The sequence below is a fragment of the Bufo bufo genome, chromosome 1 (assembly GCF_905171765.1).
Source record: "Bufo bufo chromosome 1, aBufBuf1.1, whole genome shotgun sequence".
Classification (NCBI taxonomy): Eukaryota; Metazoa; Chordata; class Amphibia; order Anura; family Bufonidae; genus Bufo; species Bufo bufo.
The window spans coordinates 406,309,530-406,434,455 of record NC_053389.1 but is presented as its reverse complement, the minus strand read 5'-3'; the positions used below and the strand labels follow the sequence as shown (position 1 = coordinate 406,434,455).

The 124,926-nt window shown below is 44.3% G+C and overlaps 1 protein-coding gene across 2 annotated transcripts; it reads left to right on the top strand.

The window, feature by feature from the left end:
- Positions 1-11,784: 11,784 nt before the first annotated feature.
- LARS1 (leucyl-tRNA synthetase 1) lies at positions 11,785-74,799 on the top strand. 2 transcript variants are annotated; one of them, XM_040406153.1, is made up of 32 exons: positions 11,785-11,901; positions 12,874-12,986; positions 13,763-13,850; positions 17,846-17,926; positions 18,007-18,147; positions 19,017-19,178; positions 20,310-20,422; positions 24,224-24,287; positions 24,460-24,527; positions 25,081-25,306; positions 31,482-31,569; positions 31,655-31,731; positions 32,515-32,568; positions 32,866-33,006; positions 34,073-34,150; positions 43,905-43,990; positions 44,409-44,474; positions 44,575-44,657; positions 45,238-45,376; positions 45,465-45,677; positions 46,810-46,867; positions 47,253-47,316; positions 47,483-47,666; positions 49,590-49,680; positions 49,767-49,907; positions 59,964-60,101; positions 60,253-60,363; positions 67,219-67,329; positions 67,973-68,077; positions 68,761-68,856; positions 70,283-70,415; positions 74,073-74,799. In XM_040406153.1, exons 1-32 carry the CDS (start codon positions 11,896-11,898, stop codon positions 74,276-74,278), a joined length of 3,525 nt encoding a protein of 1,174 aa, XP_040262087.1. In that variant the 5' UTR covers positions 11,785-11,895; the 3' UTR covers positions 74,279-74,799. The 2 variants fall into 2 exon arrangements, with proteins under 2 accessions (XP_040262087.1, XP_040262078.1); XM_040406144.1 differs by having other exon boundaries at positions 59,961-60,101.
- Positions 74,800-124,926: the final 50,127 nt, after the last annotated feature.

Genomic DNA, 124,926 nt, shown 5'->3' with positions numbered 1-124,926 from the left:
GTACTCCCCAGACCGTGTGTCCCAAATGCAGGGCCTCTCCTGTACAAGGACTATCATTTTCTCCATGTCTATTGGTTGTGGAATTTTTGGCATCCTGTCAAATGCACTGCGAGGGCTGGCTGAAAAGTAGGAAGCTGCTCCTCACACTCCAAATGCTCTGCAGATGCTTGCAAACACCAAATTTCCTGTGTGATGTGCCTTCACTGCTGCTAAGTAACATCTATTAATATCGCAACGCATTACATCTGGATACATTGCATTTTTCACGCAGCACCATTCACTTCTATGGGGCCAGGGCTGCGTGAAAAACGTAGAATATAGAACATGCTGAGATTTTCACGCAACGCAGAACTGATGCGTGAAAAAAAAAAACACTCGTACACAGACCCATAGAAATGAATGGGTCCGGATTCAGTGCGGGTGCTATGCGTTCACATCACGCATTGCACCTGCGTGGAAAACTCGCTCGTGTGAAAGAGCCCTTAGGCCAGCAGTTCCTGGTCTTCCATGCTAGGCGGCATCTGGAGGGGAAGTGGTACTGTGGAAGGCAATGTTATAAGGCATAGGATATAAACAGTTAAAATTGTATTGGGTGGGAGCTGTGTCCCCCAGTGAATGTGTCGAGAAAAGGATTTTACAGGTAAGAACAAAAACCCAATTTTCTTGCTCATGTCAATGGGGGGGGGGGGGACACACACAGAAGACCATGGGACATTACAAAGCAGCAAAAAAGACAATTGCATAAAACAAGGGCAGACAGTGAAAGAGTCAGACGGGCAAAGAATGCCAAAACACCAAGATGTCTGGACAGAGAACAAACACAGAACATGATCAAAGGTGAAAAAAGGAAGGTGAAAGCAGGAAGGGGGACTTTGGCAGAGCCCTTCCCAGGTGTCAGTAGCAGGGTGGCTGGTGGCTGGGCACATCGGTCGGGGTTGGGTAAAAACCCCAAAGTAAATACCGTGACACTATGAAACACAAGAATGGCCAGTAAACGTAAGCCAGGGCACAAAAACCAGAAGAGAACCAAAACCAAAGCCAGAGTCAATAACCAGAGAAACCACTCACCAGATAGCTTCAGATCCAGAACCAGGGAAGCAACTAAATAATCAGCAGTGAGTGGGAGAAAAGACCAGGTTTAACTAGATGGTGTCATTTCTGAAGAAACCACAGGATGTTGGCTTGAAAACGCTAGCGATATAAGCAAAGTCTGTTTAACCTGGTTTATTAAAATTTTAACCCGTCACCCAATGACTGACTGTGCCAAATTTGAGGACCCTGCCATTAACAGTCTAAGAGTGGTAGCAATTTAAATTTTCCGATATAAAACGAATGGCTGAAATGTGATTGGCCTCTGGCTTTAAAACTGTGAGAATGGCAGTATTTGAAAGTTTTACATTGAAGTACGCTCCACCCACTTTTCCTAAATTTTGGGACACTTGGCATTTAAACTGTGATAATAACAGCAGTTTATTTACTTTTCATTAAGTTCAATGGCTGAAATCTGATTGGCTGTTGTTGCCCCGCCCCTTTTTTTCCTAATTGCGAACCACAGTCACCCAGTGACTAACACTTTAAGGTTTGGGAATTATGGCATTTAACGTGTAAAAATTGCAGCAGTTTCAATGAGTGAAATTTGATTGGTTGTTGGTGGCTCTGCACCGAAAAAGGCGGGGCGGAGAATAATAATAATAAGCTGAAATATAAACAAAAAATCGAAGAACAATATGTTACAGGCCTTTCAAGCCAAAATAATAATAATCTGAAATAATCGAAGAACAATATGTATAAATATCCCTCCACAGATCACCTGACACTGCTGAGGTCACACCCAATCTCCACCCTCAGATCGGGGAAGCACAGGTGAGGGCTGAGAGTGTGCAGAGGAGGGAACCTCCCACCAAATGTCTAAGTCAGGAGACGCTAGGGGTCCAGTGTTGGGAATGATGGCATCCAGTCTCCCGAACCAAGATCCAGAGTAGATCTCACAGAGTGATGCGCAAACCTTTACTAGTTCCGCCCTCCGGGGCGACACCCCGCCCCTCGTGGCCAGCGAGGTTCCTGAAAATGAATGAGCCTACAAACCCGTCATGTTCAATATAATTCTGCTAAGCACAATTGAGGGAAAAGGAATATGACCCAATTGATGAATGGAAGTCTAGAGAACATAGAGCTACAAACCTATATTCCCATTAGATGGAAGCTAGCACCGTGGTCCAATGATCTAACCCTGGAGTTCGGTAGATATTATGGTAACAGAAAAACCTTGTTGCAGAGGTCTCAGAGGACACTATCCAAACTGGACTCAGGCCCGGCCAACACAGAGGCTGGTGTATTTTTCTATAGTGTGCAAGTCCGCCACTGCTGGATTGCAGGGTTGTCGTAACCATGGAAGCAAGCAGTTTATAATGTGATGGAAAAGTGAATCCAGCCAGCAAAGGAGGCAATATGGATAATAACAATACATTAGGAAGTGCCTTGTATTAAAGGCCACTTACTGACACAACCCCGTAAAAGGGACCTACTAAAAGGAATGACAGAATGGAATGCCCACAGACTTTAACAGGAAAGTGGAATGCCCATAGAGAATAATGGACCAGAGTGGAATGCCCATAGAGAATAATGGAAATGTAATATTTGAATTAGAGACAAAACCATTTGACATATCTAATAATTATTTAGCAGACATACTCTCCAAATTCCATAAAAGTGTGGAGAATAGAGAGATAGGCGGCACTGCCAGACGTCAAATTTGTATTGATACCCGGTCTTCAACTACCTGTCCCTTTTACACGCCCCGGTGGTGCACAGCCTTGACAGTATGCACATAAAAATATGGAGAGTAATAGGAAAAGCAGCACCAGCGTAATTATACTCTCCAAATTCAGTGGGATTATTTAATGTTCAGATTAAGTGGAATTATCACTGTTTTCTGCAGAATGACGAGGGTGAATGACACAAAGGAATGCCCATAGACTATAATGGAAAGTAAACTATGAGCTCATTTGCAGGTAAATCTGTGTTAAGTAGGACATTAACCTTTACCGCAAGTGTTCCCTGGGTAGAGTAGCATATTGTAAAATGAAAATTACCTTGGATTATAACCGTTTCCTATAGAATGCAAAGGTGATGCAATGCCTATAGACTATAATAGGAAGTAAAACGTGATTTGGTGTCTGAACCATTCAACATATCAAATAAATCTGTAGCAGGCTTACTCTTCAAGTTCAGTAGGATTATCTAAAATTGAGATTAATTGGGATTATCATTGGTTTCTATGATATGACAAGGGTAATGACAAAATGGAATGCCCATAGACTATAATGGGAAGTAAAACGTGACTTGGTGTCTGAACCATTCAACATATCAAATAAATCTGTAGCAGGCTTACTCTTCAAATTCAGTGGGATTATTTAAAATTGAGATTAAGTGGGATTATTGTTGGTTTCTATGATATGACAAGGGGAATGACATAATAGAATGCCCATAGACTATAATGGGTAGTAAAACATGACTTGGTGCCTGAACCATTCAACATATCAAATAAATCTGTAGCAAGCTTACTCTTCAAGTTCAGTGGCATTATTTAAAATTGAGATAAAGCGGGATTATCATTGGTTTCTATGATATGAGAAAGGAAATGACACAATAGAATGCCTATAGACTATAATGGGAAGTAAAACGTGACTTGGTGTCTGAAACATTCAACATATCAAAAAAATCTGTAGCAGGCTTACTCTTCAAATTCAGTGGGATTATTTAAAATTGAGATTAAGTGGGATTATCATTGGTTTCTATGATATGAGAAGGGGAATGACACAATGGAATGCCTATAGACTATAATGGGAAGTAAAATGTGACTTGGTGTCTGAACCATTCAACACATCAAATAAATCTGTAGCAGGTTTACTCTTCAAATTCAATGGGATTATTTAAAATTGAGATTAAGCGTGATTATCATTGGTTTCTATGAAATGACAAGGGGAATGACACAATGGAATGCCCATAGACTATAATGGGAAGTAAAATATGAGTTTATTTGCAGGTAAATCTGTGTTATGTAGGAAATTAACCTTTACTGCAAGTGTTCCCTGGGTAGAGTAGCATATTGTAAAATGAAAATTACCTTGGATTATAACCGTTTTCTATAGAATGCAAAGGTGAGTGACATAATTGAATGCCCATAAACTATAATGGGAGGCTAAATTTGATTTGGGGTCTGAACCATTTAACATATCAAGAACATGTTTAGCAGGCTTACTCTTCAAATTCAGTGGGATTATTTAAAATTGAGATTAAGCGGGATTAGTATTGGTTTCTATGAAATGACAAGGGGAATGACACAATGGAATGCCCATAGACCATAATGGGAAGTAAAATATGAGTTTATTTGCAAGTAAATCTGTGTTATGTAGGAAATTAACCTTTACTGCAAGTGTTCCCTGGGTAGAGTAGCATATTGTAAAATGAAAATTACCTTGGATTATAACCGTTTTCTATAGAATGCAAAGGTGAGTGACATAATGGAATGCCCATAGACTATAATGGGAGGCTAAATTTGATTTGGAGTCTGAACCATTTAACATATCAAGTACATCTTTAGCAGGATACAGTACGTTTGAATACACCCTTAGGGTAGGGTCACACTGAGCGCATACGCAGCGTATTTGAGGCTGCGAGAAATGTGCCGGACAGCGGGAAATACACTGCATATGCGCTAGGAGCAGAAACACAGGACTTTTCCTCTGCAGCTCTGTGTGTGCAGTAAGGTTCGGAGGCGGGCCAAGCGCACCGACGTAACTGTGACGCGCATGGCCACCTCAAAACCTCACTGCAGACACAGGGCTGCAGCGGAGAAAAGCCCTGTGTGTCTGCTCCTAGCGCATACACAGCAAATTTTCTGCTGCCTGCCACATTTCTCGCAGCGTCAGATACACTGCGTATGCGCTCAGTGTGACCCTACCCTTAATTTGTAAAAAAAAAAGCCTCTGAAAAACTAACTAAGCAATCTGTTCGGTTGCTATGGGCAACTGTCAGCTGTTCCTCTGTACAGAGTTTGATAAATCTCCCCCTATGTTTTTAGGTTTATCAATTTGTTGTAATTTGGTGTTCTTGGTTTGTTTACCCTTTTCTCTGACAATGTACTTTGCTACTTCATACACTTCCCTATGGCGCTGCCATTGTTTACCACGGTGTTCTTTTTTGTCTCGGAGTGTCATGTTTTTCCTGCTGGGACAGAAATGTCGATGTTTATTTGTATACTTTTTATTTTGACCCCTCCCCACTTCCCATCCCTTCTTTGTTTTTGCTTCCCTCCTATTTTTGATTCCTGTTCTACAAAAAAAAAACTTTCAATAAAAGTTCTGTTGAATGGAAAAAAAATTAAAGAAGGAATAAAAAAACAGAGCTTATTTCTTTCAAAAACAGCACCACACCTGTCCTCAGGTTGTGGGTGGTATTCACTTGGCAGAGCTGCAATACCACACACAAATTTTGGCCATGCTGATTATTGCGGAGGTACTTCTTCTCTAATATGGGCTGGATCGCACATATTACAGAAGAAGTACCTCCGCAATAATCAGCATGGCCATGCGAAAATTGTAACTATTACAAACTAACACTTGGAACCAAGATAGACTTTCTTTCTCTCGTGTTGCACTGGATAGAAGTCACGTGAGTTAAGTAAAGCCGGAACATAGCCTCAACTCTAGTTGGCTGGAGGAGCACGCAGTGAGACGCCGACTGTGTCCCGCGTTGCCCTCGCCGAACCAGATAAAGGCATGAAACAACAAGGAAGGTAAGGTGAAATCACCGATTTAATCCTGCATATAGAAACATAGAAACATAGAAACATAGAATGTGTCGGCAGATAAGAACCATTTGGCCCATCCAGTCTGCCCAATATACTAAATACTATGGATAGCCCCTGGCCCTATCTTATATGAAGGATGGCCTTATGCCTATCCCATGCATGCTTAAACTCCTCCACTGTATTTGCAGCTACCACTTCTGCAGGAAGGCTATTCCATGCATCCACTACTCTCTCAGTAAAGTAATACTTCCTGATATTACTTTTAAACCTTTGCCCCTCTAATTTAAAACTATGTCCTCTTGTAGCAGTTTTTCTTCTTTTAAATATTCTCTCCTCTTTTACTTTGTTGATTCCCTTTATGTATTTAAAAGTTTCTATCATATCCCCTCTGTCTCGTCTTTCTTCCAAGCTATACATGTTAAGTTCCTTTAATCTTTCCTGGTAAGTTTTATCCTGCAATCCATGTACCAGTTTAGTAGCTCTTCTCTGAACTCTCTCCAAAGTATCAATATCCTTCTGGAGATATGGTCTCCAGTACTGAGCACAATACTCCAAATGAGGTCTCACTAGTGCTCTGTAGAGCGGCATGAGCACCTCCCTCTTTCTACTGGTAATGCCTCTCCCTATACACCCAAGCATTCTGCTAGCATTTCCTGCTGCTCTATGACATTGTCTGCCTGCCTTTAAGTCTTCTGAAATAATGACCCCTAAATCCCTTTCCTCAGATACTGAGGTTAGGACTGTATCACTGATTTTATATTCTGCTCTTGGGTTTTTACGGCCCAGGTGCATTATCTTGCACTTATCAACATTAAATTTTAGTTGCCATATTTTTGACCATTCCTCTAGTTTTCCTAAGTCCTTTTCCATTTGGTGTATCCCTCCAGGAACATCAACCCTGTTACAAATCTTTGTGTCATCAGCAAAAAGACACACCTTACCATCGAGGCCTTCTGCAATTTCGCTGATAAAGATATTAAACAATATGGGTCCCAGAACAGATCCCTGAGGTACCCCACTGGTAACAAGACCTTGGTCTGAATATACTCCATTGACTACAACCCTCTGTTGCCTGTCCCTCAGCCACTGCCTAATCCATTCAACAATATGGGAGTCCAAGCCCAAAGACTGCACTTTATTGATAAGCTTTCTATGTGGGACAGTATCAAAAGCCTTACTAAAGTCTAGATAAGCGATGTCTACTGCACCTCCTCCATCTATTATTTTAGTCACCCAATCGAAAAAATCAATAAGATTAGTTTGACATGATCTCCCTGAAGTAAACCCATGCTGTTTTTCATCTTTCAATCCATGGGATTTTAGATGTTCCACAATCCTCTCCTTAAGTATGGTTTCCATTAATTTCCCCACTATTGATGTCAGGCTTACTGGCCTATAGTTGCCCGATTCCTCCCTACTACCTTTCTTATGAATGGGCACAACATTTGCTAATTTCCAATCTTCTGGGACGACTCCTGTTGCCAGCGATTGGTTAAATAAATCTGTTAATGGTTTTGCTAGTTCAACGCTGAGCTCTTTTAATAGCTTTGGGTGTATCCCATCAGGCCCCTGTGACTTATTTGTATTAATTTTAGACAGCTGACTTAGAACCTCTTCCTCTGTAAAGACACATGCATCAAAAGATTCATTAGACTTCTTTCCTAACTGAGGTCCTTCTCCTTCATTTTCCTTTGTAAAAACTGAACAGAAATATTCATTGAGGCAGTCAGCTAGTTCTTTATCTTCTTCTATATACATTCCTTCTTTTGTTTTTAATTTGGTAATTCCTTGTTTTAGTTTCCTTTTTTCATTTATGTATCTGAAGAATGCCTTCTGGCCTTTTTTTCCTGACTGAGCTAATTTCTCTTCTGCCTGTGCTTTGGAAGCTCTTATAACTTGTTTGGCCTCTCTCTGCCTAATCTTATAAATTTGTCTGTCATCCTCGTTTTGTTTTTTTTTATAATTCCTAAATGCTATCTTTTTGTTTTTAATGATTTTGGCCACTTCTGCTGAGTACCACAGTGGTCTCTTCCTTTTTTTGCTTTTACTGACAAGCCTAATGCAATTTTCTGTTGCCTTCAATAGTGCCACTTTTAAGTAGTCCCATTTCTCCTGGACTCCAATGAAACTGTTCCAGTCTGATAGGGACTTGTATACCACTAATCTAATTTTAGAAAAGTCTGTTTTTCTAAAATCTAAAACTTTTGTTTTTGTGTGGTGTGACTCAGTCACTGTACTTATAGTAAACCACACTGACTGGTGATCACTAGATCCCAAGCTTTCCCCTACAGTAATATCAGATACCAAATTCCCATTTGTGAATACTAAATCTAAAATGGCCTCCTTCCGGGTTGGCTCCTCCACTACTTGCTGTAGAGATAATCCCAGTAGGGAATTTAGAATATCTGTACTCCTGGCAGAACTAGCTATTTTGGTTTTCCAGTTTACATCTGGAAGATTGAAGTCTCCCATAATGATAACTTCCCCCTTCAATGTCATTTTAGCTATTTCCTCAACTAGTAGATCATCTAATTCTTTGACTTGGCTAGGTGGTCTATATATCACACCTACACGAGTTGCCTTATGATTATCAAGCTGCACGGTAACCCAAACTGACTCTAAATTGTTCTCACTAACTTGTATCAAATTAGATTTTAGGTTATCTTTCACATACAGGGCCACCCCTCCCCCCTTCTTGCCTTCTCTGTCTTTCCTGTATAGAGAGAACCCTGGTATTGATATATCCCAGTCATTACTCCCCTTGAACCACGTCTCAGTAACAGCCACTACATCTATATTCTCAGATGCCATTATAGCCTCAAGTTCATTGATCTTATTTCCTAGACTGCGAGCATTTGTAGACAAGACTCTGAGCTTGTCATTTCTTAACCTTTGTGCTACTGCCCTTTTCTGGCATTGTTTCGGGGGGCAGTTGGACTGCTGGATTATCACTCTTTTGCCCCCCTTTCCTAGTTTAAATGCTTCTTAGCAAATACCTGGAACTGTTCACCGAGGACATTCGTTCCTTTGAGAGAAAGGTGCAAACCATCTTTCTTGTACAGTTCTTTTCCATTCCAACAAGAGCTAACATGAGACACAAAGCCAAACCCTTGGTTCAGACACCATTCACCAAGCCATACATTGAATTCCTTAATGCGCATCTTCCTGTCATGCTGAAGGTTATGCACAGGCAAAACTGCAGAGAATGAAACATGGTAAAAATGCATAAAGACCGGCAATACACACTGTATATCTGTACCGTAAAACCTGAATCCTACAGGTATAAGACTGTACCTAATGTCATTTTGTGTCAGCTATCATAAGGAATCAAATTACACGTGCAACACTGTGCGAATGAAGACCATTATTTAATACTGGTTACAAATCAGAGACCAGACAGCTGATACTGTGTGCGTATACAAATACATGAACAATACACATACAGATTAGAGTCCGGATGACTACAAAGTATCTCATCATTGTGCAGTAATAGAGAATTTTCACCCAAATGGTTGTGGACACAAGGGACCCTTCCTACAAGTGTATTTATGCGATTTTGTGTAAAAATTTTATATTCACAGCATATAGTTCGTATTATTTTGTATTTTATGTCACCTAAATGTGAATTTTATATTATTAGTAATTTTTACCATGTTTAATTAAACTTTTACACACCAAATGTTGAGTGCTCACCCAATAGTCTGCTATTTCTTATAACTCACAATTGGAGGGTGGGTGTCCCAATCTTTTGGGTTTGTAGCACCTAATCCACAATTTCGTCCAGAGTGAGCCACCGTCTTTAAAACGTACTTCCCATTATAGTCTGTGGGCATTGCATGGTGTCATTCCCCTTGTCATTTCATATAAACCAATGATAATCCCACTTAATCTCAATTTACCATAATCAAACTGAACTTGAAGAGTAAGCCTGCTAAAGATTTACTTGATATGTTAAATGGTTCAGACACCAAGTCACATTTTACTTGCCATTATAGTCTATGGGCATTCCATTATGTCACTCACCTTTGCATTCTATAGAAAACGGTTATAATCCAAGGTAATTTTCATTTTACAATATGCTACTCTACCCAGGGAACACTTGCGGTAAAGGTTAATGTTCTACATAACACAGATTTACCTGCAAATGAGCTCATAGTTTACTTCCCGTTATAGTCTATGGGCATTCCGTTGTATCATTCCCCTTGGCATTTCATAGAAACCAACGATAATCCCACTTAATCTCAAATTTAAATAATCCTACTGAACTTGAAGAGTAAGCCTGCTACAGATTTATTTGATATGTTGAATGGTTCAGGCACCAAGTCACGTTTTACTTCCCATTATAGTCTATAGGCATTCCATTGTGTAATTCCTCGTGTTATATCATAGAAACCAATTATAATCCCACTGAATTTGAAGAGTAAGGGCTCTTTCACACTTGCGTTCTTGTCTTCCGGCATAGAGTTCCGTCGTCGGGGCTCTATGCCGGAAGAATCCTGATCAGGATTATCCTAATGCATTCTGAATGGAGAGAAATCCGTTCAGGATGCATCAGGATGTCTTCAGTTCCGGAACGGAACGTTTTTTGGCCGGAGAAAATACCGCAGCATGCTGCGCTTTTTGCTCCGGTCAAAAATCCGGAACACTTGCCGCAAGGCCGGATCCGGAATTAATGCCCATTGAAAGGCATTGATCCGGATCCGGCCTTAAGCTAAACGTCGTTTCGGCGCATTGCCGGAGCCGACATTTAGCTTTTTCAGAGTGGTTACCATGGCTGCCGGGACGCTAAAGTCCTGGCAGCCATGGTAAAGTGTAGTGGGGAGCGGGGAGCAGTGTACTTACCGTCCGTGCGGCTCCCCGGGCGCTCCAGAGTGACGTCAGGGCGCCCCAAGCGCATGGATCATGTGATCACATGGATCACGTCATCCATGCGCATGGGGCGCTCTGACGTCATTCTGGAGCGCCCCGGGAGCCGCACGGACTGTAAGTATACCGCTCCCCGCTCCTACTATGGCAACCAGGACTTTAATAGCGTCCTGGGTGCCATAGTAACACTGAACGCATTTGGAAGACGGTTCCGTCTTCAAATGCTTTCAGTACACTTGCGTTTTTCCGGATCCGGCGTGTAATTCCGGCAAGTGGAGTACACGCCGGATCCGGACAACGCAAGTGTGAAAGAGGCCTAAGGCTCCTACAGATTTATTTGATATATTGAATGGTTCAGACACCAAGTCATGTTTTACTTCCTATTATAGTCTATAGGCATTCCATTATGTCACTCACCTTTGCATTCTAAGGAAAACAGTTATAATCCAAGGTAATTTTCATTTTACAATATGCTACTCTACCCAGGGAACACTTGCGGTATAACACAGATTTACCTGCAAATGAGCTCATAGTTTACTTCCCATTATGGTCTATGGGCATTCCTTTGTGTTATTCACCCTCGTCATTCCGCAGAAAACAGTGATAATTCCACTTAATCTGAACATTAAATAATCCCACTGAATTTGGAGAGTATGTCTGCTAAATAATTATTAGATATGTCAAATGGTTTTGTCTCTAATTCAAATATTACATTTCCATTATTCTCTATGGGCATTCCACTCTGGTCCATTATTCTCTATGGACATTCAACTTTCCTGTTAAAGTCTATGGGCATTCCACTCTGTCATTCCTTCTGTAAAAGCCCTGATACCACCTGGAGCCTCTACAGAAAGAAAGTGGCGGTGAGCTGTACACAACTTCCATTTCTGTGGAGGACTCCCAGGCGGCTGCTGCTCTGTCCAGTGTCCACCTCTACCGCAATGAATTCTGGCTCTGCAGCTATCTCATTGGAGAACTAAAGCTGACATGTAAAGAACGCGATGTGTCAATAAAGCTGATGCAATATCCGTCCCGGTGCATGCTGGGAATTGTGGTCCTAGTTGCGTTCAGTGTTATTTTCTAGGTGTAAATAAACACTACATTACCCGGCATGCTTTGCGGGGAAAGTATCGGCTTCCGTTTAGAAGCCGGCAACGTGTGTGACAGAGTTGAATCGTGCGGGTGTGAGCGGCCTGTGCTGCGGAGAACGTCACATCATGACGGTCAGTGCATTTAGTGCGGGCAGGGGAATGGGCCCCGGGCTCGGTAGGAGGGGCCCCCATACAGTACAAGGCTGTTAGCCGCTACGACCACGTACACGTAATCAGTCCATTGGGGTTACACCTGTGGAAACCTGAACCCAGAAGTGTACCCCGAACATAACAGCTGTCAGTGAGCCATATGTCATGTACAGGAGCACCTCTCTACCCTGTTATTCCTCCTGGAAATATAGGAAGAAAAGGGAGAACTAGTTCTCCACTCAGTGTAATCCCCATGCCTGTTGAGGTAGCACCTCAGTTTAGTCATATGTTTCCTGGAGGAGTAATAGAGGAATGCAGAAGGCTGACCTTTCTGATGTCCACGAGGTATGCCAGAGCCTCATTCATGAGAAATCCCGGGGGTCTCCTTGCTTTTGGCTCAGATTTCACATTACTGATCAAAGCTTTATAGATGATATATATATATTTATATAGTGTTTTACCTCTATGCAGGATCGACCCTATTACACCAGGCAAAATGCTGAATAAACTAATACCTGTCCTGTGAAATCTGATTGTGGCGATCCTATTCTTTATGCAAACGAGGGCTTTAGTGCACCGAGGTGCTAGGACCTGTCCCTGGGTGCACTAAGGTCCTCATTTGCATAAAGAATAAGGGCTTATGCACATGATCAATCAAACCACGCCACAAGCAATATGCACTAAACCCACTACCAGTAGGGTTGCTCCTGCTGACTGTTACTCGTTGCCTGCTATGTACTCAGTGTTGTTTGCAGTGACCTTCTTGGATAATAGTCACACAGTAAAGGTGCAGACATTGCTGGAATTAGGGCTCATGTATTTGGGATAGAGCGCCCTATGAGGCAGATGCCAGGCATCCTGTGTGGTATTGGGCAGTCTTCTCCACCCTTGGAGGTGCTGGATAGTTAGCATTTTTCGTGTCCTCTAACCCTCTGCCCCTTGTTGCTTCTGAAGGAGCGTAAGGGAACAGCTAAGGTTGACTTCCTGAAGAAGATTGAGAAGGATATCCAAGCACAATGGCAGAGTCAGAAGGTTTTTGAAGTCAATGCTTCTGATATTAAGAACAGGTAAGTCTAAGGCCCCCATTCACACCGCAGTCCATTTTTTGTGGATCAGATGCGGACCCGTTCATTTCAATGGGGCGGTAAAAAATGCTGCCTGCAACCGTATGTCCGTTCTGCATCTCCGTTAAAAATATAAAATGTGTCCTATTCTTGTCTGTTTTGTGGACAAGGACAGGCATTGCTTCAATGGGTCCGCAAAAAAACGGATGCAACACAGACATCATCCCTATTTTTTGTGGATCCACGGTCATGCGAATGCACCCTAAGCATGTTCCCGGAACCGCTGTATGAAGTACGTACACCTCTGCCGCCTCCCTGATACATTCTTACTGACAGGGCAATATGTTTTAGGCCTCATGCACACGAATATATTTTGTTTCCGTATCTGTTCCTTTTTTTATTTATTTTTTTGTGGATTGGATAAAGACCCATTCATTTCAATGGGTCTGCAAAAAATGCGGAGAGCACATCATTTATTAGGATATCAGAGTATTGTAAATACAGAATTGTTATCGTGCCGCATGGCGTCAGGATACATATACGCTGGGGGAGATTTATCAAAACTGCTGAAAAGGAAATCTGATTGACTTGCCCATAGCAACCAATCAGATTCCGCCTTCCATTGAAATTTCAAATGAAAGGTGGAATCTGATTGGTTGCTATGAGCAAGTAATCCAGTTCTCCTTTCCACCACCCACCCGTATCCAGATAACATGGCGGTCCCAGGAGGGACACATCCAGCGTCATCTGATATGCTGATAATCTTCTTTCTGTCATAGCCGGGGCAAGTACCTTGTGACCTTTCCTTACCCCTACATGAATGGGCGTCTTCACCTGGGCCATACGTTCTCCCTGTCTAAATGTGAGGTAAGACATGGCGGTGTTATTACTAGTTGCTGTCCGATGACCTGATGCTGAGGTTTAGGCCGAGTTCACACGAACGTGTGTGACCCGTGCCCGTGCTGCGGGCCGCAATGCACGATCGCCGGCCAAAGGTCAGCCGCATCGGATCGCGGACTCATTCACTTTAATGGGTCCGCGATCCGCCCGTTCTGCAAAAAGATAGGACATGTTCTATCTTTTTGCGGAACGGAAGTACAGGACGCAACCCCATGGAAGCACTCCGTAGTGCTTCCGAGGGGTCCCGTTCCGTGCGGCTGTTCCGCAATTCCGGATTTGCGGACCCATTGAAGTGAATGGGTCCGCATCCGTGATGCGGAATGCACACAGAACTGTGGCCGTGTATTGCGGGCCGCAATACGGCCACGGATCACACACATTCGTGTGAACTAGGCCTTACAGTGTTTGTAAAAGGAGTTGTTGGGGAGGGAATGGATAAAGAAACCCTGACGCTCCTCCCTACGCTAAACATACCGTGTAATACAGTGACGTGCCATCAGGGTAGCCATTGTACAGACTTTGCAGTCTTTTTAGTGTGGAGGCTTCAAGTTTTTTTTTTTTTAAGGGGTTATCCTATGGTATAAGAAAATGAAAATCAGCACACGCTACGCAATACGCGTGGATTCCGGTGTGCAAAAACCGCAGCCCAAGGGTCCATTCACACGTCCGCAATTCTGTTCCGCATTTTGCGCAACGGAATTGCGGACCCATTCGTTTCTATGGGGCCGCATGATGTGCGGCCCGGATCCGGAAATGAGGACCCGCACTTCCGGGTCCGCCTTTCCATTCCCGAAAAAAATAGAACATGCCCTATTCTTGTCGGCAATTGCGGACAAGAATAGGCATATTCTATTAGTGCCGGCGATGTGCGGTCCGCAAAATGTGGAACACACATTGCCGGTGTCCGTGTTTTGCAGATCCACGGCTCCGCAAAACGCACACGGACGTGTGAATGGACCCTACAGTACCAACAAAGTGTATGTGATTACACAAATGTCATGTACACGTTGCGGGATTTTTTCTTTGAAATTGACCTGCCGTGCGTATCATGCCAATTATGTGTACGGTTTTAGCTGCTGAGTTTTTCAATGAATGGTGAGATCTGCGGCAAAACCGCATCAAATCCACACCAAAAACTACTGTTAAAAATTGCAGATGTGGGTGTGAATGTGCTGCAGAAATGCACAGAAATCGCATGAATCACCCGCACCCGTGTCCAGGTACACCCTAACAAAGCTAGAACCTGCCCTGTACCTCACATGGTTCCAGAGATTTCTCCATTCATTTCTCCAGTTGCTCTGCCTCATTTATTTCAAGCTAGCAGCTCAGGCGGTGAGTCCTTTCTCTCCCTATTACTGTTCAGGCGGTGAGTCCTTTCTCTCCCTATTACTGTTCAGGCGGTGAGTCCTTTCTCTCCCTATTACTGTTCAGGAGGTGTGTCCTTTCTCTCCCTATTACTGTTCAGGAGGTGTGTCCTTTCTCTCCCTATTACTGTTCAGGAGGTGTGTCCTTTCTCTCCCTATTACTGTTCAGGAGGTGTGTCCTTTCTCTCCCTATTACTGTTCAGGAGGTGTGTCCTTTCTCTCCCTATTACTGTTCAGGAGGTGTGTCCTTTCTCTCCCTATTACTGTTCAGGAGGTGTGTCCTTTCTCTCTCTATTACTGTTCAGGAGGTGTGTCCTTTCTCTCCCTATTACTGTTCAGGAGGTGTGTCCTTTCTCTCCCTATTACTGTTCAGGAGGTGTGTCCTTTCTCTCCCTATTACTGTTCAGGAGGTGTGTCCTTTCTCTCCCTATTACTGTTCAGGAGGTGTGTCCTTTCTCTCCCTATTACTGTTCAGGAGGTGTGTCCTTTCTCTCCCTATTACTGTTCAGGAGGTGTGTCCTTTCTCTCCCTATTACTGTTCAGGAGGTGTGTCCTTTCTCTCCCTATTACTGTTCAGGAGGCGTGTCCTTTCTCTCCCTATTACTGTTCAGGAGGCGTGTCCTTTCTCTCCCTATTACTGTTCAGGAGGTGTGTCCTTTCTCTCCCTATTACTGTTCAGGAGGTGTGTCCTTTCTCTCCCTATTACTGTTCAGGAGGTGTGTCCTTTCTCTCCCTATTACTGTTCAGGAGGTGTGTCCTTTCTCTCCCTATTACTGTTCAGGAGGTGTGTCCTTTTCGCTGCAGCTCTCTCCCTATCCAGCTCAGGGAGCTTGTCTTTCCTGCTGCAGCTCTTTCCCTATCAAAGCTCAGGAGGCATATCCTTTCAGCTGCAGCTCTTTCCCTATCAAAGCTCAGGCGGCATATCCTTTCAGCTGCAGCTCTCTTCCTATCAAAGCTCAGGCGGCATATCCTTTCAGCTGCAGCTCTCTCCCTATCAAAGCTCAGGAGGCATATCCTTTCAGCCGCAGCTCTCTTCCTATCAAAGCTCAGGCGGCATATCCTTTCAGCTGCAGCTCTCTTCCTATCAAAGCTCAGGCGGCATATCCTTTCAGCTGCAGCTCTCTCCCTATCAAAGCTCAGGAGGCATATCCTTTCAGCCGCAGCTCTCTTCCTATCAAAGCTCAGGAGGCATATCCTTTCCTGCTGCAGCTCTCTCCCTATCAAAGCTCAGGAGGCATATCCTTTCAGCTGCAGCTCTCTCCCTATCAAAGCTCAGGAAGCATATCCTTTCTGCTGCAGCTCTCTCCCTATCAAAGCTCAGGAGGCATATCCTTTCTGCTGCAGCTCTCTCCCTATCAAAGCTCAGGAGGCATATCTTTTTTGCTGCAACTTTCTCCCTGTAACTGCCACAGCTTTTAACAATACATATGGCTGGTGGCATGGAACTCGCGTCCACCACAACAATGGTTCTAAGGTAGACAGAGAAATAAGGAAAGGAGGAATGAAAATTGATTATCTCAGTGGCCATGCAAAATGTTTAATTACATCTAAAAATGGAGACTATTTTGCATGGGACAGGTTGTTCCACAAAAAATATTCTACAAATTTCAAACCAGTACCTAGATATGAGTACTTTCCTAATTGCATGTAATTTAAAATGTAGTATAGCCACTGAGATAATCAATAAAATGCATCTGTATGGCGCCACCTGCTGTTGTTGTTTTTTTTCTTATTTCTTTGTCCGGCTCACTGAGATGGCCGCACATGCTCAGTTCTTCCTTCAGCCCCCTGAGCTGTGATAGGTAGAGCTGAGACACGCCCCCTTAGCTGCAGCAGAAAAGACATTCCCCTTTAGCTTTCAGCTTGATATAAATCTAGCAGAGCAATGAATATGGAGATCTCTGGATCCATGTGAGATACAGGGTTGGGTCTAGATTTCTTAGAGATTGTCATGTACTATGTGATGTCTGATTTTCATTTTGGGATAACCCCTTTAAATATAATTTTGTTTTAAGTGCATCTGTCTGCAGACTTGTACCTATGAAACCGGCTGACCTGTTCCATGTGCACTTGGCAGCTGAAGACATCTGTGTTGGTCCCATGTTCATATGTGGCCACATTGCTGAGAAAAATGAAGCTTTAATATATGCAAATGAGCCTCTAGGAGCAACGGGGGCGTTGCCGTTACCCCAAGAGGCTCTGCTCTCCCTGCAGCTGCACTTTGACAGCACAAGCAATGAAAATGTCATCACACCAGACACTGTCAATCAAAGTGCAGAGAGAGCTGAGCCTCTAGGTGTAATGGCAATGCCCCGTTGCTCCTAGAGGCTCATTTGCATATATTAAAACATCATTTTTCTCAGCAATGCGGGTACATGTGACCATGGGACCAACACAGATGTCTTCAGCTGCCAAGTGCACATGGTACAAGTCTGCTGACAGGTGCCCTTTAATTGGTAAAAGCTACTATAAAACAGAGGACTATAAATGCCAGAATCAGTTCTGTTATACATGATGTGATAATAAAAAAGCCAGCGTCCTGCCTGCAGCGGCTGTGGGCACCTGATGAGCTGACTGTTCCATATCTTGTGTGCTTAGTTTTCTGTAGGCTTCCAGAGGATGAAGGGCAAGGTATGTCTGTTCCCCTTTGGACTGCACTGTACTGGCATGCCCATCAAAGTAAGTACCTGCCAGCATGTGCGGACATACATTGTGCTCTCACTATGGTCATGGTTTGGTAATATAATTTCTTGTGTCAGGCATGTGCCGATAAGCTGAAGAGAGAAATGGAGTTGTATGGCTGCCCACCTCAGTTTCCTGAGGAGGAGGAAGAGGATGAAGAGCCATCGTCTAAGATAGAGGAGGAGCTGGTTATCAAGGACAAAGCGAAAGGGAAAAAGGTAATTGTTATAGAGGACCCCTGGCCGTCTGTTTTACTAAATGCTTTGCCATTGCTAGACCATATCGTTTTAGAACCCTTGTGCTGTTCTTCTGTTATTCCTTTTGGAAATGTATGAATCAATTTCCAACTAGGTGTGGTCATTCTCCTTGTCAATGGCGTGTTCCTGCATACTCTGTGTACTCAATGCTGACACAGTGTCAGTCAGATTGTATAGAGACACCCCCAACTGACCAAAAGACTTACAGGAGTTATACGAGACTAAAAAAAATGCCCGCCATGTGCCGGGCCCCTCACACAATGTACTTACCCAGCTCCTCACTCCCTGCACCGCCGCAGCTGCTTCTCCCCATGTCTGGGGGGGGGAGCAGCCTCGCTAGCGTCACCTGCGATGCTAGGGAGGCTTGTCCCTGTCACCGTCTGCCATTGGCTGCTCCCTCCCTCCGACACCGGATGTTTTCATCCGCGCATGGGGAGAAGCAGCAGTTAGCGGTGTGGGAACCAGGGCCGGCACGGGGAGCCAGGTAAGTAGATTTAGTGTGAGGGACCCGTTCATATGGGGGATAGTTGTTGATTTAAACATTTCTAGGAGGTATAACAGAGGAACAGCACAACGAAGAAAAGGTGCTCCAGAATGTTTTTATAATGACTGCAGTTATTTCCAGTAGCGTAACTAGAAATGACTGGGCCCCACAGCACATTTGTGAACAAGACCCCCCTTCCCCATCAACTTCTTTGCAAACCCTTCTTCCCGTGTAACATTTGGGTCCTTTTTAAAATCTTTGTGAAAACATTGCTAACCTGTGTGATGGGAACAGATGTGTTGTTGCTGTGTCTTCTCTAAAAATTCTCCACATTGTTTTTTCATAGAGTAAAGCGGCAGCAAAGAGTGGCTCATCAAAATACCAGTGGGCGATAATGAAGTCCCTAGGCCTTTCAGATGAAGAGATAGTCCAATTTTGTGAGGCTGAACATTGGCTTGGCTATTTCCCCCCTTTAGCAATAGAAGATCTCAAGGGAATGGGGTTGAAGGTAGGTTCATTTTTCAAGCATATGTTCAGCTCTGTGAACTCTGTGTTTCTGAAGACAACTGTGAAACAATAATCCTATTACAGGGATGTATATTCAATACAATAATACATACTTGCATGTTTAAAAGGGGTTGCCCACATTTTAGACATTGATGGCCTATCCTCTAGGTAGATCATCAATATCAGATCTGTGGGTGTCCAACACCTGGCACCTCCACTGTCAGCTGACAGCACCAGTGACGTAAACGTGGACAGAGCCGGAAGCAGAAGGACCCATCCACTTGAATGGAAGCTGAGTTGGAATACGCTGGAAAAGCCAGACCACAGTGGACAGCACCTTCTGCTTCCTGCTCTGCCCACTGTTACTCCTCCAGAGGCGGCAACGCAGCAAACAGCTGATTGGTGGAGGTGTCGGACCACCACTGTTCTGATACTGACGGCTTAGACAGAGCATAGAATAAGTAATCCTTATCTTAAAGGTGGACAAATACATTTAAGCTGCCTGTTGTCATTCTGGTTCCTGCCGTTGTTTGTTCACTCCAGGGCAGTGTTCAACTATTGGTCTCGGTGGTGATACCGTGCACTGCCACCTGGAAGTGAATGGAGACCAGAGTGGCGGCGCTGGGCGCCTGAGGATTGCCACCATCTTGAGGGCAACTCCCCAGTAAGGACCTACCTCACAGTTTGCGAATCACTGAACTGATACACCGCAACTAAAAGTGAATGTTCACAGGAAGTAAGCAGAGATCTTAAAAAATGCATTCTAGTTTACAAGGATTGTGTTTTATATACATAAAAGTAGACAACCCCTTTAATGCCGCCAACATGTTGTGAGCTGTCATAACGGTCTAGACCATGGCGAAGACCAAAATGCAGTTGATATGTGTCTAACAGGGTGCAATCAGTAGAGCTTCTGTCCACCTTGCTGTGGTTATTACATGATGAGAAAATGATCCCCGATTCCTTTTTGTGATTCCACGGTTTGAAACACTGAAACGTGCCATATGTTCTCTGGACCAGCAGTTGTTCTTGAGTGGTCAGACTTCCTTTCTCTGCTTCACAATGTTAACCATTGATGATCTGCACCTGTTTAGACATTTGCAAGTCACAAGTCTGCTTGGTTTGTTTCTAGGTTGACTGGCGTCGTTCCTTCATTACCACTGATGTCAATCCATATTACGATTCCTTTGTAAAATGGCAATTCTTAACTTTGAGAGAGAGGAACAAGATCAAGTTTGGCAAACGGTAACATCTCAATATTGCGCCAACTAGAATATTCCTTTAAATTAATACAAGCTTAAGTTTCATTGCCATTGACCATACGTGTTGTGAGGAACACGGTCCTCTTTATCAGTTGTCCTGTCCGGTATTTTCCATTTGTTTCTGTGATGGGAAAGCTGCTGTCAAAGCAGTCGTCCCATTTTGTAAACTGATGAGCAAAGTGGGCAGGCTTAACTGTGAGATGGCATGTAAGAAAGAATATAGCACAAAGTTAAAGGGTCATTAGCTTTTCAAAAAACTTTTGGTATGTATGTCAGGAAGTCATATCAAAAGTTGTGATTAGTGGTGGTCTGAGTGAGACCCCCACCGATGTCCAGAGCAAGGGTAGTGGGTAGAGAAGCACGCGTATGGCGTGCCTTCTCTCCTCGCTGCACCAGACTGGAACCATAGTAGCGTATGGGCCTGTCTTGATTCCGACCTCCTCAGCGAGGAGCGAGAGAACGCTATGTGAGTGCTTCTCTCCTCTAGTTCTAGGGATTGGTGGGGGTCTCAGCACTCAGATCCCCGCCGTCTCTATGGCATGTCAAAAGTTTTGTTAGTGACCCTTTAAACACAGTTCTACATTTTGCTCATAGCAGGAATTGATTTTATTTTTGGTCTCTAGGACAGCCCACAATTCATCAGTTTTATTACAGGGGTTGTGGTTTATACTGATGACCTTTACTCAGGATAGGTCATCAGTATCTGATCAGTGGGAGTCCCACTCCTGGAACCCCTGCTATTCAGCTGTTTGAAGAGCACCACAGCACCTTCCAAGGTCAGGGACATCATTTTCATTCATTGGTCACGTGGCCTCTGCGCGGCTCAGTACCATAGAAATGACTGGGGCTGAGCTTTGATATCAAGCACAGCCGCTATCCAATGGAGTGCTGTGCTTGGTAAGCTGTGAGTAGGCCATGACGCTTACAAGAGTGCAATGGCTTTGTCTAACAGTTGAACAGCGGAAATGCCGGGAGTCAGACTCCTACGGATCATATCCTGATAATCTATCCTAAGGATAGTTCATCAGTATAAAACACTCGGAAAACCACTTCACATCCGCCTATAGGATATAAACATCCTATGGGTGGATTTTTATCTCTGAACGTCCATTCAGGGATGGCAGCTGCCGAGCGGGGGGCCCGCTGTCAGTTGCTGCAGGGCAACCCAGAGAGAAGGCAGGGGCAGTTCCCAGGTGTCCCTGCCTTCTAGATCGCTGTACACACACCGCTCAATGAGCACTTTGTATACAGATCAGGAAGCGCTATGCTATTCTGCTGTACAGCCGCTCTGGGGGCTGTATTTCCCCTGTAAACCCCAGTTACAGGAGAAATCCATGGTGAAAAAAAAAAAAAGTGAAGGTAATGTCCCCCAGAGGCCTTGTATTACCTTATGGGGGACGCAAAGTGTAAAATAAATAAATAAAACAATTAAGTGGTTTAAAAGTAAAAAAAAAAAAAAAAAAAAAAAAGGTTTCACATGTAAAAAGCAAAAAAATAAATTCCCCAATTAAGCAATTAAAAAATAAATGTTAAAAATAGAAAAAAAATTATAAAATAGACATATTTGGTATTGCCGAGTCCGTAATGACCTGCTCTATAAATATATCACATGATCCACCCCGTGCGATAAACACCATAAAAAATAAATAAAAACTGTGTAAAAAAAAAAGCCATTTTTGTCACCTTGCATCACAAAAAGTGCAACTCCAAGTGATCAAAAAGGGGTATGTCCCACAAAATGGTACCAATTAAACAGTCCCCTCATCCCGCAAAAAATGAGCCCCTACATAAGAAAATCGCGCAAAAAAAAACAAAAAAACTATAGCTCTCAGAACATGGAGACATTAAAACTTGCTATTATGGTGTGAAAGTGAAATAAATAAAAAAAAAGTATACAAGTATACATGTTGGGTATCGCCGCATCCGTAACAACCAGCTCTATAAAAATATCACATGACCTAACCCCGCAGGTGAACACCGTAACTTTTTTAAAATAAAAACAGTGCCCAAAATTTTTTGTCACCTTACATCACAGAAATTGCAACACCAAGCGATCAAAAAGGCATATGCCCCCCAAAATAGCAATCAAACCATCACCTCATCCCGCAAAAAATGAGACCCTAACTAAGACAATCGGTCAAAAAAATAAAAAAGCTATGGCTCTCAGACTATGGAGACACTAAAACAATTTTTTTTGTTTCAAAAATGCTATTATTGTGTAAAACTTAAATAAATAAGAAAAAGTAGTATACATATTAGGTTTTGCCACGTCGGTAATGATCTGCTCTATAAAAATGTTGCATGACCTAACCCCTCAGGTGAATGCTGTAAAAATAAATAAATACATTTTTTTGGTCACCTAACCCCATAGTGAAATAATGAATGATCAAAAAATCATATGTACCCAAAAATGGTACCAATAAAAACGTCAGCTCCTGCACCAGACGATCGGCAGAAAAATAAAAAAAATATGGCGTTCAGAAAATGGAGACTCAAAAACATAATTTTTTCAAAAATGCTTTATTATGTAAAACTGAAACAAACAAAGTAGACATATTTGATATCATTGCGTCCATAACTACTTGGTCTATAAAAATGGCACATGATCTACCCTGTCAGATGAATGTTGTAAAAAATAAAAACAGTGCCAAAACAGCAATTTTTGGGTTTACCTTGCCTCACAAAAAATGGAATATAGAGCAATTAAAAATGATATGTACCCCAAAATAGTACCAATAAAACTGGCACCTTATCCCCTAGTTTCCAAAATGGGTTCACTTTTTGGGAGTTTCTACTGTAAGGGTGCATCAGGGGGGCTTCAAATGGGACATGGCATCTAAAAACCATTTCAGGTAAATCTGCCTTCCAAAAACCATACGGCGCTCCTTTTCTTCTGCGCCCTGCCACGTGCCCTTACATCAGTTTACAACCACATGTGGGGTGTTTCTGTAAACCGCAGAATCAGGGTAATAAATATTGAGTTTTGTTTGGCTGTTAACCCTTGATGTGTTAAAGATAAAAATTGATTAAAATGGAAAATCAGCCAAAAAGTGAAATTTTGAAATGTTATCTCCATTTTTCTTTAATTCTTTTGAAACACCTAAAGGGTTTACAAAGTTTGTAAAATCAGTTTTGAGTAACTTGAAGGGTGTAGTTTCTACAATGGGGTCGTTTATGGGGGGTTTCCACTATGTAAGCCTCACAAAGTGACTTCAGACCTGAACTGGTCCTTAAAAAGTGGGTTTTGGAAATTTTCATAAAAATTTTAAGAATCGCTTCTAAGCCTTCTAACGTCCTAAAAAAATAAAATGACATTTCCAAAATGATGCCAACATAAAGTAGACACATAGGGAATGTTAAGTAATAAATATTTTATGAGGTATCACTTTCTGTTTTAAAAGCAGAGAAATTGAAATTTTGAAAATTGCAACTCAAATTTACCACTGTCATGAAGTACAATGTGTCACGAGAAAACAATCTCATAATGGCTTGGATAAGTAAAAGCGTTTCAAAGTTATTACCACTTAACGTGACACATGTCAGATTTGCAAAATTAGGTTCTGTCAGGAAGGGGGAAATGGCCCGGATGTGAAGTGGTTAAGAAGTATGTACATTTTACCAGATTTGGTACATTTTACTACAAATCACTTTGGTTTCTGGCTGATATGTAAATTAAATATCTCCCAGCCTATTTATGGTGGTTGATTTCTGTGTGCCCTAAATTATCTTATATATGTTCACATTGATAGGATTCTACTAATAATTTTTACTTTTTTCCCCTCAGGTACACCATCTATTCTCCACGAGATGGTCAGCCATGCATGGATCATGATAGACAGACTGGAGAGGTTAGGATTTTTGGTTAATTTTTCTATCAGTATTTCTTGAAGTGATCTAACAGGTGACTAGTTCACATTAATTTTGTTTGCTCACATACACAAATACTGTTATATCTGTTTCTACATTTTGCTTAGGGTGTGTAACATACATATTTTCTATTTCTGTACTGTTTTGTTTTAGGGTGTAGGACCACAAGAATACACACTCGTCAAAATGAAGGTTCTGGAACCATATCCAGCTAAATTGAGGTACAAAATAAAGCAACTTTGTACTGTGCAGTTTTCTGTTTTATTTACACAACATTTTATATATAATTGGGGAAATGGCCTACTTAAATTTTCTCCATGAAATGACAGCCTTGATAATGAAAAAAATTACAAAGGAGACACATAGGGTAGTGCATTAAGTGTAGAGAGAGCGAGCGAGCATGCTTCATATGGAATGCCAACTGAGCTCTGAACTTCTAGCTCCACAAGCAGTATGTCAGAGAAAACGGATGGTGAAGCTAAAAGAAGCAGCACCAAAATACCGTTATACTAGACTCCTGATATCTGTTAATAATTGTTTCAACATTAAGACTGTTATTATATGGCAAAGTTGTGATGGAAGATGCAATTAGACAGTGATAGATATTACATTGCATTCATTGCAGCTTACATTGAACTATATGTTGGAAAGGTTGTGGATTCTTCATGACTCTCGTGCTGTGGAAATAATCTGCAGTTATTTAGTGCCCTCCTGTGGAATATCTCCAACCGCGTATGCCAATAATGTTTTCTTCCTGTTCATATTAATTTCCAGTGGTCTGAAAGGACGAAATATTTTCCTGGTAGCTGCCACTTTGCGCCCAGAAACCATGTTTGGACAGACCAACTGCTGGCTTCGACCTGACATGCCTTACATCGCATTTGAGACAGCCAATGGTGATATTTTTGTCTCCACTCAAAGAGCGGCCAGGAACATGGCATACCAAGGTTTTACAAAAGACAATGGTGTTGTACCAGTTGTCAAGGAGCTCATGGGAGAGGTTAGCTTTTTCCATATGTTACTCACATACACTATCCATTGGCAGCTCAGATATGGATATGCTATGAGCACAGAATTCTTAACTAACTGATGCCACCCATTTTTCTCTAGAGCAGCATACGGTAAATCACCTGACAGGTTCACTTCAACTTATAACTAAGGGGTATTCCGGAAGTGACAAGTTATCCTCTATCCTGAAGATAGGGGCTAAGTGTTAGATCGGTGGAGGTCCTACTGCTGGAACGCCTACCGATCACAAGAATGGAAACCTGTACACTTCAAAGCCCCCTGAAATAAACGCAGCGGCAGGTCAGGCATGTGCACTGATGCTTCATTCATCTGTATGGCACCCATCCATTTCCGGAACTCCCTTACAGATTACTACAGTGGCAGTGCACATGGACAACCTGCTGCTCTGTTTATTTTGGGGGGCTCTGAGCTGTATAGGGTCCCTGTTCTTCTGATGAGTGGGGGTCCTAGTGATAAGACCCCCACCGATCTAGTAGTTATTCACTACCCTGTTGAAAGGGAATAACATGTCACTACTGGAATGCAAAAAGTAAAATATAGTGGCTTTGCAGGACTGAAACATTGATGGCCTGTACTGAGAATAGTCCCAATGACAACAGCTTATTCCCTATCAACAGGATAGGGGGTAAGTGTCTGATTGGAGGGGGAGGGTGATCAGATTGCCGGGGCCCCTCTGCTGATCACTCGAATGGGAGTCCATTCTCTCCATTTGAATGGGGCAGCAGACACGCATGCATATCCACCACTCCATTTAACTCTGTGGGACTGCTAGAGCGCTTTGGCTATTTCTGGCAGCCACATAGTCTATAGGGGATAAGTCGTTGCCATGGGACGGGAATCTGTCACCAGCGACCTCCCTAACAGACTGTTTGCATAGAGACATAAAAAAGTGAGGAAATTTCAAAATCCTTTTAATAGCTTCTATTTCCATACACAGAAATGCACTGGGAACACTACACATTCTATTCCCAATCAAAACATGAAGAAAAATATATCAAATTTGTGTTGTTCCTCTAAAAAAACGGAAGAAAAGTGAATATTAGACTGTTAAAAAAAAAAATAGAGAAATGCACTGTAACCAGCATGTACAACATTTGCTGTCTTCCTTCCTTAAATGAAGGCAATAATTGCCACCTGTTTTTCAAAGAATGAATGACCTCACTCATTGAACTCCTCACTGCTATTATTTTGAACATGCCCCTTTCAATAAGTGATTGAACTACAGAGAATCAGCAGCATGTATGTCATGTCTGTTGGGTTTCTATTACTCTACTACACCTGCTAGTAAATTATTTGCCATGTAGAAATATCATTTCTACCAAAAACAGTGATTGATCAGGTTAGTGATGTCTGACTGCTATTATTTTTAACACAGCTGTAGCTGTGGTTTAGCTGATTAAAACACTGTTTTTCTTCTGTTGATCTCAGGCTACGTTCTTGGTTTATGATACTTTTTCTTACTATGCAAATTAGGAATTTGCCTTTGCTCTTGTTGCACCCAAGCTCCGTTGAGTTCTTTGGCCAGCCCCTCCCTCACTGCTTCACTTTAAAGTCCTTTAATTCCAGTTTAAAGGAATACTCTGCTTTTATAGCCTTTGTAAAAAGTTTTCTCTAATACTGATTTACAATTTTCTTCATTCATTTTTAAGCCAAGTTCAAAATTCTTTAAATTTTCTGTTTCAAGAGATCAGGAGCTCATGATGATGGTTATACTGTCAGGGTTTGTTCACACAGTGCAAATACAGGTTTGAAAAATCTGTATGCTGTGAACCCCCCGGCAGAAATCCAAGGCTGACCCTCAAGATTTCTGCCACGGTTTACAGCATACACCGCTGCGGATTCTGCTGGATTAGCCCTTTCCAATGGGACTTTTTATTTAACCCCTTAAGGACACAGCCTTTTTACACCTTAGGACCAGGCCATTTTTTGAAAATCTGACCAGAGTCCCTTTAAGTGCTGATAACTTTAAAACGGTTTGACTTATCCAGGCCGTTCTGAGATTGTTTTTTCGTCACATATTGTACTTCATGACACTGGTAAAATGGAGTCAAAAAAAAAATTTTTTTTGCACCAAAAAATACCTAATTTAACAAAAATTTGAAAATTTTTTGCAAATTTCAAAGTATCAGTTTCTCTACTTCTGTAATACATAGTAATACCCCCAAAAATTGTGATGACTTTACATTCCCCATATGTCTACTTCATGTTTGAATTGTTTTGGGAATGATATTTTATTTTTTGGGGATGTTATAAGGCTTAGAAGTTTAGAAGCAAATCTTGAAATTTTTCCGAAATTTACAAAAACTCAATTTCTAGGGACCAGTTCAGGTCTCAAGTCACTTTGCGAGGCTTACATTATAGAAACCACCCAAAAATGACCCCATCTAAGAAACTACACCCCTCAAGGTATTCAAAACTGATTTTGCATACGTTGTTAACCCTTTAGGTGTTGCACAAGAGTTATTGGCAAATAGGGAGGAAATTTGAGAATTTCATTTTTTTGTCTAATTTTTCATTTTAACCCATTTTTTCCACTAACAAACCAAGGGTTAACAGCCAAACAAGACTGTATCTTTATTGCCCTGACTCTGCCATTTACAGAAACACCCAATATGTGGCCGTAAACTACTGTACGGCCACACAGCGGGGCGTAGAGTGAAAGGTGCGCCATATGGTTTTTGGAAGGCTGATTTTTATGGACTGGTTTATTTACACCATGTCCCATTTGAAGCCCCCTGATGCACCCCTAGAGGAGAAACTCCCTAAAAGTGACCCCATCTAAGAAACTACACCCCTCAAGGTATTCAAAACTGATTTTACATACGTCGTTAACCCTTTAGGTGTTGCACAAGAGTTATTGGCAAATGGCGATGAAATTTGAGAATTTCATTTTTTTGCCTAATTTTCCATTTTAACCCATTTTTTCCACTAACAAAGCAAGGGTTAACAGCCAAACAAGACTGTATCTTTATTGCCCTGACTCTGCTGTTTACAGAAACACCCCATATGTGGCCGTAAACTACTGTACGGGCACACATCGGGGCGTAGAGTGAAAGGTGCGCCGTTTGGTTTTTGGAGGGCTGATTTTGCTGGACTGTTTTTTTGGCACCATGTCCCATTTGAAGCCCCCCTGATGCACCCCTAGATTATAAACTCCATAAAAGTGACCCCATCTAAGAAACTACACCCCTCAAGGTATTCAAAACTGATTTTACAAACTTTGTTAACCCTTTAGGTGTTGCACAAGATTTAATGGAAAATAGAGATACAATTTCAAAATTTCACTTTTTTGGCAGATTTTCCATTTTAATATTTTTTTTCCAGTTACAAAGCAAGGGTTAACAGCCAAACAAAACTCATTATTTATGGCCCTAATTCTGTAGTTTGCAGAAACACCCCATATGTGGTCGTAAACCGCTGTACGGGCACACGGCAGGGCGCAGAAGGAAAGGAACACCATATGGTTTTTGGAAGGCATATTTTGCTGGACTGGTTTTTTTGACACCATGTCCCATTTGAAGCCCCCCTGATGCACCCCTAGAGTAGAAACTCCAAAAAAGTGACCCCATTTTAGAAACTACGGGATAGGGTGGCAGTTTTGTTGGTACTAGTTTAGGGTACATATGATTTTTGGTTGCTCTATATTACACTTTTTGTGCGGCAAGGTAACAAGAAATAGCTTTTTTGGCACCGTTTTTTTTTGTTATTTACAACATTCATCTGACAGGTTAGATCATGTGGTAATTTTATAGAGCAGGTTGTCACGGACGCGGCGATACCTAATATGTATACAATTTTTTTTATTTATGTAAGTTTTACACAATGATTTCATTTTTAAAACCAAAAAAATGTTTTAGTGTCTCCATAGTCTAAGAGCCATAGTTTTTTCAGTTTTTGGGCGATTATCTTAAGTAGGGTCTCATTTTTTGCGGGATGAGATGACGGTTTGATTGGCATCTATTTTGGGGTGCATATGACTTTTTGATTGCTTGCTATTACACTTTTTGTGACGTAAGATGACAAAAAATGGCTTTTTTTACACCGTTTTTATTTTTATTTTTTTACGGTGGTCATCTGAGGGGTTAGATCATGTGATATTTTTATAGAGCCGGGCGATACGGACGCGGCGATACCTAATATGTATACTTTTTTTTTATTTATGTAAGTTTTACACAATGATTTCATTTTTGAAACAAAAAAAATCATGTTTTAGTGTTTCCATAGTCTAAGAGCCATAGTTTTTTCAGTTTTTGGGCGATTATCTTGGGTAGGGTATGATTTTTGCGGGATGAGATGACGGTTTGATTGATACAATTTTGGCGTACATGCGACTTTTTTGATCACTTTTATTACCTTTTTTGGGAAGTAAGGTGGGCAAAATTTCAATTTCATCATAGTTTTTTATTTTTTATTTTTATGGTGTTCACCGTTCAGGTAAAGTAACATGACAGTTTTATAGATCAGGTCGTTACGGACGCGGCGATACCAAACATGTGTAGGGAATTTTATTTTTTTCATTTTTTATCAGTGATAAATGTGTTTTTTGATTTTTACATTTTTTTCACTTTTATTCACTTTTTTTTGACCCAGACCCACTTGGTTCTTGAAGATCCAGTGGGTCTGATGTCTGTATAATACAGTACAGTACAATATATATTGTTCTGTACTGTATTTTACTTACACTGAACAGATCTATGCCTTTCAGCACAGATCTGTTCAGCACCATGGACAGCAGGACGCCTGAGAGGCGTCCTGTTGCCATGGGAACCTTCCCCGTCTGCTCAGTACTGCTCAGAACTTCGCAGACGGGGAAGGGTAAGGAGGGGATCTCTCGGGGGGCTCTCTGGGGGCTCTCTCCCTCCCCATCGGGGGGCTGCAAAGGCACAGCAGCCCCCCGATGGGAGAGGGAGGGAGCTCCCTGCGCTGTTAACCTTTTCCATACAGCGGTCCGTACGGACCGCTGTATGGAAAGGGTTAAACGGCTGACATCGCATCGCAGATGTCAGCCGTTTATACCAGGGTGCCAGCAATGTGCTGGCACCCTGGTATCCCCACTAGACACCAACGATTATACAAGGGGAGGCGGGCGGGGGATCGCGATCCCGCCTGCCACACCGCCCGCAACCCTCCCCCTGCACCTCCCGCCACCATAAAAATCATTCGGGGGTGCAGGGGGGGGTGAATAAAACTTTTTTTTTAGGCATATAAAGTTTCTGATCCCCGCGGTCAGGGACCGCGGGGACCAGAAACTTCAGAAATCGCAGCAAACCGCAGGTCTGAATTGACCTGCGGTTTGCCGCGATCGCCGACATGGGGGGGTCACGGGACCCCCCCGCGCATTTAGCCTAGGTGCCTGCTCAATGATTTGAGCAGGCACCGGGTTCCGATCACTGCCAGCCGCACGGCAGTGATCGAAAATACACAGGGCGTACATGTACGCCCTGTGTCCTTAAGTACCAGGGCACAAGGGCGTACCTGTACGCCCTATTTCCTTAAGAGGTTAACTTTTTTATATATGGGACAGAAAATGAGCTGAAACATGCATAAAGAACCACTGTGTGAATATGCCCTTTAGCCATCCAGTAGAGGTACAGTTTACCTAGGCAGCTCTGTATGTCTGCAGCAAGCTTGATAAATGTCTTCTTTATTATCCAAATGTGAAATGTATGTCATAGCCGCTTTAGGAAGAGCTGGGCCGATGTTCTCCCTGTAAGGCCAAATGCACACGGACGTGTTCCGCGGCCGAGAGCGGTCCGTGGTATGCCGGGCTGCATTCCTGTTGAGAGCAGGAGCGCACGGCGTCATTGGTTGCTATGCTGCTGTGCGCTTCATGCCGCCTCTGCACTACAGTAATACACTATACGAGTGTTTTACTGTAGTGCAGCTGCGGCATGAAGCGCACGGCGTCATAGCAACCAATGACGCCGTGCGCTCCTGCTCTGAACAGGAATCCAGCCCGGCATACTGCGGAACACGGCCGTGTGCATTCGGCCTGAATGAAATGGATATAGGCTGCAAGTTATCATAAGGAAATCTCATTAGTTCCTTCACGATGCATTTGTCCAGCCCACAAGCTGTTAATGTTCTGTTCATAAAATCGAGATTGTATACGTTCTGCAAATAATTTTTCATCTTTGACATTTTAGGACCTTCTCGGAGCTGCGTTGTCTGCACCATTGACTTCCTACAAAGTAATATATGCCCTCCCAATGCTCACCATTAAGGAGGAAAAAGGTACGGTTGAATGACTGCCCCGATTCATTTTGGTACAGATATTTTCATGCCACCTATGTCACTTTGTTCTTGTTTTATACCATAGGCACTGGGGTGGTTACCAGCGTCCCTTCTGATTCTCCAGATGACATTGCAGCATTACGAGACCTGAAGAAAAAACCAGTAAGCACTACCCTTATATGATCAGATACAGTACCTCATCAATGTACACATGACCTCCAGGTCACTAAACATCAGTTATGTAACCTGTCCCTATGGATTTAACACGGCAAAATCACTAAACCTGAATTGAAGCCTTTCCTTTGTAACGCTGTGTCTTGTTTTCTGAGAGTTCGATAGGATAGGTCATCAGTATCGGATCGGTGGGGGTCTGGCACTTGGTACCGCCACTGATTAACTGTTTTAGGAGGCTGCGGTGCTCCAGTGAGCACTGTGTCGTCCTCGCATCTTACCATACACAGCACCCTGCCTTGTATAGTGGTCGTGCTTGGTATTGCAGCTCAGTCCCATTCACTTGACAATGTGACCAATGGATATGACACCACTGGCCTAGTAAGAGGCTACGGTGCTCACCGGAGCACCGCTGCCTCTTCAAACAGCTGATCGGCAGGGGTACTGGGATTTGTATTCCATCCGATTCGATATTGATGATCTATCCTGAGGAAAAGTCATCAATGTTCTACTCTCAGAAACCCCCATTAAGTGACTACCTAAACAGTGCTTCAGATATCACTGGCGCTACACATATCACATAGACAGGTGGCACAAGCCAAACCTTATCCGTCCACGTAACATATGGTGAGTTTTCTAGACCTTGTGATCAGTGATTCCATTGCATGATGGTTGTGCTGGAATTCCTTTCTGTGGTTAGTCGTTTTGTATGTTCCTTTATAATGGTGAACTGGTTTTGTTTATTTCATAAGGGTATCTTTTTGCCCTCTGCAGGCTCTGCGAACCAAGTATGGGATTAGAGATGAGATGGTTTTGCCGTTTGAGCCTGTAAGTATACGTCATGTTTCATTACAGTATATTACATTCTGTATGCTAGTAGACTTGTCTAGGTGCAGAAAACAGGTTGGGCGGTTGACAATCATAACCAAATGTTTGTTCACATTGCGTTTTGTGAGCCGTGTGCATAGTGAATTTAGACATTAGCCCACATTTTCCTGACAGAGACCAAAAGAGTGTCCTTTTCACTTCCATTGGATTGGTGTGCTGCACACTAGCAATGCAATTTGGACAGTTCCTTGCAGGATGTGACCTTTCACTTCTCATCTTTATCATTTTTCCTTTAAGGTACCCATCATTGACATCCCTGGCTATGGAAGTCTCTCTGCTCCCTTGGTCTGTGATGAGCTGAAAATTCAGAGCCAAAATGACCGGGAAAAGTTAGCAGAAGCAAAAGAAAAAGTGTATTTAAAAGGATTCTATGAGGGAGTATGTACACATTACATTGGAGGGGGTACATTTGTAGATTGATAAGGATTCAGAAATACAGTACATGTTCCTATTCATTTAGATTTATGAACTGAATAATTCTTAAAATACTTGAGTACAGCGACCCTAGACATAGCAGTTATTGTCATCATCAAAAGGGCATGTTATGTGAAGTCATAGCCCCTTCGGGGACTCTTGACACTAGTACGAGTTAAGGGGTGGTATACCCCTTCTGCAGGGAACTGCCATACAGCTTCATTCAAGTGAACGGACATGTGTTGCAGTTCCTCTGCACTGTGAGTGGACAGAATAGCTGCTGATTCTTTAGTGGCTAAAAGGCAATGGACACCTTCGGGGCCATTTTTTTATGATTGCATTATACTCATTTTGGGCTTAAAAACTTTTTTTCCATTGGTCTTTATTAAAAATGTTTAGCTGTTTCTGAGATAGAAGGGTTAAAAATCATTGTTAGCTGTCAGTCATTGTTTAAATTGGTCTTTATTAAAAATATTAAGCCATTCTGTCACAAAGGGTTAACTGTTTGTCTAGCTGTGTGAATCCTACCTTCACTTTGTGCTGGTCATCTAAAAAACCTTATTTCTAAATTACTGAAAGGTCATAAACACTTATTTAAGCCACATTCATATCAGTAAGATCAGAACTGAGCTCTAATGAGTGTTTAGGAGGTCAGAGATAAGGAGCCGTCAGCTGAGCTGCATGACGGAACAGAGATGCTGCTACTAGAGAAACTCAGCACTGTACAGAGAAAGGGGATTCTTAAAATTCTTAATAAAGACCAATTGGAAAAATAATTTTTATCTCAAAATGAGTACAATGCAATAATAAAAAAAATGCTCCCAAAGGTGTATATAGCTTTTAAGACGACCATGCTAGGGTTTACACAACTCTGCTGATAATTTACATGTGCGTCCATACCAATATCTGATCATGATATCTCCATATATGTTTTTCATGAAGAGATATCACAGTAGCAATGGGTTGGGTGCTGGTCCTTAACATTTGTGGCCAGCGTATCTGATCTCCTGTCTTTCCTATGCTCCCCTAGGTAATGCTAGTTCCTGGGTATGAAGGCAAGAAGGTACAAGATGTCAAAAAGACCATCCAGAAGATGATGATCGATGATGTATGTTAATCAGTATTACTTTTCTTCTTGTTACTGTTGTACTTTTACACATTTTGGACAGATCCCTTTTATACCCCTGTAGGTTTAGAGTGGTTTAGGGCCACTGTCTAGTATTTGTGTTGGTTTCGGATGTATAGGGGATTGATCGTGGTCTGAATCAGGAAAGTATAACTATGATTTAAGTTCAGATATTCTAAATACTTCCAAAATTCTTTTTAGAGATCAGAGCTGTTTTCTTCTGACCGAACCTTTACACAACTATTAACCCTTCCTCTCTTAAATATTTTATTTATTTTTTACTCTGTGCCTTCAAAAAGCCATAACTTTTTTATTTTCTGTTAATTGAGCATATTAGGAGCTGTTTTTTTTTTGGGCAGAATAAGTTGTTCTAAGGGCACTGTTTAATGTTCTATACAATGTATTTGGTAGCTAGAAACAAAATTATTAATGGGGTGGTATGGTGAATAGTGCAGGTTACCTTTATTCTGTAGGGCAGTATGTTTTTTTAATACTTGGGGATGGGATGCATTCATATTTTAATAGTTCGGCTGTTTTCAGACACCACCTCCTTTTTTCCGTCCCTAGGAACCTGGCTTTTCTTCAGGCTGGCTTTGAGAAAGGTCTTCGTCTGGCCTCTTTCAAGGGTCAGATCTCAGTTTTGTCAGTTTCTTTCGTCTCCTTTAAAGTTGCCTTTCTGGTGGATTACCTCCATTCGCAGTGTCTCAGAGTTGGCGGCGCTCTCTTGTCGATCCCCTTTTTTTTTTTAAATCAGATAATTTTTATTTGGTTTTTCAAAAAATCATAACAAAACAAAGGAAGACAGTCTGTATAGCATATATGCAACAGTAGATGACAAAAATACCATAGCATTACACGATCGGACAGATAGTTACTTACATAAGTATCACAAGTAACATAAACCATGATACAAGAAGCACATAAAATCACGTATTCTGGTTACAAAGTATATCTGGTACAGAACCACATTTCCCATTCAATAATTTATCAACAGGAAACCCACCCTCCCTACCCAACTAAAGCCCAGTACCCCCCCCCCCCTACCCAAGCGATGGAGCGGGTCCAAACTCCAAGATTGGACATCTTTTTAACATGTCAAAGGCACATCCATTGGTGTACACCTCCTGTCTGTGTATCAGACCTCTGCACACCCGACCTGCATAGTACTACACACCTTCATACAGCATACAGCATACATCCAGAGTAAATTAGGATAGAGGAGATAGAGAGCCTACCCAAACCAATACTGCGCCTCTTCCTACCCCGTAGTCCAACTTCGAGGAAAGGCTAAACCGGACACTGTAGCCTGCATTTCTCCCAGTTATCCCATATTTTGTCATACTTCCCAGCACAGTTTCTTTTAACATACACACTTTTCTCTAAGCGTAATATCTCTGACATTCTATTGAGGAATTCTCCCCTAGTCGGAGATTGAGGTCTAAGCCAAAATCTAGCTATGAGTTTCCTAGCTTGAAATAGTAGACGCTGTACTCCCAAACGATGATGCCGATTTTTGATGTCTAATATCCCGACCACACACGTTCTCGGACCAGGCGGGACTGCAATATTATATGCGTCTTTTATTAGGGCTAAAACCGCGGACCAAAAGTTCCTGAGCTCCGCACAATCCCAGAACATGTGTAACAAGGATGCAGGACTCCTGCCACATCTAGGACAATCCGCGCCTTCCCGAACACCTATCCGACATAAAAACTCTGGCGTCCTATACACCCGGTGTATTAAAAACAACTGGGACATACGCTGCCCCTCGCAAACTGACAATTGTGGAGTGAGCGCCAAAAGCGATTTCCACTGCTCTTCTGAGATCGGCCCGACCTCCCTTTCCCATTTAGATTTGACTGCTAAGACCCCTTGCTTCAATGACTTCACATACAAGTTCCTATAGATAGAGGATATCAGACCGCTCAAGGAGCTGTTTGTGAGGAGTTGCTGAAACAACTGGACCACAGTGCATTTCAACGACACAGATTTAGCCTGTGTCTGAAAGGCATGACGAAGTTGTAAAAATTGATAGAAGGCCGAATGCGGGAGACCAAATTCATTTCTCAGCTGTTCAAAGGACTTGAAAACAGCAGCACTCTGAAGTTGACATAGATATCTCACTCCTTTGCGCTCCCAGGGTGAAAAGCCATTTAACTGGAATATTTCAGGAAGGTGCGGATTCCTCCAGATAGGAGAAAACTGTGTAAACCCCTGTACTGATAACAGCGCTCGGCTTTTTTGCCAAACCTTATACATCATAAAAAGTGTGGGGTGCCCCGACAGCTTACCTATAATTCCGCTATTTTCCAATAGAGCCACCGGAGAACTGTGCCCAATAATATGTGCCACCAATCTGGCCGAGGCAACATCTCCAGGAGTTGTCCCCCATCCCCTCAACTGTTGCAGCTGGGCCGAGATGTAATACAACCATGCATTCGGTACTGCTAGACCTCCCTCCTCTTTTCCCCTCTGCAGAGTGTCCAGCCCAATCCGTGCTTTTTTATGGCGCCAAATCAAATCTCTAAACAACCTATCAATCCTTATGAATATTCTGCGAGGAATCCATACCGGGGAATTATGTAATATATACATGAGTTTGGGCATGAGAATCATTTTAAGAAGGTTACTCCTCCCAATTTCAGATAGCGGTAGCTTGCACCATGCCTTGATTTTATCCAACATTGCGATTAATAACGGCTCAACATTCAGTTTAATATAACTGTTAGGATGTGCTGTAACCACTATCCCCAGATATTTGACCTGATGCACAATCTGCAATGGACAAGAATTCGGGAGAAGAGTTACAGCAGATTCATCCATCGGTAGGAGAGTAGATTTGTCCCAATTGATACGGAGACCAGACCTATCCCCAAACTCCCGTATAAGTGCCATGACAGGACCTAATGACTGTTCCACATTGCCCAAATATATTAACATGTCATCAGCGTAAAGGGACACCCTCTCCTCCCAAGTCCCGCAGGGAAATCCCACAATCTTGTCAGATGAGCGCAATACGCAGGCAAGCGGCTCAATCGCGATAGCGAACAGAAGGGGAGACAATGGGCACCCCTGACGAGTCCCTCTACCCAGACTGAACGAATCCGACGTTCCCCCATTCGCCCGTATCCTAGCAGTGGGGCCATTATAAGCCCTAGCAGTGGGGCTTTTTTAAGGATAGTGTCCCTGTCCCTAAAGTGTAGCAGCTTCATTAGAACTGGACGCGGTGGGGCCCCTGGTGGCGGAGCGCGAAACGGCACTCTGTGCGCCCTTTCAATAGCAAACATCCTGGACAACAAGTCCTTGCCAAATTTAATTGTAATCCAATCTTCAAAAAAGGATACTGGATCAGGACCTTCAGCTTTCTCGGGGACCCCCACCAACCGGAGATTGTTCCTTCTTGAACCATTCTCTAGGTCGTCCACTTTTGACATCAACAGGGTTATATTGTGAATAACCTTGCCCAGATCTCTTTTAACAGGAGGCATTTGATCCTCCACTGTGCTCACTCTGGCTTCAACCTCAGTCATCCTATCCGTGACTTTTTTAAGGTCTTGGCGGAGAAAGGAGACACTTTCTTGCAAACTTCCCATGTTAGCGGTGAGAAGAGCAAGTGAGTTATTGCTTTGCTGGACTGCCTTGAATATATCTTTAAAAGTAGGCTCACCAGTAAGTTCATCAGGCTGTCCCAACTGTGTAGGCTGAGGACATAGCGATGCAAGGCCACTAGGTGGAGCTGTTGGATCAGAGGCTGCAGCTCCAGCAATCTCCTCTGCTTGTAAGTGTAACTGCTTGCGATTTTGTCCCAGTGTCGGCCATTCTGAGGCATTCAGCCTCTCATCTGTCTCCCCTGATGTATCTGTGGACGATGCAGGCGTCTCAGATGGAGGTAGGCTTGTGGCTGAGCGGGCATATCAACCTCCGATGCGGCGCCATCTTGCTTGACCGGCGTGGACATGCCGGCCTCCTTCAGCTCCCTCTCCTTTCTGGCGGTACGAGTCATGGCGCTCTGTACACGGCCCGCACACTCTGCTGAGCCCCCCAGTAAGAGTTAAAGCAGCTGTGCTTGCTGCAGAGACAGGATTCCTCAGGATAGCCGGCGGCAGGTCAGGAGCTCCCCTCAGGCACGTCCGCTCACATGCCCGACCAGGCCACGCCCCCGTCGATCCCCTTTTTGGTGTTTCACAAGGACAAGGTAGTTTAACGACCAGTTCCCTCTTTTCTTCCCAAGGTGGTTTCTTCATTCCACATTAACGAGGAGATAGTTCTGCCCTCTTTCTGCCCCAACCCCTCTCATCCCAGAGAGCGGTCCCTCCACCGCCTGGATGTTGTTTGGGCGCTTCGGCTATATATTCAGTTGACGGAGTACTTCCGTCGTTCTGACTCCCTCTTTGTGGTTCCCAAGGGCCCCCTTAAGGGTTTACAATCCTCCAAAGCCACCATCTCCCGCTGGATTTGGTCGGCTGTCAAGGAATCCTATGTGGCGAAGGGTCGTGTTCCTCCTTTTCGATTGACCGCTCACTCCACTAGGGCGGTCAGGGCTTCTTGGGCGGTCCGGCTTCAGGCCTCGGCTTCTGAGGTGTGCAAGGCCGCCACCTGGGCCTCCGTTCACACGTTTTCAAAGTTTTATCACATCCATTCCCTGGCCTCTGCTGATGCCAGTCTGGGTCGCAAGGTTTTGCAAGCGGTTGTGCGTTGGGTGCTCCGCATGGCTGTTTCTTCCCTCCCTCGGGGACTGCTTTGGGACGTCCCTTGGTGCTGTGTCCCCCCAATGCCATTCACGACAAAATCCTTTTCTCTTTGGATGCATTGGGGGACACAGATCCCACCCTCGTTGTTTCGTTCTTAGTTCAGGTTTTCCCGGGATTCTTTGATGGTCCTCTCTCTGATTTGGGACATGTTGGCTTCTCTCGTTGTTCTGGTTTTTGGTGCTTCTACTGCTTTACTACCAACTGGTTAGTCTAGTGCCTGTGCAGAGGGTATAGCCCACCTGGGTGAAGCCAACACTTTTTTTCTTTCTAGTGGCAGCTGGGCATATACCCATGGTGCTGTGTCCCCCAATGCATCCAACGAGAAAAGGATTTTACGCTAAGTACAAAAATCTATTTTTTTGGCCATTGTATCACTTGTATTAGCTTTTTTTTTTCTCCTCTGTATGCTCGATTTATTTTATTTTTTTATAGATTTTTTTTTTTTAGTTTGCTGTTCTCCTAAATCTGGTGGCCGGAGACTAGCTCCCATTCATAGCACACAGAAAGAGAGGAGAATCTGCTTCCTGATTTTCTCACATATACTCAGCAGCATCACCAGAGTTATGGAGGACATTACAGAGAAGTACCGACCTGCTCACTCCTCCTTCCTTCCCTCTCCATAGGCTAGAATGGGATGATGTAATCTGATCTTCAGTAAACGGCAGCCATACTGGTTTCACCATGACAGGTCTATATTATAAAAATAAATGTCTGTCCTCTATAGGCATCCAGACACCTGAACCAATGGACATTTTGGCACATAGGTACATCGGTTGTCTGGGAAGGTTTTAGTAAAGGTCTCTAGGATGTTACTTTTCTGAGATATTACCAATAAATGTATCTGTCAATAGGGGCTCGCAGGTTCTTTAACATACTGACATACAGTATTACACCAGGTTTCCATAACAGCTCAGCCATTTGTTTTCACTGTTATAGGTCACTGTTAAGGGTCTTGATGCAGTGGGAGTCATTAAGGGTGGGACAAAGCACTGTGTAGGTCCCTTTTTAAGGGGGCAGGGCACTGTGTAGGTCACTGTTAAGGGGGCTTTGTCCTGTGAAGGTCCCTGTTAAGGGGGCGGGGTGCTGTGGAGGTCACTGTTAAGGGGGCGTGGTGCTGTGGAGGTCACTGTTAAGGGAGCAAGGTACTGTGTAGGTCACTGTTGAGTGGGCGGGGTGCTGTGTAGGTCACTATTAAGGGAGGGTTGTCCTGTTGAGTTCACTGTTAAGGGGGCGTGGTGCTGTGGAGGACACTGTTAAGGGCGCAAGGCACTGTGTTGGTCCCTGTTAAGGAGGCGGGGTGCTGTGTTGGTCACTGTTAAGGGCACATGGTGCTGTTGTTGTCACTGTTAAGGGGTTCTGGTGCTGTGGAGGTCACTTCAGGAGGCGTGGTGCGGTGGAGGTCACTGTTAATGGGACGTCACTGTTTAAGGGGTGAAGTGCTGTGCAGGTTACTGTTAAGAAGGGCGGGGCACAGTGGAGGTCACAGTTAAGGGGGCAGGGTGCTGTGGACATCAATGTTATGAAGGACAGTTAATAAAATAAACAGTGTGTAACTGATAGGTTATATAGGGCTTCAAACAATTTGCCAATAAAAAATGAGGGCATGGATTGGCCTCCTGGGCACCTTTGGGTCAAATCCAATAAACACACAGACTAACACTTCATACTCGGGCAGCAACAGGTACTTGTTTCTAGTTTCTCATAATTTTCAGAGTCAAAGTTAATTTAGAAGGGGGGGGGGGGGGCAGCTGATAACCCTGGAACAAGGCATTTTTCTCTGAGAAGATATATTACAAAGTTTCTTATGGTCGCTTGTACTATTGATTTATGCAAAGTTGTGTGAAAAGTTAATAGCTAATTAACCCCTTAAGGACATAGGACGTACCAGTACGGCATGGTTCCCGAGTCCTTAAGGACCCATGACGTACCGGTACATCATGTGTTGTTCCGATCACCGGCGGGCGGTGATCGGAACCCGATGCCTGCTCAAATCATTGAGCAGGCACCTTGGCTAAGTGCGCGGGGGGGTGTGTCCCGTGACCCCCCGTGTCGGCGAATGCCGCAAACCGCAGGTAAATTCAGACCTGCGGTATGCGGCTTTTACCTGCGGTGATCGGGCGTGCCATCGGGTCCCCATGCGGCTGTAGGGGGGACCCGATGGCATGGAAGGCAACGCGATGCCTAAGGAAGGCATCGCGCTGCCTTCCGGTGACGAGCCTGTGAGATCCAGCCCCCTGGATCTCACAGGCCAGAAGCTGTATCAGTAATACACACAGTATTACTCATACAGCCAATGCATTCCAATACAGAAGTTCTATAAACATATCACATGACCTAACCCCTGAACACCGTAAAAAATAAAAACTGTGCTAAATAAACAATTTTTTTGTCACCTTACATCACAAAAAGTACAACAGAAAGCGATCAAAAAGGCGTTTGCCCACCAAAATAGTACCAATCTAACTGTCACCTCATCCCGCAAAAAATGAGCCCCTACCTGAGACAATCGCCCAAAAAATGTAAAAAACTATGGCTCAGAATATGGAGACACTAAAACATAATATTTTTTTTGTTTTAAAAAAGCTGTTATCGTGTAAAACTTACATAAATAAAAAAAAAAGTATACATATTTGGTATCGCCGCGTTCGTATCGACCGGCTCAATAAAAATATCACATGACCTAACCCCTCAGATGAACATCGTAAAAAAAAACTTGCCTTACATCATAAAAAGTGTAATAGCAAGCGATCAAAAAGTCACACACCCCAAAATAGTGCCAATAAAACCGTCATCTCATCCCGCAAAAATCATACCCTACCCAATGTAATCGCCCAGAAACTGAAAAAATTATGGCTCTCAGACTATGGAAAGAGTAAAACATGATTTTTTTTAAAATCATTGTGTAAAACTTACGTAAATAAAAAAAAAAAGTATACATATTAGGTATCGCCGCATCCGTGACAACCTGGTCTATAAAAATATCACATGATCTAACCTGTCAGATGAATGTTGTAAATAACAAAAAATAAAAACTGTGCCAAAACAGCTATTTCTTGTTATCTTGCCTCATAAGAAGTGTAATATAGAGCAACCAAAAATCATATGTACCCTAAACTAGTACCAACAATACTGCCACCCTATCCCGTAGTTTCTAAAATGGGGCCACTTTTTTTAGTTTCTACTCTAGGAGTGCATCAGGGGGGCTTCAAATGGGACATGGTGTAAAAAGAAAACAGTCCAGCAAAATCTGCCTTCCAAAAACCATATGGCATTCCTTTCCTTCTGCGCCCTGCCGTGTACCCGTACAGCAGTTCACAACCACATATGGGGTGTTTCTGTAAACTACAGATTCTGGGCCATAAATATTGAGTTTGGTGTGGCTGTTAACCCTTGCTTTGTAACTGGAAAAAAATTATTAAAACGGAAAATCTGCCCAAAAAGTGAAATTTGGAAATTGTATCTCTATTTTCCATGAATTCTTGTGGAACACCTAAAGGGTTAACAAAGTTTGTAAAATCAGTTTTGAATACCTTGAGGGGTGTAGTTTATAGAATGGGGTCATTTTTGGGTGGTTTCTATTATGTAAGCCTCGCAAAGTGACTTCAGACCTGAACTGGTCCCTAAAAATTAAGTTTTTGAAAATTTCTGGAAAATTTCAAGATTTGCTTCTAAACTTCTAAGCCTTGTAACCTCCCCAAAAAATAAAATACCATTCCCAAAATGATCCAAACATGAAGTAGACATATGGGGAATGTAAAGTAATAACTATTTTTGGAGGTATTACTATGTATTATAGAAGTAGAGAAATTGAAACTTGGAAATTTGCAATTTTTTACACATTTTTGGTAAATTTGGTATTTTTTATAAATAAAAATTAATTTTTTTGACTTCATTTTACCAGTGTCATGAAGTACAATATGTGACGAAAAAACAATCTCAGAATGGCCTGGATAAGTCAAAGTGTTTTAAAGTTATCACCACTTAAAGTGACACTGGTCAGATTTGCAAAAAATGGCCGGGTCTTTAAGGTGAAATAGGGCTGAGTCCTTGAGGGGTTAAGCCCTGCCTGAGGCAGGCCTTAACAAGAACTTTACTGTGGCTGTGGCAGACCTGGGAGCCTTCAGGAGGGAGCCTGTCTCCCCAAAATGACAGCTCGGATGCAGTGATTGCAATTCACCATGGCATCTGAGGGTTAAATATCCATGACTGGAGTTGTCTCTGAGCATGGACACTGCTGCAAGGTCTCTGCTATGTAAAACACCACGAACCCACCAGGTATAGCGTCGGGTCAGTTCCTGTGTGACACCCTCTTTAAAGACCCAACATCCACATCACAAATATTTGCACTGGCCCCGATTTGAGCAAAAACGTATGGCTTTTTGTCTCTTCTCTGCTTCTTGCACCCTGTTGCCAAAAGTGGGTGGGAGAGGGCAAGATACAGAGGGATAGATTTGATATTGAGTGCTGTGTTGTGAAAAACTAAAATTATTAAGAGGTTCATGACATTAATTCTGCCACTAAAATGCTGGTCCATATGCCAGCTATGATCTGGCATAAGTCTTAGGCATTACTTGTGCCAGATAACTGGCATAAGTAGTGGTAAATATGTCAAGCCATTTAGGCCTTGTCCCCTGTCACCCACATCACACCCACTTTTAGCAAAACTGACTGAGTAGGAGCCAAAAAACTAAATTGCTCATTTTTGTGCAAAACGGGGTTTACACAAAAATGTGCGACTTTTCAGCACCACCATTTGGGCGAAGGGGATTATGATAAATCTCCCAGACATAGTTGCTGTTTGAGTCCATGTAAGGTTGTGTATACGGTTTTTATGACATTTTCTCAAATGTTCTGACCTGGGAATTCCTTTCCATCATTTCTACAAGACCATGCTAGGCCAGGGCTTAGCCTATTAGATCGGTTTTAATTACACAAAGCCAGGAACCATTTACCAAATAAATAAATAATTTTCCTCCCAACCATAGAATGGAGCGATGATTTACATGGAGCCAGAAAAGCAGGTTATTTCCCGTTCAGCCGATGAATGTGTGGTTGCGCTGTGTGACCAATGGTGAGTATTCTTCTCACTGATTTTTGCCAGCTTTGTGGAAGGATCAAGTATTGCATAATATATATTTCTGTTGTCTTTGTTTTGCATTAAAGGGGTATCCCCATCTCGCCGTTTCATGGGTGAGATGAAAATAATCAGAGTATGTGCCAGCAGGGGTGAGGGAGCCGTTATGGAAATGGTCAAGTGGCCTGCGTGCCACTGGTTCTGCAACTCTCATAGCAGTGGATAGGAGCTACACAGACGATATAGTGCAGTGAGCTTATGTGGTTTCCATTACATCCGTAACGCTTACTCTGATTATTACCATGTCTGCCACGTAAGGCCAAAATGAGAATATCCCTTTAAGTAAACAGTCTAGGTACTCAAAATGTTAAATATTTCTACATCTGGTTGACATTCTGTGGTATGTTTTACTTAGGTACCTGGATTATGGAGAAGAGAGCTGGAAGAAAGAGACTTCAGAGTGCCTGAAGAACTTGGAAACGTAAGTTTTAGCGAAGCACTTGGGGAGCAGGATGCAATATTTGAATATTTTAGATAGCTGTAATGCATGTAGGCAATGATTTAATTTGAATTGCCTAAAGGTTTTGTGAAGAGACCCGAAAAAACTTTGAAGCCTCTTTGGGTTGGCTGCAAGAACATGCATGCTCCAGAACTTATGGATTGGGTAAGTCTAATCACTTTTATATCTTAGTAATATAAAGGATTTTCTGGTTACATGTAAATCGGGATTAATTGACAGATTGCTTATGGTCTGAGTCTGGTCATTTTTTTAAAATAGTCACTGTGCCTGGTACTATTTCAAGAGGTGCCATGATGGGTACCTATCTTCTTCACCAGAGCTTGTACATAAATATTTGTTCTCTTTTGTGCCCTCTGAGCTGGATCTGCTTGCCTCCATAATATTAGTACACCCTTTATTTGGCTGTTTCTGGGAACCAGGCACTTGACCATCACAGCTCAACACATTGAGTAGTGACCATGTCTTGTTACTGCAGCAGCGATCCCAGTCAGGAATATGACTGCAGTAACCAAGCATAGCTAACTCCCAATGTAAAGATCGTAGTTCTGAAAAACAGCTGATCGTCTGAAGTGCCATGGGTCCGACACCCACTGATCTGATATTGATAACCTATCCTGAGGATAGGTTGCCAGTGGTTAAATCCAAAGAAACCACTTTATGCTGGTGTTCCTTTCAGGACTGTTGGACATGCTTTATTAATTCTCTTATGTGCTTCTTATTTTAGGATCTCGCTTGCCTTGGGATGAGCAGTGGTTAATTGAGTCTCTGTCTGACTCTACGATTTACATGGCCTACTACACGGTTTGTCATCTTCTGCAGGGGAATGATCTTAGCGGAAAAGGAGTCTCTCCCATAGATATCAGGTACATTTTTCTTGGTTTATTGAATAAATTTATTCATGTACTTCTACTGCTTGCATCCTTGGTGCTGACGGTGTTTCTTAATACAAAGGCCAGAACAAATGACCAAGGAAGTGTGGGACTACATATTTTTTAAGAAGGCACCATTTCCAAAAACAACCATCCCTAAAGAGAAACTGGAGGTATTAAAGAAGGAGTTTGAGTTTTGGTATCCGGTTGATTTGAGAGCGTCTGGAAAAGACCTTGTCCCAAATCACTTGTCTTATTACCTGTACAACCATGTGGCTATGTGGCCTGAAGATAGGTGAGATAATGGCTTGATCATTTCTTTATGTTGGGCATTGTGCGTCACTGGGATGTTTTCACTTTAGCTTCATTTTAGGGTTCTAGTGATTATATGGTTATTAATATTGAGGACATGCACCATTTACTACTAGTACTGTGCACATAATGGTTAGATGTTGTTGGTCACTTTAACATGACATGATGGGGTTCATGCACATGGCTTTTCTACAACATTCCAGCTGAATGTTGCCTGTACGTATGTCAGGGTGGTCGTGTACATGAACCCTTAGGCAGAACAGTTTTTAGTGTACAGTAGGGCTGACTTCACACAGAGGAACTATCCTGAAAATCTACCCCAATATACATGCATATAACATGATGTGCAGTTTTTTTTTGTTAAAACCCCCCTTTAACAGGAACCTGTCATCAACTTTATGCTGACCTCACTGAGTGCAGCATAAAATAGTGACAGAAATGCTGATCTCAGCAGTGTGTCACTCATGAGCTAAAAGTAAGTGGTTGCTGAGAACCAGCATCATAATCATTGCAGCCCAGGCCTTGAAAAGAGTCAAATCTACCTGAAAAGTCATGGTTATTCCTAATCTCCGGCTCTCCCCGTCTATCTGCTGACGATTGGCAGTTCTCTCCTAGAGAGAAAGGGAGAAAACTAGGTAGAAGACTGTCAGGGAGAGCAGGAGATTATGAATAACCAGGACTCTTCTCAGGTGGCCCGGACTCTTTTCCAGGTCCAGTCTGCAATGATTGTGATGTTGGTTCTCGGCAACCACTTACTTTTAACTTATAAATGACAGACCGCAGAAATGAACTCACCTGTCTCTAATTTATTCTGCCGTTAGTATGGGCAGTATAAAGTTCATGACAGGTTCCCTTTAATTGCATTATTCTGTACTTCATTGCTGAATTTTAGTGAGGATTCCATGATGGATCCCAGTGTTGAGCTCTGGAGCAATATTCAGGTTTCTTATCTACTATATTCACCAGGGTTGGAAGGTCATTTCATATTTGCCTTTATCTAGATGAGCTCTGGCTTACAGTACATCACTTTCTTATATAAAATGATAGAATGCATCATCTTGTATGTGAAATGGACGCTAAAACCTTTTTACTCTTGCTCTCGATTTGTACGTTAGTGGGAAATGGCCAGTGGCTGTGAGGGCGAACGGACACTTGCTTCTGAATTCGGAAAAGGTATAGCGCTATAGTTATGCTGTTACTTTACTGTCATTAAAGGGGTACTCAAGCCTGTAGCAGTTATCACCTGTTAACTTGCTAGGTGGTGAATGCTGGATCGGTGATTGGGTCTGACCTCGTCAATCTCCAGAATGGGGGACCCTTATCCCTTGTTCCCCACAGCTGCAAGACCTCTGCTAGGAGGTATTTGAATATAGCATGCTCTCTGCTGCTCTATTGGAAGTCTGTGTCACTGAGGAACATAGCCAAAAACTGTCCCCGGCTCTTGTGGCTGGGGGTAAACAGGATGGGTGACCGAGTGACTAGGTGATCACTGCTGCAGGCCGGAATACTCAGGCTGTCGAGTTTAGACAAATGTCTTTTTTTTTCTATTTTCACTCAGATGTCTAAGTCAACCGGAAACTTCCTTACACTGAAAGAAGCTATTGGCAAGTTCTCAGCCGACGGTTAGTGTGTTTCAACCTCATTACAAGCATAGCGTATATATTAGGCTATTTCTTTAGGAGGCCTGGACAAGCTGGACTTCTCCACGGCAATAAATGAGACATTCAGTAACAGAATTGCGTCATGCTAAATCATATGTTACTCTCAGTTGTGTTTCTTTATTGTTAGGCATGCGGCTTGCACTGGCTGATGCTGGAGACACTGTGGAAGATGCTAACTTTGTGGAAGCCATGGCTGATGCAGGCATTCTTCGTTTGTACACCTGGGTAGAATGGGTTAAAGAAATGCTGGCCAACTTTGATAGCCTTAGAAGTGGCACCAACCATACGTATAATGACCGGGTATTTGAAAGGTACATTTTACTTTTTATATATATATTTTTTATATTGTAAAGGCGTTGTCCGGTTTCCTATGTTGATCAATATCAGATCAGACTTGAATGGGACGTAGTGTAACTACAACTGCTCCTCCCTATTTAAGTGAATGGGACGGAGAAGCTCTGATTACACTGCTTACCGCTGCAATGTTGATGGCGAGCAGGTAAACAGTGAATAGAACGCAGCGCTTGCAGACACATGTTTCACCCTGATTTAAAATGCTGGTTTTCTTTTGTTGATCTGAGACTCCCTCCCCAATGTATGGTACTTTTTCTTAAAATGCAAATTAGGCTTTTGGTGCAGTGAGGGTGTCACCATTGCTCTTGTTGCACCCAAGCTTCACTCCTTTCTGTTGCCAGCTCCTCTTTCACTGTTCTGCCACTGCCTGACCCTGTCAATCAAAGCAGTGAGGGAGTGGCTGGCCACAGAAAGAAGTGGAGCTTGGGTTCAACATGAGCAATGGTGATGCCCTCACTGCACCAAAAGCCTAATTTGTATATTAAGAACAAGTATCATAAACTGGGGAGGGAGTCTCAGATCAACAAAAAAAAAAAGAAGCTTTTTAATCAGGGTGAAACACAGCTGTGTCTATGCAAGCAGTATGATGGGGAGGTCACTTCTGAGAGATTCCCTTTAAAGGGGTTCTAATATTGATGACCTATCCTCAGGATAGGTCATCAATATCAGATTGTCAGGGGTCTGACACCCCGGCACCCCCGACGATCAGCTGTATAAGGGGAGAGTCTCCCGAATCTCTTCTTGCTCGCTGCAGCTTTGCCATAGACATATCGGTCACCAATCTGATCTGATATTGGTGACCGATCCTGAGGATAGGTCATCAATAGTAAAAGCCTTTAAACTCATTTTCATATTGTAAATGCACACCAACTGTGCATTCACCCAACCTCTCTGTGCCCCCACTGGGTACTCAAACACGCCCTGTAGTAGGGAAGGCTACATTTTTCCTAAGCATCCTTCGCCCCATGTGCTTTGTATACAGGTTCACATGCAGGACAAGGCAGTGCAACTGAACTCTCCCTGTACGGTGGGGCAATCTGCAAATGCTTGTCCTTCTGTAGAATAGATGTTGCCACAAACCATGATAAACACCCTGCGGACAGTGGTGTGGTGGGTTTGGGCTCTTTTTACATCTTCAGTTTTGATAGCTAATTATATTTACAAATGTTTTTTTTTTTTTCATGTAGTGCATTGGGGCTCTGTTGTCATTTTTGGTACAACCCCTTAAATCTTTAGTAATTGGCCCCAGTGCACACTGTGTTTGAAACTTTCATCTGTGTGATAAGTCGGGAAGTTTTTCCCTATGTATACCTCTGAGAGAAGACTCTGTAGAGTCATAAGTCGCCCATAGGCTCCCATTGTAAATAAGACAATATAAAATACACCACTTTGCATACCTTTCTTGTGGTGACACAGTCTGCAGCACTTTCCTATACAGTTAAATGGAAAGTTAACACGTTCCACCCCAATGGAGGCCAAAAGGACACATTTTTGGCCTCCGTTGGGTAAATGGAGCCATATGGATACGTTTGCTGTATATGCACCAAGGCATATTCGCCAAACGCAGTGTGCACAGAGCCTAGTTGACCACAGGCACTCTGTTGGAACTGTCCAATGGATAGCTCAATCCTTGGATACTTTTGATGGAAAAAAGAAAATAGCCGTTAAAAACCTGGGAAACATTTCTGATTATGTATTGAAAGTCTGCTAAAGGCTGTAAAATGCAATGTTCTTACATGCATGTTGTTTCATTTGTCAAATATTAGTACCCAAAAAAATCTTATTGCACTATGTTGTAATACTGAGAGTGCTAGCGGCCGTTTCTTTTACTATATTATCCTATATATTTCTCATTCTTAACCTGCACCACTTCTTTTCAGTGAGATGAATGCTGGAATCCTGAAAACGGAACAGAACTATGAAAAAATGATGTTCAAGGAAGCTTTAAAAACTGGGTTCTTTGAGTTTCAGGTGAGATTTTAAGATAACCCTGGGGGTGAGGCAGAATTTACTTTACTATTTAATGTAATACCCTTATACTCATCATTGTCTTGCAGGCCGTCAAGGATAAATACAGAGAACTAGCAATTGAAGGCATGCATCAAGCCCTGGTTTTCCGCTTTATTGAAACCCAGACGTTGCTGCTGGCTCCTATCTGCCCTCACTTGTGTGAATATGTGTGGTCACTGCTAGGAAAGGTATGGCATTACTGCAAACACAACACCGTGTGTAGTAAAAGGTTCTCAGCAGAGTTGTCATTTCCTGCCGATCAACTGCTATCCCGAATAATTACTGACCGAGAAGCCTGCATCTGACACTCTAAAGTATATGTCTACGCTTATTTTCGTCAATTTTCCAGCAAGAGAGCTTTCTGTGCTGAGTGTTCTCCGCTCTTCATCTGCACACAGGGGGCCTCCTGCTTGGAGATGTAAATACAGTTCAGTAGAAATTCTTGCTGCACCAGTATTTTAAGATGCTTCCATAAAGCTTTGCTGTAAATTGTAGCAAATGTCTGCAATTTCAGTCGGAACGGGAGATAGTGCTGTTCTTTCTGACTTACATCTGTAGACGCGATGGCACTAAAATATGTGGCTTTTATTTTTGGTGTGAAATAACGATCTTCATTTCTCACTTGTATCATTGGGGGACACATAAGACCATGGGTATAGCTGCTGCCATTAGCAGGTGATGCTCCTCCCGTCAGCTATACCCCTCCTGCAGACACTGAGCTAATCAGTTTTAGATTAGTGTCCGTAGGAGGCAGACCTTCCTGCTTTGCAGGTCTGCTGATTTTTTTTTTTGATTTTTTTTTTAATTTTTAACTTTTTTCTCTCCTTTAGCTGGGCTGCTGGCAGTCTCCAAGCTGCCTGCGTTCCCACCCAAGAGACGGGAGTCCAGGGGGTCCCCAAGCCCGCTGCTTGTTCCCGGTCACCAGAATGCAAGGAGGACTAGAGGTTCCTAAAGCCTCTGTATCCCGTCAGCTTTTGGGTCACCAGGTCCGGCCTCCACTAAGTCCCCTTGGGACCCTCTTACCTGTGTAGCTACCCTCAGTGATGACCCGGCTGGAGCCAGGGGGCAGAAAACGCCAGACGGGTGATTTTTCTCTCAGTCCCCAAGGCCCCATCCCTCCTCTCTCCCCCTTCTCAGGTTTTCCCATATGAATATCGCCCACGGAGGCCTGCTTACCTTCCCCTGAGGCCTTAGTTCCAACAGGTGTCCCTCCCCCAGTGGGAAGGGGGGTTGAGGTTAGACTTCATGTCCGGCCACCTTCTGCTTATTCCCAGCGTTCGTCTTCTTCCAATCAGTTTTCCACTGAGTGGTGCCCTTTTTTCTTCTCACACCATGTTGTGTCTGTTGATGGCTCTAGCGTGGTTTTTTCCTGGGGTTCTGACCCATGGATATCACTTCCTCAGAAGTCTTCTGAATCCAGGCTAGGTCTCTCTCTTCTGTATCTTCTGCAGTCTCCTAAGCCGTGACTTATAGTCCCTGGACTGTTGTTCTTCTGCCCAGCCGGAGCCTCTGCGTGTTCAGCCGCTCTCTGGCTGGCCTTCCTTGGGAATGATTCTTCCTGTCCCTTTTCAGGGTTCTGGGTGTATTCTCCCCTGCATTTCTCTTACCTGTACAATCCTTTTCTCTCTGAGTTCATTGGGGAACAGAGCTCCCACCCCGTAAGTACATTGCTGCCGCTCCTTGACGGGTCCCTCCGATTCTTGATTCTGACCCATCTTCGCCTTTCTTACTTTTTATTGTTTTCTGTTGGCTTCTCCAGGCTGCTTCTACTGCTTTTGTACAAACTGATTAGCTCAGTGTCTGCAGGAGAGGTATATCTGAGGGGAGGAGCAAACACATTTTTTTTGCTAAGTGTCGCCTCCTAGTGACAGCAGCTATACCCATGGTCTTCTGTGTCCCCCAATGAACTCGGCGAGAAAAGGATTTTACAGGTAACCACAAAAGATCCTATTTTTTTATTTTATTTGGGCATATACTATATACATATTGGAGGATGTTTATAAAGACTTGTATTCCCATCCGCCAGTCTTGATCTCCTGTGCGCTGGAGTGAGATGTGCCTATTTTATTGAGACTGAAGCCTCTTAATAAATTAGTCCCGTCTCTTCCCTGCCATGCGCAAGAATTTAAGTCTGTGCCATCTATGGCCTGGTATAGATTTGGGTTATAACTTATGCCAGCAGTACTTGTGAACCCAGCCCCTTTGCTAAGCACCACCGCCTTTTCTCACTACCTTAGAAAAGTAAACACCAAAAAGCAACAGGCGGGAATAGAGTAAAACAATGAATGTTTGTTTATTACATGATTACAATAAACTCACATGATTAACCCCTTCAGGGCCCTGCCATTTTTCACCTCAAGTGGTTAAAACATAAGATCTGTGGTGGTGCGAGAAATACGTAAGGCACATAGCCAAAGCAGGGAATCACTATGGACTGCACATGGTTACTACCATAAAGATATTACCCATCCTGGTATAGAGAGAGAGACAAATAAGTAATAAAGTGCAAAAAAACAATTCAGTGAATAAGGGCCAAGTACAAAACGCCCAGTAAGACCAGGCAACAATAGGACAAGTAAATCATAAATGTACCATAACAACCAAAGGCACCCTGGGCCCTGATGCACGTTTCGCTCAAAGCTTCATCAGGCGAAACGCGCATTGGGGCTTAGCGCGGGAAAGTTGTATTGTTATTTGCCCATTTATTTTTTGGTGTTAAAGGAAACCTGTCACCGGTATTTTGTGTATAGAGCTACGGACATGGGTTGCTAGATGGCCGCTAGCACATACACAATACCCAGTCCCCATAGCTCTGTGTGCTTTTATTGTGTAAAAAACCGATTTGATACATATGCAAATTAACATAAAAGAGTCATATCTTGTGTGACCAGAGAAGAGTCATATTTCTCGTGCATGGCATTGGGGGACACAGCACCATGGGTATACGTCCAACTACCACTAGGAGGCACTAGACAAAAAGTGTTGGCTCCTCCCAGGTGGGCTATACCCTCTCCACAGGCTCGAGGCTATTCAGTTTTAGTCTAGTGTCTGTAGGAGGCAGACCTGTCCTGCCTTTTTTGCAGGTCCTGCTGCTTTTTTATTTTTATTTTTTTATTCTTTTTTTCTCTCTTCTGCAGGTCTCGGTGGTCTCCACTGTTATACCTGCTGCAGGCTGGGGCTCCATCATGTTCCACTTTAGTTGCCCCCCTCCCCCCCCCCCCCTGCGGGCGCGTACTTCGGTGCCATCGCCGGTCACCCAGTCCCCACAGACTGCATCCGCAGTGGCTTGCCGGCATTCCCACGGTTCCCGTGTTGAGTCTGCCGAAGGGGTGACCCTGCGGCGCCGAAGACATCGGACGGTGAGTATATTCCCCTGTTCTTGTGTCCCAGGCCCAGGGTTGGGTTCCCTCCTGTGGCCAGGGGGGGTGGGATCCACCTTAGCCGGGGGTCCTGGGAAGCCTCCATCTTCCTCCAAGACAACCCCCCCTTTTTTTTTCTTGGTGGGGGGGTTATATTCTTGTTTCCCCTCCTTTCTCTTCCCCCTTGGTTGGTTTTTCTCTCCTCCTTGGCCACACAGTCTTCTCCCCGGCCTTCCCCGCTACTTTAGTCCCCGGCTTCTGCCGGGACTAGGCCTCATCTTCCATGGCCCGTTCCCGGCTCCCAGGTGCTCCGTTTGCCCTGATCCGCCTATCCCCAGGCAGCGCTTCTCCCCCCCTTCTCACCTAGTTTTGTGGGTCCGGAGGGCCCTCGGTCGGCCGCCATTCGCCCCGCCCCCCTCGCTCCATTCCCGGCCGCCTCATAAATCGAGGCCCCGGCTTTTGGGCCTGCTAGGCCGCGATCTTCTCGGCTCCGCTTCCTTGCTACCCGGGCTTTTTCTGACCCCGCCCGGCCCTCGGGAGGGGCTATCTCCTCCATCCTTTCCTGGTCTAACGTGGGTTTTCTGTTGGAGGGGGTGGCTAACCCCCCCCTCAATTGCTTCATTTCACCTGCAGCCCTCCTGACCACCTCTATAGCTGCTGCAGCAACTCTTTGGGGAACATGGCATCCGGGTCCAGATAAGACAGCCTCTGCTGGCTGCTCTATGAGGGTCTCCTCTCCTCGGATCACCACGTGTTTCATGTGCATCCGCTGTCTACGAAGGCTGCCATGCGGTCAGCCTGTCCCTGCTTGGGTGCAGTACCTCTTCCCAGACCCCATAGTGTCCCCTGACAAATCCTTTTGTGTAGGTCCCCCCTGAATGGGATCCCTCCCTGTCAAAGCCATGGGAGCCTTGTCCGACTATCACAATCCCTGGCGGAGTCGCTGGACCGCTACCTACCCAAATTGCGGCCACCTCTGCCCTCCCAGGGTCCTCCCTGCAGATGGGGCACGCTCAGATACCGGGTCCGGCAAGGGGTAGCTCACAGTACAACCTCGGGTGGTCTCAACAGGGTTCCACCCCTCCTCGGCATCCTCGGGTCCTCCCCAGGACAGGCCTGAGGCTGGTGACGAATCCTTTCCTGTCACCCCATCCGTTGCCTCTAGGGACACCTTTGCACCAATTCCCTCGGAACAGAGCATCAGGCGATCTTCCTCCATACAGAAGCCCTCTGGGAGGTCAAGACTAACGTGCACGGAGGAACCTCTCCTACCCAGGGTTGGTATCCCCTCTAGTGGATTTACAGATGGCGTTCCCCTGACTGCACAGGTATTCAACCGCACAGGTAAGGCAGCCGTCCCCGTGTTTAGCATACTGAGTCACCTACGTGGTGTCTCTGGTACGTACGCCTTCTCCTTAACAGGGGGGTACCTGCACCACTGCCATAGGCTGTACCTGACAAGCCTTCCTGGTTCCCCTATACCAGGGGCTATGCTCTACACATTTGAGAGTGTTTCCACCGGGTCCCCATCCTGGTGCTGGTGTTCGCCACTCTACCTCATTACAGGGGGTCCCTGTTCTAGGCAAGCTGTTAGCTCATGCAAACGCCTCCTGTAGGTTGGTGAGAAAAATCAATTATATCTGTCTGTTTCCAGCCGCCTTGCTCCTTTCATAGGTAGAGTACCTACACCTACTCCAGATGCTGAAGCCATTACTCCTGGCTGGCTCTATGGTGTTCCATGCGGCACTATTTCTCCCTTCCGGGCGAGATATACAGGCTGCCTTCAATTGCCGTAGCAATTGCACCTGTCTGTTCCCAGCCACTTTGCTCCCTTCATAGGTAGAGTACCTACACCATCTCCAGATGCTGTATCCAATACCCCTGGCGGGCTCTATTGTGTTCCATGCAGCAACATTTCTCCCTACGGGCGAGATATAGAGGCCACTTTCAATTGCTGTAGAATTGCCCCTGTCTGGTTCTAGTGGGCACCAAGCTGCCACCTTGATCCCTTCATAGGTAGAGTACCTGCACCATCTCCGGATGCTGTAGCCGTTACTCCTGTCTGGCTTTATGGTGTACCATGTGGCATTTTCTCTCCCTTACCGGACGAGATATTGAGGCCTCCTCCAATTGCCGTGGCCATTGTACCTACCTCATCATAGTGTGCACCAAACAGCCATCTTACTCCCTTCATAGGTAGAGTTCCTGCACCGTCTCTGATACTGCAGCCGTTACACCTGTCTGGCTCTATGGTGTACTATGCGGCTCTGTTTCCCTTTTATTCAGGCGAAATCGAGGGCCTCCTTCAGTTGTCATTGCACCTACCTGATTGTAGTGTGCACCTGTCTTTTTCTTTGTGGTACCGTGCGGCCCTATTTTCCCCTTCCCGGGCGAAATATAGGTACCATTGCTAACGCGGTTGCTGTTGCACCTCTCTGGTTCTAGGGTGCATCATGCGGCCACATTGCTCCGATCTTAAATGTAGTACCTTTACCATCTCCGGATGCTGTACCCATTACACCTGTCTGGTCGTATCTCTGCACTACACAGCCGTATTTCTACTTTACAGGTTTAGTACCTGTACCCTCCAAATGCTGTTGCATTCCCAGATGCTGTGGCTATGTTTCCTCTCTTTTTAGAGTGCAACATGCAGCCATTTTACCTATATTTTAGGCGTGTGTTTGTAGTACCCCAAGTGCTGGGCCCTATAGGTGCTATCTGTGGCCCATACGGTTTCTGTATTACTGGGTGTTTTCTGCCCCCGGGTTCTAATCTGTGCTGCGGATGTTGGTTCCATCATTTTGGTTTTTCCATACATCTGCCACTCCGTTACTGTCGTGCTCAATGGTCTCCTTGTACTTCTCAAGGCACTGTCTACAACAGGCCATCCTGGTTCAGCATGTGCATGGTTACTATATCTGGCAGGGGTGGGCCAGCCCAACCCCCACCTTGTCGGTCTAGTGCTACTTCTGGTAGCTCCAGTATATGGCTGATCTGTTCTGATCTGCCGGGTGGTCCACATACAACCATGCTCCCTACACCATGGCCAGGTCGTTGTTGGCCTTTGTGCTAGGGTTGCTCTTGCCATCTCTATAAGGTACTACGGTATGCTGCGCTCCGCGTTACCCCATGTTATAGAGGAGTACTCGCGTTGTTTCCTATTACAGAGCGGCCCATTCCTGGTGGAGTACAGTGATCTCCACTGGATCTTCTACCTTGTTGGGGCACGTAGCTTGGTGAGCACTGGCCGCTGCAGAAGTTTTCGGTCATCGCTGGATGTCCTCCGCCACACGGAATCCTTCTGGGGTCAACGGCATTTATCGTCGCTGGACGTCCTCCCTGACGGGTCAGGGACAGGACCACTGAGCGCCACACACCTGCCTGGTAGGTGAATTTTCAGCTGATTGCTCTGGCATCGGACAGGGTCCCATAGTTCCTTCTGGGTCCAGGTGTTCTCGGTATTCCCTTATATTCTCTGCTTAGTTGTACTACATGACAGAGGGGCAGTTCCCTTGGACCTTGCCTTCGTCTGCACCTGTCAGGTACTTTCTCCCCCATGGGAGTTTTCAGTATGCCGGTCGCAGCTGGTTTCTACATTTCCGTGTAGTCTCACCCGGCTTTTTCATGGCGACTTCTGCATTCCTTATGCATATGGATGTCTGTCGATTTAGTGGTACATCCCAAGCTGCTGTACTTGCCCTCTCTGGGACAATGTATAAAGTTTGCTAGTCACTATTCTTGGAATGGCTAGTTGTCCATGGCCAATGTCCCTTCCCCTATGGTAGTTTCCCCTATGGATATTCTGGCTTGTGTCTTCTTCTGGTGGTTCCTTGTGAACCCATACTGGGTACTCCTTTCTGGAGTCCCTGTCCCCGTTCATTTGACCACTCAGGTTCTGCATGACAATCTTTTTTTTTGGGGGGGGGCCTGGCCTGGGTTGATGGAACCCATAAAGGGAACAAATAGCCTTGTGGTCCTCTTGGGATTCGTGTCTCTTTTCCCATCCTCCCAGGTCAAGTACCTGGTTTTGAGTGGTTTAGTGCTACGGTTTGCAATTCTGCCGTATGGTCTCCTTCGGGAGGGACCTCCTTCTGTTGTAGAACCTTTCCTCCTTAGGCTGTTTGGAGGACTCTCCTTCTACTCCCATGTCTCTCAGTCCAGTGTGTCCCTGCTGAGATTTCCTGGGCCTGTATCTGGTTCCTTTTTTCCCCTGATACCTCATATGCCCAGTTTCCTCTGGTCTTACGCTTCACAGTGATATCTTGTTTTCAGAGCCTCGTCTCCTGTTTTTGGGACGCAGGTCTTATCATTCTCTTTTCCTGGCCTTTACCTACAACCCCCTCCTTCTCCAAGGGTTGGCGGTTTCCTCTAGCAGCCTTGGGTTTTCACCTTTCAATAGGGCGCTTAGCTTCATCACCTGCCTTGCGGTGAGGGGAGACCTGCTCCCTTCACATGTGAGCCTTGCTATGGTTTCCCTCACTCATTTGGTTTCCAGTTCTTCCAACACGCGGTGCTGTCCTAATTTTTTTCTCCAGCCCTTGGCTGAGCTCGGTGTTCCCCTTTGCCTTCTTGCATTTGGGATTTTCTTCCAGGCATTTTTCCTGGAGTGCTGGCAGTCTTCACTGCTTCTTCCTTGAGGTTTCTTACTTGTTATGGAACCTCTTGCCCATTCTGGGTTTTTTCCTGTTGGGTCACATGGTTCTCCTGCACCTTTATGCCCAACCGGTGGCATGGCTGTTCTTTTCCCACCCTCGCGGACTGCTTTGGGACGTCCCATGGTGCTGTGTCCCTCAATGCCATGCACAAGAAAATTGGATTTTTTGTACTCGCCGTAAAATCCTTTTCTCGTAGTAGGCATTGGGGGACACAGATCCCACCCTATGTTTTTACTTCCGCTTCTCCGGGCTGGTCTCTTGATCTTTCCCGGTACGGGAGTTGTTGGTTCCTTGCTTTTCTTCTCTCTCCTACTGCTTTTGGTACAAACTGAATAGCCTCGTGCCTGTGGAGTGGGTATAGCCCACCTGGAAGGAGCCAACACTTTTTGTGTCTAGTGCCTCCTAGTGGTAGTTGGACGTATACCCATGGTGCTGTGTTCCCCAATGCCTACTACGAGAAAAGGATTTTACGGTGAGTTAAAAAAATCAAATTTTTCAAGCTCTGACTCATCTCGGGTTAATTTGCATATGTATCAAATCTGTTTTTATACACAATAAAAGCACACAGAGCTATGGGGACTGGGTATTGCGGTTGTGCTAGTGGCCATCTAGCAACCCATGTCCTCAGCTCTATACACAAAATCCCGGTGACAGGTTCCCTTTAAGAATTAAGCTTAAGAATTCACAATTCATGGAGCAATAATGGCATGTGCCATAATCTGCAACTTTTTTACACCACAATAGTGGCATAAAACCTTTGGTAAGTCTCCCGCACAGAGCCAGTGTGATTATAGGCGTAGCTTCATCCAATTCTACCTTGCAGTGTCCATTTTATTATGTGGAATTCTGGGAAATTAAATAAAGCCAAACGTCCCTTGTTATGCCACTGTATGCCAGATATATTTAGACTAAAGCTGGCCATACACATGTGATCTATGGTGTCTATATTGGGTTCGGACAACCATCTAATGTGTATGGTGCCCTCCCAACTTGCCCCCGATGGCTGAGGATCGGGCACATTTGATTTCAACTTCCTGATCTTTTTCTTCTCAAGAGATAAGCCACTGGTGGCAGTGATTTATGCCCATCTTTGGCGTCCTAGTACAAATCTAATATTGTAATTTACGATATTAGATTTTCTGCTCCTAGTAAGCAAACGATGTGGACTTTTCAGTGCTTGGAGGGGGATGAATGATCTATCCTTGGTGCAATCGCTGCTACCCCCTCCTCTCATACACTGTACATTATGTCAGCAGCACATCCAACATCAATTTTTTGACCCCTTAAAAGATGTTATCAGCTGAGTATCTGCCAACTGATCGCTGCCCTGTTTAGGGTGCCGGCAGTAACCATATACAGATTGCCACTGATTTAAGTTGCATGTACAGGTGCTGCCCGCCAATTACCAGTAATCGGCATACAGTTACTGCACCACGTATGTGCACTCTTATGGGGGGCAATGCTCAGGGATGAGTGTTCAGTAACGGCCTGTGTAAAAGAGCCTTCTACTCTATAATTTACTCTAGTTATTAATTATGGATTTCCTGTTTGCTATTGATGGTAATAGTAAAAATGTGTTGGTAATAAGAAACAATTAAAAGGGTTTATTTATGATATTAAGAAGCAGCTGCTTTCTTCCAGCAGCAGCAGCAGCAGCACCACTCTTGCCTATAGGCTTTGTCTAGTATTGCAGTTCTGCCCCATTCACTTAACACTCATGCCATGGACAGGTTGGCACTGTTTTGCAGAAGAAGCCAGCCATATTTTTGTTATCTCATAAATCCCTTTCCATACTCCCCATTGAGATGTATTGTAGTCATAGAGTTGGGACCCCAACTGTGAGAGCCACTGCAAAGAGAGGCCCACCCTGGAAGGCCATATATCAAATAGTCACACTTTCATTAGCAACAAGCGCTATGTAATGAACACAATATTTAGTGGCCTGAAGCGTAAACCAGCAAATTGCGTAGGGTGCTTTTACACCGACAGATCAATCTAACCAATTTTTGTCTGATCAGACCAATAGTTGGTGTGTATAACAAAAGATCTGTGTGTGTAATCGGCCATCTGACCAATGGTGTAAATGGACCTCAGGACCCGCCAGACCTGAGTTTGCCAAAGAGGCTTGGTTCCGCCATTCATTCTCTGAACTGCTGCATCCATCAGCTAGGATGGGAGTCATTCTTGACATTAATGATTATATTATGCCATCCTGTTCTTTCTATAGCAGGGTTCTCTTATGGATGCCACGTGGCCAGTTGCCGGCCCAACAGATGAAGTCCTGATCCGCTCCTCACAATACCTATCAGAAACTGCTCATGACCTTCGAATACGACTCAAGAATTACATGGCTCCAGCTAAGGGAAAGGTAAGATAATGCATGTGTTCCACATCTAGGAATAGAACTACTACTGTAGGCATGCTTTCTTATAAAGGTTTGGTACCTACGTTTTATGTATTTTATTGGTTAGAAATGCACTTTAGCTTTATATTGTCATTCCCATTTTCTGTTCTTTTAGAAAGGGGACAAACTGCCACCGCAGAAGCCATCACATTGTACCATCTATGTGGCCAAGACATATCCGCCATGGCAGCACATTACTTTATCAACTCTTCGCAAGCATTATGAGGTGAACTGTCGAAATGAGTAAAATTGTAATAGCGTTGACGTATAAATATTAGGAGGTTAATGTGTATTTTGCGGGATGTGAGGTGACTTGGGAAGAAAGAACTATGGGTACAATTGAGCTGATGATACAGTAGTGGGCAAAACTTTTTAGACTGACACAAATTAGCGTTGACCCCTCTTTTTAAAGAATTCTGCAATTCGCCCTGGCATGCTGGATATCAGCTTCTGGGCCAAATCCTGACTGATGCCAACCTATTAGTGCCTAATCAGTGCTTGGAGTTTATCACACTGTTTTTGTTTGTCCACCAGCTTTTTAAGGATTGACCACAGGTTGTCAATGAGATTGAGCTAAGGGGATTTTCCCGGCCGTGACCCAAAATTTTAATGTTTTGTTCAGTTATCACTTTTGCCTTGTGACATGGTACTCCATCGTGCTGGAAAAATTATTGTTAATCACCAGATTGCTCCTGGATGGTTGTGAGAAGTTACTCTTGGAGAATGTTCTGTTACCATTCTTTATTCATGGCGGTGTTCTTAGGGAAAAAAGTCAGTGAGCTCACTCCCTTCAGTGGGAAGCAACTCCACACATGGTCTCACATGAATGGTCTAGGGTGGTCGCGATACCATTATGATTCCATTTTCAATACCATAAAAAGTATTGCGATACTCTATACCATTCGATACCCCGCAAAAGAAAAATAAAACCCCTAAAAAGCCTTGTGCATTCTGCATTTTATGGGACGTCTGGCCCATAATCGAACAGTCCTATCCTATTTTTAGGGGGATCAAGGTGACTAATAAAAAATTGCAAATCGCGTATTTATTTATTTTTTCTGTTAAGGCGTTCACTGCATTGTAGATATTTTTAAATATTTTAATAGTTTGGACTTTTTCAGACATGGAGATACCTAATATGTTTATTTTTTATTGTATATATATTTTATATGTAAAATAGGGAAATGGGGTGATTTAGGTTACTTTCACACTTGCGGCAGAGGATTCCGGCAGGCAGTTCCATAGCCGGTTGCGGATCCATCTGACAAATGCATTGAAATAACGGATCCGTCTCTCCGGTGTCATCCGGAAAAACGGATCCGGTATAATTTTTATTTTATTTATTTTTGGCGGATCCGTTTTGCTGTAACACTTAATGCCGAAACCGCCAAACCTTGTCAATTAGCTCCTCAGGTGCCACACCTGAGGGATTAATTGACGGGGTTTGTGGGATTACCATGCCTTGTCATTGAGGCCGGGTCTGGCGGTGTGATACGGCCGGCACGTGCCGCCTACATTTGTATTTATGTTTTTATTGTATTGGGGTTAATTATATTCATTGGTGGTGCAGTGGCCAATAGCCCCTCCTTTCCTCTTCAGTGCTATTTTCATTGGTGTCCAGCGGCAGATTCACATTCTTTCTTGGGCACAATGAAGCCTTCTTCACAGCAGAACCTCACAGAACCTCTCTCTTTGAAGTTCTTAATGATCCGATAAATGGTTGAGGTTCAATGTCCATGCATTTGCAGACCTTTTGATGCAAAGTGATGATGACTGTATGTGTCCCCTTGGAGGTAACCATGGTTAACAGAAGAAGACAATGCTTTCAAGCAGCAACCCTCTTTTTAACCCCTTAAGGACCTCTGCTGTATATTTTATGCTCCCCAAACATGGCGCGTGCAATAGCCGCGGGGTTTCTGCTATTTTAAATAGCAGAGACCCGTGGCACATGTATGCGATCAGCCATAACGGCTGATCACATACATTTTACCCTTCAGATGCCGTGGTCAAATGTGACCACTGCATCTGATCAGACCGGAAGCGGAAGTCGCGTGCTTCTGCTCTGGTAACAGCGTTCCCCTACTGAGATCAGGGAACCTGTTATATCTCTGAAATACACCGAAGTCTCAAGCAGGCTTCGGTGTCTATTTCAGGAATATACCAATACAGGCCACTAGGTGGCAGCATTGTATTGGTATAGTGCAGTGGTGCCCAACCATTTTTCGTCTGAGGGCCGCACTAGACTTGGTATAAATTTTGCGGGCCGGAACCAGGTAGCTTTGCTAGAAAGAAATGCAAACGCTGTGAGGGGGCACGTGTGAGCATTACTACTGTGAAGAGGGCACATATCTGGCATAACTACTGTGAGGGGGCACATATCAGGGCATAACTACTGTGAGGAGGGCACATATCAGGGCATAACTACTGTGAAGAGGGCACATATCAGGGCATAACTACTGTGAGGAGGGCACATATCTGGGCATAACTACTGTGAGGGGGCACATATCTGGGCATAACTACTGTGAGAGGGCATGTGTTAGCATTACGTCTGTCAAGAGGGCACATATCTTGGCATTATTACTGGGAGGGGGCACATCTGGGCATAACTACTGTGAGGGGGCATGTGTGAGCATTACTACTGTGAAGAGGGCACATATCTTGGCATTATTACTGTGAGGGGGCATGTGATGTATACATGTGTGTAATGTATGTAGTGCAGTATGTGATGATCACACACTGCACTACATACATTACACACATATATACATCACATACCTCCCACCACAGATCCCCCCCCCTTCAGTGTCATCCACAGATCCCCCCCCTCAGTGTCATCCACAGATCCCTTCCCTCAGTGTCATCCACAGATCCCCCCCCTCAGTGTCATCCACAGATCCCCCCCCCCTCAGTGTCATCCACAGATCCCCCCCCCCTCAGTGTCATCCACAGATCCCCCCCCCTCAGTGTCATCCACAGATCCCCCCCCCTCAGTGTCATCCACAGATCCCCCCCCCCCTCAGTGTCATCCACAGATATCCCCCTCAGTGTCATCCACAGATATCCCCCCTCAGTGTCATCCACAGATATCCCCCCTCAGTGTCATCCACAGATATCCCCCCTCTGTGTCATCCACAGATATCCCCCCTCAGTGTCATCCACAGATATCCCCCCTCAGTGTCATCCACAGATATCCCCCCTCAGTGTCATCCACAGATATCCCCCCTCAGTGTCATCCACAGATATCCCCCCTCAGTGTCATCCACAGATATCCCCCCTCAGTGTCATCCACAGATATCCCCCCTCAGTGTCATCCACAGATATCCCCCCTCAGTGTCATCCACAGATATCCCCCCTCAGTGTCATCCACAGATATCCCCCCTCAGTGTCATCCACAGATATCCCCCCTCAGTGTCATCCACAGATATCCCCCCTCAGTGTCATCCACAGATATCCCCCCTCAGTGTCATCCACAGATATCCCCCCTCAGTGTCATCCACAGATATCCCCCCTCAGTGTCATCCACAGATATCCCCCCTCAGTGTCATCCACAGATCCCCCCCCCCTCAGTGTCATCCACAGATCCCCCCCCCTCAGTGTCATCCACAGATCCCCCCCCCTCAGTGTCATCCACAGATCCCCCCCCCCTCAGTGTCATCCACAGATCCCCCCCCCCCTCAGTGTCATCCACAGATATCCCCCTCAGTGTCATCCACAGATATCCCCCCTCAGTGTCATCCACAGATATCCCCCCTCAGTGTCATCCACAGATATCCCCCCTCAGTGTCATCCACAGATATCCCCCCTCAGTGTCATCCACAGATATCCCCCCTCAGTGTCATCCACAGATATCCCCCCTCAGTGTCATCCACAGATATCCCCCCTCAGTGTCATCCACAGATATCCCCCCTCAGTGTCATCCACAGATATCCCCCCTCAGTGTCATCCACAGATATCCCCCCTCAGTGTCATCCACAGATATCCCCCCTCAGTGTCATCCACAGATATCCCCCCTCAGTGTCATCCACAGATATCCCCCCTCAGTGTCATCCACAGATATCCCCCCTCAGTGTCATCCACAGATATCCCCCCTCAGTGTCATCCACAGATATCCCCCCTCAGTGTCATCCACAGATATCCCCTCCACCGTGTCATCCACAGATATCCCCTCCACCGTGTCATCCACAGATATCCCCTCCACCGTGTCATCCACAGATATCCCCTCCACCGTGTCATCCACAGATATCCCCTCCACCGTGTCATCCACAGATATCCCCTCCACCGTGTCATCCACAGATATCCCCTCCACCGTGTCATCCACAGATATCCCCCCTCAGTGTCATCCACAGATATCCCCTCCACCCAGAGCCGCTTCCTAGCCAATTTATTCACTGCACTTGCCTCTGTATAATTGAAGAGAAGTGCCGTAATCTCGCACAGGCGCACTGGCAGAGGCCAGGAAGACGGTGCATGCGCACTTCGATGCCTCTGCCAGCACGCCTGTGCGAGATTACCGCGCTTCTCTTTAATTTCACAGAGGCAAGTGCAGTGAATAAATTAGCTAGGAGACGGCGCTGGGCGGGGAGATTGCAGGCACAGGCAGCATCGCTTTGCTGCCTGTGCCGTTCGCAGCGCCCTGCGCTGATAAAGTCCTGTTACTGCGCGGGCCGCATGACACGGCTTTGCGGGCCGCATTTCGCCCGCGGGCCGTAGATTGGGCATCACTGGTATAGTGCAAATGATGTTTTAATTGATGGCTATTTAGCCATCAATGAACACAATGGGTAATCTAATGATTGCCAGTTATTGTCACCCAAGGTGACTTAAAAAAAAGTTTTTACAAATATAAAAAATAAAATAACTGTTCAAATCACCCCTCCTTTCCTTAAAATAAAAGTACTTAAACAATAAAAAAAAATAAACATCATGGGCATCGCCGTGTGTCAAAATGCCCATACTATTGAAATATAACAATATTAATGGCAAATGGCGTAACGGAAAAAAAAGATCAATTTGCCATTTTTCGTCACTTCAACTACCCAATAATTTTTTAATTAAAAAGTTGCACACACTACAAATCGGTATAACAGATCGTCCCGCAAAACATGAGCCCTCACACAGCCCCGTACACATAGCTACAAAATAGTTATAGGGGTCAGAATATGGTTATAACATTCTTTTTTCCCCTCAAAGGTTTTAATTTTTTTTCAGTATTAAAACGCAAGAAAAATTATACAAGTGTGGTATCGTTGTAACTGTAATGACCTGGAGAATGAAGATAACAGGTCAATTTTACCGCATAGTGTACAATTAAAAAAAAAAGATAAATAAAAACCTTTATCAGAATTGCATTTTTTTCCAATTCTACCCCATTGGAGAGTGTATCACCTCCCATGTCCTTGTTAACACTCATGAGCTAATGTAATGATGTTAGCAGGTCATTTTGTGGCAGGGCAAAAGTGAATTGGAAATGATTTTTGGCAAAGAATTACTTTACAATTAATTGCAATTCATCTGATCACTCTTCGTAACAATCTTGCTACCATAAAAACTAAAGCAGCAAACCTTGTGAAAACCAAAATTTGTGTCAGTCCCAAAACTTTTGGCAATGACTGTACACATAAAGAATAAACCTGGCCAGAGACTTTTGATGGAAATATACCGCAGGTGTACAAACTTTAGGTCATACGACTGCACTTTCGACATAGATACATTTGAGATATTGTATTTAGAGATAAGCGAATCGACTTCCGACGAAACATCCAAAGTCAATTCGCATAAAACTTTGTTCTAATACTGTACGGAGCAGCAGCTCCGGGCTTTGTGCAATAACTTTATAAATTAATTTGTACTGTAAAAGGTACCACTTGGAACTGAACCCAAGTTCGGGAAATGTTTTTTTCAGTACAAATTAATTTATAAAGTTATTACGCAATAACTTTGGCTCATCGGAGCCAATACGTTCTAATTCTGTACGCAGCTCCTGCTCCGTACAGTATTAGAACAAAGTCTTATGCAAATCTACTTCAGATGTTTCATCCGAAGTCGATTCGCTCATCCTTAATTGTATTGACAAGCATCTTCACATACAGTTTTTATTTCCTAAAGTTGAAGGACCAGCTCACAGTGGGGTATAAAAATTTAAAAACATCCTCACGACTCGGCTCCCGTCTGGGTCCAACACCGCTCTACGCTTCCTCTGGACACGCAGGAAATGAACACTTAGCCTATGACTGGCAGAGGCAGTCCTTGCTATGGCCAATGATTTGCTGAGTGGGACATTTTTTTGTGTTGAGAGGGCCCAGGAAGGGGGGGGGGTGATCTTTGAGGAGAGTATGCTTTATTTTTATTGTGTACTCCATTGTGGGATGTTTTAAAAGTGACTTTTGTTAGCTGGCCAACCCCTTTAGGTTTTCCTTCTTTTCTCTGATGAGACCAGATCCTGTTATTTGGCGAGAACATGTGGCTCTCAAATACAGTATTCATATGGATGGCTGATCAGATTTCTAATTGACTGTATTTTATTAGCTTGCATCCAAGGCCAATGGATGTGAAAGAAAGAAGTGCCTTTGATTTGTTTTCTCTTGTTAAGGGTCCATTCACACGTCCGTTGTTTCTTTCCTGATCTGTTCCGTTTTTTGTGGCACAGATCTGGACCAGATCTGTACCCATTCATTTTCAATGGGTCCTGAAAAAAATCGGACAGCTTAATGTCTGATTTTTTTTTCAGGACCCATTGAAAATTAATGGGTACAGAACTGGTCCAGATCTGTTCCGCAAAAAACGGAACAGATCAGGAAATAAACAACGGACGTGTGAATGGAGCCTTATGGTCCCTTTAGTTTTGCTCCCTTATGAGCGTAAAGGGCAAAGCTTACCCAGTAGTGCAGAATAGGAATTATTTTCCCACCGAAATGTTCTTTTGGTGTGTTAAGGGACTAAGGAAATGCCATATTGGGTGGCGAGAGCGATCTGCCGTCACATCAATGGATTACTATCACACTGACGGTGCATACTGAACTTTAGATCTACTTGTATTATCAATCGTGCAATTATTTCTGAACTTGTATGTGTATTTCTTTAGGCAAATGGTGGCCACCTGCCAGATAATAAAATCATAGCCACTGAATTAAATGGTTTACCTGAGCTGAAGAAATACATGAAGCGGGTCATGCCGTTTGTCGCTATGATTAAGGTAAGTAAACAGAACATGTTCATGATTTATATATTGAGGCCTGCATAGCATATATTATTGGCCCAGATTTACTTAGCCTGTAGATGGCACATTTTAGGCCCCATACCCCTTTACCATGAAGCTCCACACCTTTCAGAACAAAGTGTAGAAACCCTAGATGCCCCATTTTGCTCCACTTTTTTATTCTGATTTTTGGCGCAGATACATTAGTAAATCCAGGACAGTGTTCTTTTAGGAGGGAGCTCAGCCTGCTTTTGGTTTTATGTAGCAGATCACTCCTTTAGACCATGTCCTTTCCAGTCTTCTATACATATTTCAATCGGCTGTATATTACATCCTTTTACATCCTCATTACATCAACATACTTTTTATATTACAATTTCTAGCTTGTTCTCAGTAGCTACTTATTATACTAAACTCGATGGTCGCCCAATTGGTGCTACCACATATCTTCTGCGCTTGTCCAGCATTGATGTGATTTTGGGAATCTCTGACATCCCTACTGTTTTGCGTGGGCTTTGGAAGTGGAGCTCACCCTGAATCCCATTTTGTATCTGTTTTATATGCCCTGTAAGGTTTTGGTCCAGCCAGCACTTTCTCCTGTTGATTTTGGATTTGTGATATATTTTCTGTATTCCCGCAGGAGAATCTCGAGAAGAAAGGACCTCGTATTCTGGACCTTGAGCTGGAATTCGATGAGCGGACTGTTCTTCTGGAAAACCTGGTCTATCTCACCAACTCCCTTGAGGTTAGTGCTATCTTCATTACTTTTCTGTCTGTCCCGGCACTTAGTAATTCATTGCTGTGCCACCAGACATTTCTTTCAGGATTCTACTGCAGTCCGCACTACTAAACATGGAGGTGTTGACAGAACCGCTCAATGCTGATTGTAAATGGTCTTTAGTAAAGATCACAGTATTAGAGGTTAATTATGTATTATTTTTCCTGCTGCTAAAATGCTGTAGGGAATTTGAATTCTGAGTGTATCTTGCAATGTTCTCATTATCTTTCACAAGGTTAATGATTGCAGACCTTTTAGTTGTTCCACACTGCGGATACCTGACTTTACCTTTTATATTTCATCTACATCTCGGCTTGTGTCAATCACTCTATTTATTCTTACCTTTGCTTAAGAAGCTGCTAAAAGCTTACATTTAATTAACCACCAGTGATCCCTGCTGCGCTCTGCGTGACTGGAACAATAGTGGAGGAATATCAATAGAAGAGAGACCCTTAGTGGTTGACGTTCTCCAGATAAGATAAGGGAGCATTGTGTAGTCTTTCTTCCCATCCCTTTAAAAGCAACGAACAAAGACTGTACGGCCAACCCGTCAGCTCAAGCTTTTTAGAAATAAGTGGACCATGTCAAATGTTTTTATGGCTCTTCATTTGGAAAAACTGTTGATTTAACCTTTGTCTCTTGTTCCCCAGTTGGATCAGATTGATGTCAACTTTGCATCAGAAGCAGATGATAAAATTAAGGAAGAATGTTGCCCTGGGAAACCATTTTCGGTATTTAGAACAGAGGTAAGTGAAATGGTGATCTATACCAGTGCTTTTTATATTCCGATAGTGTAACAAATGTTAGTTAAGTACTTTTGAACCGGGTTGCTCAGCTGAGAAATGCTATAAGTACTATGATATGCTGCATTACGTGTGGCAGCTGAGAGCAGGCAGCATGGTATCACTTCATACTGCATGGACACTGGGGATAGTACCATGCATAGCCCAGATGTTAGAGACATCAGATAGACGGGTCAACCCCATTACCTCCCCATTCCAGTGTCCCCATCACAGTGCCAGCTACAGTAATACAATACACTTACATTGTCCATGCCATAGCTCTGCTTCTGTTCACTAATACTAAGAGATCAGTAGAGGAGGAACATAGGTAACAGAGGTGGGATACATCAGTAATAGTGTCTCTCAGTGTGAACTAACCTATACTGTGGTGCTGTGTACCTTTGGACAGAGTAGCGTAGTCTACTATTCTATTTCATACTGCTAAAAAGGGTTTACTAACATACACCAGCCCGACCAAGAGCAAAAGGACACTCGTGCCTCTGTTGAGTGAAAGGATCCCTAGGGATACATTTGCTGAGAGCTTTAAAGGCTCTATGCGTTCAAATTCGATGTGATGTCAGGGTCAATTGATGTTGGATTAAAGAGTAACTAAACTTTTATTAAAGTTTCTTTAAAAATGTTTCAAATAGCGTAGTCGAATATACTTTATTAATTCATTTAGCTGTTTTCCAAAGCAAATAGGAACCCAAAGTCCTAGGTGCCTATCACACTTTAGAATCGGTATATTAATACAGACTTCACTGGGGCCAGAGCACACATCATTGCTCCTGCCTGTGCCCCTCAACTTGGTTAAATTGTGGCACAGCACATCAGTACCCTGTACAGATGTGCTGTGAGAGGTTTTAGCTGAGTGGAGCGGACACCTGCCTGTGCCCACTGCTTATAGCTGAACAGAGGAGCCTGCTCCTCTAAATCCTATCATAGCACATCTGTATAGGTTACCTGTGTGCTGTGCAGAGCTTTATGCTGAACGGAACAGGCACAGGCAGGAGCCCGCTCCGCTCATCTAAAACCTGTCATAGTACATCTGTACAGGGTCCCAATCTGCTATGCCACTATTTAGCCAAGCTGAGGGGGCACAGACAGGAGCAGCGATTTAGAAAATTATTAAATGAACTTTAATAAAAGTTTAGATACTTTTCAAAGGAAATTTACAGTATTTGACCATCCAGCACTCATCAACATGTGGAAACACATTCAATAAACTGTTATTGTCAGTTCATTCATATATCTAAAAACTGCACGAGACCTTTTGCTCCAGCCACCAGTTACTTTCCAGTATAATATGATTTCTGATGAGCAAAAACATGTCCCTGTAATGTAATTTGCTATTGTTATGCTTATGATATTATATTTTACCTTTTCCCAGCCTGGAGTACCCGTGTTCTTGGTGAACCCACAGCCGTCAAATGGTCACTTCTCTACAAAGATTGAAATCCGGCAAGGAGACAGCCGAGATTCAGTAATAAGACGTTTAATGAAGTCTGATCGCGGGATCAAAGGTAACTTGCAGACAAGAAGAGGGCAGTATAGTGATGATCTGGGATGAATGTTCTTCACAGGTCTCTGGGGATCTGAGCAAATGACTGGCAGTAAGGACAATTTTAATGAGCAATTATTGCAGTCTGAATGAAATGGAGTTTTTATGATCAGTATTGTAAAGGCTGAAGACATCGTCTAATCTTGTTACTATGCATGATGACCAAGCACCCAAGAGAGCTCTGTAGTGGGGAATATGAGCTCTGTAATTTGCAAAGATCATACAGAATATGGTTAATTTTCGACAGAAGAGTATAATTCCTTTATAGAAAGGCTGCCTCCCAATTATACTGTAACCCTCCTCCTATCAAGGGAGGCTTTTGTCATGATTAAGTGGTGTACAATGGAAATCCGTAATAAAAGTAACTCTCTATCTGTTTTCTGTACACTGAATGTCAATGTAATGGCGAGCAGACACAACAAGTCATGGACTAAGGCCGGGTTCACATCACGTATACATTAAACGGATTCCTCAGACAGATGCCGTACAGGGGTATCCGTCACCATAGAGTTCTATTGTAAATTTACTGGGCTCTGCAGGATGGAAACCAACGTATACATTAAACGGATAGCAAATACATCACGTGAGCCTACCCTAAGAAGCATTGAAAGGAGGTTCAGTATTGTGACTTACTTTAAGAACACATATGTCTGCTTTCTTATGATTTTGTTCTGATGCTGTTATTAAGTAGAAAATTCATATGTGAAATGAACATCTGCCACCTGAATATTTATCTCGCTCACCGATACACGCGCCACTCCCCTTCCAACCCTAACTTGCACCCCCTTGGGTCTACATCCTGGTGCAGTCTTGACACACAGGAAATTTCTGTTCAGCCAGTTACTGGCCATAGTGTTGACCAAGCTCACAGTGGCTGGCTAAGAAGACATCTCCATGCATTTCCCTGTCTAAAGAATTTTCCCCTATCGAACAGTCTCAGTTTTCCAGGAGTTTAATCTATTCTCGGAGTACGTCATCAATATCTGATCAGTGGGAGTCTGACACAGCACCCCTGCTCTGAACAGCTGTTTGAAGAGGCTCCTCACAGCTTACCAAGGACAGCACCATCCATTGTATAGTGGCTGTGCTCGGTATTGCAGCCCAGGCCCATTCATTTGAATGGGACTGAGCTGCAAATAAACCATGCGACTAATGAAGATGATGTCACTTGCCTATACAGAACTCAGATTGCCGCTGCCTCTTCAAATAAATGATCATCAGGGAGGCTGGGAGCTAGACCCCTGCCGATCTGATATTGATGACGTATTGTGAGGGTAGGCCATTAATATTAAACTCCAGCAAAACCCCTTCTGGAAATAGTCTTCATTAAAATATACTACCCTATTGTGCAGTGATGGCGAACAGAGTGCCCAAACAGCTACCCAAAACCCACTTTTTTTTTTTTATCAAGAAGCAATTTAACCTGAATACTGACAAATATCGGCCAAGTTAATCTATGGGGGCTTGGCTTCACAAAAGCCTCAGTAAAATTAATGCCCCTGATGCCTTTCCCTAGTACTAAAAATAGTCCATTAGTGGCCCTCCGTATTAATAATGCCCTAGTAGTGGCCCTAAGTATTAATAAGGCCCCCATTAGTGGCCCCAAGTATTAATAATGCCCCTTTAGTGGCCCCCATTAGTGGTCCCCAGTATTAATAAGGCCCCTATTAGTGGCCCCAGTATTAATAAGGCCCCCATTAATGGCCCCAAGTATTAATAAGGCCTCGATTAATGACCCTCAGTATTAATAAGGCCCCGATTAATGGCCCCCAATATTAATAAGGCACCTATTAATGGCCCCCAGTATTATCAATGCCCACTTCCCTACTCTTCTTTTCCCCCAAAAATTTTTTTTTTTTTAATAAACTCGCCTCATCCATTTGACCGCACCACGGTGAACACTCGCTGCTCATGGCATGCGCAAGACCTGCGCTCCGGCATGATGGTGTTTCGCAGGTCCTGCTTCTTCCAGTAAATGCTGCGAAACTTCATCACGCTGGAGCACAGGCAGGGCTGCCATCAGAAACTTTGGGGCCCCTTACACAGCTCAAGGCCTAGCAACCCCCCAACCCCCCCCCCCCCCCCCCCCCCCGCCCGTGGCCCGCTCCTACTCCGCCCCTTTAGAATGACACTGTTATGGAGGGGGATCTGTGGATGACACATACTGTACATAGCATCTTATGCTTTGCGTCATCCACAGATCCACCCGATGACAGTGTCATCCACAGATCCCCCTCCATAACAGTGTCATCCACAGATCCCCCCCTATAATAGTGTCATCCACAGATCCCCCCATAACAGTGCCATCCACAGATCCCCCATAATAGTGTCATCCACAGATCCCCCCCATAACAGTGTCATCCACAGATCCCCCTCCCTATAACAGTGCCGCCATCCATAAATCCCCCTCCCCGCCGCTCACAGGAGTATACATTTATAAACTGTAATCCATATCCCCCTCCATAACAGTGTCATCCGCAGATCCCCCCTATAATAGTGTCATCCACAGATCCCCCCCATAACAGTGCCACCCACAGTACCCCATAATAGTGTCATCCACAGATCCCCCCCATAACAGTGCCATCCACAGATCCCCCATAATAGTGTCATCCACAGATCCCCCCCATAACAGTGCCATCCACAGTACCCCATAATAGTGTCATCCACAGATCCCCCCCATAACAGTATCATCCACAGATCCCCCATAACAGATCCCCCTCCCTATAACAGTGCCGCCATCCATAGATCCCCCTCCCTATAACAGTGCCGCCATCCATAGATCCCCCTCCCCGCCGCTCACAGGAGTATACATTTATAAACTTGTAATCCGTATCCTGCAGACAGTAACTTTAACTTTAAATCAGCACTCATCTCTTTACTACCTTACATTCAGCTCTCTCCAGTAACAGGCAGTGCGGACGGCAGCGCTAACTCACTGACGTCATGCGCCTGTGCCGCCTAGTGGGAGGAGCAGACGCGTGACGTCAGTGAGTGAGCGCCGCCCGCGCCGCCTGCACTGCCTGTTACCGGAGATGAGTCAGTGTAAAATAGTAAAGAGATGAGCGCTGATTTAAAGTAACTGCAGCAGGATACGGATTTCCTGTAGCGAGGCGGCCTATCACTCACTGACTGACACAAAAATAACTAAATAAAAGGCTCGGGACCCGGGCCCCTTACTGGGGTATCGGCTGTACCCCCCTGATGGCGGCCCTGAGCACAGGTCCTGTCCTTCGCATCCAGTGAGCAGTGAGTGTTCCCCACGACACAAATGGATGAGGTGAGTTTTTATTCACAAGCAGAAGAGGTGGGCAAAGGCTGTACTAATGAGCGCTCCACAGTTGGAGTTCTCATTAGTAGAAGTGCACAGGTGGCAACTCTACGCACGGCACAAACAGAGCTACGTGTCCACAGAGAGGGATCTGAGTGCCCCCACTGGCACGCGTGCCATAGGTTCGTCACCACTACTGTAGTGTCTTCAGCTCAGTTTGTGTCCATGGTTACAGGCTACCAAAACCCTGTGATCCTACTGTCATACTCCCTCTACTTCCTGATAATTTACTAAATGCATGTTTAATGTGTCATTAATACCTTCATATGTATTCACTTTTATTCTTTACAGATGTTACAAAGGTGAAACTTATGCGATATGACGACCCAGTTTTGGGACCTAGACGTGTTCCAGTTCTTGGAAAAGAAGATTCAGGCAAAACATTGATCTCCCAGCAAGCTGCCTTTTACATTGACCTTAAGGAGAAGAAAGTACATATTGCAGACAATGGCCTAAAGATAGATCTTGGTGATACCTTGGTGTATGTGGTGGATTAAATAGCAACCTACGTGGCCTCAAGAATCTGTAAACACTAGCTATTGGGGAAAAAAAGGGTAGTCAAGGACGTTTAGACTCCTGTTCATATATACTTGTCTCACACGATATCATAGTATAAATGGTTGTACTGTATAGTCTATCTACAGTATTAAAAACCACTAGTCTTAGGGCTGCATGCAGTCCAGTAAGCAAGGCTCTACTACATGGCCACAACCCAACAGCCACATCAAGGATGTAGTATGCAGCGTTCTTCTGGAAATCAACCCAGAAGCATGGTGAGATTTATCAGTCCCTCTGATAATGCTAAAAATGTTTGCCGTTTTATCAGCAGCACCCATGTAGCTTCAGCTTTACAGATACTATTTGGTTCCATAAAGGCTAGCCCGGTCACCGGTAGTTTTTCTGCTTGTACAGAAGTTACTGGATATTTTAAAGCCATTTGCAGATTTGTTTCATCTTATATATTGGTCTGTTGGTTAGGTTCTTGTAACTATTTAAAATAAAACCAGCTCCTCTATTATATCTATGTTTTTTAAATCTTTTCACCCACTTGCACCAGATTTATACATGTACACTTTCCCTTATTGAGTTTACTTTCATTCAGTATTTGGGGGATAGCAAGGTCCAGCCCCGTGTATCTTATTGTATAGAGAGACCACACCTTTACCTGCGCCAGATTTTTTTTTTTTTTTTTTACTGATGACCTATCCTCTGGATACATGGTTAATATGGTTGAAAAAAGGCATTCAAGTTCAACCAAGGGATAGATGTGAATGTGAATTTTAGTCAGCATGTAGTCAAGGGGACAGTGGCTTCCTTGCTTCAAGTCAAGGTAAGCATGCCCCCTAACCGTCCCCTCTTTTGTTAGATTGACAGCCTGCAGTGCGGCCGGGGTCACACAAGTCTCGCGCATGCGCAGTGTGCCGCTAAAACCCGGCTAACAGCGGCAGCCGAAGACAGGATTGCGCTTAACCAAGGAGCTCACGCGCATGCGTGAGACTTAGGCGATCCCGGCCGCACTGCAGGCTGTCAATCTAACAAAAAAGGGGACGTTAGGGGGCGTGCTTATCTTAACTTGAAGCAAGGAAGCCACTGACCCGATGACTGGCAAGATAGCGCTGATGGCGCTTAAAACATCGTTTTTTTAATCTATGGAGCTTCAGAATACCGGATCAAACATATGATTATGGTGACAGGTTCCCTTTTAACTTTTAATTTTGAACCACTTTCTTTGTGCAGCTTTGAGTTTCTGTAATAGCAGACTCTGTATTTTCACTCTGTTCCATCAAGCAGCTCTGCTGACCGCTCCTTATCTCTGACATTATAAACACTCATTTTCCCCACGCCTCCACAACGGCACCAACTGGAGGGTTACCCCACCTTCTCAAGGACAGGAAACAATTGTGAGATCAGTCAATAAAAGGCCCCCTCTCTCTTACCTTCTCCAATTGTTTCCTGTGCCTTTGAAGGCAGGATCGTGGGATCAGAGTGGAACACAGGGCCTTGTTGGTAGGTTGTCCCGGTTCTTCTGGATTGCTCCTCCCTCCTCTCTGTGTAAGTCCAGTGCATGCTGGCAACCCCGGGCTCATTATCAGTGTTCCGGTGAAGGAAACGCTTGATGCAGTGGTAGGGGGTGTTCCCATGAGGGCCGGAAAGCGCTCCCAAGGTGGAGAAAGTGTTGTCAGGTCACGGAGTGACACAGGCGTATCTCACGATGAAGTGGGTACCGGCGTCCTTACTCTGACGTCAGCGTGCTGCAAAGAGGCAGGTTTAAAAAAAAAGAACGCTGGGGCTCACATGGTATCTGGCGTATGGTGGGTACAGCGCAACTCCTGCAAACATCATGTTTCTACAAGCAGACAGCAATTCTACCAGCAAGAGCACTGATATCTCTAGGCCCTCCAGCCCAGTAAGCCTCCTTCTGTTGTTAAATGTGTACTTGTCACTAATTTTATCTGTGCACAAGGGGCTATTTCTTCTTGGGTGACTGTTCTGGCTTAAAAGTAATATCTGCTTAGGAGTCTCCCTCAACATTATATTTTCTAGGGGAGAGAGATTATTAAAGGAGAACCGTCCCAAAAGAAGAAATATGCAATATGTAAAAAGGGTCTCCAGGCTTCTTCCAAAAAAGCTTTGTGCCCAAGATGTGCCAATAAGGTAGTCTCGGAAGAAACTATGAACCTAGTAGAGAGCCTGAGGGCCATGATTAAAGAGAAGATTGTAGCGGCAGTTGAAGAAAAGCTTTTGGCCATTTCTCCTAGTCTCCACATCTAAGGCCCTTATCTTGGAAGAACAGGCCTCTGACTTTGACGAAGGGGAAGTGTCCTCTGATGTAAGCTCTGATATCTCAGAAAATGCTTCGGGACGTCCACTCTGTTCCATTGAGGATACAGAATCTTTATTAAAAACAAACAGGGCTACAATAAATTTGTAAGAACCTAAAGAACCCCTATCCGTGCAGGACTAAATGTTTTTCCAGTCCACAGCAACATTAAATCCCTTATACATAACGAGTGGAAGGACCCATAAAAAAAGACAACCAGCGTCCAAAATGTTTAAAAGAAAATAACCGTTTGCAGAAGAAGATTCATCTACATGGGACAGACCCCCTAAGGTCGATGCTCCAGTGGCGAGAATTTCCAAGAAATCCTCACTGCCAATTGAGGATTTGCGGTTGCTTAAAGACCTGGATAAGAAATGTGAATCTACTTTAAAAAAAAAAACTGGGAGTTTAGACCAGGAATTTCTGCCACTTACACAGCTAGAACACTATCCTTGTGGTTGGGTCAACTAGAAGACCACTTAGAGTCTGGCACTCCCAGGGAGGATATTCTCGTGTCCATTCCTATGCTTAAGCAAGCTTCTATCTTTCTGGCGGATGCCTCAACGGACGTTGTGAAGCTTTCAGCTAAGACGGCTGCTCTATCCAACGCCTCCCGCAGAGCAGTCTGGTTGAGTTCATGGTCGGGTAATACAGCATCAAAAAAATCGGTTATGTTTCCTGCCATGTGAAGGAGACCGGATATTTGGAACTGCCTTAGATGACATCCTGGAGAAAGCTTCTGACAGGAAAAAAGGTTTTCCTACAGAATCAAAATTCTTCCACCAGAGACGCTCCTTTCGCGGCCAGAGATGTCCTAGATTTGACCCGAAGAAAATAGAATCCAGTTCTTCCTGGCATACATCTAAGGGAAAAAATAAAGGCTTCCTATTCAACCCTGATAAATCCACCCGTCCTGCCCCCCAATGACACCAGAGGTCCGGTGGGGGGAAGGCTAAAACAATTCCGGTCAGCCTGGGAACAGATTAGGGCCTCCCCTTGGGTACTCTCAACCATACAGGGGTATCGTCTAGAATTCCTGCAAATCCCTCCAAACAGATATCTGGTAAACTCAAAACTGAACAGAGAGAATCAGGAAGTGATGGACCAGCAAATTATTTTGCTTCTACAGAAAAACGCCATAGTACAAGTCCCACTAGAGGAACAAAGAAAAGGATTTTACTCCAATATTCTTGGTCAGAAAACCAAACTGTTCCTTCCGAGCCAGAATAAACCTGAAGAATCAGAACAAATACATTGTGTACAAGAAGTTCAAGATGGAAACAATAAAATCAGTAATCAATCTCCTGACAAAAGACTGCTTCATGAGCACAATAGACCTCTCGGATGCATATTATCATGTGCCTATTCACAATCAGAAATTTCTGAGAATGGCATTTTGGTTCCAAGGAACATTGCATCACTTCCAATTTCAGGTCCTACCATTCAGACTTTGTTCAGCACCGAGAATTTTCACGAAAATTATGGCAGATGTAGCAAAGTTCTTCCACCTGGCAGAAATTTTACTGATTCCATACTTGGACGACCTCCTAATTGCAGCACCATCGGAAAGCCTTCTGCAGATCCAACTACAGTCTGTGTCAGAAACCCTTTCTCAGTTGGGCTGGATCATGAATCTACAAAAATCAGGTCTTCTTCCCCAACAAATTAGGATTTTTCTGGGAGTACTGCTAGACTCCAATCAGATGTCCACGTTTCTTCCAGCCCAGAAACAGGAGGAATTAAACCGGAAGATTCTTAGATTCAAACATCAGAAAATAGCCTCCATTCGGAAAATCATGACAATCCTAGAGCTCATGACGTCCACTATCCCTTCAGTAAAGTGGTCACAGGCCCACTTGAGGGACCTTCAGTCCTTCTTATTACAGGTATGGGACAAGAAACAAACTTGAACAAAAAAGTGAGAGTTCCAACGTGGGTAAAGGTCTCTCTGTCCTGGTGGACAAAGCGGGAAAACCTGTCGGGTGGTGGAATGGCATCAAACGAACCAAAAAGTCATTACGACAGAGGCAAGCAAGAAGGGTTGGGGAGCACACGTGAAGGTTGCCATGAAGCAGGGGCTATGGAATACAGATATGGAACAAGCATCTTCCAACAGGTGAGAGCTGAATGCAGTGTTAGGCCCTAAAAGCCTTCACTCCCTCGATTCGGTTAAGTCATGTAAGGATTCTTTCCGACAATACCACCACGGTAGACTTCTTGAACAAACAAGGAGGGACGAAGAGTCGATATCTCACTCTGCTGGCAAAAAAGATCTTTGTCTGGGCCGAAGAGAATTTATTGTCCCTTTCAGAGGTCCATGTAAGAGGAAAAGAAAATCTAGTGGTGGACTTTCTGAGCAGGAAATGTCTAAAAGAAGGAAATTGGAGTCTGAATCCGATAGTGTTCTATCAGATCTGTGCAAAATGGGGTTCTCCAAAAATCGACTTGTTTGCATCAAGGGAGAACAGGAAAGTGAAGAAGTTTTACTCTGTGCCAAAAGGATCGACCACTGAAAGTGGATGCTCTATCAATTCCCTGGCCCAGAGGCCTACTTTACGCTTTTCCTCCGTTCTCGCTAATCCCCAAAGTACTAGCAAAAGTAATAGAAGAGAAAGCCCAAATCATATTAATAACACCTTTCTTGCCCAGGAGGGCTTGGTTCCCGGTTTTAAACAAATTAGCGGAGGAAGATTTCTGGTCTCTCCCTCCCATTCCGCATCTTTTGTCAGAGGGTCCAGTTATTCATCCCAGCATTCCTCAGCTCCGTCTGACCACCTGGAGGTTGAGAGGACCTTCTTGAGAAAGAAGGGCCTTTCAGATGTGGTTATCACCACTCTGATGCACAGCTGGTGACGTAAAAAATTTTCTTAAGGTCCTGGGAAGCTTTCCTTCAGTTTGCAAAAGACACCTGGGACTCCTCCATGTCACCAAACATAAGTCTAATCCTAGACTTTCTACAAACAGGCCTTGACAAAGGTCTGACAGTGAGTACTTTAAGGGTTCAGATTGCGGCTCTAAGCACTTTTTTGGGTACAAAATTAGCAGACCTGGATCTTATCTGAGAAAGGCTACTGCGTAGCCGAAATGTCGTATTTGTGTGTGCACTCTGGTCCCCAATAAAAGTCACACTGGACATGCTGCTGTGATATCTTCTGTGAACCATCTGGATCTTATCAGGAGATTCTTTAAAGGAGCATGTAGGCTACGCCCAAAATTCAGATATTCTGTTCCTCCGTGGGACTTAAATCTATTCTTGTCTGTTTTAATGCATTCCCCATTTTAGCCCATTACTGATATTCCCTTTAAAAATGTTGACATTTAAAACTGCCCTCGTATTGGCCATTACAACGGCTTGGAGACTAGGAGAGATTCAGGTGTTCTCTATCATGTCACCTTACCTAACAATATCAAGAGATAGGATCATTTTAAAACATGCTCCAGAATTTCTCCCTAAAGTTGTATCCAAATTTCACTGTCAACAAGAAATATCTCTTCCTTCCTTTTGTTCTTGGGCGATGTCCGAAAAGGAGAAGTTGTTCCACAATTTTGATGTCAGAAGATGTGTGCTCCAGTATCTAGAGTCAACTAAGAACTTGAGGTATTCAAACCAACTTCTGATTCCGTATTTTGGACTTAATCGGGGGAAAGAAGCTAGCAAAGCCTCCATTTCTTTGTGGATTAAGTCATGTATCATTCTTTCTTATGAAAAACAGGGGATTTCTCCTCCGGATAAGTTAAGGGCTCATTCCACCGGAGCATTGGCAGCCTCTTGGGTTGAAGGCGCTGCTGCTTCTCTGTAGGACATTTGTCGGGCGGCCACCTGGTCTAACCCTGATACTTTCTTTAAGCACTACAAATTAGATGTCCTAGCCAACCAAGACTTATCCTTTGGTAGAAAGGTGTTGTCGGTGGTTGTCCCACCCTGATGTTTTGTCTGTTATTCCTCCAGGTGGTGCCGTTGTGGAGGCGTGGGGAAAAGATGATAATTACTCTTACCGGTAATTTAATTTTCCTTTAGCCTCCACAACGGTACGAGGAATTCCCCTCCCATTTTTTGCTTCTTATGAAAGGTTTTCTGTTGTATACTCTTTTTCTGGTGCAATAATTTCTTTTGTTGTATATTGAAACTTATTAAACTGTGACATTTTAAGTTCTATTGGGTAATTTTTTTCACCAATGGGGGTTGCTTTGACCCCCTTTCCATGCCTACCCTTTTTTGTAGCGTTTTGGAGCTTTTTTTCGCTTTCTAGCACCCTGCAGGATCAGTCCGCCGGGGGCGCCTCATTTTCGGCTACACTATCTTCTCTAGCCCCCGGACTCTGCCGGGACTAGGCCAAGCTCTTTCCCGACATTTTTTCTGGCTTCCTGTTTTTTCTAGGGGTGTTGCCTCCCTCATGGCCTTCTAGAGGTCTCTGCACGGAATTTCCGGTGGGAGGACGAGATGTCCTTCTTCCCAGAGGGTGCTTTCCCCATTTTCACAGTGCCCCCCCGCCCGCGTTTAGTGTCATTGGTGGGACGTATTATCTTGGGCCCCTGTTCAGTGGTTCATGTTGTGGCAGGTCCCCTTGCCCTCCATCCCTCCCCCTGGGTTGCTTCTGCTCCTGCGGTGGCTGGGGGTTGCTGTGCTATCGGCCTGGCTGGCCTGCATGCAGTGACTGGATCTTGGGCTCAGTCGGGTTACCCTAAACTTTGTTCAGTGGTCACCTCCCCACGTGGGTGGCTCACCTCCACTGTAGCCTGTGCCCATTCTCAGCTATGATGATATTATGACGCTCTTCCCTGCCCTCATGCGGCAGCATTGGCACCCCCGGGAGTCCTTTGCTTCCTGCTTGGGGCCATATCAGAGGGCAGAGTCCAATAGCGGCCTAGGGTCTCCCCTCATGGGTCCCGCTCATCCCCTGCATCCTGATTTCCTTCCAGGAGGGGACTAGCACTGAGGGAAACACCTCAGGTTTCTTCTGCCTCATCGGGGGACTCCTCTGCACCGATTCTGACTCAGAACAGAGCATCAGGCGGTCTTCCACCATACAGAATCTCTCTGGGTGGTCAAAGACAAATGTCCACTGAGGAACCTCTCCTCTCCATGGTTGGTATCCCCTTTAGTGGATTTTCAAATGGCACTCCCCTGGTTGCACAGGTAATTATCCACACAGGTAAGTCAGCTTGCCGCCTCTCCAGTAGGTGATGCTTTACCCACCACGCATGTGTTTAGCACCCTGGCACACCTATGTGTTGTCCCAGGTATGTACGCCTTCCCCTTCACACTGCCAAACGCAACCATATTACTCCCTTATTAAGCCAAGTACCTGTACCATCTTCAGATGCTATAGCCATTTCACCTGTCTGGTTCTAATGCTCCCCATGCACCATATTACTCCATTATTGGGTGGAGCACCTGTACCATCTCCAGACGCTGTAGCCATTATACCTGTCTGGTTCTAGTGTGCACCATGAAGCCGTATTTCTCCCTTATCAGGCGAAGTACAGATGCCATCTTCAGATGCTGTAGCCATTGCACCTGTCTGGTTCTAGCGTGCACCATGCAGCCACATTGCTCCTTTCTTAGGTGGAGTACCTGTACCATCTCCAGATGCTGTAGCCATTATACCTGTCTGGTTTTAGTCTGCACTACACAGCCGTATTACTCCTTTATTAGGTAGAGTACCTGTACCATCTCCAAATGCTGTAGCCATTACACCTGTCTGGTTCTAGTGTGCATCATGCAGTCCTATTACAACTCCTTTATCAAGCGTAGTATCTATACCATTTCCAGATGCTTTAGCTATGTCTCCACTCTCATTATAGTGTGCACCATGCAGCCATATTACTCCTATTCTCAGGCGGAGTAGTTGTAGTATCTCAAAGTGCTGTGCCCTATTGGTACAATCTGTGGCCCATACGGCTCCTGCATTGCCCTTTCCTGGCTCTAATGTATGCTAGACAATCTTGTGACCCCTCTTTATGCGGAGTGATGGTGCCATCCCCAGATACTGTATTCATCACTCTTTTCTGGTTCTAGTATGCATCTGGCACCCCATTACCGTTGTCCTCGGCGGTGTACTTGTACTATCTCAAGGCGCTTTATCTGACAAACCATCCTGGTTGTAGTATGTACCTGGTAACCATATGTCCCCCCCCCCTCCCTTCTTGGGCGGAGTAGAGTTGCAATTGTTAGATCCAGTATATGGCTGGGCTGTTAAGATCTGACACCCAGTGCAGTACCTTCTGAACCAGGCCCTCTGAGTGCACCAAGTCTTTTCATTGCCCCTGTACTAGGCATGATTTTTACTTTATTGCTTGACGCACTACTTAACAGGACTTCTCAGTTTTGTTAAGCACCAGACAACCACACTCCCTCTGCCATGGGCAGGTTGTTGACTATCATGCTAGATTTGTTCTTTGTCAACCCTATAAAGTACTACTATATTCCGCACAGCTGCGTTACCCCATTTAATGGATGGAGTACTCGCGTTGTTGTTACTGCCTCTCTGCTTTGTTTTCAGAGTTAGGCCGAATGCACACGGCCGTGAACAGTCTGTGGTATGCAGGCCTGGATTCTTGCTGACAGCAGGAGCGCACGGCATCATTGGTTGCTATGGCGCTGTGCGCTTCATGCCGCCGCTGCTGCACTACAGTAATACACTCGTATGATCTATACGAGTGTATTACTTAGTGCAGCGGTGGCATGAAGCGCACGGCGTCATAGCAACCAATGACGCTGTGCTCTCCTGCTGTCAGCAGATATCCAGGCCGGCATACCACAGACCGTTCACGGCCGCGGAACACGGCCGTGTGCATTCGGCCTTACATGGCCCAGTCCTGGCACAGTACCTGGATCACCACTGGATGCTCTATCCTGCAGGGATACGCATCATTGTGAGCACCAGCCGCTACTGCAGTTTTCGGGTCATCGCTGGACATCCTCTCTGATATTGCTGTAGTAGAAAATTGAAGCACACAAAAACAGAATATATTAGGCAGTCATATACATGTATATAACTGCCTAATATATCCTGTTTTTGCACTGGATCATGTTGATCATATGATATATGATTAAAACATAACCTAAACGGCAAAGAAAAATACTGTGTGCTGCAATTTTCTACTGCTTGATCACGACAAGCAAGTACTTGCTGGCACCAGCAATACGGTGTGTGGTACTCCAAATTTAACAGACTCTCTGATATGGCTGTGACAGGACTAGTGAGTGCCACACATCTACTTGATAGGTGGAATTTTCCACTGCTCGCTCTGGTATCAGACATGGTCCGGGCGTTCTTGGTACTCCCTTATGTTCTCAGATTTTTTTTTCATAGCGTTTATTTAACACTTTTGCATTAAGTACAACAATCCCAAAGGGAAAGGGAACAATTCACCAGCATAAGCGGTTCCGGTAATGATCAAGTGTACATGTGCTTCCTGACAGCAGAAGAGATAAAGAATAATTTTAGTGCTTTAAAGTCCAAACTGACGGTCTCCGTTGCCACATGACTGGCACCGGTGTCCACTCATCCTGCAATCACACACTCATTCACACGCTTGGGCAATCCAGTCCCCACTCATAACACTACCTTATGTCGTGCCCTCGGCCTGCACCCATAGGCCCCAAATTTTGTCAAGTCGATCCGGTACCCCCCTTGCTGCATATGTCAGCTTGTACATCTGAAGGTCTTTATTTATAAGCTGCGACCACTGGTCCACAGTTGGGCATTTAGGTGGTTTCCAATTCAGAAGGATGTTCTTCCTCCCATAGAACATCAATAGTCGAAGCAGTTCTCTACTATATTTAGTCGGAGTAGCTTCGGAGACCAGTCCCAACAAACATACCATAGGATCACAAATCCCTGGGAGCCCCAACTTCGCATTGATGAAACTGCATATCCCCTTCCAATATACTTGCAATACCGGGCACAGCCAAACTACGTGGAAAAAGGAGCCCCTAGCCTCCCCACACCTCCCACAAGCCGGATTCGGTGTTTGCCGCATGTAATAAAGACGCAACGGAGTCAAATATACCCTATGCATCCATTTCGCTTGGATGAGCTGATCACGGGCGCTTATAACAGACATCCTCCACCCCGAGCGCCACTCCTCCAGATGAGAGTCATCCAACTCAGGGATATCTGCCGACCATCTAACGAAGGATCGCCGAATAGGAGACTCCTGCATCTTTACAATTTCTACATAAAAGGATGAGATTGGTTTATACAACTCAAAGTCTGAAAGGTTCAAGAGTTCGGGAAGACGTGTATTGCGCCACATGGGGGTGTATGGAGACCAGGTTCCCCCGGTAGGCTCTCCAACATGTCTCCACAAACCGTACCCATGCCTCAATCACCGTCACCATGGCTTCTGTATACCTCCTGGCTCCCAGAGCGCCCCCCTCCCTATACACCAGGTTCATCAGAGCTTCGTAAGACCCCACCAGCGCCGCCTTAAGCACTACCACCGGGTTATTGGCATCTGCCCTGATCCACCAGGACGCATACATGTTCTCTGATTAGTTGTGCTACATTACAGAAGTGCCGTTCACTTGGGCCTTGCCGTTGTCTGCACGTGTCAGTTTCTTCCCCCTTCATTGGGGGTTTCATTGTGCTCTGCTGTTAGCTGGTTTCTACATGTCAGTGTAGTCTCTCCCGGTTTCCCCGGGCGAATTCTGCATCCTTTTCTGACATATGGATGTCTGGCGATTCTTTTACAAAATCCAGGGTGCTGTACTTGCCCCTTCCGGAGCAGTGTTATACAGTATGCTAGTCACTACACTTAGGATGGTTGGTTAACCATGGTTGATGTTTTTGTTTTTTTCCCCTATGGTTGCTACATTAAATTTTTTCTTTGATAATCTGGCTATTATTGTCCTCATGTGGTCCAGTTCTGTGGACCCTACTTGAGCCTCTGACTGGGTAATCCTGCTTGGAGTCCCTGCCCCAATGATTCTTAGACCATCTAGCTGGCCGGTTCTCTCTGGGGAAGCTACTCATCGCATCTCTGGCTGCACATGCTCTGTATGACAGCTGCTTCTTTGGGCCTGGTTTGGTTCTTTTCCCGCCTGGGTCCCCATAGGCTTGTTTCCATCTTGAGATTCTAACCTCTCTTCCAGTCTCCCCAGGTTCAGGGGTTCAGATCCTGGTACCTAGGAGTTTGTTGCTCCGGTTTGCAATTTACCTTCATATTGGCCACTTCTGGGATGGAGTTTTCCCTCAATTTGAGAACTGTTCCTCCTTAGGCTGTTTGTAGTTCTCTCTCTTCTACTCCAATATCTCTCAGACAAGTGTGTCTCCACTTGTATTACCAGGCCCTGTGACTGGTTCCTTTTTTCCTGAGACTTCATGTGGCCAGGGATTTCTCTGGTCTTAAATTTCACAGTGATATTTTGTTCCAGTTTTTCTGAGGCTCGATTCTCGCCTTCTTTGTGTGGGAACCATGTCTTTACGTTCCCTTCTCCTGGCCATTACCAAGGACCCCCTTCTCCCCCAAAGGTTGGTTGCTTTCTCTGACAGGATGGGGTTTCCACCTTCTCATAGGGTGTTTCTCTTTTCCCACCTGCCTTGTAGTGGAAGGAGGCTGGCTCCCTTCCCATGGTGAGTCTTTGCTATTCTTTCTCTCAATCGTTCAGCCTCCAGTGCTTCCTTGTTTCCGCTCTACCCTGGCCTTCACATGGTGTTTGCCATGGACAGGCCATGTTTTTGGTTTGAGACAATTTGGAGTTTTTTCCTTGCCGGGTTCTCTTACTGGTCGGGTTCCTTTGCTTCCAGGCCTTATGAAATCACCTTTTGCCGAGGGGTGGTCCATAGGGTCTTCCTTTAGTTTGTCTCCAGGAAGTTGTTTTTCCTTGGTTCAAGACTGCTCCTGTCCTTTTCCCAGGCATTTTCTCTCCTGACAGGTTCCCTCATGGTCTAATTTTTCTTGCTTTCTGTCCTCTGATACATCCTCCTCCTGGAGCATCATTCTATATGCAGAGCGCTAAGCCATTGCCAACAGACGCCTTCCGGTTGTGCTGCTCTCCTGTTTATTCAGGGGGAACCCTGGTTCTTCCAGATCCTTCCTCTGGCTCTCTAGTGTTCAACTCTCAGTTATTGTACAGGACATCTAGCCCTGCTCCCTATCCTCTAGCTTCTTTATTTTTCCCACCTTGGGTGGAGCTGGGTGTTTCCCTTTGTTCCTTTCTTGCATGTGGCCTTTTTTCCCCAGACACTTCTTCTTGGGATCCTGGCGGTCTCCCACAATTTTTTTCTATGGACTCTTCCTGGTCCTGGAGCCTCTCAGCTCACTTCCTTAGTTTCCATTTCATGCTAGGGCCGATCCTGGTCCTGTTGGGTCACATGGTTCTCATGCACCTGTGTGCCCAACTTTTTGCATGAGATTTCCTTCCCACCCTCGGGGACTGCTTTGGGACGTCCGATGGTGCTGTGTCCGTCAATGATATGACCGAGAAAATTGTATTTTTGTACTTACCGTAAAATCCCTTTTTCGTTCAATTCATTGGGGGACACAGATCCCACCCTTTGTTTTCATTTCTCTTTGTCAGCGGGCTGCTGTTATTCTTTCCTTCCACGATCCAGGACATGTTGGCTCTTTGCTTTTGTTTCTCTCTCCTACTGCTATTGGTACAAACTGATTAGCCTAGTGTCTGTGGAGAGGGTATAGCCCACCTGGGCAGAGCCAACCTTTTTCATATCTAGTGTCGCCCCCTAGTGGTAGTTGGGTGTATACCCATGGTGCTGTGTCCCCCAATGAATTGAATGAAAAAAGGGATTTTACGCTAAGTACAAAAATCCAGTTATAGTTTGGTTCTTATCTTACTGATAAGAATGTGGCTTAAATAGGTGTTTATGACCTCTTGGTAAATTAGAGATAAGGATTATTAGATGACCAGCACAAAGTGAAAGCAAAAGTACATTCAGTCAGCCAGGGTGCCTTCACAAACAGCAGATTTTGTAGCAGAAAATTCTGTGACTGAAAATCTGTACCATTTACCTTTAGTAGAGCTTGCAGAAATCCATGTGCTTACTGTCTCATTAAAATGAATGGAACTGATTTTCAGTCCCTGAATTTTCTGGCACAAAATCTGCCACGTGTGAAGGCACCCCTAGACAAACCGTTAACCCTTTGTGACTGAACGGCTCAATATTTTTAATAAAGACTAATTGAAAAAAATAATTTTTAGCCTAAATGAATAAAATGCAGTGATAAAAAAAAGAATTGCCCCAGTAGGTGTACATAGCCTTTAAGAATTCATCAAAGCCATTTTAAAAACTGCCCGCTGTTCCTGTTCTGACCATCCTGAGGTAGTCTCTTCCACAGATTTACAGTAAAGAAGCTTTGATGATTCTGAACTTTTTCTTCTCCAGTCAGAGGCAGTGCCCCCTTGAGGGCGTTTTACATGGAACAGTTTTTCACCATATTTTTTGTATGGCCCATTTATATATTTGTATAGGTTAATCATGTCCCCCCTTAGATGTCTCTTCTCAAGGCTAAATAAATGTAATTTGTTTAATCTTTCCATGAATACAGTACTTCTGAATGAACAGCAGGTGTCACTCTTGCTCACATAAAAGACATTCATTGGCACAGCTGATCTTGCAAATGATCTCTTCAACTGAACAGCACTAGAAACAAAAAGCAAATTATATTATCTCAGTGAACCATGTCAATTATTGATCGCCTTCCATGTATGTCATAAGCTGTACTGAATATTTTCCCTATAAATCAGTATCCGCAGCTCCTCCTGCTCTATAACATGCTGCCTGCAGATTGCACTGCATTTTCATGGTGACCTGTTCCCTTTCATTTATGTTAAACATATGCCATCACTGTTCAAAAAATTCTTGTAATGAATTTCGTTTTTACATAAAATGGCCCACACTAGTGAAGTTTGTGAAGAGCGGAGAGCACTGGCCCAAGCGCAGATTTAGGGTGTGGGGCAGGATAGGGGTGTTTAGAGTTTGCCTTCTCTGCTTGCACAGCTTTAACCACCTCCGGACCGCCTAACGCAGATTCGCGTTCCGGAGGTGGCAGCGCTGCGCACAATCACGCATATACGCGTGATCTCGCGAGACGCGAGATTTCCTGTGAACGCCCGCACACAGGCGCGCGCGCTCACAGGAACGGAAGGTAAGAGAGTTGATCTCCAGCCTGCCAGCGGCGATCGTTCGCTGGCAGGCTGGAGATGTGTTTTTTTTAACCCCTAACAGGTATATTAGACGCTGTTTTGATAGCAGCGTCTAATATACCTGCTACCTGGTCCTCTGGTGGTCCCCTTTGTTTGGATCGACCACCAGAGGACACAGGTAGCTCAGTAATATGTTGCACCAAGCACCACTACACTACACCCCCCCCCCCCCCCTGTCACTTATTAACCCCTTATTCACCCTTGATCACCCCTGATCACCCCATATAGACTCCCTGATCACCCCCCTGTCATTGATTACCCCCCTGTCATTGATCAACCCCCTGTAAAGCTCCATTCAGATGTCCGCATGATTTTTACGGATCCACTGATAGATGGATCGGATCCGCAAAACGCATACGGACGTCTGAATGGAGCCTTACAGGGGCGTGATCAATGACTGTGGTGATCACCCCATATAGACTCCCTGATTACCCCCCTGTCATTGATTACCCCCCTGTCATTGATCAACCCCCTGTAAAGCTCCATTCAGTGGTCCACGTGATTTTTACGGATCCACTGATAGATGAATCGGATCCGCAAAACACATACAGGCGTCTCCCTGGAGCCTTACAGGGGGGGTGATCACCCCATATAGACTCCCTGATCACCCCCCTGTCATTGATCACCCCCCCTGTCATTGATCACCCCCCTGTCAGGCTGCATTCAGATGTCCGTATGATTTTTACGGATCCACGGATACATGGATCGGATCCGCAAAACACATACGGACATCTGAATGGAGCCTTATAGGGGGGTGATCAATGACAGGGGGGTGATCACCCCATATAGACTCTCTGATCACCCCCCTGTCATTGATCACCCCCCCTGTCATTGATCACCCCCCCTGTCATTGATCACCCCCCCTGTCATTGATCACCCCCCTGTCATTGATCACCCCCCTGTCATTGATCACCCCCCTGTCATTGATCACCCCTCTGTAAGGCTCCATTCAGAATTTTTTTTGGCCCAAGTTAGCGGAATTATTATTTTTTTTTCTTACAAAGTCTCATAATCCACTAACTTGTGTCAAAAAATTAAATCTCACATGAACTCACCATACCCCTCACGGAATCCAAATGCGTAAAAATTTTTAGACATTTATATTCCAGACTTCTTCTCACGCTTTAGGGCCCCTAGAATGCCAGGGCAGTATAAATACCCCACATGTGACCCCATTTCGGAAAGAAGACACCCCCAGGTATTCCGTGAGGGGCATATTGAGTCCATGAAAGATTGAAATTTTTGTCCCAAGTTAGCGGAAAGGGAGACTTTGTGAGAAAAAAATAAAAAATATCAATTTCCGCTAACTTGTGCCAAAAAAAAAAAATTTCTATGAACTCGCCATGCCCCTCATTGAATACCTTGGGGTGTCTTCTTTCCAAAATGGGGTCACATGTGGGGTATTTATACTGCCCTGGCATTCTAGGGGCCCCAAAGCGTGAGAAGAAGTCTGGTATCCAAATGTCTAAAAATGCCCTCCTAAAAGGAATTTGGGCACCTTTGCGCATCTAGGCTGCAAAAAAGTGTCACATCTGGTATCTCCGTATTCAAGAGAAGTTGGGGAATGTGTTTTGGGGTGTCATTTTACATATACCCATGCTGGGTGAGAGAAATATCTTGGCAAAAGACAACTTTTACCATTTTTTTAATACAAAGTTGGCATTTGACCAAGATATTAATCTCACCCAGCATGGGTATATGTAAAATGACACCCCAAAACACATTTCCCAACTTCTCCTGAATACGGAGATACCAGATGTGTGACACTTTTTTGCAGCCTAGGTGGGCAAAGGGGCCCATATTCCAAAGAGCACCTTTCGGATTTCACTGGCCATTTTTTACAGAATTTGATTTCAAACTCCTTACCACACATTTGGGCCCCTAGAATGCCAGGGCAGTATAACTACCCCACAAGTGACCCCATTTTGGAAAGAAGACACCCCAAGGTATTCGCTGATGGGCATAGTGAGTTCATGGAAGTTTTTATTTTTTGTCACAAGTTAGTGGAAAATGAGACTTTGTAAGGAAAAAAATAAATAAAAAATCATCATTTTCCGCTAACTTGTGACAAAAAATAAAAAGTTCTATGAACTCACTATGCCCATCAGCGAATACCTTAGGGTGTCTACTTTCCGAAATGGGGTCATTTGTGGGGTGTTTGTACTGTCTGGCCATTGTAGAACCTCAGGAAACATGACAGGTGCTCAGAAAGTCAGAGCTGCTTCAAAAAGCGGAAATTCACATTTTTGTACCATAGTTTGTAAACGCTATAACTTTTACCCAAACCATTTTTTTTTTTTTACCCAAACATTTTTTTTTTATCAAAGACATGTAGAAAAATAAATTTAGAGCAAAATTTATATATGGATCTCGTTTTTTTTGCAAAATTTTACAACTGTAAGTGAAAAATGTCATTTTTTTGCAAAAAAATCGTTAAATTTCGATTAATAACAAAAAAAGTAAAAATGTCAGCAGCAATGAAATACCACCAAATGAAAGCTCTATTAGTGAGAAGAAAAGGAGGTAAAATTCATTTGGGTGGTAAGTTGCATGACCGAGCAATAAACAGTGAAAGTAGTGTAGTGCCGAAGTTTAAAAAGTGGCCTGGTCTTTCAGGGTGTTTAAGCCCTAGGGGCTGAGGTGGTTAAAGGAAACCTGTCACATTAAACATGCTTTCTGAGCTGCAGGCAGCATGTTATAGAGCAGGAGGAGCTGAGCAGATTCATATATAGTTTTATGAGAAAATATTAACGCCCAGCGCCGTACATGTACTGCGCAACCGGACGTGACTTAGTGTCCAGCGCCGTACGTATAAAGCGCGCTAATCGGGCGGGTGCAAGATCTGCGCCCGCCCGATCTGCGCAGGGGTTCTGCAGTAACTGATAGCCAGACCCCTGCTGTATGGACCGGCATCGGTGAAATCACTGATGCCGGCGCATTAACCCCTTGCACGGACTTCAGACGTGTGCAGGGTGTCCATCGGGTCCCCGTGCTGCTGTGACGGTGACCTGATGGCAGGGAAGGCAGCCCAATGCCTTCCTTAGGCATCGTGGCTGCCTTCCGTGACAGCTGGTGAGATCCAGGTCCCTGGATCTCACTGGCAGGGAGATGTAACTGTATTACACTGTGTAATACACTTACAGCCAATGCATTACAATACAGAAGTATTGTAATGCATTGTAAAGGGGATAAGACACCCAAAAGTTGAAGTCCCAGAGGAAAAAAAATGCATAATTTTCCCAAAATTAAGTAAGACATAAGTCGACATATTAGGTATCGCCGCGTCCATATCGACTGGCTCTATAAAAAAAAAAAAAAACCATGACAAACCCCTCAGATGAACATCGTCAAAAAAATAAAATAAAAACTGTGCTAAAAACATTTTTTTGTCACCTTACATCACTAAAAGTGCAACACCAAGCGATTAAAAAAGGCGTATGCCCCCCAAAATAATACCAATCTAACCGTCACCTCATTCCACCAAAAATGAGCCCCTACATAAAACAATCGCCCAAAAAAAAAAAAAAACTATGGCTCTCAGACTATGGAGACACTAAAACATGATTTTTTTTGTTTCAAAAATGCTTTTATTGTGTTAAATGTAAAAAAAAATTAAAAAAGTAGACCTATTAGGTATTGCTGCGTTCGTAAAAACCTGCTCTATAAAAATACCACATGATCTAACCCCTCGGGTGAACACGGTAAAAAAATAAAAACGGTGTCAAAAAAGCTTTTTTTTGTCAGCTTACATCACAAAAAGTGTAATAGCAAGTGATCAAAAAGTCATATATACCCCAAAATAGTGCCAATCAAACAGTCATCTCATCCTGCAAAAATTATACCCTACTTAAGACAATCACCCAAAAACTGAAAAAAACTATGGCTCTCAGACTATGGAGACACTAAAACATATTTTTTTTTTGTTAAAAAAATGATATCATTGTGTAAAACTTACATAAATAAAAAAAGTATACATATTGGGTATTGCCACGTCCATAATGATCTGCTCTATAAGAATATCACATGACCTAACCCCTCAGATGAACACCGTAAAAAAACTAAAATAAAAACGGTGTAAAGAAAGCCTTTTGTCACCTTACATCACAAAAAGTGTAATAGCAAGTGATCAAAAATCAATACGCACCCTAAAATAATACCAATCAAACCGTCATCTCATACCGAAAAAAATGAGCCTCTACATAAGACAGTCGCCCCGAAAAAAAAAAATTATGGCTTTTCAAAAATGCTTTATTATGTAAAACTGAAACAAACAACCAAAAAAGTAGTCATATTCGGTATTGTCGCGTCCGTAACAACCTGCTCTATAAAAATACCACATGATCTAACCTGTCAGATAAACATTGTAAATGACAAAAAATTAAAACGGTGCCAAAACAACTATTTTTTGTTACCTTGCCTCACAAAAAGTGTAATATAGAGCAACCAAAAATCATATGTACCCTAAAATGGTATCAACAAAACTGCCACCTTATCCTGTAGTTTCCAAAATAGGGTCATTTTTCTGGAGTTTCTACTCTAGGGGTGCATCAGGGGGTCTTCAAATGTGACATGGCAGCTTAAAATTATCCCAGTGAAATCTGCTTTCCAAAAACCATATGGCGTTCTTTTCCTTCTGCGCAATGCTGTGTGCCCGTACTGCAGTTTTCAACCACATGTTGGGTGTTTCCATAAACTACAGAATCAGGGCAATAAATATTGAGTTTTGTTTGGCTGTTAACCCTTGTTTTGTTAGTGGAATTTTTTTTATCAAAATGGAAAATCTGCCAAAAAAGTTACATTCTGAAATTTCATCTCTATTTTCCATTAATTCTTGTGAAACACCTAAGGCTACTTTCACACTGGCGTTTTGGTTTCCGCTTGTGAGATCCGTTTCAGTCTCTCACAAGCGGTCCAAAACGGATCAGTTTTGCCCTAATGCATTCTGAATGGATAAGGATCCGTTCAGAATGCATCAGTTTGCCTCCGTTCTGCCTCCATTCCGCTCTGGAGGCGGACACCAAAACGCTGCTTGCAGCGTTTTGGTGTCCGCCTGACGATGCGGAGGCAAACTGATCCATCCTAAAGCACAATTTTTGTCAATGGGGACGGATCAGTTTTCATTGACACAATGCAAAACGGATCCGCCCCCCATTGATTTTCAATGGTGTTCAAGACGGATCAGTTTTGGCAATGTTAAAGATAATACAAACAGATCCATTCTGAACGGATGCATGCGGTTGTAGTATCGGTGCGGATCCGTCTGTGCAGATCCATGACGGATCCGCACCAAACGCAAAGTATGTGACAAAGTAGCCTAAACGGTTAACAAAGTTTGTAAAATCAGTTTTGAATACCTTGAGGGGTGTAGTTTGTAAAATGGGGTCATTTTTGGGTGGTTTATATTATGTAAGCCTCACAAAGTGACTTCAGACCTGAACTGGTCCTTAAAAAGTGGGTTTTGGAAATTTTCTGAAAAATTTAAAGATTTGCTTCTAAACTTCTAAGCCTTTTAACGTCCCCAAAAAGTAAAATGGCATTCACAAAATTATCCAAACATGAAGTAGACATTGGGAATATAAAGTAGTAACTATTTTTGGCGTTATAACTATCTATTATAAAAGTAGAGAAATTGAAATTTGGAAATTTTTCAATTTTTCAATTTTTTTGTAAATTTGGAATTTTTCTTGTAAATAAATTATTCTTTTTTTTACTCAAATTTACCACTGTCATGAAGTACAATATGTGACGAGAAAACATTCTCAGAATGGCCTGGATAAGTAAAAGCGTTTTAAAGTTGTTATTACCACATAAAGTGGCACATTTCAGATTTGCTTAAAATGGCTTGGTCCTGAAAGGGTTAAGTATATCTTGTGTCACAGTGCGGTTCGTTGTGACAGTTGTGGCCGTGTAGGCTGACTGCATGCCCTCTCGCGCACTGGCTGCAAACTGCCTCCTGTGCAGGCTGGTTGCTTGGGGCTGTGTCAGTGGCGTAGCTAGAAATGACACCTCAGCCGTGTTAGCCCCCCATATCAAAATTTTTGAACAAAACATAGGCAGTTGGTTAGATCTTTGTTAGATCAATTGTTTGCGTTAGATCTCACACAGAAGTAGAGATATTAACAGTTATTTGCAGGGGGGGCTAACCCGTCATCAGCCCCCCCTTATCAAAAAATTTACCAAACAATTAGCTATTTTGGAAGATATTTGTTAGATCCGGTATGATCAACTAGTTGTTTTGTTAGATCTCACATAATTACAGACTTATTAATTGATTAATGAGGGGGGGGGCTAGCCCCCCAGCATGCATTTTTCTGGTAAAATTAGATACAGACTGATAGGCCTTTGTTAGATCCGGTAAGATCTAGTGGTTTCAATGTTAGATCTCATATAATTACAGAGATATTATGGATATTTGGTATTGCATAAGGGGGTACTAGCCGCCCCACATGCAATTTTCTGGTAAAATTTCATTCAGGCTATTAGGCCTTCGTTAGATCCGTTAGCTAGCTACCCTATTTAATACTACCTAATATCTGTGTTTTCATGTGAAATATCTCTGTAATTATATGAGATCTAACGTTGAAACTACTTGATCTTACCGGATCTAACGAAGGCCTATCAGTCTGTATCAAATTTTACCTGAGAATTGCATGTGGGGGGGCTAGCCCCCCTCATTAATCACTCAATAAGGCCTCTTTCACACTTGCGTTGTTGGGATCCGGCATGCACTTCCGTTGCCGGAGGTGCCTGCCGGATCCGGAAAAACGCAAGTGTACTGAAAGCATTTGAAGACGGAACCGTCTTCCAAATGCTTTCAGTGTTACTATGGCACCCAGGACGCTATTAAGGTCCTGGTTGCCATAGTAGGAGCGGGGAGCGGGGGAGCGGTATACTTACAGTCCGTGCGGCTCCCGGGGCGCTCCAGAATGACGTCAGAGCGCCCCATGCGCATGGATGACGTGCCATGTGATCACGTGATCCATGCGCTTGGGGCGCCCTGACGTCACTCTGGAGCGCCCGGGGAGCCGCACGGACGGTAAGTACACTGCTCCCCCGCTCCCCACTACACTTACCATGGCTGTCAGGACTTTAGCGTCCCGGCAGCCATGGTAACCACTCTGAAAAAGCTAAATGTCGGCTCCGGCAATGCGCCGAAACGACGTTTAGCTTAAGGCCGGATCCGGATCAATGCCTTCCAATGGGCATTAATTCCGGATCCGGCCTTGCGGCAAGTGTTCCGGATTTTTGGCCGGAGCAAAAAGCGCAGCATGCTGCGGTATTTTCTCCGGCCAACAAACGTTCCGTACCGGAACTGAAGACATCCTGATGCATCCTGAACGGATTACTCTCCATTCAGAATGCATTAGGATAATCCTGATCAGGATTCTTCCGGCATAGAGCCCCGACGACGGAACTCTATGCCGGAAGACAAGAACGCAGGTGTGAAAGAGCCCTAAGTCTGTAATTATGTGAGATCTAACAAAACAACTAGTTGATCATACCGGATCTAATAAATATCTTCCAAAATAGCTAATTGTTTGGTAAATTTTTTGATAAAGGGGGGCTGAGAATGGGTTTGCCCCCCCCTGCAAATAACTGTTAATATCTCTACTTCTGTGTGAGATCTAACGCAAACAACAATTGATCTAACCTGATCTAACAAAGATCTAACCAACTGCCTATGTTTTGTTCAAAAATTTAGATATGGGGGGGCTAACATGGCTGAGGTAGAAATGACTGGGCCCCGCAGCTAATTTTTGAATGGGGCTCCATCCCCCAGTAATTTTTTCACAACCCCCTTCCTTTAATGCCGCCCCCATTCCTGTGGCTAGTAAAGATCGCTCTCTCAGACCAGGGCCAGCAGCTGTTCCATCCGTTTCCTACACTGTCTATACTGTCACTGTATATCATTTCATTGTGTAATACTGTTGAGGGGGCCCTGACAAAATCTTTTAGTCCTCTTCCTCCTGGATGGGCCCCTTCTGGGTCAGGGCCCCAGAGCAGCTGCTTCCCCTATAGCTACAGCCCTTGGCTGTGTGCTGGCTGCGTTGTCTTCTGTGAACTGCTGCCTGTAAATGTTGCTCTCCTATTGTCTGCATCTCTGTGCAGTTCTTAACACTGTTGCCGTGCAGGCTGGCTACAGGTTCCCTCACGTACTGGCTACAGGTTCCCACACGTACTGGCTACAGGTTCCCACACGTACTGGCTACAGGTTCCCACACGTACTGGCTACAGGTTCCCACACGTACTGGCTACAGGTTCCCTCACGTACTGGCTACAGGCTGACCCTGTGGTTTACTCAAAAAGTGGTCGCGCTGCCACATATAGGCTGTAACTTCAGAGTGTAGGTGAGGATATGACAGTCTTTTCTAGTGCAGCCAAACAACCGGATTCCAACAGAGGATGATCTTTGCCAAAAATGACCCTTCTGTGGATTTTAGAGTTTGGAGTACATAGTCAAGGAAGTTAATGGACCTTCACTATGTGCTCCAAACTCTAAATTCCACAGAAGGGTCGTTTTTGGCAAAGATCATCCTCTGTTGGAATCCGGTTGTTCAGCAACACTAGAAGAGACTGTCATCTCCTCACCTACACTCTGAAGTTACAGCCTATATGTGGCAGCGCGACCACTTTTTTGAGTAAACCACTGTTTGATGTGAATTGAGCCCACCTCACACGGAGGTCTGCGACGCAGATAGATCTTAATAACGCAGTGGTGAACTTTAATTAATTTTGTTTTATTTTTTTTTATTTTTTTTTAATTTTAAGAAATTTTCGACGTTGACACCTGTGTATGCTGGTTGCGTGGGCCTGCATGCTGGCTGCGGTGTAGTGTGTGAACTGTGTCTTGTTTGTCTCTGTGACACGGGTTGTTTTGTGCTCTGGCGTACTGGCTGCGGTGGACTCCGTGTATTCTGGTTGTCAGGGGCAACATCCTGTACTGCAGCCTGTGTGTTTTGTGGTTCTGTCCTCCTGTTCTGATGTGTTAACTTCCCCTGATCTGTGCCTGGGTGTGGCTTAACAGGTGCCCTCATTAAGCAGCTATTTCTACCATTGAGCTGTGGGGCTTGTCAGTCTGTCTTGCTGGGTGTAGCACCTCGCTGCTTACCCAGGAGGTCAGTCTTTCTTGTGTCTTTCTAGGTGTAGCCCCTTGATGCTGACCCAGGGGGTTCTGGCCATCTACCCTTTTGTGTGGTGTCACCTGGTTTTGCATTGGTGTTTGTTGCTGCTTTGTCTGATGTTGGTACCTGTTCTGTTATGGTGTTTGAGTTTATGTCCTTGTCTGATCTGTACCTGTCCTGTGTGGTGTGATGTTATGTTATCCTTGTCTGTTTCTTGTTTCGCCTAGCAGTGCGCAACTGCATCTGATAGCCTGGCAGTGCTAAACTGCTTCTGAGTGTTTCCTGCCTGACAGTGCCTACTGCTTCTGATCCTTGTCTGTTGTTGTCTGCCTGTAGTTCCTTTCTGGTCTGTTCCTGTCCCATGTTTGTCCTGCCTTCATGAGAGGGTCCCTGGCTTCCCCGGAGGGGGAATCTCTAGTCTGTGTGCAGCTCTGCCTGAAACCACCATGCTTCCATTCTGCTTGGGGTCCAGGCATCTTCTTCTGTGCTGGTTCCCGTTCGTCTTGTTGTCGGTTCCATGTCCTGTGTTTTGTTAGGTTCCAGTTCCGTTGTTGTCTATGCCACTGGTACTTGCACGTGTGTAGTTCTCTGCAGGTAGGGGCCAAGTGTACCGGGACCTTCCTGGAGGTGCGGCCAGTGAGCCCGTAGCCCAGTTCATCCCCACCACCAGGGGCTCTGTGAAGAACTGGGTTCACTGGCTCTCCGCTCTCTGGGTTTTGTTTCTGGTCTCCCAGTGCACTTGGTTCTGTGGTAGTGCTACCACTATTGCCTACCTGCTTACTGTCTTGTGCTTTTATCACACTTGTAATAAAGTTCTCTGTGGGTCCTTGTTCTTTTTTGCCTGTGTCTTGTTCGCATGATGTCCTGGAGGTCTGCCTTGGGCTTCTGACACGTGACATCTTGTATTTCGTTCATTAAAATTTCTGCTCATCCTGGTTTTTGAAATCAAGTAGGCGGTCCTGTCAATTCAGTGATTGACAGGCTTCCCTCTATGACTGTGTATACAGACATAGCTGTCAATCACTGATAGGACCGCCTCCTCAACTTCAAAGCCCGGAATGAGCAGAAGTTTAAATGTATAAATTACAGGTTTTACAGTTTTTTCCCCATAAAACTATATATCAATCTGCTCAGCTCCTCCTGCTCTATAACATGCTGCCTGCAGACTGCACATTCACAGAGACAGGTTCCCTTTAAGTTACAACTGCCAGATCTTCTTCTGGCTAGTGTAACTTGATGCAGGTAGCAGTTCTGTTGAGACAGACAGGAGAGGGAGTGTGCAGAGAGCACAGCGCTCTCTACTCACTATGGCTCCTCTCCACTGCCAAGATGTGACCGTGATCTGAAGGAGAGGCAAGTATGTCTAATGTTTGTAACATGCGCTGTATGTATCTGTACGGTGTTAAATATGTACAATAATACTACTTATGTGTATGATATAGCAGTGTTATATAGTGTATGATATAGTTGTACAGTTTGTGTATGATACATTATCTGGGCAGGGAAAACTATTTTAGTTAAGTTGCAAGTGGGGTGGGTAAGAGTGCCCCATTGAATCTTTGCACCAGGGGAAGGAAAGACTATCTACAGCCTCTGCTCTTTTCCTATCATTTTCGGCATGTTAAACAGGAAATGTAGCAGCGTTGGAACAGTAGCGGTAGGGCAACACTTGTGAGCCATATAGAACAGACTGATACCACTGGGAATCCCTTTTAAGACACTAAGATGGCTTTTTTAATGTGTCTACTTTTGAACCCAAGTTTACCATTTCTATATACTGTAGAATGAAAGGGGTTTTCTGGGAAAATATATGAATGACCGATACTTGGGATAGGTCATGAATATCAGACACCCAGAACACCAGAGGATAGGCCCTCATTCTGTAAACACCCCTATTTTCTTACCTTGTGTTAATTTCACAATCTGCATTATGTGCCAGAGGTTTTGAGAAGATACAGAATTTAAAGGGGTTGTCCAGGATCGTAAATTAGGATTTGTGTTTTTTTTTTTTGTTACAGAAACTGTGCTATATCTGTCAATAAGCGATTGTAGCTGCTCCCCATTTAAATCAATGGGGATAAAGTATGATAGCAAAGACCACCCATGGGTAGACATGGCACCATCTTTGTAAAATAGCAGGTCCTATTTTATGATCCTGGACAACCTGTCTAAAATGTTCCAGCATCCCCGTTCAGTGTCTGTAGAAAACTTGTTTTGGTGATTTGTATAGTGAGAAGTACTGTATTTTTTACCCTATAAGACATACCTGCCCATTATACACACCTAGGTTTTAGAGGAGGAGATTAAGAAAAAAATATTTTTTATTAGACCTCAGATCAGACCACCACTTAAACCCCCAATGTTAATCAGACCTCAGCTCACAGCCTCAATCAGACCCCCAATGTTAATAAGACCTTTAATGAGACCTCAGATCAGACCACCAATGTTAATAAGACTCCAATAAAACCTCAGCTCAGAACCCAATGTAAATGACCCCCAATATAAATAAGACCACCCACATTCAGACCCCCATACCTCAGAGCAAATAAATATCATCTTACCTCTCCTGCTCCAAACCAGCTCTCCTTCTTCCTGTCACGCTGTGCTGTGACCCGACGTGCACAGTGAGTGGTCACAGAGAGCCGACGTCCTCAAGCTGTGCATGGTCACAGCACAGCCAGCAACAAAGGACCAGGGAGTGCTGTATTCACAGTTTTCCTGTCCTCCGGTAATACTGAGCGCTTCCTGACTTTTCCCCCCCCACTTGGGGGGGGGAGAGGGGAGTGCGTCTTGTAGGGCGAAAAGTACGCCACATAAGATTTGCCTAATCCCATACACTTTGCTGGTATTGTACTAGGGCTCATGCACACGAAGTGTGCCCCACTTTCCGTGCAATGGGGACCGCAATGCACGGGCACTGTCCGTGTGACTGGCAAAGATGGATGCAGATCCATTCAACTTGAATGGGTCCGTGATACGTCCACACCGCAAAAAAATAGAACATGTTCTATTATTTTTTATTTTTTTTTGCAGTGCAGAAGCACAGACAGAAAATCCACGGAAGCACTTCATAGTGCTTCTGTTGGGTTCCGTGCCTCCGTTCTGCACCTTCTGGATGGGTCCACATCCCTGATGCGGTGCTCAAAAGACCGATTCCTGTATATTGTGGACCCTCTGTTTGCGGGCTGCAATACGGGCACTGGCTAACAACGTTCGTGTGCATGAGCCCGCGTGCTGCGTTTTTTTTCCGTAGGAAATCCATGCATAATCCGCATGATGTGCAGGCACCAGGCCACCTGCACACAATGTAGAATATGCACAGTTTTTCCGCATGGATTCTCATGTATAAAAACCTCAGCATAGTACAGTACTAGCAAAGAGATTACACAAATGTCATGCACGCTTTTTGGATGTTTTCCATGCAAAAATTAACCTGCCGTGTGATTTCCAAATCTGCAGCATTTTAATTATGTTTGTGGTTTTAGCTGCAGATTTTACCCTTTTCCAATGAAGGCTAAGATCTCCGGCTAAACGGCATATTATCCGAACCAAAATCTCCAATTAGAAATTGTGGATTTTGGTGCGGATATGGTGCAGAAATGCGGAGAAGAGGGCTGGATTTATATGCAGCAATCACCTATGCTGTATGAGGGCAGCGGAGGTGTCCCTATAGAAAATAATTGCTCCTGGGCAGCAGATCTTTGATTGCACACACCAATCTGCTGCACAGAAACCATGATTTTAAGTTTCATCCAAAATACACCATCATCCAATAAACTAGCAGTTGCTCGTTCATCAGGAGATCACCAGTACCTTTTGTCTGGGAAGGCAGATATTTTCCTCCCAACATGTGCAACAGGGCTTGTTTCCAGACAGGTAAGGTCAAATACTGGACCGTAGTTTGAGTGCCACTCCGGGTTTTGGCAGCATTTGGCTGTCCTTAAATAGGCAGCTGAGTCTCTGTGTTGGGATCTAAGGTTTGGTGGTGGACTGGAGGGCTGAGACCCATGTGATGGGGGAACAAGCCCCCTAAAGGCTGCTGTGGACTACTGGAGGCAGAACTGCCAACAAGGTAACTTGTGCAATATGAACTTTCCATTGTGTGTGAATTAAAGGATAACTGTCATATTTTTATTATGCTAAGCTTATTTTTTTTGCTAAAGTGTAGGGCAAGTGATAGGTAACAATTTTGCAATAGACTTTATTTAGCCAAAATGTTTATTTTTGGTAGAAAACTGGGGCTGAAATGGCCCTTAGCAGCACTCTTCAAATGTGCATTGCTAAGGGCCATCCGTCTCCTGTTAGAAAAGGGGAGACGGGCTGTGCAGACTGTGCTTCTGCCTCCCATGCTTCCCTGGGAGACAGAAGGCTGGGCACAGGGGTCTTAGGAGTTAAAATTACATTTATATTCCCCCTTTCTATGCAATCTAATGCTCCGTTACATTGACTGACCAGCGATCCCTGTGATAATAATTCCTGAAGCAGCAGCCGGCTCACTGCGCACAGTGCTTCTACTTCCGGCGGCTGCTACATGATTTATTATCACAGGGATCGCAGGTCAGTGAATGCCATCTCCTTAACTGTGACCTCCACCGTTCCCTGCCCCCTTAACAGAGACCTCCACACCGCCCGCCCCTTTAACAGTGACTTCCACAGTTCCATGCTGCCTTAACAGTGACCCCCACAGTGGCTCCCCCTTTAATAGTGACCTCCACAGTCCCCTGCCCCCCTAACAGTAACTTCCACAGCGCCCGCCCCTTTAACAGTGATCTCCACAGCATCCCGCCCCTTAACACTGACCTCTATAGCGGACCTTCCCCTTAACTGTGACCTCCACAGCAGCCTGCCCCCTTAACAGTGTCATCCACAGAACCCTGCCCCTTTAAAGGTGACCTACAGCAGTAAAGAAAAATGGCTGGGTTGTTATGGAAACCTGGTGTAAAACTGTGGGTATGTTGAGACAAGGGCCTGCAAGCTTCAATTGGCTGATAAGGGTCATGTGGCCATGCGTATGGCAGTTGGGATATGAGTTAAAGGGATTCTGTCACCAGGTTTCACCCCTGTCAGCTAAACATATGCTGATGTTCAGGGCCTCATCAGGATTCCTAATGTGGGCTTCTAAATGTGATCCGTAGCCTTATTTTGCTAAAAAACTGGTTTTACTAACCTGTCACTCAAAGAAATAAGGTGCCCAAGGGGATGTCAAGGGATGCAAGGTGGCGGCCGCACCCACCGCCGTTTGTGCCCAGCGCCGCCTTTCCGGACTTCTGCACCGCCTCCTAATCCTCTGTGCCGCCTCTCACTCTCCCTCCATCCCCCCTCCTCCCTCCTCCTGCTGTAAGATTTCGCCCGTGCGCACAGGGCTCTGCCTGATGCGCCCATGCGGACTTCTCGATTTGGCTTCCTAAAGCGAAGTGCGCATGCGCCGGCACTTTGCTCAACCCAGGTATGACCTGCACTCTGGCGCCAGCCTCTCAGAGCCCTGTGCGCACGTGCGAGATCTTACAGCAGGAGGGGGGGAGGGAGGGAGAGCGAGAGGCGGCACAGAGGATTAGGAGGCGGTGCAGAGGTCTGGAAAGGCGGCGCCAGGCACGAACGGCGGTGGGTGCGGCCGGCACCTTGCATCCCTTGACACCCCCTTGGGCACCTTATTTCTTTGAGTGACAGGTTAGTAAAACCAGTTTTTTAGCAAAATAAGGCTACGGATCACATTTAGAAGCCCACATTAGGAATCCTGATGAGGCCCTGAACATCAGCATATGTTTAACTGACAGGGGTGAAACCTGGTGACAGAATCCCTTTAAAGACCTGCAGGCTTCTATTGGCTAATGCAGATCATGTGATGGTGCCATATTTTTATTTTTTTAGGAATATCTCAGGAACGGTACGTCCTAGAGAGCTGAGACCCAGTCTAAAACCTTCCCATACACTCGATGTATCTATGTGCCAAATTTGGTGCAGATCAGTGCAGTCATTTGGTCATGCATAAAGATGTTTGGTCATGCATAAAGAACAGACAGGCAGACAGAAACTCATTTAACATATACACTCACCTAAAGAATTATTAGGAACACCTGTTCTATTTCTCATTAATGCAATTATCTAGTCAACCAATCACATGGCAGTTGCTTCAATGCATTTAGGGGTGTGGTCCTGGTCAAGACAATCTCCTGAACTCCAAACTGAATGTCAGAATGGGAAAGAAAGGTGATTTAACCACTTGCCATCTGGGCCATTTACCCCCTTCCTGACCAGGCCTAATTTTCCAAAACTGACATATCTCACTTTATGTGGTAATAACTTTGGAACGCCTTTATTTATCCAAGTCATTCAGAGATTCTTTTCTCGTGACACATTGTACTTCATGACAGTCATAAATTTGAGTCAAAATATTTCACCTTTATTTATGAAAAAATCCCAGATTTGGCAAAAATTTTGAAAAATTTGCAATTTTCTAAATTTCAATTTCTCTGCTTTTAAAACAGAAAGTGATACCTCATAAAATATTTATTACTTAACATTCCCCATATGTCTACTTTATGTTGGCATCATTTTGGAAATGTAATTTTATTTTTTTAGGACGTTAGAAGCAGTGGCGTACCGCCAATAGAGGCAGGGTACGCCACTGCTATGGGGCCCGCGGCACCGGGGGGCCCGGAGCGCTCGGAAGGCCCCGCCCCCTCCGTTTATTTTAGCTAAGTAGTAAGCAGTACTAGTACAATTATGAAGAACACACTGGGCGGCGCAGGGACCGCGGCACTTGCCTTTGATCGGCGGGCCCCCTCCTCCCTCCCCTATTAACCTGCTCATCATGCTGCCTCACTTGATTCTCCCGCCCGGACAGCCTGCAGGTGTGTTCTAATTTTCACACTGGCCAATCAGCGCAAGTCAGCAGCACACAGAGGCAGCTGCTGATTGGCCAGTGTTTGTGGGTAGCAGGGACGGGCGCCGGACATACACTGTACACATTCATTCATTCTCTCTCTGACCTGAGCGAGGAGTGAAGTAGGCAGCTGCCTGGCTGTACTCTGCCTGCATCGATCCCAGCCCCAGACTGAAGGACTGCCTGCCCGCTCCTGACCGAACACGGTTGGTGCCGGACTGCCAGTGGTTTGTTATATTGGGAAGGGTCCCCAGCCAGGAATGGGATGGATAGATAGGTTAATACAGGCTGCAGCATTGCCAGGCAGCAGCAAGATAACTCATAGAGAGGGGGGGCCCATAGAGAACAGTCTGCTTTCCTTCTACTCTGTCCTGTATGAGCCCCCCCCCCCCCCCCTGAATCCTCTATGAGCCCCCTTAATGCCCCCATTACCCCAAAATGTCCAGGGGGGGAGGAGTAGGAGGAAAGCACACTGTCCTCTATGAGCCCCCCCCCCCCCCCGAGTCCTCTATGAGCCCCCAACCCCTAATGCCTCCCAAAATGCCAGGGGGAGAGGAGTAGAAGGAAAGCACACTGTCCTGAGCATTTTGGGGGGCATTAAGGGTTTGGGGGGCTCATAGAGGACAGTCTGCTTCCCTCCTACTCTGTCCTGTATGAGCCCCCCCCTGAATCCTCTATGAGCCCCCCAATTACCCCAAAATGCCCAGGGGGAAGGAGGAGTAGGAGACAAGCCCACTGTTCTGAGTCTCTCCGCCCCCCCTGAGTCCTCTATGAGCCTCCTGCCTCCCAACCCCTAATGCCCCCATTACGCCAAAATGCCCAGGGGGAGAGGAGTAGAAGGAAAGCACACTGTCCTGAGCATTTTGGTGGGCATTAAGGGTTTGGGGGGCTCATAGTGGACAGTGTGCTTTCCTACTCCTCCGCCCCGGGCATTTTGGGGGGCATTAGGGATTCTTTAATGGGGGTGTGGCATGGGAGGAGCCAGGACAAGAGGTGGGATGGGCCAGGGGTGGGTAGTGGGCGGGGTTATGGGGCCCAATTCAGATGCTTGCTATTGGGCCCAGTAATTTCTATGTACGCCCCTGGTTAGAAGGCTTAGAAGTTTAGAAGCAATTCTTCAAATTTTTAAGGAAATTGCCAAAACCCACTTTTTAAGGACCAGTTCAGGTCTGAAGTCACTTTGTGGGGCCTACATAGTGGATACCCCCATAAATGACCCCATTGTAGAAACTACACCCCTCAAGGTATTCAAAACCGATTTTACAAACTTTGTTAACCCTTTAGGCGTTCCACAAGAATTAAAGGAACAAATTTTTAAATTTTACTTTTTGGGCAGATTTTCAATTTTAATCAATTTTTTTCTTTAACACATCGATGGTTAACAGCCAAACAAAACTCAATATTTATTACCCAGATTCTGCGGTTTACAGAAATACCCCACATGTGGTCATAAACTGCTGTATGGGCACACGGCAGGGCACAGAATAAAAGGAACTCCACATGGTTTTTAGATGCCATGTCCCATTTGAAGCCCCCTGATGCACCCTTACAGTAGAAACTCCCAAGAAGTGATCCCATTTTGGAAACTAGGGGATAAGGTGCCAGTTTAATTGCTACTATTTTTGGGTACATATGATTTTTTGATCATTCATTATAACACTTTATGGGGCAAGGTGACCAAAAAATTGGTTGTTTTAGCACAGTTTCTATTTATTTATTTTTACAGCGTTCACCTGAGGGGTTCAGTCAAGTGACATTTTTATAGAGCAGATTGTTACAGACGTGGCGATACCCAATATGTATACTTTTTCTTATTTGTTTCACTTTAACACAATAATAGCATTTTTGAAACCAAAAAAATGATGTTTTAGTGTCTCCATGTTCTAAGAGCTATATTTTTTTTATTTTTTGAGAGATTTTCTTATGTAAGGGCTCATTTTTTGCGGGATGAGGTGTCTGTTTTATTGGTACCATTTTGTGGGACATACGCATTTTTGATCACTTGGTGTTGCACCTTTTGTGATGTAAGGTGACAAAAATTGCTTGTTTTGACACCGTTTTGTTTTTTTGTTTTTTACGGTGTTCACCCGAGGGGTTAGGTCATGTGATATTTTTTATAGAGCTGGTTTTTACGGACGCGGCAATACCAAATATGTCTATTTTATTTTTTCTATTTAAAAAAAATAATAATTATTCCTTACTTGGGGATTTTTTTTTTTTTTTTACATGTGAAACCTTTTTTTTATTTTATTTTTTCAACCCTTTATTTTTTTATTTGACACTTTTCGTCCCCCATAAGGTCATACAAGACCTCTGGGGGACATTTACTTCACTTTTTTTTTTCACTGTTGATTTCTCCTGTAACTGGGGCTGACATAGTAGCCCCAGTTACAGGAGAAATACACCCCCCAGAGAGGCTGTACAGCATAATTCTGTGAAAGACCTCACACAGCTCCTGCACTCTCCGGTCACGGCGGTCACATGACGCGCATAGCGCTTCCTGCTCTGCATACACAGCGCTCGGTGAGCGCTGTGTATGCAGCGATCCAGAAGGCAGGGACACCTGGGAACTGTCCCTGCCTTCTCTCTGGGTTGCCCTGCTGTCACTGACAGCGGGCAACCCGATCAGCAGCTGCACGATTAGCGTGCAGCTGCACTTTCTGAACGGACGTTCTGGAACGTCCGTTCAGAAATAGAGAACCACCTCCTGGACGTTTATAGTCTATGGGCGGACGGGAGGTGGTTAAGCAATTTTGAGCGTGGCACGGTTGTTGGTGCCAGACGGGCCGGTCTGAGTATTTCACAATCGGCTCAGTTACTGGGATTTTCACGCGCAACCATTTCTAGGGTTTACAAAGAATGGTGTGAAAAGGGAAAAACATCCAGCATGCGGCAGTCCTGTGGGCAAAAATGCCTTGTGGATGCTAGAGGTCAGAGGAGAATGGGCCGACTGATTCAAGCTGATAGAAGAGCAACGTTGACTGAAATAACCACTCGTTACAACCGAGGTATGCAGCAAAGCATTTGTGAAGCAACAACACGCACAACCTTGAGGCGGATGGGCTACAACAGCAGAAGACTCCACCGGGTACCACTCATCTCCACTACAAATAGGAAAAAGAGGCTACAATTTGCACGAGCTCACCAAAATTGGACTGTTGAAGACTCGAAAAATTTTGCCTGGTCAGATGAGTCTCGAGTTCTGTTGAGACATTCAAATGGTAGAGTCCGAATTTGCCGTAAACAGAATGAGAACATGTATCCATCCTCTGATGGCTACTTCCAGCAAGATAATGCACCATGTCACAAAGCTCGAATCATTTCAAATTGGTTTCTTGAACATGACAATGAGTTCACTGTACTAAAATGGCCCCCACAGTCACCAGATCTCAACCCAATAGAGCATCTTTGGGATGTGGTGGAACGGGAGCTTCGAGCCCTGGATGTGCATCCCTCAAATCTCCATCAACTGCAAGATGCTATCCTATCAATATGGGCCAACATTTCTAAAGAATGCTATCAGCACCTTGTTGAATCAATGCCACGTAGAATTAAGGCAGTTCTGAAGGCAAAAGGGGGTCCAACACCGTATTAGTATGGTGTTCCTAATAATTCTTTAGGTGAGTGTATATACTAGCAGAAGGACCCGGCTTTGCACGGGTATATTTCATCTATATCATTTAATGGTTGTGTGTGTCATTAAAAGATATCGACAGTATCCCCCATAACAGTGACCTCAACAGCCCCCTTAACAGTAAAGTCCACAGCCGCCCACCCCTTAACACTGACCCCGCCTGCCCCCTTAACAGTAACATCCACAGTGCCCGCTCCTTTAACAGTAACCTCCACAGAGGCCGCCCCTTTGTTAGTGATCTCCAAAGTACCCTGTCTTGTTAAGGCCCCTTTCACATGAGCGAGTTTTCCGCGCGGGTGCAATGCGTGACGTATAAATACGTGACGCAATAAATCCTGACCCATTCATTTCAATGGGTCTGTGTAAATTTTTTTCACGCATCAGTTTTGCGTTCCATGAAAAACACAGCATGTTCTATATTCTACATTTTTCACGCAGCCCTGGCCCCATAGAAGTGAATGGGGCTTCAGTGAAAAAGCATTGCATTCGCAAGCAAGTGCGGATGCAATGCGTTTTTCACTGATGGTTGCTTAGAGATGTTGTTTGTAAACCTTCAGTTTTTTTTTATCACGCGCGTGAAAAACGCATCAAAACACATTGCAGCTGCGCAGAAAAAACTGAACAACTGAACGCAATCGCAGACAAAATGGACTGAACTTGGTTGCAAAATGATTTGAGTTTCACTAAACGCATCCGGAGCCAATCCGTCACGCTCGTGTGAAAGAGGCCTAACAGTGATCTCCACAATAACACGCTCCCTTAACAGTGACCACTTGAATGGGTCCGCAATCACGGAAATGCGGAAAGGAAGCACGGATCAGAACCCCATAGAAGCACTACAGAGTGCTTCAGTGTTGTTTCTGTCCGTGCCTCCGCGCCACCAAAAAATAGAATTCGTTCTATTTTTATGCGGTGCGGACGGATCACGGACCCATTCAAGTTGAATTGCAGTCCCCAATGCATGGAACGGATGCACAACGTTTGTGTGCAAGAGGCCTAACAGTGATTTCTACAATAATCGCCACCTCCTTAACAATGACCTCCACAGCAGCTGCCCCTTTATTAGTAACGTCCACAGTACCCCAGTTTTTTAAAGAGGACCTTTCATCGGTCCAAACATTGTGAACTAAGTATCATGACATATACAGTGGCGCCCAGGGATCTCACTGCACTTACTATTATCCCTGGGCGCGGCTCCGTTCTCCCGTTATGTCCTCCGGTATGTTCGGGGACTTGGTTACAGTAGACTGCCCTTGTTCTGCTGGGCGTCTCCTTCTCCTAGGCTGTAGCGCTGGCCAATCGCATCGCAGAGCTCACAGCCTGGGAGAAAAAAGTCCCCGAACATACTGGAGGACATAACGGAAGAACGGAGCGACGCCCAGGGATAATAGTAAGTGCAGTGAGATCCCTGGGCGCCGCTGTATATGTCATGATACTTAGTTCACAATGTTTGGACCGATGAAAGGTCCTCTTTAACAGTGATTTCCACAATAACTCACCCCCTAAACAGTGACCTCCACAGAGCTCCATTCCCTTAAAATGTGACCTCCACAACACCCTGCCCCCGTAACAGTGACCTCTACAGGAACCCGCCCTGAACACTGACCTCCATAGCGGACTGTCCCCTTGACTGCGACCTCAACCGTTCCCTGCCCCCTTAACAGAGACCTCCATAGAGCCCGCCCCTTTAAAAGTGACCTCCACAGTACATCCCTTAACAGTGACCTCCACAGTACCCCGCTGCCTTAACAGTGACCCCCACAGCTGCTGCCCCTTTATTAGCGACCTCCACAGTACCCCGTCTCCTTAACAGTGATTTCCACAATAACCCGCCCCTTTAACGGTGACCTCCATAGCAGCTGCCCCTTCAATAGTAACCTCAACAGTCTCCTGCCCTTTTAACAGTGACCTCCACAGCGCTTACCCCTTTAGAAGTGACCTGCACAGCGGCCGCCCCTTTATTAGTGGCCTCCACAGTACCCCATCTCCTTAACAGTGATTTCCACAATAACCCACCCCCTTAACAGCGACCTCTACAGAACTCCACTTAACATTGACCTCCATAGTAGACCGTCCCCTTAACTGTGACCTCCACATCAGCCTGCTTGCTTAACTTTTCCTCCACAAAACTCTGCTTCCTTAAGTGTCATCCACAATGCCCTGCCCCTTTAAAGGTGACCTACAGCAGTGAAGAAAAATGGCTGGGTTGTTATGGAAACCTGGTATAAAACTGTGTGTATGTGGAGACTAAGGACCTTTGAGCTTCTATTGGTTGATAAGGGTCATATGACCGTGTGTATGGCAGTTGGGATATGAAGAGAAAGACCTGCAGGCTTCTATTGGCTAAAGCAAGTCATTTGATGGTGCCATATTTTTATTTTTTTGGGAATAGCTCAGGAACGGTACATCCTAGAGAGCTGAGCCCCGGTCTAAATCCTTCCCGTACACCCGATGTATCCATGTGCCAAATTTGGTGCAGATCGGTCCAGTCGCATATAAAGAACAGACAGAGAGAAACTCATTTTTATATATATAAGAGATTAAGAGAGGACCGGAGCTTCTTCAGGGTTCTGTACAGTACACGCAGAGTATAAAAATAAAAAAAATGAAGCTGTCCTCACCTGGTGTCCAAAGAAATTGCTCATCCTGGCACAGGTAAAGAGCAGTACAGAACATGTAGTACCACCACTCTACTGTAGAGAGGCGCTGCTAGACAGCCAATACTATTGTTTTACCAGTGAAATGGCCATGCTGATTGGTTGGATCTATCAGTCAATCACATGAACCACAGATCTGCAGTGTCTGAGCTATTGTACTGTATGTTGAGTCTGGTGTGAATTTACGATGACCCAGGAAGGACCATTGTATGTTGAAAATATTGTATCCTGACGCCAATGTAACCTGAGGCATCACTGTGTGCATGTATGAATATACAATATACAGTTGCAAGAAAAAGTATGTGAACCCTTTGGAATGATATGGATTTCTGCTCAAATTGGTCATAAAATGTGATCTGATCTTAATCTAAGTCAAAACAATAGACAATCACAGTCTGCTTAATCTAATAACACACAAAGAATTAAATGTTACCATGTTTTTATTGAACACACCATGTAAACGTTCACAGTGCAGGTGGAAAAAGTATGTGAACCCCTAGACTAATGACATCTCCAAGAGATAATTGGAGTGAGGTGTCAGCCAACTGGAGTCCAATCAATGAGATGATATTGGAGGTGTTGGTTACAGCTGCCCTGCCCTATAAAAAACACACACCAGTTCTGGGTTTGCTTTTCACAAGAATCATTGCCTGATGTGAATGATGCCTCACACAAAAGAGCTCTCAGAAGACCTACAATTAAGAATTGTTGACTTGCATAAAGCTGGAAAGGGTTATAAAAGTATCTCCAAAAGCCTTGCTGTTCATCAGTCTATAAATGGAGAAAGTTCAGCAATGCTGCTTCTCTCCCTAGGAGTGGCCGTTCTGTAAAGATGACTGCAAGAGCACAGCGCAGACTGCTCAATGAGGTGAAGAAAAATCCTAGAGTGTCAGCTAAAGACTTACAAAAGTCTCTGGCATATGCTAACATCCCCGTTAGCGAATCTACAATACGTAAAACACTAAACAAGAATGGATTTCATGGGAGGATACCACAGAGGAAGCTACTGCTGTCCAAAAAAACATTGCTGCACGTTTACAGTTGCACAACAGCACCTGGATGTTCCACAGCAGTACTGGCAAAATATTCTGTGGACAGATGAAACCAAAATTGAGTTGTTTGGAAGAAACACACATCACTATGTGTGGAGAAAAAGAGGCACAGCACACCAACATCAAAACCTCATCCCAACTGTGAAGTATGGTGGTGGGGGCCTCATGATTTGGGGCTGCTTTGCTGCGTCAGGGCCTGGACGGATTGCTATCATCGAAGGAAAAATGAATTCCCAAGTTTATCAAGACATTTTGCAGGAGAACTTAAGGCCATCTGTCCACCAGCTGAAGCTCAACAGAAGATGGGTGTTGCAACAGGACAAAGACCCAAAGCATAGAAGTAAATTAACAGAATGGCTTAAACAGAAGAAAATACGCCTTTTGGAGTGGCCCAGTCAGAGTCCTGACCTCAACCCGATTGAGATGCTGTGGCATGACCTTAAGAAAGCTATTCACACCAGACATCCCAAGAATATTGCTGAACTGAAACAGTTCTGTAAAGAGGAATGGTCAAGAATTACTCCTGACCATTGTGCACGTCTGATCTGCAACTACAGGAAACGTTTGGTTGAAGTTATTGCTGTCAAAGGAGGTTCAACCAGTTATTAAATCCAAGGGTTCACATACTTTTTCCACCTGCACTGTGAATGTTTACATGTGTGTTCAATAAAAAACATGGTAACATTTAATTCTTTGTGTGTTATTAGTTTAAGCAGACTGTGATTGTCTATTGTTGTGACTTAGATGAAGATCAGATCACATTTTATGACCAATTTGTGCAGAAATCCATATCATTCCAAAGGGTTCACATACTTTTTCTTGCAACTGTATGTATATAATGTGTGTGTGGTCAGTACAAAGAACTGACACATGATTTATTAATTAATAATTCCAATGACTTTACAAGGGTCTAAAGCAGGCATCCTCAAACTGTGGCCCTCCAGCTGTTGTAAAACTACAACTCCCACAATGCCCTGCTGTAGGCTGATACCTGTAGACTGTTCGGGCATGCTGGGAGTTGTATTTTAGCAACAGCTGGAGGGCCACAGTTTGAGGATGCCTGGTCTAAAGGGACATTCATTATATGTGGAGGAAAGGCAATTTAGATATATAGGAAGGGGTTCTTTACAGTTAGAGTAGTGAAACTATGGAATGCCATACCCCAAGAGGTAATAATGGTAGATACTATGTCAGCATAGATCTAATAGAAAATTGGGGTATAATTAATCCAACAAATAATACTAGGAATAATTATGTCCTAAGAGTTCACAATAAGAGCTGCTAATGTTTTTTATATTTTTATAGATCTCCAATCTTTGATTTGTTTGGTCTTAACAGCATACTTTAGTGATGATTACTGAATCTGTTACATTATCTAATTGTTTAAAAGCCTCTTCTCATATTTTTATTCATCATCCACAACAGGCACAAGATTTCAGGTTGTCACACTTCACATTTAACTCCAGTGATAAAAGATGAAAATGGCAAGCACCCAGGTTTTGATGGTTTGAATGACATGCAGAAGAAGGTAATTAGATGAAACACTCACGTATTAGATGGAGTATCGGCATGTAAATTGTTAGCTGTCAGTGTGATGCAGGAGCATGCTGCTCTTCATTTCTTGCAATGTGAGAATATCTGAGGAGAAAATGTTAAGGCGGTTCAGATATAATAGTGTAGCACACAATGGTGATACAGAGAATCAAGTTGTTTTATTTATACGTGAAGCTGAACCCTTACATATTATATCAGAGAATTGCATTTTCAGCTCTATAAAGGTATTCCCTGTTAAAACATGACAGCCTCTATGCCTAAAGGCTATGTACACCTTATGATTGCATTTTATTCATTTTGAGTTAAAATAATTTTTTCAAAAGGTCTTTATTACATTTTTCAACAGTTTTTGTTATAAAGGGTGAAGTTTCAGCCTAGCTGTGAGCATCACACTTTCATTTTGAGCCATTATGATGCTATGTAAAGTCTGAGCACCTAACAGGTCATACACACTTATTTAAAGGAAATGTCACCAAAAATGTATCTGCCAGTACAAACCAGATAGCAACACATATCCTTTTTCTAATGTTTTTATTTTCTGATTGCAGATTTATTTATTCTGAACATGATTATGGGGGCGGCCATCTTGTCTGAGCTGTTCTTAATGGGCCATGGGCCATAGACAAAATGGTCAGGAGGGGACAGTTTTATGCTCTGTGACCTGAGGTCATTGTACAAGGAAAGTCATTGTACAAGTCTTGCTCCTCCCGTCAAGGATAGAAGATGAATAATTTGTAAATCAGACTAATTAACCCCCATCTAAAGGAGTGCACACCCACTAGGCAGACGTGTTTTTTTTTTCCAAGCAATGTCTTTTTCAGGAAGGGATATATGTGCTGCCTTTGGACTCAAGGAACGATAAATTTTGGCAAATTTAGACTTTCCTTATCGTACTTTAGGCAGCACACACAAAGGGATCTAAAAAGCAGTATTAAACAGGGGGGGGGGGGGGGGTGTTGAAATTGCAGCCTTAATAATCACTTGTCTGTCAAAGGCTGAATTATATTGTTTGTAAAGGTGCATGGAGTAGACCATGTAGGTGGCCCTGCATATTTGATCCAATGCTTTTTTTTTTCACTTTTCTCTGGCCAAGCCGAGACCGAGTTGAGTGTGCTGTAACTCCACCTGGTAACTGGAGTACTTGAAATCTAGAAGCAGACTTTAATAGTATTCTTAATCCAAGCAGTGTAGGCTTGATGGCTTTTATACTTCTCTATAAACAGCTGGTCAGCCGACCTGAAGGACCCTGGTTCTCCAATGACCAGTAGATGAAGCTTGTCATCATGTTCAGCTGATTGAGGATTCTGATGGATCCTGAATTTCTTAAGTTACATTCATGTCAGATGAGAGCTTTGGTAGGATATAGGGCATCAACCTTAAAATCAAGTCTTCATGATGTACTTTCAGATATGGCCCTTTACATGATAGAGCTTGCAAAGTCTGACCTCGTCTTGGCTGATGCAATTGCCAACAGAAATAAAACCTTCCAAGATACAAACATTAGTGGTGCTTCTGTAATAGGCTGAAATAGAGATTCAACCTTGAGGAGAACAGCCTGATCCCAGGCTGGAATAGGAGGCTTAACCGATTAATTTTAATTGAATAAAGAACGTAAAAAAAAAAAAAATTAATGCACGAAGGCTCCATCTATGCAAGCAGTCGCAGCCATGAAATGCACTCTCACAGGTTTTCCTATGCCCTCCTCCCCGGTAAAGTAAGTGCAATTTTTCGCCAAGATATTAATAGTGTAACCTACTATAATTTTATTGGTAACACTGGAGTTTATGTGGCGCCCCCTGGGTATTATCAGGACACCTGAGACACCCGGCTCACCAACAATTTTCCAGTCATAATTTGACTGTATTGACTGTTCCATGGATCAGAGTGAGTGTCTGTGCCAATTGTTGATATAGCACATGGTGGAGATATTATCTGTTTGCTCCACCACTGACTGATTCTTGAGCCTGCCCTAAATGAAGAGCTATATATATTGCTCCCAGGTCTCTGATATTGGATCACAGATACATTTCTTGAGGAGATAATCCCCCTTGAACTCTAAGAATGTGGTAGTGTACTTCCTGACCATAGTTATTGGAATGGCTAGAAAAATCTACCTTGTTCAGGATTTCTCGGAAGAAGCCATCAAGACAGGTCTTCCCGAGCTTCTGGCTTGATACCACCAGATGAACCAGACTTGATAAACATTGTTTTTTTCCTAAAACAATGCTGGTTTGCAATGTACACTAATGCCCATGTTACGGCTTATATCAAAGAGGTCAGGAAAGTATATATATATATATATATATATATATATATATATATATATTTGTAGACAGAATAGCTGCCTGGCCTGATCTGATAGCGATCTTGACAAGCAACAGGAGCGGCGGTTGAACGGGGAGGGGGGGGAAGGGTCCCTGTTCAAATATTTGCTGTGAGTCACAGTTATTTCTAGGTACTCCACTGGGTTCTGACTGGCACTTGGTGATGAGACCTTAGATCTCACATCCACCTTGATTTATGGATCAGCTCCTGTGAGAGCTTAAGCAACCAGTTTGTGGAGTCTAACTGGAATCTAAGGGCTGAGTTAGTGCCACAACTAACTTAGTAAAAACACCAGGCGATGATGAGAAACCAAAGGCCAGTGAATTGAAGATGATAAACCCAGGTTAGTGATTACCATAAAATCATCTTGCTGGCGAATGTTGATAACAATTAGACCAACCTATAAGAAAAACTCTAATAAGGTGTACAAAATACACTGGGGTCTAGTATAATATACTGAAACCAACAATAGAAGAGAGACCAATAACCCCATTGAAAAATGAGAGAGCACTCATATAAAATATATGTAGTTTATTGGAATCAAAAATAATAAATACATAATAACACGAAGGCACAAGGTAAAGAGGAATGGGACGCCCCGTGTGGCAGGACCGTGAACCCCAACCCTCACATATACCCCACTAACAAGGAAGAAGTGTCAAAAAACACTAAGTGTAAAACCGCATATTAATGGGAAAACTGTAGGTTCGCCCAGAATAACATATATAAGCATATGTATTGCACACATGTGAGAGATCAGTAGGGTCACACATAACAGACTTGCCCACCTCTAGTAACTATGGTGGCCATCACGTAAGATACAGGCAGCCAAATCACATAATAGCTGAATACGGGTGAAACAAGAGTGGTATGTGTAAGCAAATGACACTAAAATAACATACTAGACATGTATAAAGCAAGACATAAATTACCCATGATATGCGGGAACACAGGGTGCATGACCAGAGCTGCACCTCGACGCGCGTTTCGCCAAGAAAGGCTTCGTCAGGAGGTAAGGATTACACGCAGGTGTCTGTCTTTAAATAGTGTGGTCTAAAAGCGGCTACACCCCCCTCCCGTCCGATCACATGACACGAGGGCGCGCGTCAGTCGGCTCCCATGGAAACCAGGTATAGGAGCGCCCCCATAATGTCACTCCACAGCGCACCGATGCGATGCGCACTTGCCAGGTGGAGACAAATAGATGGAAGGCGAGATGGGGCAAATATCATAAGTATCATCTAAACAACATAGCATACAGGGGTAGCCACAGATGAAAAGCATAACACTCAAAAAGTAACATAACATGTCTCAGGTGCAATATATCTCCCATTACAGTACATGTCATATCAAGGCAGCTTTTAAAAATCCAATGTTTATAAAATTATAAAGAGTAATAATAAATAAATACAAAATACACTGATGAAGTATTGGCAAACAAGCGGGGATATGTATCCCCTCTCAATCATACCACATGATGCATAGCTAAAAGTGACCTATACTATAAGTGACAAACTAACAATATACCCTCATAATATAGATACAGTGATATCATTAAACTATATAACATGATAGTAGTGTAATAATCGAAAAGTTGATCAATTGAATAATTCAAATGTAATATACAGGAATGAAAAACAATCAATAAAAATAATTGAAAATTTCTCATCCCCCTATTTTTTTATATTGCATATATAATTTAATATATTACATATACTAAATACAATTCACATATAAAGTGTAATACATGTCACAATGTCAGAACACAAAGTGTAAATTATACGTCCAATCCACATTATGAAAATAGAGAATAAAAATAAATACTGTGAGTATAATATGTGAAAACAATAAAGTGCAAAGTGCAATAAGGCCCTGAGACCATAGCCACAGAGCATATCCCTACAGAAGTAATAGATGCTAGGTACATTATAAGTGCCAATGCCCCAACTGCATCATGTGGTCGCCAAATACTAACAAAAAGGTTATAAAAGACAAAAAGCAGCAGCCTAAATACCCACACACACATGTGTGCAGGTATTAGGATGTTAATGGATATCCATTGCTCCAATAGCCGTTTTTCTTCTCTAGGCCCGAGTCTCACATGTCTCCAGTAGAACCACACAAAATCGCAGCAGAATTAGATATACTATGGAAAACAGATAACAACAATGAATACATAATAAGGGGACAATCAACAATAAAAGTAAAAAAAAACGATTTATAGAAAAGACTTTAGAAGCTAACTGTCTCATTTAAACCTCTAGGGATCTCGCTCTTAAAGGGAACCTGTCACCAGGATTTTGGGTATAGAGCTGAGGACATGGGTTTCTAGATGGCCGCTAGCACATCCGCAATATCCAGTCCCCATAGCTCTGTGTGCTTTTATTGTGTAAAAAAACTGATTTGATACATATGCAAATTACCCTGAGATGAGTCAGAGCTTGAAAATATGACTCTTCTCTGGTCACACAAGTAAGATATGACTCTTTTATGTTAATTTGCATATGTATCAAATCGGGATTGTTACACAATAAAAGCACACAGAGCTATGGGGACTGGGTATTGCGGATGTGCTAGTGGCCATCTAGAAACCCATGTCCTCAGCTCTATACCCAAAATCCAGGTGACAGGTTCCCTTTAAGTAGAACAATCCATTTTGTCTCCAGCTGCAGGAGACGCTTCTTAATATCACCTCCACGACAGCCCATGGAGACCCTATCAATGCCCCTAACCTGTAATCCTCGGGGGTCACAGTTATGTTTATCCCTAAAGTGTAGGGCTGTAGGTTGAAATTGGGTCAACTCATCATGTTCGGTGGTAGCTGCTTGGCGGATCTTACTTGCATGTTCAAATATCCTAACACGCAACCCCTAGTGGTCAACCCAACATACAAGAGATTGCAGGGACATGTGATCAGGTATATCACAGATGCCGTTCTGCATGTGATATGATGTACAATATGATAATCCCGTAGACCCTCAGAGTCCATGAATGTGGAGGTCCGAACCATGTATCTATACGCCTGACAGTTGTTACATGGGTAAGAGCCCCATTTGGGGCCCTTACTCCCAAAAATATAGGAAGGCGATGGGGATACATAGTGACTGTTGGTAAGCATATCACCCAGGCTTTTGGAACGTCGCCACGTAACCTGGGGATAGTCTCGAAGTTTCGCCCGCAAATCATTATCTGAGAGCAATATGGGCCAGTAGTTAGTAAGTATTTCGCCTATATTATGCCATTGCGTATTAAAAGGCGTAATGAACCGACAGCTGGTATTATCGGTCTTTTGTCTATTGCTAGCCAAGCGAGAATCCCTATTTGTGGATTTAGCACGTGCATAACCCCTATTAATGTCACATTGATTATATGCTCTATTTTGAAACCTCCTGGACAACTCCCCAGACTGGGCCTCAAATCTCTGATCGCTTGAGCAGACACGTCGAAGGCGCAAAAATTGTCCCACCGGAATGGCCCTAACTGTCTGTGGATAATGTGAGGACTTGGCATGTAGGAGGGTGTTAGTGGAAGTCGGCTTCCTATATAGATCCGTGGAGACCCGACCATCCCCCTCCTTGATAATCAGAATATCAAGAAACTCCATCCTATCCTGACTGTAGTGCCATGTCAGTCTGATGTTGAGGGTGTTGTCATTAAGGCTACTTTCACACTAGCGTTCGGGGCTCCGCTTGTGAGTTGCGTTTGAAGGCTCTCACAAGCGGCCCCGAACGCATCCGTACTGCCCTAATGCATTCTGAGTGGATGCGGATCCGCTCAGAATGCATCAGTCTGGCACCGTTTGTCCTCCGCTCCGCTCAGCAGGCGGACACCTGAACGCAGCTTGCAGCGTTCAGGTGTCCGCCTGGCCGTGCGGAGGCAAACGGATCCGTCCAGACTTACAATGTAAGTCAATGGGGACGGATCCGTTTGAAGTTGACACAATATGGCTCAATTTTCAAACGGATCCGTCTCCCATTGACTTTCAATGTAAAGTCAAAACGGATCCGTTTGCATTATCATGAACAAAAAAAAAATAATAATAATTTTTTATTTATTTTTTGTTCATGGTAATGCAAACGGATCCGTTCTGAACAGATCTAAGCGTTTGCATAAGGCTACTTTCACACCTGCGTTCAGGTGTCCGCTCGTGCGCTCCGTTTGAAGGGGCTCACGAGCGGTCCTGAACGCAGCCATCCGGCCCCAATGCATTCTCAGTGGAGGCGGATGCGCTGAGAATGCATCCGCCTGCCAGCGTTCAGCCTCCGCTCAGTGAGGGGACACCTGAACGCTGCAAGCAGCGTTCGGGTGTCCGCCTGGCCGTGCGGAGGCAAGCGGATCCATCCAGACTTATAATGGAAGTCAATGGGGACGGATCCGCTTAAAGATGACACCATATGGCTCAATCTTCAAGCGGATCCGTTCCCCATTGACTTTCAATGTAAAGTCTGGACGGATCCGCTCAGGCTACTTTCAGACTTAGAAAATTTTCTAAGTTATAATGCAGACGGATCCGTTCTGAACGGATGCAAACGTCTGCATTATAGGAGCGGATCCGTCTGATGAAACATCAGACGGATCCGCTCCGAACGCTAGTGTGAAAGTAGCCTTATTGAGTTTCCTCAATACATCAGAAGTGTCCCTGACATAGGACGGTAGGGTCTCCACGCATCCCCTCAGGTAAAAATCTACAAATCTACTCACACATTCACAAAGACTCCCCACCCCGGACACAATAGGGCGCCCGGGGGGGGGGGGGGGTTGTAACTGTTTGTGGACTTTGGGCAGGTGTCACCGGGTGGTCAACCACCAGACCCTCCTTGAGTCGTGGTGAGAGTATACTATTTTCAACCCCAGAATCTAAAATCTGATCCAGTTCAACCTTGAACCTGGTGGTGGGATTGCTATCTAGTCGTTTGTAACATTCCTTGTCCCCTAACTGTCTAAATGCTTTTTCTCATACATCTGTGCTGGCCAGATCACAACATTTTCCACCTTGTCCGCAGGTTTAATAACGATATCCTTCAAAGCATGCAACTCTTTAATTGCCTGGTATTGGTCACGAGTCAAATTTTACGGCCGGAATAACCCGCCAGTTGTTCAAAATCATGTTTGACCAGCTTAACAAAAATATCTACATTTGGACACAAATATTTTTGGGGGAAATGTTGTGATCAGCGGCACAGGTGCAGAGGTGACCTACTAGGGGATGATGGTACCTCATGTTCGTGAAGTAGGGCCTGCAAATCACCGAGTGCCTGTTTCTCTACCTCAGTAGTAAATTGTGGTGTGGTAGAGCCCCTCCCAAAGTATTTTTTGAAAAGGAGCTTCCTACCAAACAGCTCTTACCCATGTAACAACTGTCAGGCGTATAGATACATGGTTCGGACCTCCACATTCATGGACTCTGAGGGTCTACGGGATTATCATATTGTACATCATATCACATGCAGAACTGCATCTGTGATATACCTGATCACATGTCCCTGCAATCTCTTGTATGTTGGGATGACCACTAGGGGTTGCGTGTTAGGATATTTGAACATGCAAGTAAGATCCGCCAATGAGTTGACCCAATTTCAACCTATAGCCCTACACTTTAGGGATAAACATAACTGTGACCCCAGAGGTTTACAGTTTAGGGGCATTGATAGGGTCTCCATGGGCTGTCGTGGAGGTGATATTAAAGGAAACCTTTCACCAGGATTTTGTGCATAGAGCTGGGGACATGGGCTGCTAGATGGCCGCTAGCACATCTGCAATACCCAGTCCCCATAGCTCTCTGCGCTTTTATCGTGTTAAAAAAACGTTTTGATCAATATGCAAATGAACCTGATATGTATCCTGTATCCGGAGATGAGTCCAGCGGAAAGGAGCCCAGCACCGCCCCGCGTCCTCAGAATCTCCTCCTTGCTGGCTGACGTCACAGAGCTGGAGCGCCGAAATCTCGCGATGCGCGAGCTAGCGCATGCGCAGTGTCGGCATCATGTTCATTCCCTGTGCTGGCATCAGCACAGAGAACAAACTACGCATGCGCTAGCTCGCGCATCGCGAGATTTCGGCGCTCCAGCTCTGTGACGTCAGCCAGCAAGGAGGAGATTCGGAGGACGCGTGGCGGTGCTGGGCTCCTTTCCGCTTGACTCATCTCCGGATACAGGACACATATCAGGTTCATTTGCATATTGATCAAAACGTTTTTTTAACACGATAAAAGCGCAGAGAGCTGTGGGGACTGGGTATTGCAGATGTGCTAGTGGCCATCTAGCAGCCCATGTCCCCAGCTCTATACACAAAATCCCGGTGACAGGTTCCTTTAAGAAGCGTCTCCTGCAGCTGGAGACAAAATGGATTGTTCTACTTAAGAGCGAGATCCCTAGAGGTTTAAATGAGACAGTTAGCTTCAAGTCTTTTCTATAAATCGTGTTTTTTAACTTTTATTGTTGATTGTCCCCTTATTATGTATTCATTGCTGTTATCTGTTTTCCATAGTATATCTAATTCTGCTGCGATTTTGTGTGGTTCTACTGGAGACATGTGAGACTCGGGCCTAGAGAAGAAAAACGGCTATTGGAGCAATGGATATCCATTAACATCCTAATACCTGCACACATGTGTGTGTGGGTATTTAGGCTGCTGCTTTTTGTCTTTTATAACCTTTTTGTTAGTATTTGGCGACCACATGATGCAGTTGGGGCATTGGCACTTATAATGTACCTAGCATCTATTACTTCTGTAGGGATATGCTCTGTGGCTATGGTCTCAGGGCCTTATTGCACTTTGCACTTTATTGTTTTCACATATTATACTCACAGTATTTATTTTTATTCTCTATTTTCATAATGTGGATTGGACGTATAATTTACACTTTGTGTTCTGACATTGTGACATGTATTACACTTTATATATGAATTGTATTTAGTATATGTAATATATTAAATTATATATGCAATATAAAAAAATAGGGGGATGAGAAATTTTCAATTATTTTTATTGATTGTTTTTCATTCCTGTATATTACATTTGAATTATTCAATTGATCAACTTTTCGATTATTACACTACTATCATGTTATATAGTTTAATGATATCACTGTATCTATATTATGAGGGTATATTGTTAGTTTGTCACTTATAGTATAGGTCACTTTTAGCTATGCATCATGTGGTATGATTGAGAGGGGATACATATCCCCGCTTGTTTGCCAATACTTCATCAGTGTATTTTGTATTTATTTATTATTACTCTTTATAATTTTATAAACATTGGATTTTTAAAAGCTGCCTTGATATGACATGTACTGTAATGGGAGATATATTGCACCTGAGACATGTTATGTTACTTTTTGAGTGTTATGCTTTTCATCTGTGGCTACCCCTGTATGCTATGTTGTTTAGATGATACTTATGATATTTGCCCCATCTCGCCTTCCATCTATTTGTCTCCACCTGGCAAGTGCGCATCGCATCGGTGCGCTGTGGAGTGACATTATGGGGGCGCTCCTATACCTGGTTTCCATGGGAGCTGGCTGACGCGCGCCCTTGTGTCATGTGATCGGACGGGAGGGGGGTGTGGCTGCGCGCTCTTAGCGCGGCTCTCTCCTCCTTGCCTGGCCATGTGACGCGATGGGTGTGTCTCATTTGGTTTCCGGATGGTGGGTGGCGCGCTTCTATGATGTTACATCCTTAATCACTGGGCGCATGCGCAAAATCAAATGCCGGTTGTGGACCACACTATTTAAAGACAGACACCTGCGTGTAATCCTTACCTCCTGACGAAGCCTTTCTTGGAAAACGCGTGTCGAGATGCAGCTCTGGTCATACACCCTGTGTTCCCGCATATCATGGGTAATTTATGTCTTGCTTTATACATGTCTAGTATGTTATTTTAGTGTCATTTGCTTACACATACCACTCTTGTTTCACCCGTATTCAGTTATTATGTGATTTGGCTGCCTGTATCTTACATGATGGCCACCATAGTTACTAGGGGTGGGAAAGTCTGTTATGTGTGACCCTACTGATCTCTCACATGTGTGCAATACATATGCTTATATATGTTATTCTGGGCAAACCTACAGTTTTCCCATTAATATGCGGTTTTACACTTAGTGTTTTTCTACACTTCTTCCTTGTTAGTCGGGTATATGTGAGGGTTGGGGTTCACGGTCCTGCCACACGGGGCGTCCCATTCCCCTTTACCTTGTGCCTTTGTGTTATTGTGTATTTATTATTTTTCATTCCAATAAACTACATATATTTTATATGAGTGCTCTCTCATTTTTCAATGGGGTTATTGGTGTCTCTTCTATTGTTGGTTTCAGAATGTTGATAACAAAACAGAAATTAATTATATAAATTCAGGAGAAAAAAGAATACCGAGATAAAAGCCGCACATCTATAAAAGTATCAAATTTATTGGAGACAACAGACACAACAAAAAATTAATCTGGGCCATGTAAGTGAATCATATAACATGCCCTACCTGACTCACCACAATTCCATAAGCAAACCCCCACACATACAAATGAACAGAAGCATATAATGCATGTAATCCATCAACAATGAAATGAGTGGAAAGCTAAATACTTATCATTAAAGATGACATGGTGGAGGTATGCGTGGTGGTCAGGAAACAAGCCCAACGTGTATCGCCAGACTCTGCTGGCTTCCTCAGGGCAGAGTCTGGCGATACGCGTTCGGGGCTTGTTTATGGAATTGTGGTGAGTCAGGTAGGGCATGTTATATGATTCACTTACATGGCCCAGATTAATCTTTTGTTGTGTCTGTTGTCTCCAATAAATTTGATACTTTTATAGATGTGCGGCTTTTATCTCGGTATTCTTTTTTCTCCTGAATTTATACAGTGCGTTTTATACCGTGTGCCGGCACTCTTACTTTAATTCTGATGTGCCCCCTGCTCTTTTTGGAT

What these genes read in the sequence shown, in the direction of transcription:
- LARS1 (XM_040406144.1), top strand. An exon ending in GTACTGGCATGCCCATCAAA is followed by an intron (nt 17,927 to 18,006) that starts GTAAGTACCTGC and finishes TTCTTGTGTCAG; the next exon opens with GCATGTGCCGATAAGCTGAA. An exon ending in CTGGGTTCTTTGAGTTTCAG is followed by an intron (nt 49,681 to 49,766) that starts GTGAGATTTTAA and finishes ATTGTCTTGCAG; the next exon opens with GCCGTCAAGGATAAATACAG.